The sequence below is a fragment of the Lynx rufus genome, unplaced genomic scaffold, assembly GCF_022079265.1.
Source record: "Lynx rufus isolate CCGP_SWC_20201006 ecotype Redwood Valley unplaced genomic scaffold, mLynRuf1.p SCAF_15, whole genome shotgun sequence".
Classification (NCBI taxonomy): Eukaryota; Metazoa; Chordata; class Mammalia; order Carnivora; family Felidae; genus Lynx; species Lynx rufus.
In genome coordinates this window covers 25,503,624-25,647,802 of record NW_025814829.1, presented here as the reverse complement: position 1 = coordinate 25,647,802, position 144,179 = coordinate 25,503,624, and positions in this window count along the sequence as shown.

The following is a 144,179-nucleotide window of genomic DNA, read 5'->3' as shown; positions in this document are numbered from 1 at the left end:
TTTGTTTGATTATGGGGGAGACAGGGCACAGGGTGGGGGACAATTACAACCTGTATTACTTTTCTTCTTAACTAGAACCAAAGTAGTAATCTTGTTTAGCTCCAGTTTAGACAGAAGCATTTTCATATTTATGCTGTGTGTTTGTTGCTTATTATAACTTTTTCATTCTGAAGGCTGATGATCTCAGGAAGTGTTTAATTTTTGTACACATATGAAGATTCCATATTTGATTTACACATTATTTTATGTAATACATCTCTAAATATTCTAGAAAAGAGAAAGAGATTAACAGCTGTTTAAATAAGTTAGAGCCTACATGAGGTCTACTAATAAATGGTCATCTGACTTGGTTGAAAAGAAGTATCTGGGAATTAATAATCATAAACTCTGCTTTTGTTTGGAAAAATCACATTCTTATTAATTCCTATGAAATCTCCTGTTAATTATTTGGGACAGGGTCATTCTATAATCACTACGTGCAAATTTGGAAAGGCAACTGATTAAAAAACACAGAAGGCTGAAGAATTGTGTAATATATTATTATCAACAGACACATCTAAGTCCTGTTGAGTACTGTCCAAATTACACTGGCATCTGAAATTCAAAAGATCCCAACTTGCTAGATTTTATATACTTCTCATTCCTAATCCCCAATCTATCTAGTCTAGTCTTTACCTCAGTGAATGCTGCATTTTTTCTCTAAAGTGGCAACTCTAGAAACTTTGAATCATCAATTCTTCTTTCAGTCTCACCCAATCATTCAGCAAGTTCTACATATTGTACTTCTGTGCATGTTTTATATGCATATCCATCTACACATTCCCACTGCCATAAATTATGTTTTCTTCAGACTATTTCCAATCTCTCTTCCCAATCAAAACTGGCATTTCTCTTCTTCCCAAATATAAGTCAGAGGGTTCTGCTTAAAAAATAGTAATTCAAATAAATTGTTTAATTTGAAACACAATGCTTTCACTCTTTGTTTTCATTGTACTATTTAACCAGAATGATTCATACCAGAAAATTCAATCCACTTTGAGCCTATATTGCACTTGTATGTTTTTGTGTATTTGTTCATGGTGTTCTCAGATCCTGGAAGTCTCTGCTTTAACACCCATATTAGATAAGATGCTTTCGTATGTTGAAGCCCTAACTGCCAATGCAATATTTGGAGACGGAGAATATTTATTTGCTATATGGAATTCTTATATTTGATATTAATAACTCATATACTGAAGCCTAAGCCCCCAGTGTGATGCTCTTTGGAGATGGGGGCCTTTGGGAAGTAACTGGGGTTAGATGAGGTCATGAGAGTGGGGGCCTTATGATGTAATTAGTGGCTTCAGAAGACAGAGGAGGACAGAGAGGAAAAGGCCAAGTAAGGACAGAGCAAGAAGTCCAATGTCTACAAGCCATGAAGAGAACTTTCCCCAGGAACCAAATCAGCTTGCACCTTAATCTTCTTGGGATTCCCAGCCTCCAGAACCATTTAAGTAAATTTCTGTTGTTTAAGTCACCTAACCAATGCTATTTTGTTATGGTAGCCTGAGCAGACTAAGACATACACATACACATATATTCATAAAATTATGTACAGTTGCATTGATTTATAAACATATTTAATATTTTTATTACAACTCAATCATTTGAAATAAGTAGAGCAAATAGAATAAGCTATATTATTTTTTACAGCTGAAAAAAATCAGAGCTCTGAGAAGCTAGATGACAGAGCTAATGACAGGAATAAGAGTCACAATCATAATTTAATTGAGTCCTAATTGAAAAGTGACATCTTCTCACCCAAACTTCCATGTTTTCTAAAATACTATTCCTTAATTTAAAATGATACTGCATCTGAAAGCAGTGAATATCTGAACTATGCATTATGGACGGTAAACTAAAAGGCTTAATTAGGAACAGAAGTGGTCTTTTTAATAGGATTTTTATATCCATCACAAGATCTAGCAAAATGTAAATACTCAGAAACGTTTAGTGACTGGATTTCAACTACCAGAAAATCCCCTTTTCTAACTTCTTTTAGTCCCAAGTTAATTCATACTTCCTCCAGTTGGTTGCACTGGATCAGGCAAGGCTCAGAGGTCAGAGAGTCCTGGGCTCTAACTAGATAGACTATCACCACTGATAGCTGTGTGACCACAGATGTTATGCAACTGTTATGTCAGCCATAAAGGACATTTGGAGTGCAATCATAAAAGCACCTCGTTTTTATCTCCTCCTCTCCCATCAAGCTTCTTCTGTGGGGCTAGAACATGTCTTGCCTCTTGGAAAAAATTTAGAGCAAATTCTGTGGCCTTTCACATCACTCTCCGTCCAGTAATATAATGCCCTACCCCATACAATAGTGAAAGTTTCCAAGCTCATATGAAGAAAAAAGCCTCTCCCTTTCCTCCACCTTGGTTGTTTTTTCAGTCGGGCTGCCTGCAATGGGACGGGTGGCATGGTCACCCTCCTCTCCGTCCTTCCTAGTGTTTCTGCTCCTCCCCACTCACTGGGCCACCACTAGCTGCTCCAGGGTTGAGTAGCTGAGTAGAGGTGAGGAGCAGGCTAATGCTGTCTGTGCAGCTGCCACAGTCACTGGCGAACTTGCACACAAAATCCCCTTCACAGGTAAAACCTGTCACTTAAGACTCCTTTCACCCCTAGGCTTTCATCAGTACACCTAAAACTCCTTTTGTTCATCTAAACAGGAATCAGGGAAAAGCATCATTCTCTGAATTTTTAAAATTTAAATTATGATATTTTTTAGAAAGACTGAAACTTTGTTCACAACGTTTAAAATCTAATACTGCAGGGTTGGTTACACCTGCTGACTCTTTGAAAACATTGCAATTGGTGGCATTGAAAATGTTGTAAGAAGGGGCGCCTGGGTGGCTCAGTCGGTTAAGCCTCCGACTTCAGCCAGGTCACGATCTCGCGGTCCGTGAGTTCGAGCCCCGCGTCAGGCTCTGGGCTGATGGCTCAGAGCCTGGAGCCTGCTTCCGATTCTGTGTCTCCCTCTCTCTCTGCCCCTCCCCCATTCATGCTCTATCTCTCTCTGTCTCAAAAATAAATAAATGTTAAAAAAAAAAAAAAGAAAATGATAGTGGATCTGTGGGCATCTGAATACACCAGTTCAAATTAAGACATAGCTTTCTTGGGGGAAGGCTTTTTAAAAATAATTTGTTTTAACATTTATTCATTTTTGAGAGACAGAGCATGAGTGGGGGAGAGGCAGAGAGAGAGGGAGACACAGAATCTGAAGCAGGCCCCAGGCTCTGATCTGTTAGCACAGAGCCCAATGTAGGGCTCAAACTCATGAACTGTGAGATCACAACCAGAGCCGAAGTCGGATGCTTAACCAACTGAACCATCCAGGCACCCTGGGTTAAGGCCTCTTTTAGGACACTAGCTTGTTAACAACAAATCCTGTTCACCCTACACCTTGAAGAACTAGCACCACAATTTTTTAGACGTTAAGATTTTACTATGCAAAATGTATTATAAAAGTGCTTACAAAAAGAACAAAAACCAGAAAGGTCAAAGGGCATTCTATATTGTTGATATGCTCCTCCTGTACCTTGGGTTTAATTACCTCCTCAGCAACGGATGATTATAACAAAATCACAGAATTATTTTAAAACGATTGCTCCTAGGTGAGAGTCTTCTCATCTAAAACAACGGTGAGAAAGCAAAAAGTATTTAGAAGCTTTTTATTGACAGTACTGAATGTATTTCTTAGATGTGAGGCCGGGTAAAAACACGTATTTCAAAGAATATAGCCTCAACGTATTCCTAAGAACTATTCTCGAGAATGGAAAGAACAAGATGAAGCAGAGTTCTCTGAGATGTGTGTCAGACACAAAGACTCTTGACCCCTGAAATCTTTACACCTTTGTTTATGAATCTGGCCTGTGAAACCAGTCCTGAAGTTCAGTCTCAGGTTTGCCATACTTCCTTATTACTTGAAACATGTAAAATTAGAATAAAACAAATTCACAGATGTTTGTACTAACAAAACTAAATAATAATAATAATAATAATAATAATAATAAATTAAAAAGAGATAGAAAGAGATGACACACAGTAAAAGTAAAGAACACAGAATCTTTCGTCCAGACTCTTGAGTGTTCATTTCACCTACGGCACATTTAAACCCTTGCTAGTCAGTGCTTCTGCTTAGTCCTTAACACACTGCATTGCTCTCCTTTTAGTTTATCTCCCTCACTAGGCTATGAACGAACCAGTGCGTGGCAGCACGCCAGTGTGTCAGTCAAATGTTAAGGTTACAAATATTTTATAATGACAAAATAGGTTACTTCTAAAAATATATAATAAATGCATGTGATCTCATGAAGTCGTTAAAGAGAACTATAGTCCTTTACATTGTCAGATTACAGACTCTTTAAATGTTTGACCATGCATGAATGAAAAAGTAGTTTACATTTAAATTATATATTTCAGAAAGATATTTATTTTCCAACAATAATAACAAATTTTTGATTAAAGGTGGAGAGTCATCAGATTCACAAGACAGACATGGTAATCTAAATGAAAAAAGTTAAACTCACTAAATCAACAACCTAATGGATTTGATAAAGTTTGGATTTATGTGCCTGGTAAATATTATCTTCCTTAGACAAAATATCTTATTTTCTTAGTTAATGGGACCAAAAGTTATATCCACATTACATAGAAAATGATGACAAGATTTTTTGAAAGCTGGAAAATGCAAAATATGAAACAAAGTTATTTTCTGAGCTTAGTTATTTATAACGTTTTTGGAATGAACTCAAGAAATTAGATACAGTTCACTCAGTTAGTATCTGAAGTCAAAATGCCTCACTCAATTGCAGAATGGTTATTTTACAAGCCTGCTAGGAAATAGTCAACACTGTGATATAAATTTTTTGAAGGGTTTCATTTAGATTTGCTATACAAATTCAATATTTAATATATAAATATTTGAATATTAGGTTCATTTAAAAAAATTGTTATTTAAATAAAATATAATACTTTCCCCAAGCTTCATGTAGATGTTCCAATCTACTACAATTTACTCCCGGTATGCCACAAAAAAACTACTATTTTCTATATGGCATGATATGGAAAAAAGTTCATAAGTCACTGGACAGGTACTTCTGAATGGTAAGAATGTAGTTTATTACTTAATCCATGCCTAAACCATCCATAACTCTTGAAACATAGTAAATAGTCAATAAATATTTGATAAGTAAATGCAATGAATAAATGAATGAAAAAAACACCTCATTTTATTTCTGTGCAAAACGTATTTCCAATGACCATCAGCTGTGGATAGGTAGGGTTCTTTACTTTTTTGAAACTTTTTATTATGAAAATTTTCAAACATATAGTAAAGTAGAAAGTAAAGTAAAATAAACACCCATATGTTCACCACCTAGATTCAACATTTGATAACAATTTGAAAGATAATTTTCTTATGTGTGTGTATAATTTAATTAACTACTTAAAGCAAATTACATGAAATTTTGACACTATCTCCCCTACCCCACCAAACACCAAATATTTCTGGGTAAGTCACAGATAGGTGAAATGAACATCAGAATCAGAACTAAAGAGTTTTATTTCCTTCACTTTTACCATATGTATGTCATCACATCTCTCTGTGTTTAATTATTTGACTTTTTCTCAGTACAAACATCTGCACATTTGTTTTATTCTAATTTTACATGTTTCAGATGACAGGGAAACATGACAAGCCTGAGTTTAGAATTTTATGCACATATCCCCCCAAAATAAGGACTTTTTCTTCCGTAATGACAATATCATTTTCAAATTTTACAAAATAGTAATTCTGAGAATGATTTTGTATGTATAATCCATATTGAAATATGCCAGTTATATCAAATATGAATTTTATGGATGGCCATTCAAGTAAAGATCCAATCAATGACCTAAAATATCTCCTTAAGTTCCCAAAGTCTTTTTTTTTTAATTTCAGCTTTAAAAGAGACAGAATTGACATATAAAATTGCAAGCTATTTAAAGTGTGTATCATGTTGATTTCATATATGTGTACATTGTAAAAGAATTCCTCCCACTGAGTTAATTAATAACTGTTACCTCACATATTTATCCTTTTTTTGGGTTTTTTTTGTGAAAACTTTTAAGTTCTACTCTCTTGGCAATTTCAATTATATGATACGGTGTTATCAGCTATAGTCACTGTGTTCACATTAGATCTTCAGAAGTTGTTCATCTTATACTTGAAAGTTTGTACCCTTTTACCAACCTCTCTATTTTCTCTACTCCCTAGCCCCTGGAAAACACTTTTCTACTCTTTCTTCTGGTAAGTATTTTTTTTTCCTTTTAGATTCCACATATAAGTGATACCATACAGTATTTGTCTTTTTCTGTCTAGCTTATTTTGCTAAGTATAATGCCTTCAAGATCCATTCATGTTGTTGCAGATGTCAGGACTTCCTTTTCTCTCATGACTGCCGTTGTATTTTTGGTACTTTGTATTTGGTATTTTTGTATTTTGTATTCAGATTTTGGTATTTTTACATATATATATTTAAACTATAGATACAGTTGTGTGTGTGTATATATATATTTATATATATACATATAAAAATATATATATATTTATTTAAACTATATATATATTTAAACTATAGATACAGTTGTACATATATATAACATATATATAACTATATATGTGTGTATATATACACACACACACACACACACACATATATATGTATAAACTATAGTGTTTTTATTTCCTTTGCATATATACCCAGAAGCAGGATTGCTGAATTATATGATAGTTCTATATTTAAATTTTTGAGGAATGTCCATATTATTTCTCATAGTAGTTTCATTAATTTCCATTCCCACTAAGGATGCACATGGATGACCTTTTCTCCACATCCTCACCAAAACTTATCTCTCTTTTTTTTTTTTTTTAAATAACGATCCCAAGAGATGTGAGGTGGTATATCATTGTGGCTTAAATTCTCATTTCCCTGAAGATCAGCGATGTTGAGCATCTTTCCATGTACCTATTGGCTTTTTGCATTGGAAAAGTGTCTATTCAGTTCCCCTGCTCATTTTTTTAAATCGGATTGATTGTTTTTGTTGTTGTTGTTGCTGTTGTTGCTGCCACTATTGTTGTTTTTTTGTTTGGTATTGAGTTGTAGAAGTTATTTGTGTATTACGAATATTAACCCCACATGAGATAAGTGATTTGCAAATATTTTCTCCTGTGCTGTAGGTTGCCCTTTTATTGTATTGATGGTTTCCTTTCCTGTACAGAAGCCTTTTAGTTTGATACAGTCCCACTTACTCACTTTTTCTTTTGTTATCTTTGCATTTGGTGCCAAAAAAACCCCAAAACACAAAATAAAAAGTAAAAATATAAATACATAATTGTCAAGACTAATGTCAAAGAGCTTAGCCCCCACACACACACATTTCTTCTAGGAGTTTTATGATTTCAACTCATATGTTCAAGTCTTTAATCAATTGTGAGTTGATATTTACATATCATATAAAAAAGAGATCCAGTTTCATTGTTTTACATGTGGCTGTCCACTATTTGCAATATCATTTATTAAAGAGATGATCTTTCCACACTGTATATTCATGGATTCCTTGTAATACATTAATTGGCTATATGTGCTAGAGTTATTTGTATGCTCTCTATTCTGTTCCATTGATCTCGGTGTCTGTTATGTCAATACCATATGGTTTTAATTAGTATAACTTTGTGTTATAGTTTGAAATCAGAAAGTGTGATGCCTCCACCCTTGTTCTTCTTTCTCAATATTGCTTTGGCTACTTGAGGTTTCTTATGGTTTTATACAAATTTTAGGATTTTTTTCTATGAAACCAGAGTGGGCATTCTTGTCTCTTCTTCATCTTAGAGAAAAGCTTTCTACTTCTTACAATTAAGTATGATGTAAGCTGTGGGCTGTCACATATGGTTTTTATTATGTTGAGTTATATTCCCTTTTTACCCATTTTGTTTACACTTTTTATCACAAATGAATGTTCAGTTTTGTCAAATGCTTATTCTGAATCTATAGAGATGATCACATTTTTATTCTTCATCTTGTTAACATGATGTATCACATTGATTGATTTTTTGATTTTGAATCACCCTTGCATCCCTGGAATAAATCCCACTTGATTATGGTGTATGATCCTTCTAATGTATTGTTGAATTAGTTTGCTAATCTTTTTATCCATGTTCATCAGAGATATCCGTCCATAATTTTCTTCTCTTGCAGTACCCTTGTCTGGTTTGGTAGCAGGTCACACTGACCTTGTAAAATGAGTCTGAAAGGGTTCCCTCCTCTTCTATTTCTTGGAATATTAATTCTTCATACAATGTTTGGTGTAATTCACAAGTGAAGTCATCTGGTCCTGTATTCTTTGTGTGTGTGTGTGTGTGTGTGTGTGTGTGTGTGAGGCTTTTGATTACTGATTTAATCTCCTTACTAGTAAAGGTTTGTTCAAATCGTCTATTTCTTCATTGTTCAGTCTTAGAAGATTGAATGTTTCTAGTAATTTATCCATTTCTTCATGGTTGTCCAATTTGTTGTTGTACAATTGTTCATAGTAGTCTCTTATGATCCTTTGTGTTTGTATGGTATCTATTATGTCTCCTCTTTAACATTTCCTATAAGGTCAATCTAGTGATGATGAACTCCTTTAGCTTTTGCTTGTGCAAAACCCTTCATTTCTCCTTCAGTTCTGAACAACAACTTTGCTAGGTGGAATATTCTTGCTTGGCAGATTTTTTTTTTCTTTCAGCACTTTGAATATAATATGCCACTAGCTTCTGGCTTGCAAAGTTTCTGCTGAAAAATTAGCTGATAGTTATGTGGGTTCCCTTTAAGTAATAAGTTGTTTTCCCCTTTCTGCCTTTAAGAATCTTTCCCTTAACTTTTGACAATTCAGTTATAATGTGCCTTAATGTGGGTCTTTTGGATTTATTTAATTGGAACTCTCTGGGCTTCATGGATCTAGGTATCTGTTTCTTTCTTCAGGTAATGAAATTTTTCAGCCATTATTTCTTTGCATAAGCATTCTGCTCCTTTCTCTCCCTCTTTGCCTTCTGCAAATCCTATCATGTGTATATTGGTCTGCTTGATGGTATAAGACCCTAAGTTATCATCACTCTTTTTCATTTATTCATCTTCCTTTTTATTGCTCTGATTGGTTGAATTCCACTACCTGTCTTCTGCTTGATCCAGTCATCTGCTGAGCTTCTTTCTGCATTTTCCAGCTCAGTTATTATATTTTTCTGATCTGTGCTTTTTGTTTGCTACTTTCTTATAAAGTACTTTGTTGAAATTCTTACTTTGTTCATGCATTGTTCTCCTGACTTCAGCAAGCATCTTTTTTCACTGTTATTTTGATTTCTTTATCAGCTGTATCACTTATCTCTATTTCATTGTGATCCACTTCTGAATTTTTATCTTATTCTTTTGTTTGGAACATATTCCTCTGTTTTTTTTTTTTGTTTGTTTGTTTGTTTGTTTAAATTTTCCTTGACTCTCTGTTGGTTTCTATGCATTAGGTAAAACAGTCACCTCTCCCATTTTTCACAGAATGGTCCCCTGTAGAATATAAATATTAGTCAGCCTAGCCTAAGTTCTTGGTTGTGTTTCAGAACTGTGTGATTATCCAAGCTGCCTTCTTTGTTCTCAGTGGTTTCCAGTAGTTGAGGGTGTGCCAAGACCTGTCAGTGTCCCAGAGAAGAGAATCTCAGTCAGCACCTAGATGCAGACTGATTAATAGCCAAACCCTCAGGCAGCAGCTTTTAAAATATGCAAATAGATCTCTTTTAGGAAAAGACTGGGAGCTGGGTGTTTCTGTCTGTTCCATTTTGAGCCCTGGGGGATAACCACAGCAAGTTTCTGTGAGCTCCTTAAGAACTATTTCTTTGTTATAGTTTTGTGGGTGTCATGGATGCAAACCCCATTGGCTTTCAAAGCTAAGTGTTTTGGAGGCCTGCCCATCAGGTGAAAGTCTTAAAAATTGGGGTTTAGATTTTGGGTCCAAACATTTTGCTCCTCAGAGAGAAGCCAGGAGTTGGACGTTCATTCCTTATTATATGTCACTGTGCCAGGGGTGGGGTTCATGGTGAGAGTATATCTCAGTCTTTCTCATCCATTTCAATGTGGACATTTTCTCATCCACCCAATGTGTAGGAGACACTTAGCTTCTGATTTATTTCAGAGGTAATTGTTCCATGTGTAGTTGTGGGTGTGGTGTGTCCAAGGGAGGAGGTATATTTGGGAGCCTCCTATGCCGCCATATTGGAGTGGAGCCTACGACCTCAACGAAGTGAAGTTTTAAAGGTGTTTGAACTTTATTAAAAATAATAACATTTATAGCATATTTAATTCTATAAATCCTGTTCATTTTCTAGAGCCAGTTATTAATATTTCTGGGTATGTGTGTCACTCTTAAAGATCATGGCTATTATATCAAATCACATTAAGCTTTCATTTCTTATTTTTCTACTAAATAAGGGATAAACCTAATAAATCTTAATAATATTTTCACAAACATAATTCAAAGAATATTAGAATATGTACTTTGAATGCAAGTAATTTTACTGCGTATATACTGTGCAATCAGATTTGAAATGTACTGTCCTACAACACATATGATGTCATATAAAAGTACTCTATTGGGCAAACTATCATATAACAAAGCATAATAAACTCAGGTCCTTCAAGTGAATGAATTGAATTCAACATAAAAAAGAAAAGCAATATTATGATTTACCAAATAAATAATACACTTGATGTTAAAGCTCCAAATACTCAAAATATTGTTTAAACCACTAAATCTAGGGTATGGATTTAACTGACACTTTTAGCACAACATAGTTTTTTATGGTTTGCTATGAAATGATATTCAACCTGGGGGACCTTATTCTCTACCTAAAATGTAAAGAAGAAGCTTTGAAGGTAAGTCAAAAAAGTAAATTTCAATGACTATAAGTGAAGTGCCTGCAATGAAAAGAGGAAACAGTAAGTTATAAGAGGTTAAGTCCAAAGAAAAAGTTACCAAGTGACTTTATGCTGTGAACTTTGCAAGTTAGGTTTACAATGATATGGATAAGAATAGGTAAACCAGAAAGCAAATTTCTTTGTCCTGTCTAAAATCCATCACTGGTTGAAGAACTATTTAGAAGTCAATATAAAGTATGAAGAATTTTTTTTTCTTTTTTAATGCTACGGATACTTAAGTCGGGAAAGCTTTTTGAAGGAATTAACTGAATTAACTCCTGATCAAGGACTCTTTTTGAGTAAAATTTTGCTTAGAGACCCAAAATGTCAGCCATTTAGCAGCTTTCAAGATAAAGCATTCTTAGTGATCTGGCATAACTCACCAACACAGGCGACCTGAACCTGCAAGGAAAACAAGAAAAGGGCATTGTTGACCTGTATAAGAAAGTGCACGTATTCATATTCAAATGACATGGTAGATTAAACAGATGTCACTGAATCACGGATTTTGTAGAATGTCAATCTATTTTGGTGGAAATGAGGTCAGAGTTTCAGAATAGATTCAGAGTTTCATGAGTATAATCATGCTTCAGGGTTCTGAGCCCGCATCTGGAATAAACCTTTAGGATATTTCTGCATTATCATTACCTACATTGTCAGTATGATCTAGTTTCAAATTAAGTACATAAATTAAAAGCAAAATATTGTCTTAAGCAAAAACAAAACAAAACATGAAGCCTCACTTGAATTTGGGAAATGACATTATGAATTGCAATGTGATCTGACTGAACATGCCCATTTGTATTTTAAAACGAATTAAATCTCTTCTGTATTATCTTGAGAATGATTCTGTTCATTCACTGCTACCATAGCACCTGCCATAGTTCCTGACACCAGTATGTTCTCATGAAATGCCTTTGGAGTGAGAGTGAATAAATAAATTAATTAATATTAAATATATGTTTTCCCTAACTAGATAAAAATTATTCAGTGACCAACTATCTTCCCTTAACTGTGCATTAAAGTATAAAGTTGATTTATGATTTTATTCATATTTTGAATAGCTTAAAAGCTATATTTCACTGTTATAAGCAAAATATGCATCTGACAAACATAATGTAAGTTTACAGTCATATGACCAAGTAAAAAACATGGAATTCCTTATGGAATTATTTACTTAAAAAAAACTTAACAGCACAAACTGGCTTTAAATTGGTCTATAATGAAAACGACACAGATATTTTTTAATTTCAAGTTTTGTTTTTGGTTTGGTGATTTAAATGAATGATTAGTATCTACTTTATTCTCTGTTTCTATGAGAGAGAATCCACAGAAAAGAATATATGTAGGAAGCCACAAATAGATTAAATGAAATAATTATCACCATAAATGTAATATTTTCATTTTTTTCTATTTTGATTCATTATGTATCTTTCTTCCTAATCCTGGATTTCTAAAATGAAGTATCTCTCTTTAGTGTGTATATATGTGTATATGTATGTGTGTGTGTATTTACATGTAGGTATAAGTATATATAAGTATGAGTGTATCTACATCCCTATGTGTGTGTGTACACATACATATATACACACATATATATAAAAAACCCTTTCTATCTAAGACCTCAGAGTAGGTCCTTTCGAACCAGGAAGACAATATGTAAGCTGATGGAAAGGGAATGTTCTTTTTAAATGCTCAAAAATTTAAATAAAATTTAGCAGTTCCACGCACATAATAAAATTCTGATCAGTATATTGGCTTAGGCTGGGAATGAGTCTGTATAACTTTCCACTAATAGATTATGTTAGAGTGTTAAACATTCCAAAAATGTTAAATGATTCTAATTTATCACCACTGCATCTGCTCCACCTGGACCTTATAATGGGATTAGAATCCGACTTGGAAATTTTTTTTTTTTTTTTTGTAAGAGTCAACTGTAAGTTAAATCACAGCAACCCCTGAGTGCTGAGATATATTTTTAATGGGGGTAAGCATGAGATATTTAATAAAGAAAGAGCATGGAACAGTTGTGGGGGGGTAGGCCAGAACCAAAGAATTTTTAGCAGGAATAAACTGCCTCAGCCACATGCAAATAACTCGACAGCAACAGGCTTCCACTGAAACCAAGAAATTATTTTTCTTTGTGTGACATTTTTTTTAAATAATACAACTTTTGCACAGAATAGTAACAACCCAGAAAAATATGAATTAATTCATCTTTGTCACATTATAGCTGTCTGTAGAGAATGAAAAAAAGAAAGGGTAAAGCCTCAAAACAATGAAAGCCTGGTAAAGTAAGATACAATAAGAATTAGTTTATGTTAAACTAATGTGCTTCGAAAACTCTCCTGTAAGTCATTTGTCAGCACCCTTTCCCCTTTCCAAAATATGCACTTAAAAATGAAAAACGAGAGGTGTTTACTGTATTGGGAGCATACTGGGACAGAAACAGTTACAAAAATTTACTGAAAGAGAATACACTTTCTAAAGAGAATAACACACATTTACCTCAGTGTTTAAGGGATTTCCCATTACTCAAAATAAAATCCCAGAGGAATTATAACGAAGAGGATATGAAGGCTGACTTTGTATCCTACCAATGTGAGTTCTAGATCAACCAATTTAATAACTTGGACAAGTTACTTAACTTCTCAGTGCGCAGTGTCCTTATCCGCTAAATGAAGATACTAGTAATCCTACTGTAGACTCTTGGAAGGATTGAATAAGATAATTACCATCATAAGCTGAGTATAGTGCCTGGCATATAACAAGTAATTAGTAAGTGTTGTTTTTATTATTATGGAAAACAGAAGAGAAGTGATGGGTTTTCTTTACTGAATACATTATAGTCACTTCTCTTACTAGCTGGGCACCATACACAAATCTATGATCTTCTCTTTTTCTTAGTTTTTGCCTTTGTAAAATAGAAGCATTTTATACAAACCAGAGTTGTTGAGATAATCAAATGAGATGATGTATCGAAAATTTCAAGTGACCTACTACACATGCCATTATCTCACACTCAATGTACACTCACTGCCCCGAAATTTAAGTCACCTCAAGGATTAAACCGAAGGAATAGCAATTGACAAAATAGAGAGTGACTCTTTAAAGAGAAATATGAGAAAAGACTCCAGGTAAATACTGGGTTATACTTGTTTTATTTCTCCAAAGATCTTTTCCTTTAATTCCACCTAAATGACTATTTTTGTTTGAAATGAAATTCATTTGGAATGCACAGACATTTTTCCCCATATATCCTGACTTATGCTTTTCTTGAGGTTATAGAAAATATGTTAGATTCCATATAACTAATAGGCTGATGTTTTCCTTCTCAGATCAATTTATGCAGTTTTCCTGTTTTCTAAGGTAATGAGGAGAAGAGCACGAATTATTTCACATCTGTAGGTAACATTAAGTTGCTGAATTATTTTCAATCTCTTTCCCACCAAGCCCCTTATCAGACTTGTACACAAGTAAAAACTGAGATTAAATTGAGGTTTGTTTCCTTTCATTCTCTTTTTATGCAAGGATGCTAAGAGGCAATGTAAGAATCAAGTGAAGGGGTAAAATACTAGTGCTCAAATATTTCTGAAACCGAACAATTAGCCCCTGAATAATTTAGAACGTATCATCTTTATTTATTGTTTTATTTTATTGCATTTTATTTTGCGTTTACATTACAAAGGTTTAAAAATTATAAAGACCTAATCTCAGTAAAAAGAATAGGATATACTTAGATAATTACTTATTGTTTTCTCAAGTGCTCAAGTAAAAGCGATTGATGCTTGAATCAGCCATATTTCTGTATTATGGATATTTATATAGCTTAGTGCTGTGTTCTTTATAAGAAAAGGAATTAAAACTTCAAAAGAAGCTTGATCTGGGAGCTTGTAACTCAAGCTTCTTGGGACAAAAAGTTTGCACTCTGTGCCCATTTTTTATTTTAAATGAAAATACATATTTTCCCAACATGCCATTTCAGTTCCACAAAAAGAAGCAGTCAGGACACTTTATGGTGAAATATTTAAAAAGAACCTTGAACATTAGCCAAAAAAATGCCTTTAAGCTCTCTTAAAACAACTCAGATCTAGGACTTTATTTGCTCATTAGGCTTGTAAGGGGCTCAGGCAGACTTTTATAAAGAAAGAAAAATTCCTTTCTAGGTTATGACTCTAATAGCTTTGTGAATTATTTTAAAACAAAAGCTAAGGCAAGAGGGATACATGGTTTTGAAAATACCCCTAGAAAGACAGGTAGCATACTTTGAAAGTGAGAATTCAGCAAGAGTATGGAAAGAGAATTTAAATTTGACATAAATAAACTATACTGAAATTTAAAAAATGCTTTTTCCAGTCAGTGAATTAAAAATAAATTCCCCGAGATACTAGGAAGATGGCGGCGTAGGAGGACGCTGGGCTCACCGCGCGTCCTGCTGATCACTTAGATTCCACCTACACCTGCCTAAATAACCCAGAAAACCGCCAGAGGATTAGCAGAACAGAGTCACCGGACCCAAGTGCAGACGAGAGGCCCACGGAAGAGGGTAGGAAGGGCGGCGAGGCGGTGCGCGCTCCACGGACTGGCGGGAGGGAGCCGGGGCGGAGGGGCGGCTCGCCGGCCAAGCAGAGCCCCCGAGTCCGGCTTGCAAAAGCGGAGGGGCCTGACGGACTGTGTTCCGACAGCAAGCGCGACTTAGCGTCTGGGAGGTCATAAGTTAACAGCTCTGCTCAGAAAGCGGGAAGGCTGGAGGACAAAGGGAGGGTGAGCTGCGGAGCCCCCGGACGACAGAGCTCAGTTTGGCGGGGAACAAAGGCGCTCTCCAGCGCCATCTCCCCCGCCCATCCCCCAGCCAAAATCCCAAAGGGAACCGGCTCCGGCCAGGGAAATTGCTCGCTCCGCGCGAACACCCAACTCTGTGCTTCTGCGGAGCCAAACCTCCGGCAGCGATCTGACTCCCTCCGGCTGCACAGGGCCCCTCCTGAAGTGGATCACCTAAGGAGAAGCGAGCTAAGCCTGCCCCCCCTGCCGCCGTGCACCTTGCCTTCCCACCCCAGCTAATACGCCAGATCCCCAGCATCACAAGCCTGGCAGTGTGCAAGTAGCCCAGACGGGCCACGCCACCCCACAGTGAATCCCGCCCCTAGGAGAGGGGAAGAGAAGGCACACACCAGTCTGACTGTGGCCCCAGCGGTGGGCTGGGGGCAGACATCAGGTCGGACTGCGGCCCCGCCCACCAACTCCAGTTATACACCACAGCACAGGGGAAGTGCCCTGCAGGCCCTCACCACACCAGGGACTATCCAAAATGACCAAGCGGAAGAATTCCCCCCAGAAGAATCTCCAGGAAATAACAACAGCTAATGAGCTGATCAAAAAGGATTTAAATAATATAACAGAAAGTGAATTTAGAATAATAGTCATAAAATTAATCGCTGGGCTGGAAAACAGCATACAGGACAGCAGAGAATCTCTTGCTACAGACATCAGGGGACTAATGAACAGTCACGAGGAGCTGAAAAACGCTTTAAAGGAAATGGAAAACAAAATGCAAACCACCACAGCTCGGATGGAAGAGGCAGAGGAGAGAATAGGTGAACTAGAAGATAAAGTTATGGAAAAAGAGGAAGCTGAGAAAAAGAGAGAGAAAAAAATCCAGGAGTATGAGGGGAAAATTAGAGAACTAAGTGATACACTAAAAAGAAATAATTTACGCATAATTGGTATCCCAGAGGAGGAAGAGAGAGGGAAAGGTGCTGAAGGGGTACTTGAAGAAATCATAGCTGAGAACTTCCCTGAACTGGGGAAGGAAAAAGGCATTGAAATCCAAGAGGCACAGAGAACTCCCTTCAGACGTAACTTGAATCGATCTTCTGCACGACATATCATAGTGAAACTGGCAAAATACAAGGATAAAGAGAAAATTCTGAAAGCAGCAAGGGGTAAACATGCCCTCACATATAAAGGGAGACCTATAAGACTCGTGACTGATCTCTCTTTTGAAACTTGGCAGGCCAGAAAGAATTGGCACGAGATTTTCAGGGTGCTAGACAGCAAAAATATGCAGCCGAGAATCCTTTATCCAGCAAGTCTGTCATTTAGAATAGAAGGAGAGATAAAGGTCTTCCCAAACAAACAAAAACTGAAGGAATTTGTCACCACTAAACCAGCCCTACAAGAGATCCTAAGGGGGACCCTGTGAGACAAAGTACCAGAGTCATCACTACAAGCATAAAACATACAGACATCACAATGACTCTAAACCCGTATCTTTCTATAATAACACTGAATGTAAATGGATTAAATGCGCCAACCAAAAGACATAGGGTATCAGAATGGATAAAAAAACAAGACCCATCTATTTGCTGTCTACAAGAGACTCATTTTAGACCTGAGGACACCTTTAGATTGAGAGTGAGGGGATGGAGAACTATTTATCATGCTACTGGAAGCCAGAAGAAAGCTGGAGTAGCCATACTTATATCAGACAAACTAGACTTTAAATTAAAGGCTGTAACAAGAGATGAAGAAGGACATTATATAATAGTTACAGGGTCTATCCATCAGGAAGAGCTAACAATTATAAATGTCTATGCGCCGAATACCGGAGCCCCCAAATATATAAAACAATTACTCATAAACATAAGCAACCTTATTGATAAGAATGTGGTAATTGCTGGGGACTTTAACACCCCACTTACAGAAATGGATAGATCATCTAGACACACGGTCAATAAAGAAACAAGGGCCCTGAATGAGACACTGGATCAGATGGACTTGACAGATATATTTAGAACTCTGCATCCCAAAGCAACAGAATATACTTTCTTCTCGAGTGCACATGGAACATTCTCCAAGATAGATCATATACTGGGTCACAAATCAGCCCTTCATAAGTTTACAAGAATTGAAATTATACCATGCATACTTTCAGACCACAATGCTATGAAGCTTGAAGTCAACCACAGGAAAAAGTCTGGAAAACCTCCAAAAGCATGGAGGTTAAAGAACACCCTACTCACGAATGAGTGGGTCAACCAGGCAATTAGAGAAGAAATCAAAAAATATATGGAAACAAACGAAAATGAAAATACAACAATCCAAACGCTTTGGGACGCAGCGAAGGCAGTCCTGAGAGGAAAATACATCGCAATCCAGGCCTATCTCAAGAAACAAGAAAAATCCCAAATACAAAATCTAACAGCACACCTAAAGGAAATAGAAGCAGAACAGCAAAGGCAGCCTAAACCCAGCAGAAGAAGAGAAATAATAAAGATCAGAGCAGAAATAAACAATATAGAATCTAAAAAAACTGTAGAGCAGATCAACGAAACCAAGAGTTGGTTTTTTGAAAAAATAAACAAAATTGACAAACCTCTAGCCAGGCTTCTCAAAAAGAAAAGGGAGATGACCCAAATAGATAAAATCATGAATGAAAATGGAATTATTACAACCAATCCCTCAGAGATACAAACAATTATCAGGGAATACTATGAAAAATTATATGCCAACAAATTGGACAACCTGGAAGAAATGGACAAATTCCTGAACACCCACACTCTTCCAAAACTCAATCAGGAGGAAATAGAAAGCTTGAACAGACCCATAACCAGCGAAGAAATTGAATCGGTTATCAAAAATCTCCCAACAAATAAGAGTCCAGGACCAGATGGCTTCCCAGGGGAGTTCTACCAGACGTTTAAAGCAGAGATAATACCTATCCTTCTCAAGCTATTCCAAGAAATAGAAAGGGAAGGAAAACTTCCAGACTCATTCTATGAAGCCAGTATTACTTTGATTCCTAAACCAGACAGAGACCCAGTAAAAAAAGAGAACTACAGGCCAATATCCCTGATGAATATGGATGCCAAAATTCTCAATAAGATACTAGCAAATCGAATTCAACAGCATATAAAAAGAATTATTCACCATGATCAAGTGGGATTCATTCCTGGGATGCAGGGCTGGTTCAACATTCGCAAATCAATCAACGTGATACACCACATTAACAAAAAAAAAGAGAAGAACCATATGATCCTGTCAATCGATGCAGAAAAGGCCTTTGATAAAATCCAGCACCCTTTCTTAATAAAAACCCTTGAGAAAGTCGGGATAGAAGGAACATACTTAAAGATCATAAAAGCCATTTATGAAAAGCCCACAGCTAACATCATCCTCAACGGGGAAAAACTGAGAGCTTTTTCCCTGAGATCAGGAACACGACAGGGATGCCCACTCTCACCGTTGTTATTTAACATAGTGCTGGAAGTTCTAGCATCAGCAATCAGACAACAAAAGGCAATCAAAGGCATCAAAATTGGCAAAGATGAAGTCAAGCTTTCGCTTTTTGCAGATGACATGATATTATACATGGAAAATCCGATAGACTCCACCAAAAGTCTGCTAGAACTGATACATGAATTCAGCAAAGTTGCAGGATACAAAATCAATGTACAGAAATCAGTTGCATTCTTATACACTAACAATGAAGCAACAGAAAGACAAATAAAGAAACTGATCCCATTCACAATTGCACCAAGAAGCATAAAATACCTAGGAATAAATCTAACCAAAGATGTAAAGGATCTGTATGCTGAAAACTATAGAAAGCTTATGAAGGTAATTGAAGAAGATTTAAAGAAATGGAAAGACATTCCCTGCTCATGGATTGGAAAAATAAATATTGTCAAAATGTCAATACTACCCAAAGCTATCTACACATTCAATGCAATCCCAATCAAAATTGCACCAGCATTCTTCTCGAAACTAGAACAAGCAATCCTAAAATTCATATGGAACCACAAAAGGCCCCGAATAGCCAAAGGAATTTTGAAGAAGAAGACCAAAGCAGGAGGCATCACAATCCCAGACTTCAGCCTCTACTACAAAGCTGTCATCATCAAGACAGCATGGTATTGGCACAAAAACAGACACACAGACCAATGGAATAGAATAGAAACCCCAGAACTAGACCCACAAACATATGGCCAACTCATCTTTGACAAAGCAGGAAAGAACATCCAATGGAAAAAAGACAGCCTCTTTAACAAATGGTGCTGGGAGAACTGGACAGCAACATGCAGAAGGTTGAAACTAGACCACTTTCTCACACCATTTACAAAAATAAACTCAAAATGGATAAAGGACCTAAATGTGAGACAGGAAACCATCAGAACCTTAGAGGAGAAAGCAGGAAAAGACCTCTCTGACCTCAGCCGTAGCAATCTCTTACTCGACACATCCCCAAAGGCAAGGGAATTAAAAGCAAAAGTGAATTACTGGGACCTTATGAAGATAAAAAGCTTCTGCACAGCAAAGGAAACAACCAACAAAACTAAAAGACAACCAACGGAATGGGAAAAGATATTTGCAAATGACATATCGGACAAAGGGCTAGTATCTAAAATCTATAAAGAGCTCACCAAACTCCACACCCGAAAAACAAATAACCCAGTGAAGAAATGGGCAGAAAACATGAATAGACACTTCTCTAAAGAAGACATCCAGATGGCCAACAGGCACATGAAAAGATGTTCAGCGTCGCTCCTTATCAGGGAAATACAAATCAAAACCACACTCAGGTATCACCTCACGCCAGTCAGAGTGGCCAAAATGAACAAATCAGGAGACTATAGATGCTGGAGAGGATGTGGAGAAACGGGAACCCTCTTGCACTGTTGGTGGGAATGCAAATTGGTGCAGCCGCTCTGGAAAACAGTGTGGAGGTTCCTCAGAAAATTAAAAATAGACCTACCCTATGACCCAGCAATAGCACTGCTAGGAATCTACCCAAGGGATACAGGAGTACTGATGCATAGGGGCACTTGTACCCCAATGTTCATAGCAGCACTCTCAACAATAGCCAAATTATGGAAAGAGCCTAAATGTCCATCAACTGATGAATGGATAAAGAAATTGTGGTTTATATACACAATGGAATACTACGTGGCAATGAGAAAAAATGAAATATGGCCTTTTGTAGCAACGTGGATGGAACTGGAGAGTGTGATGCTAAGTGAAATAAGCCATACAGAGAAAGACAGATACCATATGGTTTCACTCTTATGTGGATCCTGAGAAACTCAACAGGAACCCATGGGGGAGGGGAAGGGAGAAAAAAAAAAGACGTTAGAGTGGGAGAGAGCCAAAGCATAAGAGACTGTTAAAAACTGAGAACAAACTGAGGGTTGATGGGGGGTGGGAGGGAGGGGCGGGTGGGTGATGGGTATTGAGGAGGGCACCTTTTGGGATGAGCACTGGGTGTTGTATGGAAACCAATTTGTCAATAAACTTCATAAAAAAAAAAAAAATAAAAAATAAATTCCCCAAGACTCTGTATGACCAGAACTATACAAGAGTTGCATATAGATCTGGACAACCAGAATTGGGACAGACCCAGTTAGTTCTTGACAGGAGTCATTAGCACTGACCATTCCTTGAGGTCAACATCCTGTTCCAAGTAATGAAAACAAAGGGATTCCATGGTTGCTCTGAGATGAAGATGACCGCATGAGCTGGGTGCAGTACCAGAGCTTTGCTCATTCTTGATTCAGTGCCTCAACTATACACACTCAAATTCTTTCTATGTCAAGGCTAACTTAGATGTTACTTCACTCATGGAAACTTCACTATTTTCCTTACAAAGCATTCTTCCTTCAATATGCTTCTATCTCTATATAGCATACTTCATTAAACTGTCAATGCCTCTATGCCCTGGGCCTATGTCTTCATGTTTTAATCATTTTCTCCTCACAGAGAGTCTAATATATCAATGTGCATAGAATAGATGCGCAGTAAGTTTTGGTCTGATGACATTAAATAAATTTAGCCCAAATTTAGATATAATAGAATGTCACATAATCAAGTATTTAATACAAGCCCCTTGAGGATGGACTTCTGTGCCTTATCCAATTCTGTATCCCCAGTTCTTAAAGCTATGTCTGGCCTATAGGAGGAATTCTATAAGTGGCTTTGGTTTTCTGTTTATTTGTTTTGTTTTTTGTTTTTTTTTGTATGAATGTCATTAAATGTGTGAATAATATTTACATAACTTTTCCTGTGTGTGGTCAGAACATGGTCCTATAAGGAGATCCTGTAGCAATGGAATATGGTGCTTGTTCTCAAGAAGCTTAATAGTCCAAGAGTTGATACACATAACAAACAGCATAAATAATATGGTGAAGGAAGATAATAAATACTGTAAATCAAATGCTGAGGTATATGCCATGAAAAGAAAGAGTGTCTGGTAGATAATAATGCATGATTTTCTAAAGGGAGTCCTGCCATGTCCTAACCCCACACTCCAGAGCTTAAAGAAAATGAAAGATAATTGAAGGAAAGAAAAAGAACAAAAGCCAGGAAGAGAAAAGAATATGATCAAAACTACAGGATGAAAACCTAGAATACCATCACTATGTAGATGGTTTGAGTAAATTAAGATATATAAAGAACACATGTGCTTGAGTAATTTTTTTTTATACTGATAAAAAGATGGAAGGATTGAAGTCTGTTGTTTGGTTAACTGAAAGCCTGGAGAGAAGCTGAAAGCAGTATTTAAGAATTATTATTTCAGCAATTTTATCTGAACTCTAAAACACTCTGTAAAACAATCAAAATGGCCCCTCTGCATAAAAGAGTCTACTAAATTTGTTGAACAGTGGTAACAGTTAGTGAAAAAAGTATGGCAAACCCACACAAGTGGGAGCATTAAGGGCTCAGATATTTTAAAAAATGAAGGATTGAGGGCGCCTGTGTGGCTCAGTGGGTTGAATGTAAGACTCTTAATTTCAGCTCAGCTCATGATCTCACAGTCATGAGATTGAGTCCCATGTCAGGCATCCAGCATGGAGCCTACTTGGGATTCTCTGTCTCCCTCTACTCCTCCCCCATTCACGTGTGTGTGTGTGTGTGTGTGTGTGTGTGTGTGTGCGCGTGTGTGTGTGCCTGTTCTCTCTCTCAAAACAAAAGAAGAAAAAGAAGGAGGAGGAGGGGGAGGGGGAGGAGGGGGGGAGGAGAAGACGAAGGAAAAGAAGGAGAAGAAGGAGAAGAAGAATTGGATCATCTCTCCAGATAAAGAATACCTACAACTTGTGGGGTACCTGGGTGGCTCAGTCGGTTAAGTGTCTGACTTTGGCTCAGGTCATGATCTTGCAGTTTGTGAGTTCTAGCTCCAAGTCAGGCTCTGTGCTGTCAGCTTGGAGCTTGGAGCCTGGTTCAAATTCTGTGTTTCTCTCTCTGCCCCTTCTCTGCTTGTTCTCTGTCTGTCTCTCTCTCAAAAATAAACAAACATTAAAAAAAAAAAGAATACTTACAACTTGAGAGTTATTTTGAAGGCAAATGGATCATGAAGCCAGTGAAGAAAGGACGTATAAAGATCAGCTATAGCCTTTTGACAATTGTAGAAATGAAGACTGTAGTATCTACCCAAGAAATGAATTCATTTCTTGATAACAATAATAGGAAACTGAAGTCACTTGAAAATATTAGATCAACACAGAGATAAAGACACAAATTTTTCAATGGAAATAGCTCTCTGGGTGCTAAGTGGAATGTCATTATAAAATTTTATAATGGGAATAAAAAAGAGAAGGTCCTAAAGCCTCCAGAGGAAGCAAGAACAGAGAAAGGTCACCTTTAAAGGGACACGAATCAGACTGACATTAGCCTTTTCATCAGCACTATGAGAACCACCATGAGAATGCAAAAAACACGACTACCAACGACAACAAAATAGTCTTCAAGTTGCAAAAGGTAAATGATCATGGGCACAGAATTCTATTCCTTGGCAATGTATGAATCAATTTCTGAGGGCCATAAGAAGACATTTTAAAACAATCAAGGGCTCTGTAAAGTTACATCCCACACATTATGTTTTAAGAAATTACTTACAAATATATTCAGGAAAATTATAAAATGTGGAAAGAAAAATATTTGAGATATAAAAATAGGAGAAAGTACTTGGGCAATAAGTTAGTGAGTCATAAGATTTTAAGGAAGAAGAACGGAGTAAATTTTAGGAAAAAACGAAAATAATCAAGGTTCTAAATAATGTTAGAAGCACAGTGAAAAAAGTATAATGTCTTATATCAACCAACAGGAAAAAAGTTAAAAAAAAAACTTAGAAAAGAAAGAAAATTTAAAGTCCTATAAAAGAGCTAAAATATGGAATTAACTGCGAGAAGAAGAGAATTCCTTTGCACTGAACACTAGAAAGAATCTTTCAGTTGGCACAGGGGTGGTGGCATTAGACAGAGAAGGTGTTGTGTTCCTGGCACGCTACCTGACTTTGCAGTGAACAGTATTTATCTAGACATAATATTATGTCTAGGCAATATATATCTAGTCATAAAAATGTAAACACTATTTTTATTTTCAGCATTTAACTTCTAGAGTCAGCACACAGCCAAGAGATGGTAAACTCAAGTGTAGTATCAGACAGAATGAAAGTTTTAACTTCCTTAAAAATGTGGAAAAAAATATAGCTGCCTGAAAATGGGAAGTGAAATGTAGGGAGGTGTAGTGGGCTGAATGGTGGTTTCTAAAATGATATGTCCATGTCATATTTCCTGGAACCTCTGAACATTACCTTATATAGAAAAAGATGTGATTACATTAAGGATTCTGAGAGGGGAAGAATATCCTAGATTATGTGAATGGGCCCTACATGCCATCACAAGTAAGAGGGAGACAAAGAAAGTTAAGAGACAGAATAAAGGAGGCAATCTGACCATGGAGACAAAGATAGGACGGATGCACCACAGCTAAGGGACACTCAGAGCCACTAGAAAGCAAGACATGGATTCTCCAGTGGAACTTTCAGAGGGAGTTCGGCTTTGTTGATACTTTGATTTCAGAGTTCTAGCCTCCAAACTATGAGAGAACAATTTTCTGTTGTTTTAATGAACAAAGTTTGTGCTAGTTTGTTACAGCAACCAGAGAAAACAAATATAGGTAGAGAAACTCGTACTTTGATACAAATCAGACCTAAATGTCAATGAAATCAAGAAAATAAGATACACACATGTGTACACACATGTACACACCAAACAACATTGAAAGTGAGAAAGGTTCCATAATGATCGTTATGTAAAATATTTTAAGTAAGATAATACTATGTATAAACTTTATTATTAATAGCTTTGAAAATTAGGAGGGAATAAGTTAACTTCAATGAAACCTGTATATTCCCCAAGATTAACCAACAAGCCCTCAGCTAATGTCAACTCAGCATTGAAAAGCTAAAAGCTTTTCCTCTGAGATCAGGAAAAAGACAAGGATGCCCATTCTCATCACTTTTATTCGACATAATATTTGAAGTCCTAGCCGGAGCAATTAGACAAGGAAACTAAATAAAAGGCATCCAAATTGAAAAGGAAGATGTAACATTGTCACTATTTGCTGATGACATGATATGATATATGAAAACCCTAAATACTCCATCAAAAACTTTTAGAATAAACAAACAGCAAAGTTACCATACAAAAAATCAATACACAAAAATCTATTGCATTTCTATAGCCTAATAATGAATTATTAGGAAAAAATTCAAGAAAACAATCCCATTTACAATTGCATCAAAAAAATATTTAGGAATAAATTTAACCAAGGAGGTGAAAGACCTGTATATTGAAAACTATAAGACATTAATGAAAGAAATTGAAGAAGACACAGAGAGATGAAAAAATATCCCATGCTCATGGACTGGAAGATTTAACATTGTTAAAATGTCCATACTACCAACCAAAGCAATATTGAATTTCATGCAATCTCTATCAAACTCCTAATGCCAACCTCCATGGAAATAAAACAAACAATCTTAACATTTTTATGGAACCACAAAATATCCAAATAGCCAAAGCAATCTTGACAAAGAAAAACAGAGCTAGAGGCATTATGCTTCCTGCTTTCAAACTGTATTACAAAACTATAGCAATTAAAACAATATGATATTGGAATGAAAACAGAAATACATATCAATGAAACAGAATAGAAAGCCCAAAAATAAACCTACAAATATGTGGTCAATTAATTTATGACACAGGAGCCAATATACAAAGGCGAAAGACAATCTTTTTAATGAATGATGCTGGGAAAATTACATAGCCACATGCAAAAGAATGAAACTGGACCCCTATCCTACACCATACACAAAAATTAACTCAAAAAGGATTAATAATTTAAATGTAAGACTTAAAACCATAAACTCCTAGAAGAAAACATAGGTGGTAAGTTTCTTGACATAGGTCTTGACAATATTTTGAATCTGATAGCAAAAGCAAATGCAACAGAAGCAAAAATAAACATGTAGGATTATATCAATAAAAGCTTCTACACAATAAAGGAAACTATCAACAAAATGAAAAGGCAGTGTACTGAATGGGAGAAGATATTTGGAAATCATATATTTGATAAGAGGCTACCATCCAAAATACATAAAGAGCACATACAATGCAATAACAAAAAATCCATTAAGAAATAGAGGATCTGAATAGACATTTCTCTAAAGAAAAAATACAGATATCCAATGGGTACATGAAAAGATGCTCTACGCCATTAACCATAAGGAAAATGCAAATCTAAACCACAATGAGATTATCACCTCACATTTGTTAGAATGACTATTACGAAAAAGACTAGAAATTTCTAAATAAGTACTGGCAAGGGAATGGAGAAAAGAGAACTCTTCAGTACTACTGCTAGAAATGTAAATTGGTACAGCCATATACAAAGCACTATGAAGGTTTCTAAAAAAATTAAAAACAGAACTACCATATGCTCCAGCAATTCTACTGGGTATGTGTCCAAAGAAAATTCAAACACTAACTTAAAAAGATATATGCAACCCCACGTTCATTGCAGCGTTATTTACAATAGTCAAGCAATGGACACAACCGAAGTGTCCACCAATGGATCAGTGGATAAACTGTGGTTATAAAGACATACACAATGAAATATTATTTAGCCATTGAAAAGAATAAAATCTTGCCATTTGTGACAACATGAATATACTCAGGGGACATAATGTTAAGCAAAATAAGTCAGATGGAGAAAGACAAATACCATATGATCTATCTCATTTGTGGAATCTAAATAAATAAATAGATTTTAAAAACTAATCTCAGGGGAGCCTGGGTGGCTTAGTCAGTTGAACGCCCAACTCTTGATTTCGGCTCAAGTCATGATCCCAGGGTTGTGGGATCAAGTCCCATGTTGGGCTCCACACTCAGGGTGGAGCCTGCTTAAGATTCTCCCTCTTTACGGGGCGCCTGGGTGGCGCAGTCGGTTAAGTGTCCGACTTCAGCCAGGTCACGATCTCACGGTCCGTGAGTTCGAGCCCCGCGTTGGGCTCTGGGCTGATGGCTCGGAGCCTGGAGCCTGTTTCCGATTCTGTGTCTCCCTCTCTCTCTGCCCCTCCCCCGTTCATGCTCTGTCTCTCTCTGTCCCAAAAATAAATAAAACGTTGAAAAAAAAAAAAAAAAGATTCTCCCTCTTTACCACTTTCCCCTGCTCGTGTTCTCTCTCTCTTTAAAATATAAATAAATAAAAATTTTTAAAGCCAAGATCAAATATACAGTGAACTGAATGGTGGTTGCCAGAGGTGGGGGATGGGGAAATGGGAAAGCTGTTTTGTTTTGCTTTGTCTAAATAAACTGAATTTTTACGGGTGCCTGGGTGGCTCAGTCAGTTTGAGCATCCGCCTTTGGCTCAGGTCAGGCAGTTGACGAGTTCGAGACCTACATCAGGCTCTGTGCTGACAGCTCAGAGCCTGAAGCCTGTTCTGTATCTTTCTCTCTCTGCCCTTCCCCTGTTCGTGCTGTCTCTCTCTGTCTCAAAAATAAAATAAACATTAAAAAAAACTGAATTTTTAAAAAGGCAAAAAAATTAATGTACTTAAATATGTAGGATTATATGACCTAACATAAAGTCTGTAAAGAAAATCCATGTAATAAGATTTCATTTCATTTATAATTAAATGTCAAATTAGAAAATGTGTAAAACACATATTTAAATTAATAGAAAAATATTCTGTAAAAATGTACCCCAAACTATAAAGTTTGTTTGTGCAGTGACACAGGGTGGCACAGCTAGGGTGAAATAATGGATGATTTCCAAGATTTTAACCAAATTTAATACTCCTTAAATGCTTTATGTAAATGCATTACTTTGTTGTTTGTGGGGAAAAAAACACATAAAGATCATAGCTAAAACTAGATCAAGAAATATAAATTAAGGAGACAGATATCAACTTTCTAATTTTGACCTGAGCCTACCACTGGTGAGAGGACCCCTTTGACAAGATCACCTCTAATGACATCAGCTACCATTTGTTAAGCACTAACACCAACCCAAGCACAAATATGCCTTATATTGGTTAATTCTCATAAAACACTACATAAATGGATTAACCCTCACTTTACAGTTGAGAAAATTGAGTTTTAGAAAAGTTAGGTAAATTATCCAGGCTCATGCATACACCTTGTAAGTGGAAGAAAGGTATGAAAATCCAGACCTGCTGAAAACCTCTTTCCTTTTCATTGTGTTGTGTTGCAGAACATAACAATCACTTGGGGAGGGTATGTATGTGAAGCAGACTTCACTTCAGAAAATTTTGTTCTTTTCTTTAGCTTCAAAAACTTAGGGGACAATAGGTACTGGTACTGCTGCAACATAAGCACTAAGAAACGTACAGTTAAGGACAGAAGGGAAAATGGGTTAAGAATTTATATTTTGCTAAAGATCATGATGTACATCCCAACATTCAAGAAGTGAAACTCAAAAATTGTTTTATTTTTTTGTCTGACCATTTACTTATAATCCTGGGAGTACTTTTATAGTTTTATTAATACTAATACAAGAAAATGTCATGTCTGGGGGCGCCTGGGTGGCTCAGTCAGTTGAGCGTCTGACTTCGGCTCAGGTCATGATCTCACACCTCATGGTTTCCAGCCCCGCATCGGGCTCTGTGCTGACAGCTCAGAGCCTGGAGCCTGCTTCAGATTCTGTGTTTCCCTCTCTCTCTGCCCCTCCCCGCCCCCACTCATGCTCTGTGTCTCTCTCTGTGTCAAAAATAAATAAACATTAAAAAAAAAGTCATGTCTGACACATTACATATTCAAAAATGTCATTTACTGTTATTCTTATTGTCATTGATTAAAAAGTAGCAAATATAGTAAGAATGAATTTTTTTAAGAATCTGGAAAAATATGTTCTACCGTAAGTCCAGAAACAGTAAGAAATAGAACCAGATCAATAAATAGAATTTACTAAGAGTTTATTGTGCATATAAGAACAGGTCACAAACTGGGAACTTTCAAACCCAAAACTGATACGAAGCTCAGAGGCTACAGGATGGCTTATGAAGTGAAAACGAGGAGGTTATTTAGCCTTTACAATAAATGGTTATTACAATGGGGTTTTCAGACGGCAGGGGATTGCTTAAAAGTGATTATCTTATACCATTTTGGGAAATGACTTAAGTTTTTTTTTATGATTATCAGAGGCATTTGTGAGAACTAATCTAAGTTAAATTTTGCTTATGTTCATGAAATAAGCTAGATTTAGTTTTGCTTATGTGGCTTAAATGGTCTTGTCTGCTCAGGAATTCTCAAATCTGGTCTCCATTTTGTATGTAATTAACAAAACTATTAGTTACTGTAAATATCAATTCAATATTATTTTTTATTTTACTTGATAACTATCCATAGTCAATCAGTCTATCCACAAAATTCTTGGAAATTATCACAATTAATAGATAATCTTTTTTTAAAATTCTCTTAAAGATCGGCCAGTTACTGGATCATTAATTTGGTTTTCTTTCAAACCTATGTGAACCTCAGTAATAAACCATTTTCTGCTTATTTTCATTTCTTATATCTCAAGCCCTAAACCCACAGGAGGTAAATGAGTCTTAAGACTTTTGGTGCACAGTACGCATAAAGCTATGTGTGATTATTCCTGGATTTGCAAAAACCTCTGAATTCAGAGTCTCTAATCATCTTGAGTTTGAGATGATTTTCTTTAATACTAGAATTCTGCCTCTAATAAAAACATTTGTAACCATAGAATAGAAATTAGGGTAAAATTCTCCCTGATCACTTACCTAAGTATAGAAAACATATTATATGTACTTCTATTACTTAGGGAAGGTGTGCACTAGGACAGTTATCTCTATCTGATTCCTTTGGCCGGTGCTTACTGAGTGGTAAGTGCAGGACATTTAGGGATATTGAAATTTTAAAAAGTATTTTTTAAAATAGCAAATCAATAATCACAAATTTCAAAATGTCACTAAAGAATCGAGTGCAACATATTATTGTTTAAAAGGTCACATTTGCAATTCCCCAGACACATCTACATTTCATTTTATTACAAACATTAGAATAAAGTGAAAAAGGATATTTTAGATTTGATTTATATTAGCAATGGTAGCTAACACTCTGCCAAGAACATAAAACACACTGAAAATACGGTTAATTTAAATTTTCAGTATAATTAGATCCTTTTGGGTCTCTTCAGAATTGCCTACATGAGAAGTACTTAATGTTTTTGAAGGGGGTCAGGGAGGACTAACAATGTGCACTAGTAACTAAGAGTTACTGACAGAAGGAGTAGATGAAGTTTGTGTAGAAGCATTTGTGGCTTAGTATTTTCAACTAAGCCAGGAAATAAAACTCTTTGATTTAACCTCAAACAGAAGTTTTGATTTTTAATTATGATAATGATGTTATTTAAATTAGCTTCAAATATATTAACACATATGCACCCTGTAAAACTTCCAGGAAATATAGACACAAATGCTGATAACCTTTTCCATGATGTGAGATGCCTTTCTGCTTCTCATTCAAAGAGAATCTTCCACAGCAGAGTAATAGCCTGAGCAGATTGCTCAGTTGTGAGCACATTTCTAGAAACAGCCAAACATGGGTACATATTCCTGGAGCAGATATGTATTCATACACTGAATGAGCTTCAAAAATGCCAAGTTTTAGGCAGCAAAAGACATCACTTTGTATTCAGAAAAAGGGGAGGAAATTTAAAATAAAGGAGATTTAGGCACTAATGTAATGCAAAATTTGAACATGTGCAGACTTTGTTATAGACCAGGTCTGCACTTCATGGTATGTTTAATTAAAGAGGGGAAACTTTAAAGGCTGAGAAGTTAAAATTCCCTGAAAGTATAAATGCCTCTTTACTGCTTCTCTGACCCATGAATGGTTTTATATAAGAACATTAAACATTTTTAGGAGCACTTACACATTATTTACTTCTAGAAAGTTCCTAGATTCCAAGTTAATAACATCCCATCCATTTATATATATGTGTGTGTGTATATATATATATATATATATATATGTGTGTGTGTGTGTATATATATATATATATATATTTTATTTAAAGAATTGGACCAAGGGCTAGCCTGTGGCTAAATCTAAATAATGTGACATATCAAAGAATCCATTCAATCCTGGTAAAGTTGTGTGACACGTCAACTGCCCTAAGTAGGCTGCTGTTACCCCCAGTTGCTTCCCCCCACAAGGAGCTCCTCAGAGGAGTGAGGATATTGGCAAAAACAAAACAAAACAAAACAAAACAAAAACAAAAACAAAAACAAAAACCTGTTTGGCAAGGTAAAAGGAAGTTAGACATGAAGGAAACCATAAAGCAAATACGTTAACTCCTTGAGTCTTATCAACACCCAGGAAAGTTTATTCATTAATTCAAAGGATCTGTCAAGACCCTGCATTGCCTATGTTAGGAAGCTCCAGCTCCTTGGCATGGTATTCAAAGCACTTCAGAATTGTCATGTCAAGCTAACTGTACAGACTTATTCCTCATCACTCCTCTCTTTAGACCCCCCCACTTCTCAACTTTTGGATGTGGTGGGGCGCAGTATGTCAGTTCACACACCTGTGAGATTTTTTTCCCATTCGCTGGCCTCTTTCTGAAATGTTGTTCCCACCCGGACATCTCTGCCACCTACTCTACACTCTTACAAGCCAAGATCAAATTTTACCACTTGATGAAAGTTTCCTTGAAATTTAATTAACATTAATCATTTAGTTTTTTTGTGTAGTATTTAATAGAGCACTCGTTACCCTTTTCTATATTTATATTTTTTCTAGCCTTTTCTGTAGAGGGCAAGGATATTATATTAATCATCTTCAAATCCTTCAAATGTGGCCAAGTATTTATCAAAGTGCTCTGAAAGGTATCATTAAATTGCATATAAAAATAACACAAAATATGTTTGAAAAACATTCTATTAAACAATGTTAAGCAGGTTTATTTACTACAGGACTTTTTAGAATCCCTAACATGCTAACTTAAATTAGTCTATCCCTAGTGTACTTGGTAGCATAATACACTGAATATCACAGTTATGTAGTTATGGAATCCTATGTAGAAGATATTTTTCCCTATAGAACAAATTTTTGTAGTCTTCTTAGCACATGGCAGATACTCCAATCATGTTTGTTAAATAAATGAACAATTATTTTTACATATAAGCCATCTACTTTATCATAGAGTTCAGATTTCTCTATGGAAATAAAATGGCTCAGTGGTTAACCTATTCACTTAGAAAATTACTATTTCTGCCTTTTCTGGGAAATGGGATATATGGCAAATCATATAACCTGTCTACATCCTTATTTCCCTATGTTTGAAGCAGGTAATAATCACCTTAATGCTGTTTGGGAATAGTTTAGAAGCACTCTACTCTGTTGAAGTACAACTCGCAGTGAAGACATATGATTATTGAGTGAAGCCATTATAAAAAAAATAACAGCTTGCTTTGGTATGGATAAAAAGACCTGGTCTGTGTCATTTCGTCTGAGATATAGTCAGTATTTTTGGCCATAATGAATAAGCCTTTCATTTTGGTTTAGCGGTAGTTCTTATATAGAGCAAACCATTTCCTTGGGGGGAAAAAAAAAGTCTCCTTACCCTAAACTGTCTACCATAACTAATTCTTTCAAAGTCACTGGAAAAAATAGACATATTTTCTGACTTTTGGTTTCTGGCTCAAGATCTCTCTAAGTTCCCTGAATATATTTAATTAAAACCTTCATATAAAAATCACATGAAACAGATTTTTGAAGCCCTATAATCTGGGCTATTTGTAGGAGCCGTCACCTTGCTATAGACAGACTTCTTTTGGTGGAAAAATCCTCTTAACCAATTGCCAACCAAGGGTCACTTAGAGCTATGCTGTGCTTAGTGTTTCTCCAGGCCCAGTTTTACATTACTTCTTGTCTCACTGTTGGTTTTTCTTAGACTTTTAAGCTAGCCATTAACCCTGTAATTAAAATGCCTTTTAAATAAGGAAAACCAAACCATCTTATTGAATCTTTTTGTATTTCTCACTCTAATACAAATTAAATGCATATTTCTTTTTGTTGTTGTTTATAGAAATGTAATATTTTATTACTTCTTAAATGTATATTTCTAACTAGAAAGATTAAGCCAAGTATGGCTATTTCACACAAAGGCAGCTTGCTGACAAGAATACCTGACCTTGGGATATTTCAATTTCCCACCTGGAGGCTAAACTTCTAAGTTGTTGACCTGCTGTCATGGCCTTTGTTCTCTGCATTTCCTGGCAAATGGTATCCATGGGGAATAAATGTTGCAACAAAATAATATAACTTTATTATATTTGGTGAATGTGAGGGGAGGACATGTGAAACCAACATATTTCATCCATAGTTACTTAGCAAAAATTATTGGATTCGGGTTCATTGATTTATTCAATAACTATTTACCGAGGGCCTATCCTGTGCCTGGCACTACTGAAGGCACTCGGGATACAACAATGAACCAAACTGATCCAATCTCTTCTCTGAGGAAACTTACATCCTACTCTTTTAGCTCAGTAAAATATGCTTCCTCTTCTCTTCCTCCTCTAGACCTAAGTATCCCTATCCAACTTTTTGTTACTGTTCTCCCATAAAATTCTTCAATTTTCTGTTTGCTTTGAATAAATTCAACTCTGGAATGAGAAAAATATTAATGCTAAATTCCATGCAAATTAGCAAAGACTCAGGTGATGACTTAATGGGGGGAAATAAAATGAGTTCACTTCACTTACAATGGCTTAAAGTTAACCTGTATATATAGTAAACTCATATACCCGAGCATGATCACTAAAATAAATATAGCTTATACCCAGTCTCCCAGCCATCCAAATATTCCACAAAAGATGACCCTTTCTGACACTTTCATTCAAAACTATTTCCGATGCTTGCTTTAACTGATTACTCATGTATAAAAATACACAGGAGATTAGGAGTTCATACGGTATAATTTTGCCTCAGATAAATCCCTCTAGTATTGGCTCTGAACCTTGCTACCTCACAACAGAAACTGTGTTAAAGGAGATTTTAACAACTTGTAGATTTAGATTCGTAATTTTAGAGCTGGAAGAGACAGTAAGGATCCTTTATTTCCCATCTCAGTTATCTTTCCACACATGTCCAAGCTGTTTCATCTTTATTCTGAACTGTTCTCTATCAACATAGAAAATAATGTCAATAAAACTAACAATTCTGACTCCTCTGTGAATCTCTGCAGCAGCCTATTATGATCAACCACTGGATCACTTACATTAGATCAAACATATTTTTTATTTTTGAAAATACGTGAAAATCTAATTCCACAGAAAGATAATGAAGTTTATTTTCCCCACATCTGACAGTGATTTCTTCAATCTCCTAATTACATAAGCTGTTCAGTTATTTAGAATTATATCTTGAGATCAATCCAAAGCTTTCACTTTTTTTTCTTGTAAAGGAATCTCTCCCTATCTTCCCAAACTCTTTTCTTTAACCCCCCTAGAGGGTCTAATTTGCCTTCTTTACAAGTATCTTCCCCACTAGTCTTCTCCAACCTCAAGGATGTCTGCCTAACCAATTACCCCCACTTCTCAACTACTGGACAGCAATAAATAAATGCTTTGATCTATCTGCCTTTGTATTTGCTAGGAAACTATCACACTTCCTTTAGAAAGTATAATTAAAGACTTGTTCCAGTCAAAATAAAAGATTCCATAACAGTTAGTGAAAGGAATGTAGGGGAATCCATAATTGGCTGGCTAGTAATGGAAGGAGTGAGTCTGGGTTGCATGTGTGTGTGTGTGTGCACGTGCGCGTGCATATGTAAACGTTAGCACCTTGCAAGTTGCTTAAACATTCTATTACAGATGGATGGAAAGGTAAATGGCCTTTGGAGACCTACATATGTGCCACTTACCTCTGCACTGCAGAGGTAGACAACACTGCAGGCCTGCAATTTTTCTAAGGCCGGCCTCTAAGTAAACAAAAGCAGCTGTGACAGAAGTGCCTAGATTTTGGATTGAAGATGTGCCAGAGGAAGAATGGATGGGAAGAGTGTCACATGTTCATCACTCTTGTGTGATCAGTTCTTACTGTGGTACAGCTGTCTCAGGTTGGGTTCTCTGGAAGCAGATGCTGAGTTTGGGATGCACAGTGTTTATTACAAACATCTGTGACAAGAAGGTAGAAAACCAGGATCCGGCAGGGAGAGAAATCAAACTATTCTAACTATAATGTGGGCTCAACAAAGCCTCTTCCAAACCTACCCAGTGCACCCACCCTCTGTTGTAAGAATTGTGTGTTAGAATTTCCATGTTGGACTGGAATGGCTATGCCTTTATATTCATGGCCCTCTTACCCAGTCGCTAGATTCTGACAGCGCTGGGGAGGAAAAAAGCTAAAAAAAAATGGAGGCTGTGTGCTGGCAGCAGCTGGGCAGCACAGTCCTTCCTTGAAGGGAAATCTGAATGGTACATTTCTGTGTCTTCCACAACATCTAAGAGAAACTGGGTCTAAATCTAGACTTACATGCAAATAATTTCAAATAAAGAATGTGTCTCCAAGCTTGTCTCCACAAGTGGATCCAGTGATCCTTCCCTAATGAAGAACTCTTCTGCACAGCCAGCTAAACAGTATAAGTAACTGATTCAATGGCAGGATCCGAAGGACCGTGATCTCTCCTGCACATCCTTAAAGCTTGCAGCTTCTACATATATCCAATAATTTTGCTGCAGGAGCACAATGGGCTGTCAACCTTAACCTAGAGTTCTCTTGACTCTTAAGTATGTCTAAGGGAAGCAGTCTTCCTATTTGTTTCTTATTCATTTATGCAATAACTCCCTTATTTATTTATTTTTTAAATAATTCATTTATTCACTCTTCTTTTTGCCTATTTCAAGAGTGCATCGGAAAAACCTGGAGATCAACCTCTTTATTTATAGATGCCAGAAATAAAAATCATGCAAATTTACCCAAGGTCTCAAAACTAATAACTATCTAAATTATTACCAGAAGTTTTTGTGTTTTGACTCTTAATCCATTGTTACCGGAACTAATTCCTTCCAGAGTCTAAAACACTACTAAACTAAAATACCTTAAATTGAAAATGTAATCAAATTCACTCTATTCGACATTATCTTCAAAAAATTCCTTACGATACGCAGTTTAAATCAAAGCCATAATTTATCTTCATATCAAGTTATTTGCTGTAATAGAACAAATATACTTAAACATACACAGAGACTTATTCAATGTGTACAATACAGCAGTTAAATGCATTATTAAATCAACCCTCTTAATTTACTATGAATATATCCAAACAAATATACTGAAGAGCATTATGTCATATTTTCAACCATCTTGACTACTACCATAAATTGCCATGGCCAAAGTGCTTGACAGTGACTTGGACAAACATAACAGTAACTGAATTGATTGTCTTGGCCACTTACCAATCTGTTTCTTTGGAACATCCAGCTCCCTGTAAATGTGGTCTCTATACTTGATAGTTTAATTGCATCGGTTCGTTCTAGGAAGAAAGGTATGTTTGACCTTAGTTCTATTTATTCGTGTATCCTAAGTAAACTAAAAATATTAGTACTACTAATTTTTGTACTACTATTTTTGAACATTCACTATATGCTAAAAGTTGCACCAGATTATATATATGTGTGTGTGTGTGTGTGTGTGTGTGTGTGTATATATATATATATATATATATATACTTATATTTATATAAGTAATAGTACATTTAATGTATATTTATATGTGCATATATAGTACATTGGGATCCTCACTCACATCTTGGAGATGATTAACTGAATTTGATATGATATTTTGCCTTAGGGAGCACATCATCCAAAGTAGAGTTGTTAAAGAAACTTATGTTCTTGGATATCCTGAGTACTCAGTTCACAGCCATATATGGCTTTTCCTGCCATAGAAAAGATAAAATATTTTTGAAATAATAAGTCAACTTGGGAAAATAGGTCTTATAAAAATAGTACTCCTCCATGACTATTTCTTTAAATGAAAAGTATTGCATTAACTTGCAAGCTAATTGTTAGAGTCATCTATAGCTTGATCCCAGGAATGTGACATAGCTTCGTGTGTGGACAGTGTAGGAATTACCTCTTTTGATTTTATTTTTCAAACCTAAATATTAAAATCTCATTGTACAGATAAGACATAAACAAATGAACATTTTGCTAAATAAATAGCAATCAAAATAAGAATAAAGAAACTAGTGTTCAGATATGGGTGGGATGGACACGAGTGGCGAGCAGAGACAGTTCAAAGGAAAGGAATGAGTATAGAGTGAAAGAGAGAGAAATCATTGGAATAAACTGGTCTCAAATTTTAAGAAAAATTTGAAGGTGCGGATAAAATTTTGATAGGCAAAGAGGACAAGAAAGGTGGAATGAGGCCAGAATAAAGAGTCTTTTCAATATGAGGAGAACTTTTGACTTCACCCTCTATAAACTAGGAGATATTAAATGAATCTAAGTCGGACTAAAATTATCAAAGTAATAGAGTAGGAAGTTTATTTTGGTAACAGTGTGAAGGATTGTCAAAATGGAAGAAACAGGAAATTTAAGTTAGAGTGGAAATACTAGACTGGGTATAAGAAATGATGGGGCCTCTCCAAAGTGAGTTCTGGGGCAAGAGTACAGGTTTGTGAGACCTACAGATAAAATGACTTCTCTAAATGTTAACCTTTTGAAATGCAAAGTACTATTGCCTTAGTGGTTCTCAAGCAAGGACAACTGGCAATATCTGGAAAAATTTGGGTTTGTCACATCTCAGAGGCCACTACTGGCATCTAGTGGGTAGAGGCCAGAGATGCTGCTAAACATCCTATAATGCACAGTACAGCCCCCGCCGCCCCCACCTGCCCAACACCAAATTATTTTCTGGCCCAGAATGTCAAGAGTGTTGAGGTAGAGAAACCCTGACTTAGAGTGAGATGGTTTACATTGCTGTCCTTTGAACTGACTCTATTTGCTGTGTACTTTTTCTTCTCAAGAAGTTCATACTTCAATAGAAGCATAAAATTATCTTGCTTAATAGGTAAACATTTCATAATAAATTCTAACAGAAGGAGAGTGCTTTTTAAATAAGGAATTACTGAGTGACATAAAGAAAGAATGACTTTTCTCGTCATCTTATGATGGTCACTTCTCATACTAAAACATCTCAATGACATTATGTAGGGAAAAGGCATAAAGAAGAGGAAATCTCAGCTATGTTTGTTCTGTAGGAACTGATCCATCCTCTATTTTTAACACCAAATCAAATGCCTTTAGCAATTCCACCTTAAACATTACCCAAGAGCCTTGATAGCTAAGGAAAGAATAAGCATATTGATGGCATTACACAGGTTTTTGGTGCAACGTGAGACAAAATGATGCACTGGACCAAAGGTTTATTTATTTCTCCAAAGTCAGTCCCACTCATAGATCTCTCGTTTGCCCTTGTTATCTTCTCTTTCCACCCTCCCACAAAAATTTCCTAGATAAAGTACAAGAAAGAAATTAAGAAAGATCTCGGTTAGTAGAGGTTGTGTTTCTCATAGGTCAAGAAAGTCCCAGGTCACTTCCATTTTTCTGAAACCTCTGCTATATTAATGAAATGAAATGAAATGAAATGAAATGAAATGAAATGAAATGAAATAACAAATGCCAAGACACGACTACTAAAAAATATTTGTCTTTTAATTTAATAATTTAACAAATTGCTGCTTTTTGCTAAAATAATACAATATTGTTCACAGGAAAATTAGAAATATGAAAGTATTAATTAATAGTCTATCTCAAATAGTATGACTTAATAATAATGAGACCCACTAATTATGTCCCCTAATAATGAGACAATGAGACCCACTGTTAAAGTTGTACAATGAAAAAATTCTTCTTTCAAACCTGACAATATGTCTCTGGAATGTGTATATATCACTTGGAGATAATATCAAAATGTCATTAGTTAATATTCTTCCTACCCAAACCCTCATGGGCTCTGAAAGAAAGAGAAAAGATGAAATAAGAACTGGGAAACGGCAAATGGGAAAAGAGAGAATGTGTGGCTGTATACTAGACTTGAAATGTGTGGTGAAAGCATAAGAAAATCATGTTACAAAAAAAAAAAAAAAGGTAGATATCAATCATCACCAAAGTGGGTGTGGATGGTTTAATTATATAAGGAGAGGGAAATCCCAAATTGGAATAAAAATCAATTTGATAATTAGTATAAATAATATTGCTCTTTTATTCACTTAAACTGTTTTCCTTTTCTGAATTACTGTTTTATTTTCTGGATTACTATGAATGGTGACTTAAGTACTAATAAGACTTGTGAGTTTTCCCATTTTCATAATATTTTTCTAGTTCTAAGACCATCTTTCAGCCCTAGGCATTCAAAGTATAAAAATCTTCCTTCCCACTGTAAGCTATGGCTGACTGGAGGCTAATTTTCATAGCAGTATCGATTTGAAGCCTGGCTCCCTAAACCTACTGATTTGAACAGGCTATTTTGCTCCTTGTCCAAGAAGAGCTTCTGCCAAAAACTACAGAACCTCTACTGTTGCTGTTGTCCAAGTTTCCAATGATTGATTGGTTCATTCATAGATTTGCGCATTCATTCACTCATGACAAGTATTTACTGAGCACCTACTATATGTGTCAGGCAATATGCTATTTCAGGACACAAAGATAAATGTGTCACAAAACATTTTGCAACATAAGTCACACAAAAATAAGATATCAAAATACAGTCCTTGTTAAGTGTTGGCCTGAGTAGACATTAGTAACATCAGTGGATCTCAATTCACCATCTTTGGATGTGGGTCATTTGTAACAAACTTTCAATGGGTCATAGTGAAAAGTAATGAGATTTTCATAAGGCTAAATACATTAAATTTAAAAGATTGTCCTTTATTTCGAGATTATTAGGTCCATTGTTTCTCTTTTGGAACATTAAATTTATTTCATTTATTAAATAATGGTGACAAGAGATAGTAGCATTTTTTTCCATTGTTTTCTTTATTTATAAATACTTGTACTTGACAAAATAAAAGTTGATACTTTCTGTTGAATGGCATTTTCTGTTGTTTTTTTATAATTGTGTGGAGCATGAACTCTTAGTCTGGGAAGTACTGATTTATACATCAAGGTCAGGCCCCAAGGCTTACATAAACTCTGGGAACTTATCTGTTGTATCCAGCTGACACAGTAGATATTTACTATTCCTGAGCACTGACACACTAAGTCCTGTCCACAAGTGTGATTACACCTTTTGGTTCTCCTGGGTTTTCAGAATATAAGCACATCTTTTGTCCTTCTAATTTACTTCCTGTAGGTTTATTTCCAATTCTTGTAGGCAGGGACTGTGTTTATACTCTATATAGTAAACATCTAAATTAGAAAAATGACCAATAAGATTTATTATAAGGAGAATGTAATATATGCAGGATCAGCAAATTAAAAGTAAAATAGGAGGAGATGATATTAAATTACCCCATTTTACAGTCTCTGAGCTGTTGATGCCAGTAGCTGTACATTTTACCTGAGATTCAAAGAGATTTAAACAATGTGTCTGGGGTTTGAAGTCTAATTACTGGAAAATTAAAAGCCTGGTTATGGTGATTGTTTTCTTTCTTCCATCCAATCACGTATAAAGCCCTGGTAACCGATCTTCTCAAATGTTCCCCCTTGCTTACCTGTCTTACTCTACTCCACCGTCAATACTCACACTGGCACCTTCACCCTTGGGGCCTCACACTGTGTACTGTCTCTCTCCTATTTGCCACCAGCCATTTCTATGTAGTCTGTACATCCTTCCTCCAACTTTCTTTTAGATATCTGTAAACTTGTCTCCCTCCTCTTCAGAGACTTTAAGGACTCTCCATTGCTGCCCAGATGACATTTAATCTCCATTGCCTATCATTTAAAGCCCTCCCCAGTCTACACACGTTTCTGAACCTCCACCTCCAACTAAAATTTCTCTCTGTCTCTCTGTCTCTGTCTCTGTCTCTCTCTCTCTCTCTATGTGTGTGTGTGTGTGTGTGTGTGTTCATTGAAAGAAGAATGGAAAAGAAAATAATATTTGTTGAATGTCTATTAGGTGCTAGACCAGTTTATACACATTGAAACATTTATTCCTCACCAGAAATCCATGATATGGCTATTACTACCATTTTGCTAGCAGATGAGGAATCTGGGGCTCAGAGACTTTCCAGAATATGTGAAAGTTTTAAAAATAATGAGTAGTTGGAGCTGAGATTCAAGTCTGTCTGCCCCTCAAACTTCTGCTCTTTCCACTATTCAGTACACTGTTCTTTTAATTTAGGAAATAAAACTTTGTTCCAGCCTGAAGTAATTACTAGCACCAGTTGGTGAACAGGGACCACTTAGAAAAGGAACTGAAAGTTTCCCTGCAGCCTCTAAAATCACACCAAATAATTGGCTATTCATCTGCCACTGTTGGGGGCGGCAGCTCAGAAATTCTAATACTTGACTGGGGAATCTTCGCAAGACACAGAGATCTGTTACCATTTCTCATATTGTTTTAATGTGACATTTTGGTACCAGATGAAAGGAGCCTCACCAATCGCATTTTCAATTGCTGGAAGCTCACAGCCTAGAGTGTGAAAGCACCTAACAGCCACTTATTTAACCCTTCTCTAAACAAATGAAGCCAATGGGATCTGGTGAGGTGAAGTAAATTTCGTAAGGTCGCACAGCTAAGAGCTGACCTAAGACCATGTCAATATGAAACTTTCCTGAAACAGAGACTAATGAATGACCACCAGATTGCCTTGTATTATGTAGAACATAAGTGTATGTTAAAGTTTTCTAATCATTTTATTATTTGAAAGTTTAAAGTAGTAAATATGCTGAGTGTTGACAAAGATGAAAAGCTGTAATACTGAAGAAAATTAATTAAATGCATTTGGAAAACTAAGAGTGTTACTTGAACAGGATCTTAAAGAAGTATAGGACATGTGTAGAACAAGAAGAAAAAATATCTGCATGGTGCCAAATATCCCTCCTCCATCCATGGTGACAGCATTAATTTTGACCCTCTTTTTCTGTTGAGATCTCATATGGTTTTGTGCCCTCTTTAGCATAGACAGCACTCCAGGTATCCAGTAATAAGTGAAGTGACTTGGCATGTAAGATGAAATCTATTTTCATCACTGGGCTACCCATGAGAGAAAATGGGCCAAAAAGACATCAGCTTGGGAATACATGGGCCATTCAACGGGAGAATGTCAACCAGGGTTCTTGAGGATAGACCACAATTAGCATAGTATGGACTTAACAGGAGGGAGGCTTTGACAAAAGGCTTAATTGAACTTTTATTCTTTGATAATGTCTTTCCCTTATTCTAAGTCATCTCTCCTAAAATCTCCTAACATATTTTTGAGGAATGTTTGAATTCTTGGACCATTACCCTTTTTCCCTCAGTGAAGATTTGGTTTCATCTTTCCCACTTTTTGAATGAGGCAGTTCTAACCATTTGAACATGTGCTGAATGATCTAGGTGGCTCTTGGAATCACTTACAAATTGAAGCACTCAAACAATTTTACATCAATCTATTTCTCAGTGTCTGCACATGCCCAGATGTCTGAACACAAGTAAAAGGCTCTTTTTTTTTTTTTTTTTTTTTTAAAGAGCATTTTCAGCAGCTTCAAATTTCTATGCATTATACATTCTGGAACCCTAATAACTTCCAAATTGAAGTACTCTGGAAAATTTGAAGAGGTTGAATAATTTCAAATTGCCCTGTACATGACTCAGAGCTTATATACTTCACAAACTGGAGAACCCTCTCAATTTTGAAGCATTTCAATAATTTTAAATCAAAGCATGTGTATCTCAATTTAATTTTGTATTTGAATTTTGACTTAGAGCTACTTCACATAGACCAACTGAAAAATAAAGACAATCTTCATTCTGAGACATTTTTAGTAATTCATTTTGATTCTGAAGGATGTTTTTAGTTGTGTTTCTCTTTTCTGTTTGTGATTGAATCAACATAGCAAAAGTATCACAGTTTGAAGAGGTATGTTTGCTCCCCAAACAACTTAACCTTGACTATGTTTGCTACACTTGAATACGAAAATGTTAATACAACAATGTGACTTGTTCAAAAAAATTAAAGCCATGTTACCATTAAGGCTAACATTTGGCTGTTGCACTAAATATCACAACTGGCAAGATTTGACAGGAACAAAAAAGCTGAGCCTTGTTCTTAAATTGAACTAGCTATGATAACTAGAGATGGAGAATAGGAAAATTCAAAATGTGTGGCACTAGACAAGCTTTTATTTTTAAAAGTAAAAATTATTGAATTTAGGGTAAAAAGGAGCCCCTGAGGTTACTTATCAAGTCTGCAGGGTTATACCCCATGCCTAAATGAGTGAATAAAAGCTCTGTACATTGTAATTTGGAATGCACTAAATTAGCCAACCTCTCACTCCCTCCACCCCCTAAAAAGTAAAGATGTTTCAAGTAAAAGCAAAAGAGTCTGCCATCAAATCTCACAGAATAACTCCATGGGAATTCTCCACATGAAAGATTACAGGATATGACCTGTACGATACATCGCCCTACACAGTCATAAATTAAATTTACTGTAACAACCATACAAACAGAGAGAAAAGAATCACAGAGCCAAAGAATAAAAGCAAGACTAAAATTAAGAGTATTGATCATGTGCCTCAGAAGTGAGAGCACAAAACCATAAAGTGATTAATAGTATTATTATTAGAGGAGCTCACTCAGTCTCCTATATTCCCAGCAGAAAATTAACATTGGTTTAAATGTTCTACCAACAACAATTTTTAATATATCTTCCAAATGTTTTGGCTCATCTCATTGCTAAAGCATAACCAGAAATAAGACTTAATTCAATATAAGGATTTATTTAAAATAAATACGTGTTTAAATTTCATGCACAGTAGAGGAAAAGCCCACCACAATTCATCAAATTCTGTAATTTTTTTTTGGTTGTTTTCCTTTTATATGGAATTTGTAGACGACATAGTGGAGTTTTGTCTAAGTAAACAAGAGTAAATCAAACCCAGACCCCATTCCCCAAACTGAGAAGATTGGAAAATGTCCTTTCCCACCCTGAGCTCTCAAATGAATGGTCATGGGTGCTTCTTAGCAGCTGGGACAAGGGGAAAAAAAGATACATGGAAAGTATACTTCTGTTTTAAAATAAAAGTAAAGACTTGATTTTAAGTAGAGGTTAGGGTCAGGCCAGGTCAGACATTTGATTCCCTGGGTCAGGCCTCTTCAGTCTGTGACCTACCAAGAGAGGCATCATGTTCTAACTCCTCTCTGACAAAGGCAGCAAAAACAAAGCATTTTAATACAATCTGGACTAATTAGGCTTCCAAGTTAGAATAAAAGGACACGTTAAAAAAAAAAAGGACATAAAGCCTTTCTTATTTTATGGCAATTAAAAAGTACATTGTGATCAAATAATGGCAAATGTGAAAAGTGGCATGAAGCAAATTACCCTGTTTTCCAAATATCAGGAAAATCATTTTTCCAAGCTAATAGAATTACCCATCACAAAGAATGCTTGAAACTCTGCTATTTTATATGCCAACAAATCCAACCATGGAAAAAAGAAAACAGAATGAACAGCCTCAAGAAGAAACATAATGGAAGAGGCTCATGGGGGGTTGTATTTGGCCCATTATTTACAAGAGAAAAATTCCTTTGTTAGCTGTGTGTCTTGAACAGACTTTATGGCAAACCTGACAGACCAGTCTCTGACCAAACAAAATCCCCCTGTGTTTGCAGGAATTTGACTTGTGTACATTTAGAGAGTTTGGTTGCAAGCCACATTATTCGCAAAAAAGAAGCTCTTGTGTACATTATAAATAAAAATTGTGCATAATTGATATATAGTAAATATTCTAACATAAGATGTATGCACTCCCATTTTGAAATTTGAGAATTTCATGCCACAGAATCTTTCTCATGCCTTTGAGGCATATTTAATACATGTGAATTCAAGAAATGTTTTGTCCCTTTATTGTGAAATTCCTATTATGCTAATTATTTTTTAGTAAATGAAGACAGTATTATCTTCATGATCATATTATCACTGAGTAAAATAATAGAGGAAATAGACTTTTTTTAGAAAATACTCAAAATAAAACTGTTGAAGAAATAACATATCCTACTACCCATATGCATCTTTATACATAATGCCACTGCAAATATTTTCAAGAAATGGACAAAAAAAATTTAAAGGTTTATTTCTCTGGTTTCATTATTTCTTTTCATATTCAAGCTCTGAATACTTATTAAAAGAAATTGGTTCTTTTATTTCTTCATTTGTCTGAGCTGAACTACAATTTTAGTTAAACCTACCAAAAGTTAAACCTCACTCACTATGTGATAGTCTTCAACAAATGTGTTGGTGTGAAGGGCCAAGCTATCATTTCCTCATCATGTGGTTCAGTTAACAACACAGAAAGAGCTCACAATCAATGAGCTAACACAGACTCTCATTTTTTTTCCACACGTGACAGTTATTTGTAAATACAGTTGACACAACATAAAAATTAGCCAGTGTAGTAATGATCCCCTTTCTGTAAAATGCATACCTGTTCTTATATTTATATGCTGGGCATAGATAAAAACAGTAAGTGATTATAAAGAGGAAAAAGATAGGCTAAAGGAACATTTGGAAGGCAGAAATACAGGTCTTTAATATGAAGTGAACACCTGTGAGAAATAAATGAAGAAGTCAATATTTAATCAAAAGATTTCATAGATAGATGGTTGATATTAAAACAAAAGAATGAACTACAAGTGAGGCCTGCACTATAACAATATAAGCAAAGTGTTATGTATGTGTGTGTATTTATATTTCATTTCCTTTTAAGATGGAGAGTTAGAGATACGGCTGAAAACCAAGAAAATAAGGCAGTGGACACAAAGAAAGACTGAGTGAGGCCAACCAAAAATCCAGAGAACATTTTCTTGGATTCTTTACAGACAACAATAGTCAAATCACAGTCTCAGGTGATGTTTTGATTCCTAGTTCAGCATTTCCCTTTCAACTGTTGGGCAAAAGTTTCCAAGAACAGGCAGGAAAATGTCTGGCATCTGTTTGGAAATCCTCACTATGAAAAACTGCTTGGATGGTCCATGGGCCTACTGGAATATTATCTTGCCATACCCTATAAAATATTTGTGTGATACAAATTACTTGGCTTGTGTATCCTTGCTTTGGGAGGTCACATATATATTGCATTTTGCTTAGGTATAAAGAAGAAATTTTATTAACATTTTGTCAACACAGTTTGCAGTCAGGTTGGAATACCTAGCTCTGGTGCAGAGATGACTATAAGTAACATGAATAATTCATGAGTCTATTATATGCTGTGTCAAGAAAAAAGAAACAAAAACCACTTCCAATTTAGCTACCATTGGTTCAGTGGTTTAGTGGAAGTTCACAATTTAGAATTTCAGCTCAATTAGTTTTGACAATCAGATTAACATTAGCATTAGTTTATATACATTAGCTTTCCTAATATAACTAAGCCTAGAGAGTTGATTTAAACTTCATCACATGGAAGCCTATACAATGACAATAATATCTTGAAATAATTAGGTTGATTTTAATAAAAGAAATTTGTAATTCTTTGCAAACATTTACGCCATCAATTACATTTTCCAATGAAGAAACAACAACAAAATGAAATGCCATCATGCTACTTATTTTAGCCACTCAGGGATAAAAGAAAGAATGGGCCATGGGAAGAGACAACATAGTGTGATTTTTTCAAGCACTGAACATTTTGCAGCATTCTACATCTCTTTCTTCAGCTCTCAAAAATATTTTCTTCAAAGGATCGTCACTTTACCCACAATCCAAACAATTAGTCAACCTATTTTGAATATCAATTTAGAGCAGTTTAAAAGATATTAAAATGCCTCTCTGGAAAGAGAAACATATTAAGATATTGTGAAAATGTGTTAAGGAAATCTAATTCAAATTGGAGTTGGGAAGTCATGCAGGGAGGGCTCTTATGCACATACCATTCATCACAGCTTGTATAGTCCAGCAAGAAGGAAGATTTCCTCTGCCTGGCAACAGCAAACTTCAGGAACCCGGCAACAACAAGCTACCCTCGCCTGCAGCCAATGAGAGATCACTACACTCCAATCATCTACAGCCAATGAGGAGCCACCAACACTTCCAGCTCTCATTTTCCTCCAATGAACTTTTGTTTAAACAGCCTCTCCCAATTCCTATCTTCCTCTACAAAACCATACTCTCCGCTTTTGTTCTGGACTTGCCTATCATTCACCATCCTGTGCTTGTCCTTCATGCAATTCCTCTGCTGTTCCCAAATAAACTTGATTTTGTTGGCTGAACTGCTTACTTTTTCCTTTTAGAAGCTTTACATTTTTGGGGCGACTGGGTGGCTCAGTCGGTTAAACGTCAGACTTCGGCTCCGGTCATGATCTCGCAGCTCCTGAGCCCCCCCCCCCTCCCCCCGTGTTGGGTTCTGAGCTGACAGCTCAGAGCCTGGAGCCTGCTTCAGATTCTGTGTCTCCCTCTCTCTGCCCCTCCCACACTCACACTCGATCTCTCTCTCAAAAATAAAGATTAAAAACATTTTTTTAATAAAAATAAAATAATTTACATTTCCAATAACCATGAAGTCTTTAGGGTAAATTAGTTTACTAGATTAGTCAGTTATCTTGCAAGTTCCAGAGATTGATCCATTTTAGTGTATGTGAGGAAGTCTAAGAATGATGTAGGTAGAGGGAAATTAAGAAGTCAAGACTTCATGGAGGACAACATATTGTCCCTCTATTAAGAAGGAAAGCTATTTCAAAGGAGAAAATGGAAATTACCATAAAAAAGTATAGGACAAAGAAAGCATCTTAGTAAACTTTATTCTGGTTATCTACTGCTGCATAACAAATCACTCTATAACATAGTGGCTTAAAACAACCACATTCATTTTATTTTGTCTCACAGTTGCTGATCAGAAATTTGGGAAGAACTTGAAAGTGTGGTATTGTAAAATTATTGTGAGAATATTACCATCATATCTATTGTAAAAATGTTACTATTATATCTTATTTTGATGGTATGATGCATTAGATTCTTCTAATTTTCTTTATCCTAATTCCAAGCTCACGAAACAGGTTTCTGGTTTTTAGTTTCTCAGACCCAATAATAGAGAATGTCATTAGAGGATATATACCATGAAAGTCCATTCACTGTGATGACTTCTCATTTCAGATTTAAAAAACTAGAATTCTGATTCTAACCTGACTCCCAAGTTAACATGATTAATGGGAATGAAAACACTAACCATGTCATTTCAAATATTCTGTTTTCTTTAATCATATTAGTTCTTATTTTAAGGCAGAAAATTGTTCTGCTTCATACGTAAAATCTCCTGAGCTTGGATATTTCCATTCAATAATTATTTACTACTATGTGCCCACACAGTTCTATAACATAGGGATACATCAGCATATTAAGATGATGAGTTCCTATTTTCATGAATCCCACACTCTGAGCAAGGAGACAAAAGTAAACAATGCTTTTAAAAAAGTCAGATGACAATAAGAAATATGCAGAAAATTAAAACATGATGATGTAATAGATCATCGGGGCTACTTTAGATTAGGTGGGTAGAGAGGTACCTCTGGGAAGGTGACCTTAAAGTCGATCCCTGAATGACAAGAAAAAGTTAGTCATGCCAAAATTAGGAGGAGGAAAAAAAAACATTTCAAGCAGACAGAATGCATCAATACAAAAGGCTCAAGGTGAGAATGGGCTAGACGTGCCAAATATAAAGATTATATTGAGGTGTTCAAGAAACGAAAACAATGCTACTATGTCGTACAATACAAGAGATGAAGGACAAGTTCATCTAGGGCTGGGTAGTGGAAGTCAGGAGTGTTTCTGAATGGGATAGAAGCTATTGAAGGGTTTTACGACATGAATGTGTTTATATTTTGAAAATCTTATTCAACCTATTAGAGAATAGATCATAAAAATATGAGTGAAAGTAAGAAGACTAGGGAAGAAACTGTTAACAAAAATACAACAAATGATAAACAAGAAATGATGTATAGTAGGACAAGAGGTGATAGAAAATGAAACAATTCAGAAAATATTTTGATGGTACATCAACAGAACTAGTGGATTGAGATCTAAAGGATTGAATACAGAGAGAGAGTTGAGGGAAAAGAAGGAATCAAGATTTTTAACTGGAAAAAATCCTAGGTTTTTCACTGAAAAACTTGAGTAGATGGTGGTGTCATTTACCAGGATAGGGGAAGTTGGGCAGAAGCACATTTACAATGTGAAGTTGAGAGAAATAAATACTTTTCTTTGAATATGTTAGATTTTAGATGTGAAAGTAGAGAAGTTAAATCAGTAACTCTATTTGTGACTGAAATTTCCTAGAGAGGGAAAATTTCAGGAGGAAAGTCTTGGGAATACATGAAGGAACTGGATACAGAACACAATTAGGCGTGCTGGCTTGTAACTAAAGCAAGACCCTTGCTGCTCAGTAACAGGAGAAAAGAGAAGACAGTGTAGGTGTAATAAGCAGATTAGTTGGTAGGTGATTAGAAGGTGGGAAAACATGAGAGTTAGTGAGTTAGTGAGACTAACTGGCCTGTTTACATGTTTTCCATTTCAATGTTCAACTGCTCTGGTGCAGAAACAGGATAGGCAGAGAAGGTAGATTTAAGTAGGTTTGGGGTTTTATCAGGTGATTATGACAAAAAGATAAGAGCAAGGTCAACAAAGGGATAATTAAAAGAGGAAGGTAATGCACTCAAGAGAACACAAAGTGCTGGGAGGGCAGGGAAGGGTAAAAGTTTGGATCAATTTCAGAGAGACTCAGGGTAATATGGGGATGTGAATGAATTCATCGAATTATATGGTAGTGCTTGAGTTTCTAGAGAAAAGTAAGATAAAGAGGAATGAGAAGACTTATGTTAATTTGAAGTTTCATTATTATTAACATATGAAAATACCATGTCCCTAAGAGATATAATTTCTTTCCCTTGTTGGAATATTGACTACAATTAAAGTATCATTGGAGAGGCTCAGTTAGTTAAGCTTTCGACTTGATATTGGCTCAAGTCGTGATCTCCCAGTTGTGAGATGCAGCCTCATGTCAGGCTCTGCACTGGGATTCTACACAGGATCTGCATTGGAATTCTCTCTCTCCCTCTCTCTCTGCTCACCCCCCTCAAAATAAATAAATGGACTTTTTTTTTTTTTAAGTATCATGGAATTCTTGGAATGTAGGATGAACCTTTAGATGTCATGTAGCCTAATTCAATGGCTTCTAAAAGGACTATATCTAAAATAAGTATAAAAATAAATTATAAATCTCTCCAGTCTGGTAAATCCTATAATTAACTCTGGCACTCAACAGACTTTAATGTCAGCAAGTACTTTTTAGGGGCTAATCTTAATTCTCTGCTGTCATGAGGAGCTCACTTCTCTTGTATTTTACTGGAGATTAAATCAATCTTGCTGCTGCCATCCACCAGTCCTCATGCCTAAGTTGCTCTAACCATTTAGTTGTTTAAAATTTATATCCCAGAAAGGGTTTTTATGGAAGCAATATTCTCTGAGTTCTTGCATGCTCAAAATAGTTTTCCAGGAGCCTTTATACTTTAAGTTCAGTTAAGATGGAAATAAAATCTTTTATATATATATAAAAATATATTTATATATTTACATATATAAATCTTATGTATATGTTTTTATATATAAATCATATATATATTTATATCCAATATATCCATATATATCCACACACATATATATGTCATATATATTGTTTATTTTAATGTAGTAAAAATACATAACATACAGTTTTCCATTCTAATCATTTCTAACTATATAATTAAGTAGCACCAAGTACATTCACATTTTTGTACAACTATCATCACTCTTCATCTCCAGGACTTTTTCATCATTGCAAACAGAAACTCTTAACCCAATAACTCCCCATTCCTCCTCTACTCCCCAGCCTCTGTTCTGCTTTAATCTACCTTCTGCTTCTATGAATTTGCCAAGTTCAGTTGCCTCATCTAAGTGAAATTATACAATACTTGTTCAGCTTTTTTCACTTAAAAAAGTGTCTTCAAAGTTTATCCATATCATATCATGTATCAGATATCCATTCTTTCTTAAGGCTGAATAATATTCTAATATATGCCTATACCACAATTTGAATCAATTTTTAACCATTCATCTGTTAAACAGTTGGGTTGCTTCCACTTTTTGTCTATCGTGAATAATGTTGCTGTGAATATTACTGTATAAACATCTGTTTAAATCCCTGGTTTTAATTCTCAGGAGTATGTATTCAAAAGCAGAATTGCTGGATCATATAGTAATTCTATGCTTAACCTTTTTGCGGAATTCGCCAAACCATTTTCCATAGCAACTGCACCATTTTACATTCCCATCAAAAATGTACAAGGGTTCTAATTTCTCCACATTCTCATCAATACATATTATTTTCCATTTTCTAAAAAATAGCCATCCTAATCATTGTGAAGTGGTATCTCATCACGGTTTTAAATTGAATTTTTCTAATGACTACTCATTTTTCATGCATATGAAAATAAGCATATTTTCATGTGCTTCTTAGCCATTCATATATCTTCTCTCAATCTATCTATCTATATATCAATATATATATATTGATATAAATAAATATATATATATATATATATATATATCTTCTACTCAATCCCTGAGCACATTTTTTTTTATTCTGGATATACACTGATGTATTTTATTTTTTTTCAATATATGAAGTTTATTGTCAAATTGGTTTCCATACAACACCCAGTGCTCATCCCAAAAGTTGCCCTCCTCAATACCCATCACCCACCCTCCCCTCCCTCCCACCCCCCCATCAACCCTCAGTTTGTTCTCAGTTTTTAAGAGTCTCTTATGCTTTGGCTCTCTTCCACTCTAACCTCTTTTTTTTTTTTTCCTTCCCCTCCCCCATGGGTTTCTGTTAAGTTTCTCAGGATCCACATAAGAGTGAAACAATATGGTTATCTGTCTTTCTCTGTATGGCTTATTTCACTTAGCATCACACTCTCCAGTTCCATCCATGTTGCTACAAAGGGCCATATTTCATTCTTTCTCATTGCCACGTAGTACTCCATTGTGTATATAAACCACAATTTTTTTATCCATTCATCAGTTGATGGACATTTAGGCTCTTTCCATAATTTGGCTATTGTTGAGAGCCTGAGCACATTTTTAAATTGTGTTGTTTATTTTTTCTTGTTACTGAGTTATAGACATTCTTTATATATTCTGGATAATCCTCATCTGATATGTGACTTGAAAATATTTTCTGCCCATTCTGTCAGTTGTCTGTTCAGTTGATCATGTCCCTTGATGTACAAAAGTATTTTATTTTGATGAATTCCAACTTATCTATTTTTTATATCATTATCTGTGTTTTGGTATCATCAAGAATTCAACACTGAATCCAATATCATGAAGATTTTTCACTATGTTTTGTTCTAAGAGTTTTGTGATGTTAGGTCTTACGTGTAGATCTTTTGTCCATTCTGAGTTAAATTTTGCATATGGTGCAAAATAAGGATCTAACTTAATTCTTTGCATGTAGATATCCAGTTTCTCAGCACCATTTGTTGAAAAGACTGTCCTTTCCCCATGGAATAGACCTAGGATCCTTGCTGAAAATCAACTGACCATATATGAAAGGGTTTAATTCTGGGTTCTGAATTCTATTGCATTGATTAATATGTCTGTCTTTATGTCAGTACCACACTGTTTCGATTCCTGCAGCTTTGTAATGAGTTTTGATATAAGGAAGATAAGTTCCCCAAATTTATTCTTCAAAATTGTTTTGGTGATTTGGGTCCATTAAGATTCCATATGAATTTTAGGCTAGGTTTTTCTATTTCTAAAAAACAAAAACAAAAACAAAAACAAAAACAAAAAACAAAAAACAACAAAAAAACCCAACCTGTCATTGGGACTTTGATACAGATTGCACAGAATCTACTGATCACTTTGGGTAGCACTGTTATCTTAACAACATTAAGTCTCAGTCCATGAACATGAGATGCCTTTCCATTTATTTATGTCTTCTTTAATTTCATTCTGCAATGTTTTTTATTTTTCTGTGTGCAAGTCTTTTGCCATATATATTACATTTGGTTACATTTATTGGTAGTTTTGATTCTTCTTTATTTTCGACAAAATACTGAGTTATAATTTTAGTACTGATGCTATTCCATTGTGTGGGAATTGTGGGTATTGTTCCTTGTGACTCTTTTCTTTTTAAATATTTATTTATTTATTTTGAGAGAGAGTGCAAGAGGGGCAAGGGTCAGAGAGAGACAGAGAGAGAAATCCCAAGCAGGTCCCACACTGTCAGCACACAGCCTGACATGGGGTTCAAATTCACAAACAGTGAAATCATGACCTGCACCAAAATCAAGAGTCGGACGCTTAACTGAATGAGCCATGCAGGTGCCTTGTGTTCCTTGTGACTCTTACCATACATTTGGTGAATCTTTTTTGCCCATTTTTAAATCTACCACTTCCTTCCAGTTTTTAGTAATTAAAACAAGTTATGCTCTAACACATCTCTTATTTATTTTCAGGCATACTCAATGGTGTTTACTTTCTCTGATACTCCTTTTTATTTAGTATCCATTACCAAAATGATCTTTTTCTTTATTTCCAATTATTTCCAACATCCTGTTAGCTTTCTTTTTAAATCTCCTTTTTCTCCAATCATCTATGAGTTTTCTAATTTCCATTGATGCTATTATTTTATATTTCTATCAGTTTCTTAATTTTTAGTACATTTTATAATATTAGTTAAACTTTTTAAACATTATGGCCATCTTTTTCTCTATATACATTTATCTATATATTTCTCTCTATTATATATAATTATTTTATATATATTATATTTATATATATTATATATAATATATATAATTATATAGAAGATTTGACCACAGAAATTTTCCACTATTCATAGATAACTGGGATGAGCTTTCCTGTATTTGTAGGAAGGGAGAGTTGACAATTTCAGCTCAAACAACTGCATGGTGCTACTGAACCTTCCTTCTAATGCTTATATTTCTCAGAGATGTTAAAAATATAATTGCATACTTTCTGCAGTCTGCTGGCTCTCTTCCCCTCTTCCCTTATATCGGGGCCAACTCTCCTTTGCCTATATTGTCCTTATCCTAATAGATGTGTCTCCTGGTTCTAGTAGTTTCACCTCCACACAGGGCTTTCACCTTGAAGCGACAGATCTTACCAAATTAATTTCAAGAGCTCATATAACCCAGCCCCTTCCAGCACCATCCAAACTTAACCACAATCCCTTGCAGTCACCTGCTAATTTGAGCCTGCAAAACTCCGTCCCAATTTTAACTGCTCTTCTCTTAGTGGCTCCTTTAGAATTCCAATAAGTACTCATTGACTCATTTGGTGCTCTCTAACAATCAAGGCCATCTGAAGTCCCTCTTTGCCTTATCGCTGCTTCACTCTGCACCCAGTTGTTAATATGTGGGTCTTTTTGCTGTCAATGGTTTATCCCCTGCATTTGTATTTTAAGGTTTGTAGGATACCATATTTTTGTTTCAGATTTGTGGTACGTTTTCCAAGTGCTTTTGTTTTGCTATCCTATTTTAGTAGCTCTGTTTATTTTAATGGGGATATTTCAAAGGATACATAAACACTGCTCTTGCCATCTTGCTCTAATCTGCAAATTAGTTTTTAAAGAAACATTTTAACCTTTTGTCATTTATATAGGTCAATGAAAGATATACAAAAACAGCATTTAGAAAGCTTTGAAAGAGCTGTTATGTTGTGGAGGTATTGTATTCCATGGTCCTTTCTTCTTTTCTTAGTTGTATTATAAAATACAGGATGGGGCACCTGGGTGGCTCAGTTGGTTAAGCATCCAACTTCTGGTTCAGGTCATGACCCTGGGGTTCAGTTCATGAGTTCAAGCCCCTCATCAGGTTCTGTGCTGACAGTTCAGAGCCTGGAGCCTGCTTTAGATTCTGTGTCTCCTTCTCTCTCTGCACCTTCCTCACTCACTCTCTCTCTCTTTTCTCTTTTTTCCCTCTTTGCACTGCTTTTATACTTTGAATGTCTTTTTGTATACATAAACTACTTGAGGGAAATCACCCTGTCTCATGTTTGTACACCCCATAAGCATAATGCCTACAAATAATAAAGGTATATAAATGTTTCCTGTTATTGATAATAATGGTGTGGCTGTCTGTTATGCATACTCAATTTTAATTATTCCAACGTGAAGATTTTTAAAGTTCCTTTTCAATACAGAGGAAAACTATGATAAAATTATTATTTTGAGTTGAACAGAATAGGAAAAAATGGTAGAATTTACCTAAATCTCAACTTTCTTGAATTATTGGGTGTACCATATTTTTCAAATTGAGAAATTTAGCCTTTTTGTTCACAAGTGAAACAGAAAATAAGTTGTCTACTCTAATACCTAAAACAGCTAATTTAGTCCAACTTCTCCTTGGGATCCTGTTTTATTCACTGACACATAAGCTTATGCTGATAATGAATGCAAGGTGACTGTTTCACATATGCCATTTAAAAGTATTTATGTTGAATGTATAATAAAAAATAATCTTCAATGCAGCTGTATTAGAAAACTCTCAGTTCTTTGGGCCCCTGGTTGGTTCAGTCAGTTAAGTGTCCAACTTCTGATCTTGGCTCAGGTTATGATCTCACAGTTCGTGAGTTCAAGCCCCAAGTTGGGCTCTGTGCTGACAGTGCAGAGCCCACTTGGGATTCTCTATCTCCCTTTCTCTCTTCACCTCCCCAGCTCATGCTTGCTCTCATTCTCTCTCTCTCTCAAAATAAATAAACTGAGAAAACTCCCAGTTCTTAAGTCAGCACTCAGAACAAAAAAGGAAGAAAAATTGAGCAGCATTTAAAGTACACGTACAACTCCAGACACTGTAATAGGTATTAATTACATTTACTATATTTCATGTAGATGTGGATAAACTTGGTAACATGAGAAAAAGGAAGAGAGGTCCAGAGACCTAGTTGTTGGGCTTTGCTGTGCTACTAAGTTGTGTTGCTCCACGCTATTCATTGAAATTGCTAAATGACTCAGTTATTCGTAGAAAGATATTTGCTTCAACATACAACTACATCCCCAAGTTGTTATGAAATGGTTAACCAACATTCAAGCACTTCCTACTTTGATAGGAACTTCCAAATTGTGTTCAGGCAGGTTTCCACACTGGACACAAAATGGAATCAGATGATTCTCTCTATTCTCTGTCAATTAAAGGACAGGTATGTGGCTTAGGATCTTGATCAGACATACCTCTGAATCTTAAGGGAAGGCTGTAGATGAAGAGACACCCAAATTGTATTTGTGGGACAATGATGAATTGGAAGAAATAAGGCAGTAATAGTCCAGTGGTGACATCTGCTGATTTCTTGGCTGCCTTGCCTCAATTATTTCTAATACAAATTTCTATAATGTGTTTCCTTGCCTTTCCATTGGTTCTGTGAGCTAATATAAATCATATCAATGTATTTTCTTTTACGACTTCCCATAAGCAGCATTGGTTTTTGCCATTTGCAACCAAGAACCTTGGTATGGAAAACAAAACACTGTGGCATTCAACTCAGAATTGAATTTGATAGAACTAACCATTTAAATGAAAAGTTACAATATATCAAGAGTTAAGAGTCTAATATCTAAAAAAAAATGAATGTAGATTACTTTCAGATGTTTGCATTCTTATTTAACGATAATGATATATTACCAAGTACCAACTTATTTTTTCAAATATTTTCACAAAATCAATGTCAACCAGCAAGCTACTAAGACACGTAGATCTTAGCACATACAATATATGTAGCTTCTTAATTTTTAAAGAAAATCTAAAAACAAAATGTCATTCAGATACAAAATCTCATTTCCCAAAACCAAGTTCTACCACTTAGTAGATTGTAACTTTAGAAAAATAGCTTATCAGCCCTAAAACTTAATTTTCCTGATCATTAAAGGGGACGTACTAATAATTTAATATTGACAATGATAATACCTATTATGAATATTAAATATGAATTTGAAAATCAAAGTCTAAAAAGTAGAAAGTCACTAAAAACAACGATAGTGATGATGATTTTCCAAAGTAGTTGTGACTTTTTTTATACTAAGAATGGACTCACAAAACCTGGCTTTGAAATTAATAGCTGAACATAACCTCTTAGCCTCTGGAGTTCATCACTCCAAAGTCCCCAATATACATCCCTTCTGCTCTAATTTGCACTTCTTTTCTCCAGAAGAAACTTCATTTTATTTCTGTTTATAAACCCTCAAAAGATCAGTCCTCACATACTCTTATTAAGATACGGTCCCTTCCCCCAATACAAGCACAAAACATCGATTTCCTCCTAGAACTGAAATGAACACCTTGTTCCCAACTATGTACATCCTCAGCCTTGACCCTTCCTCTCCATCTGCCTGTATATCCATCTCTTCTGTGAACTTCACCACCTTTGGCAAAAGGCAGTTCCCCAAGGTCATTTGGCTTACTTTTTTTTAGTTATTTATTTTCTGCGGGTCCCATCTGTAGGACCCTTCCTGACTTACATATGCAGCCAGAATACCTGTCCTGATTTCACAGCAATTCTGCCTAGCTTCCTGTGCCTACTTCCTGGTTCTATCCCACGGCCACTCTAGAACCTACCAATAACAACTTGCAAGAAACCACTGCTTTGCAATTCAAGAGACCAGCTTTCCAAGCCCAGCCCTGCTCCCTGAATTCTCTGTGGCTCATTCCTCAGCTATTACTTGAGGGGTGTAGATGTTGACTAAGGCCAAACAATTTTAGATTCTGAAAAGGGAAGCAGGACCAAATTCAGAAATGGGCAGGAGAAGGGGCAAGGATAAACCAGAGAGAGAGGACAGAGAAAGAGAATTTGAAACAAAGCTAGTGGCAGGGGCCTGACGGAGGGATCCCTCCCACCTCATCTCCAAAACAAGTGAGCCAGATCTGAAGTCAGCTCCTCCTACAACCCAAAGCCCTGCCCCTCTAAGCTGTTACATGTCCTCTGGTGTCAAGCCTTGCACACTCGATCCTTGACTTACTGTACGTTCCACTTCACCAACTCAGCCCTGTCCCTCAGCTCCTGACTCCAGTCCACGGCACTCGCACTCTCTGCCTGCTTCCTCTGTCCTGGTCTCTCTTCTTTTGCTTGTGGAACCCTCCGGGCTGTGGCAGGATTAGGGTAGGGGGCGAGATGGGAGGGCAGAGGTGGAGACAAGGGTGGGAACAGGGGCATCAACCTTGTATCCCTCTGCCCCTGCCTGGTATCGCTGCCTCAGCTAGTCGAGGGTCTCCAAGGCCTGCAGGGGGCCGGGCTCGGTTAAAGGTGAAGAGGCAGAAGGGGATTGCAGGTGGCGGTGATAGTGGGGGAAGGGGTAGCGGAAGGAATGGGACACCCTGGAAGCAGTCTTCCACCCGCTCCAGCTCCTTCTCGAGGAAGGTCGTGGCTGCCACATCTGGCTAGGGCCAGGAAAGGGGCGGGGGGGGGGGGGTCATACCCGAGGGCACGGGGCGGAACTCCATGGGGAGGCGGGCAGTAAAGTAGGCCACCCATGGGGGCGCCTGGGTGGCGCAGTCGGTTAAGCGTCCGACTTCAGCCAGGTCACGATCTCGCAGTCCGTGAGTTCGAGCCCCGCGTCAGGCTCTGGGCTGATGGCTCAGAGCCTAGAGCCTGTTTCCGATTCTGTGTCTCCCTCTGTCTCTGCCCCTCCTCCGTTCATGCTCTGTCTCTCTGTCCCAAAAATAAATAAACGTTGAAAAAAAATTAAAAAAAAAAAAGTAGGCCACCCAGTAGGAGCAGCTGAGCAGCCACCATCTGCGGGGTCGGGGAGGCTTTCCTCATGCTTGCCCCGGAAGCCCGTTCTCCCTGGGGTTGCCCAAGGGCTGTGTGGGGCCCGGAGGGGCAGTACTGGAGACAGCACAGCCCACTGGCTGGGAGCAGGGTCTTCTGCTCCCAGCCCCAAGGTCCCCAGAAATGACACCGCTGCAAACAGGAGCCGGGTACCGGAACTGGGAGAAGGCTCTGGAGATTGCTTCAGAAAGTGAAGGACAATGCAGCAGCAGAAAGGAGAGGAAGTGACAGCCTGGCCTTCCCTTACATATAGTTATACATATATATGTATATACATGTACATTTTTAAAGTTAATTAGAAAATAGTTACAGTGATATAATCTAGAGTTTCTAACTGGTCCAATTCTGGACAAATAGTGAATTGATGAGATTTGCTTTAAGTGCCTGGAACTTCTCTATTTATTACTTCCTCAACTCAACCATGCTAAATCTTCGTATTTTTTATAACCCCCTGTAAAATCCTATTCGTATGTGCTTTGGCATCCAGGATCAGTTACTGGCATCAGCTCAAATTAATGGACATCTTTCCATTAGAATTTGTAGGTGAATATGTTTGTATTCCCAGCAAAGTTCCTGGTTTTCATTGAATGAGCAAATGGAGGAATAAAAGTATAAGTGAAAAATAAATGACTGGAAGACAGGCATAGAGGAAAAATAAACAAAGAAAATGAATAGAAAGAAAGACAAAGTAAGGGGGGAAATAAAGGGAGAGTCTAACATTGAACTTGCTGGCATTAACCATTGAGTGAAGCAAATCATGGGGGTAGATATTGATGTCCTCAAATATCTAGTGAAATTATACCATATGCATGACCACTGATAGTGTTGATGGTTAAGTCATGCATAAGAATAATATACTACTTTATAATAAGGTATGCAATGAATAGTCCCATGGTTTTAGCTGTTTCTTTTTTTTGGTGTGTAAGGTAACTTTCTGCATGATACTGTACAATCATCACCTAAAATTAGATGGCAGTATCATTGATGCTGTTGTATTTATGTACATATACCACTTATGTATCGTACATAAATACAATAGGAAGCAAATGGTTGAATCTAATAAGGGAACTAGACATTTTGCAACAGTTGAAAGTCATTATTAGAAGTCATTAGAATTCAAGGGGGAAAATCTCCTTTACTTAATTCCATCAGTAAGAAAAAAATTCTGAATGTAGAAACATTTTCTGAAACTACATGTATGTGATCATTAATAATAACAGTGGGATATAGAAGTATCCTTTTATCCACTTCAGAGTGCAGATGACTAAATAACAAAGCCAACTATACAGTATGGAAAATTTTCTTCTGCTGTCTGACTTAAATTCATCTAAAGACTTGTGTAGACTGGAAAAGCTATTCTTTGTTGTTGTTGTTGTTTGTTTGTTTTAAAGCTTTCCTCCTCATGTCTTATTCAACATACATTTTAAGGACAGCTGGAGAAGCCTATAATGAGCTACATTAATAACTGAAGAGGAAGAATGATGGGCATTCTGAAAGGGAGGGGGAGAGAAAAATATGAGAATATGCAGATGTTTGTGTATAGCCACGAGTGAATTAGTAATGAGTGTAGTATAACTAAGATCAGAGATGAAGATATGTTGAAAAGGATGTGAATGTGACTCTTAGCACCATAGCAACATCTGACATCCTGGGACTCCACTGCCTTGAAGCTACCCAGCACATCAATTCAATTACTCCACCTGGAGAAGAATGCGGGGGAAAATGCACTCAAATTTACTCTTTTTTTTTTTTTTCTAGGAGAATTTTGGTCAATTCTGTTTTTATTTGAAGCCTGTTTTTATTTGAAACGTCAGCCAATCTAGAAGTCAGTGTTTCATTATCTAAGAGGGCAGACATAGATGGTAAAATAATTTGAAAGGAAAATGAATTTAATTTTCCATGGAAATTGGGATAGGAGGGCATTAGTGTAAGAATTTCATTTAGGTTTTCCACTCTAATCAATATTTAATAAGAAAATGATTCCTTGTTAAGTGATATGAAAATTTACACAAAAATTAGACTTTTATAAAATTATCTTAAAAGATTTTCAACAAGTAAGCTTTGATAAAGCATGTTATTTTCTATGACTTTTAATATTTTACTTTTAACATTGCTATTTTCTGTAATGTATTTGTACCCTCAAATCCAATAATATCCATCCTGATTTTATCTATTCTACCTTAAATTATATTCCTTTCCAGTGCTCTATTTTTTTTTTTTTTAATCCCAGGTATTTCTTGGTTCAGTAAGATTTTGCCTATGTCAGGACATTGATCTCCTGGTGCTCATTTAAGTCTCATATAACTTACAGACCAGAGGTGAGCAGAGTTGGAAATAGATTAAAATATTTATTTAAATGTATCTTTTTGTGGGGCGCCTGGGTGGCGCAGTCGGTTAAGCGTCCGACTTCAGCCAGGTCACGATCTCGCGGTCCGGGAGTTCGAGCCCCGCGTCGGGCTCTGGGCTGATGGCTCAGAGCCTGGAGCCTGTTTCCGATTCTGTGTCTCCCTCTCTCTCTGCCCCTCCCCCGTTCATGCTCTGTCTCTCTCTGTCCCAAAAATAAATAAACGTTGAAAAAAAAAAAATTTAAAAAAAAAATGTATCTTTTTGTGAGTAGAGCATCAAATTACCATATTAAAAAAATCTATTTCAATTGTACCTTTAGGCATTTTGCAGAGGTAAAGCGTAGGAGGAAGTGTTGTGCAAAGTGTATCAGCTTATGTATCCAAGAAATGCCAATTTTAAGTTCATAGCACGCTGTAAGAGATGTGCTTTGTTTATGTCTCTAACTGAATTAATCACTAATTATATCCACTACAAATGCAAGAGTGTATTTAGAACGGAAAATCTCTGATTGATATCCCTTTGTTCTGGTTCATCAAGGAGGATAAAGTAATAATACACTGAGACCAAATGAAAAAAAAAATCTAAGAGGAAGCTCAGAAAGCAAACATTATCAATGACTGAAGAACACATGAAAGAACATGACGTGGCAGAGAATAATAGGCAGATACTGGGATAATAAAATAGATCTGGAAATTTACCTATGAACTATTATTTGGGGCTTTCTGAAGGACCTTCATCTTGCCCTCTAAGGCAGTCAGTCAGCTTCTAACCTGTTCCTGCACATTATATAAAATCACTCTCAAATCTTGAGCAAAGACAACATGTGATACACAGTTATCACCTGGCTATCTACCTCCAAGACTCCTTTTTTCATAGCTTTACTAAACACACTGGAGCATTATGACATTCTGGTTGAATTCCAATCGTTTATAATAATATACCAGATTCACAAAACCTACTTATAAGAGGGAAGAATCTTGCTATTTCCTGAAAATGAAGAAAAGTCAGGATAATTTAGTGTCAAATACGAAAGCAATCACAATTAAGTAGGCATTATTCTTGAGGAGGATGTCTAACATGTGGTGGCTGGCCTGCCTACATGCATCTAACAAATTACTATCCACTTCTGCCATTCCACATAGGGAATGAATAGTAGATCTACTACTAAAGTACAAATCTAAATATGTATCTTAAAAATTTTACATTTTTGTTAGAGAATTGAAGTGAAAGGCTGCCTACATACATAGTGGGGCAGAGCTGGATGTAATGTTTTACACAAACCATAAAAATACTGTTAGCATAGACCACTGGCAAAAGGTACATTAGTGCATCTCAGGAAGCCTGCAAAAAATGGATTTGACAAATTCTCTCATGTGCTGGCTTGATGGAGAGCTAAAGTGAATTTAGGTGTGGAGCTTTGCAATACCCAGATAAAAATTCAAATAGGGACAATAAGAATAGTTATAGAAAAAGTCATTTGGCGAAGGAGAGATTCAGGAATTCTGATGAGAATTAAAAGGATGAAATTTGGGAAAAAGAAAAATGTTATTGCAGGTCTATAGACAAATATAGCCAGGTCAGATAACTGAGTAAACAGAAGAGGAAAGGAAATGAATCTCATTAGATGCCACCGGAGAGGTGCAATTTAGATTTGATTAAAATAGATTCAGAACTGGAATTCATCAATAAGGAAATAGGCAGTGTTTAAAAGTAAAAACAGGTTTCATTATAGAGAAAAGAATTTTATTTATATAAGTAAATATTCATAAAATTGAACATGAGAATATGGTGAAAATCATTTGTTCACAGACAAAAATACAGAGTAACTGTAGTTACTCTGTAGTTTAAGGAAGTGAACTATACCTCCCCACCCCCCACTTCCCTATCCTGCCAGGTAGAATCAAAGGTACGGATAATGTTTTTTTAGTATAGACCACAGAATGGACACAGAAATTGTGGTAGGAAGCTTTAAGAATTTATCAGAAAACATCTGGTTTAAAGACAGTGGATCACATATTGACTTTTCCTCTTCTTCTTGTAGAAAACGCCTAAAATCAATTTGGGGGAAAAAAATTTAATTTTTAAATTTTGTTAAAAATTTTTAAAAAATTTAAAAGCCCTCCATCTTTGATCAAATTAGCAGATACCTTAATCTCAAATCACAGTATATGAAATATATAAAAACATGTTCCTAGATGGGAAAAAATAGGCTGCCAAACTTAGTAATAGGCAAACGGAAGTGTAGGAAGATTCTTAGAGGATGCAGATGTTACATATCTCTGACACAGCTGGTAAGACACAGATCTCTCAAGTGGCACATACTGAGGGCCAATACTTTCTTTTTTAAAGGAAGAGAATGCATGCAGTGTCTGGATCTAGTTGGAATGACAAGGAAGCTGATAGGGAGGGGTAAGTAGGAATAATACACAGAAGTCCTATGTGTAGAAGCAAGCAGGAAGCAAGCAGGATGAAAATGAGGGAATCCGCAGTGTGAGTAGCTCCAGTCTCTGTTGGCCGAGACCAGAAAGCCTAAGAGAACTTGCTGTTGCAAGGTAAACCGCTTTCAGAATAACTATTAATCTATGAAGATCTATGCACAGTGACTAAAAAATAAAGGAAGGAAGATGCCATGATACAGTATAGAAATGATAGCAAATAAATAAATAGAAAAACACTTTGTTGAAGGAATTGCCACTTTTGGAAAACAAGAAAGAGATACAAGATTCAAAGTAGATACAGCAGAAGGATCTGGTGGGGCTCAAGAAAGAAATGTGAAATAGAAAAAATCAATATATTGCAGAATTGAACACCATTGTTGAAAGCAACACAACAAGGTATAAATCTAACTGAAAACATAGTAAGGCTTATACAGTGATGAAACCAAACAAGATACAAAGCAAAAGACCTATGACTGAAAAATGATTCAAGAGAAAATATAAATATTCAATACAGATAAATGAGATTTGGCACTGTCTCCCCTGGATACTTCATGATTGGGACTTCCAAGCTTAGCTTTTGTGGTTCTCTTTCTTCTACATATCCAATGTCTGGCCAAAATAATTCCAGATCAATGCATTTCTTAGATATAATAGCTTATTCATTTGGTTTATAATCTAGTGTTGCACATCTGGGAGTCATTATGCCTTTCTAAAATTATTGCACTTTTTTTCCTGCTCTAAGCCATATACTTGACTCTAAATTTTATCTCAGGATTCAGTCCTACTTTCTTCATTTCAAAATTATTGAGGAGCTCCACATGATATTTTCCAATTCTTCTTTCTCTCTCTTGAAGTTTTTCTCCCTCTTCTGTTATGCCCTTTGGCATCAAACATGCCATTATTTCTCACATCTTAAAAAACTAAAATCCAAACCAAAAACCTCTCCTGGTTCCATGTCTCCTTCCTTCTACTGCCCCATTTTTTCAACTCCTCATTACAGCAAAAATCCTATATTTCCTGTCTCCAAGTTCTCTCGTCCTAATATTCCTTGATACAAATCTAAGCTGGTTTCCATCTGCACACAATAATGCCTGCCCTACACTGTAAATCTGGTGAGCAACCCTCAATCCTCATCTAATTTGATTGGCGAGCAGCATTTGACAGTTAATCTCTCTTTACTTTGTAAAATACTTTCTATCCCTGGCTTTCAGGACACTACTTGCTTACCTCTTTTCTTAGTTCACTGGCACTCCTTCTCAGCCTTCTTTGCTATTTTTTTCTCATCCCCCTGACTTTTTAAAAGATGTTTATTCATTTATTTTGAGAGAGAGAGGGAGAGCCTGCAAGCAGGGGAAGGGGGAGAGAGAGAGAAGAAAGAGAATCCCAAGCAGGCTCCACACCGACAACACAGGACTTGAACCCATGAACCATGAGATCATGACCTGTGTGGAAATCAAGAGTCAGATGCTTAACTGACTGAGCTACCCAGTGCCCCTCATCCCCTTGACTTTTAAACCTTGGAGAGTCCTAAGTTTCAGTCCCCTGATATCTTCTCTAGCTATACTCACTCCCCAGTGATCTCATCGAGTCCTGTGGACTTCAATATCATCTATTTATATCTCACACTTAAATTTCTCCCCTAAACTCTGGACTTATAGTTCTTACTACCTACCTGACATCTTCTATTGACTATCTAAATAAGAATCTCAAATTTAACATGTTCGGAACCAAACTTCTGATTGCCACCAAACCTAGTTCTCCTAAAGACTCCCTATCCTATGAATTTCTCATGACAGAAACTATGGAGTCATCAATGACTCCTCATTTTCTCTCAAAACCTACATGTGGTACATCATAAAATTCTGATAGCTCTATTTTCCAAATTTATGTGGAATTAAACCTATCACCCCTATCAAAGCTATTACCTTGGTTCAACCTGTTATGCCAGGATTATTGTTGTTGCCTTATAATTACTTTCTTTTCCTCTCCCTTTAACCCACTCTCATCTATTCTCAATATTGTAGTGACAGAGATCCTATTTATATTCTAATTCAGAGCACTGTTATTCTCCTACTTAAGACCTTCTCATCTTACTGTAAAATCTTCTCATCTTACTGTAAAATCTAAAACCCATACAATGGTTCTTAATCTAGCCTCCCCCTAAAGTTCTACAGAATGCCTTTCATCACTTATCTCTCCATTCCAGTGTTTGCCATTCTGCCATTCAATCACACCAAGTTGTTTCCACCTCAGGGACTTGTTTCTCCTGGTTCTCTTTGCCAAGAGTGCTCTTTCTCAGCTTCATGGCACAGTCCTTCATGCCCTCCAAGTCTCTGCTTAGATTGTCAGTAAGGGAGTCTTCCTAAAAACCTTAAATAAAATAGTAACCTTCCCTGTCACTATTTCCATGCCTTAACTTCTCTCATCCGGATCATTTGCCTATACATGGCATATTGTATTTTTAATTGTTTACTCATTAGCTTTTTACTAGATTACAAAGTCCATGAAAACAAACGTACATGTGAACAGCTCATAAAACAGTACCTGGTGCTTAACAACTATTTATTGAATGACTAGATGAAATACTAATGACAGAATCTAATCAGAGCTGAGCCATGTCAGTGCTCAATAATTTTCAGTAGCTGCCCTTGATCTCTATCTCCTCCTACTTCTCTTGGGCTCAGAGTCTTTCTTGCAACTTACTCTCATCACAGATACGACTGTTCTGTTATACAGGGTGAGCTGTGGTTCCCAAGACAACAGAGACCACAATTCTCAAGAGGAGGGTTCTGACAGGATGCAGCTCCAGAGCATTCCTGATCCTGCACCATCACCTCACTCTTTCTTGTGAGTGCCCCTCAAATCTGCATCGTGCTGGATGTTTACTGTTTTGCTGATGATACCAGTGGTAAATGAGTCTCCTCTAGTCACCAAATTCATAAAACAATCCTTCTCTTTCGTATGGATTAGGGCTGGCACAAACCATATACTGAGGTTCAATCTCCTTCTCAGCCTTAACACAGGAGAGTCAAGATACAATACTCAAAATTCAGCTGCATGCTTAATCATGTGCCCTAGGACAATGTACAGGAGACTGCAGAGACTGCTTCACACGGACACAAATAATTTATTTGTACTGTTATGTAAGTATTAACCTAATTCTTATGGGCTGGGGATATATCACAGCTGTTGCTTAGGAGTCTATCACCTCAGGAGGGGAATGTCATTATCATAGAATATTTTCCTCTTCTCCTTAAAGAAATGGTGCCATATCATTTCTCAGAAGGCTGTCTTATCTCACCTCTGTGTGTCCTTGTACAGCCTCAGGCTGTAGCCCTTATCTCCCTGAACCTGAGGGAGAGCGACCCTGCCCACCTCAATCCAATTCATGTCTTAACATTTTTGGAGTCCTGTTCTCTGTGCACTTGTTATGGGTTGGATTGTGTCTCCCAAAAAGACGGTTGGTGTCTTAGGCCCCAGCCTATAAACATGACCTTACTTGGAAACAAAGTGTTTGCCAATGATCAAGGGCAATATGACTGGTGTCCTTGTAAAAAGTAGAATTTGGGGATGAGAGATAGACGTGCACGCAGAGAGAACACCATGTGAACATGAAAGCAGAGATTGGGATAATGCATTTATAAGACAAGGGATGCCAAAGACCGCCAGAAAACTACCAGAAGCTAGAAGACAGACATGGAACAGAGTCTCCCTCACAGCCTTCAGAAGGCACCAACCTTGCTACCACCTTGATTGGGTACTTCCAGCCTTTAGAATTGTGAGACCATAAATTTCTGTTATTTAATTCATTATTGCGGTCTTCTGTTACAACAGCCCTAGGAAACTAAGATAGCATTACAAATGGCTTTCTCTCTTAAAACACTAGGCCTGGTACATTCAGATTTAATTTGCCTGGAGTTGGTTTTTTGAAGACTGTCCAGCCCCACCCAACTTTATTTACTTTTGCTTTGAATTCTTACATTTTTTCCTTCAGAGACCAGATGTTCCTCAATCTCTTATACTGAGATTTGAAAATACTGTAATTTCAACAAACACAGAAAACTTGTCCTAAGACTCTTTGATAGCATTATTTGTAGAAGTCACTGTGGCAAAAATAATATATATATTATATATATATTATATATATATATATATAGTAATACAAAAATTGAAATTGTATTGGTAAAAGTCTACCATGCACAACATATTTGATGTTACAGGAGCCAATGCATTTAGCTATGATTTTTCAAAATGCCTGGTCCTATTAAAACTGTTAGAAAAGCAATGGATTATATTAAATATATATTTATATAAACATATTTATATTATCCAGATTATCTAGATACTACTGAAGAAATTCTCTTTTAAATAAAAGTATTCTGGAAAGCCTTGCAGAAAAAAAATCTATTGGTTATAGTTTTGGTGTTTAAAGCTTCATTGTTTTTTGTTCTCTACTTAAAAAAAATGTTTTCTAATGTTTATTTCTTTCTGAGACAGAGACAGACAGAGCATGAGTGGGGGAAGGGAGGGAGAGAGGAAGACACAGAATCAGAAGCAGACTCCAGGCTCTGAGCTGTCAGCACAGAGCCCGACGCGGGGCTCGAACTCACAAACCACGAGATCATGACCTGAGCTGAAGTCAGTCGATCAACTAACTGAGCCACCCAGGCGCCCCTGTTCTCTACTTTTAATTCCATTGATTCTGTTTTTGTTTGTTTGTTTGTTTGTTTTTCTTTTTACTCCACAGAATATAGATTGCTTTGCAGGTTTCATTCAAAACCATATAAAGCAATATAAATAAATGATTACATAATTAAAGATGGTTTCAGAGAGAAGAAATCCTGTGATCTTTAATTACATTTAGTACAGAAGGGATTTCTACCCAAATCTGAGTTTCTCCTTTAAAATCACTGAGGAAGGGGTGCCTGGGTGGCTCAGTCGGTTAAGCACCAGACTTCAGCTCAGGTCATGATCTCAGTTCATGGGTTCAAGCCCCAAGCCCCACATCGGGCTCTGTACTTACAGCTCAGAGTCTGGAGCCTATTTCGAATTCTGTCTCTCTCTCTCTCTCTCTCTGTTCCTCCCCCATTCATGCTCTGTCTCTGAAAAATAAATGTTAAAAAAAAAAAAAATTAAATCACTGGAGGCCACAGTCTAACTACCAGACTATAGTAACAGATTAAAAGCAAAATGGGTGTGTTTATTCAGTTCAGTGCATATCCTGGCTCTCTCTCTCTCTGATCTTCTCACACACTGAGGGTCTGGGGCATAAGCATAAAGCCCGATAGTGACAATCCCACTGTCTTATCCCCAGCTGACCCTCTGCATTAAAGAGGCCACTCACTCATTAGGGGCGCCTGGGTAGTTCAGTTGGTTAAGTGTCTGACCCTTGATTTCGCTTAGGTCATGATCTCATGGTTCTTGGGATCAAGCCTCATGCTGGGGCTCGGGATTCCCTCTCTACCTCTTTCTCTTTGCTCTTCCTCCACTTGTTCTCCCTGTCTCCCTTAAAATAAATAAGTAAACTTAAAAGAATAAAATAAAATCTTAAAAAAAGAAAAGGAGGCCACTCAGCTGGCTGTGTGCGTTGGTTGAGGAGGCAGGACTTCAAGGCCTGGGATTAGAGTCATGTATCTGCCAATATACTACTTGTATGAGCTAACTCAAGTCGCTTAACATCTGCAATGTGAGGACAGTATGGTATATAATGATTAGCACACTGCCTGGAACATAGGAAACACTGAAATATATCAGTCAACTTATTTATTCAATATTTGCTAAACTCTCAGCGTGTCAGCACTGTGCTGGACTTTAGGGATCCAAAATCAATTAGTAACTGTCATCAATTAATCACCAGCCCAGCCTTTACACTTTGCACTTTGCACTTAACACATTTGTTTGTAACTATTTTTTGCACATATAGTTACAAACCAAAAGTCAAGTACTATCACAGATGTAGACTAATAGAAGTATGTTTGTAGGAAAATGAGTGGCAGGACAGTACAGTGGTTGAAAGCTTGAACTCTGGGACCACACTCACTGGGCTTGAATCTCAGCCCTTTTGCTACTGACTGTGTGATCTTAGGGAGCTTATTTAACTTCTCTATACTTTGGTTCCCTCACTTATAAAATAGGAGATGATAAGAGTACCAAATCAAAGAGCTATTTAAGTGAATAGAGATACAAACAAGTGAATTTATGTAAAACACTAAGTATAATCCTGGCACATGTAAAATGTGTTGTAGAAGTGTTTGTTGGCATTATTATGGATGAAAGCTAAGGACAAATACAATTTAGTAATTACAGGCAGTAAAGTAAGAACTTCTGAAAGAGGTTTCGGAAAGGCCTTGAAGAATAATTAGGAAATGGACAAGGGCAGATTTAGAAGAGGATAGAATGCATTGTAGGTGGAAGACAGTGTATAAGCAAAGGCAGAATTTAAATAATACAGTGTAAAGCAGTAGCAAATAATCCAAAGTCTTTGCAACACAGAAAGTTCAGTGAAAGGGGAAGGAGAGCAGGAAATTATGTTGAGAAGCAGATAGCAGGTACAGCGTATGATGTACGACAGCCTAGGGAGTGCAGGTTTTATTTATCGGTAATAGGGGCCATTGAATGTGTTTGAAAAGAGAAATAAAGGCATGTTTGATTCAGTATTCAATAAATATTTCCTGAGTGTCTTTTATTTCAAGTAGTGAGGATACAATGATTAATAAATGAGATCTGGTCCTTTCTGTTCAGAAATTTGTACTGTAGTAATGGGAGGCAGGCAGTAAACAATGTGCTCATACTTTAAGATTGTTTTAGATTATGTAATTAAAGAGGATGATATGATGGAGTCACAGGGGATTGGGACTTTTTGTATTGAGTGGTCAAGAAAAGATTCTCTGAGAATATAACATTTGAGCTAACACCAGAAGAAAGAACAAGAACCAGCCACACAGGGAGAAAAAAAGGATAAAGCCAGGCAGAGAACAGCAAGTATGTAGGCCCTAAAATAGTAAAGTGTTCAGCGTATTCAAGGAGCAAAGTGTTCTTCCACTATGGCTGGAAGTAAGTGAGGGAGAGGGTGTGGTAGTGACAAATAACGATTTGCACTTTCCCTTCTATGGTGCAGGGTCATTAGGAAGTCACTGTCCAGCCAGTCACCTCACTTCCTTCTTGCAGCTTGATGGGGTCATGTGACTAGTTCCATTTGTCAGCTGGGTATTTGTCCCCAGGGCAACCTTGGAAGCTTCTTGTTAAAGATGGAAAAGGTCTGTCTGGCTGGGTGCCTAAATGGGTAGAACATAGTCCTCTCCCACCCACCCACCCTATTATCCTACCTTAGACTAAGTAAGTAGGAAATTAGCTTATGTTTTAGCAAGTCACTGAAGTGTTAAGATTTGCTTGTTATAGAAGCCAGCCGTACCTTAAGCAGTACATGGAGTGCATAGAATAAAATGAGATCAGAGAAGGACCAGATTACGTGAGACTTTACAAAAAACAATGGCAAGAAATTTAGAGTTGTATTTTCAAATTTCTCTGCAGATAGCATCCTATAAAAAAACCCCTCAAACTCGGGGTGCCTGGTGGCTCAGTTGGTTAAGTGTCTGACTCTTGATCTCGGCTCAGGTCATGAACTCACGATTCATGAGATCAAGTCCCACGTCAGGCTCTGTGCTGACAGTGCGGCGCTTGCTTGGGATTCTCTCTCTCCCTCTCTGTCTCTGCCCCTACCTGCTCGCTCTCACTCACTTTCTCTCTCTCTCTCTCTAAATAAATAAATAAATTTTTTAAAAAAAACCTCAAACTCACATAATAACTGAACTCATCATTTTTCCTAACTCCCACTAGCTTCCCTTCTGTACTCCCTCTTCACCATAAATACAAAGTTATTGAAACCTACCAATTCCCAACAGAAGAGAAAAATTAAAGGAAGAAAATGACAGTGGATAAAATGCATAGTTAGGAAGCATTCCCACTACAGAAGAATTGCAGTGTGGTATACTGAAAATTACTTTGACCTTATCTTTATTAGTAGGTGTTCCTGTCTTGCAGTCCTGGTTCTGCTACTTACTGGCTGAAGACTGGTGAGCCACTTCCTTAGCCTCTGCACATCATTTATATTATATGTACATCAGTGGCCTCTGTGTCTAGCCATGATGAAAACACAAGTCATAAATTGTGAATTGACTGCTCTGACTTAATGGGTCAATCTCAAAATATCTAATCATTTCTTAAAAATCCAGAATTTTCAAAATACTTTAAATATGCCAGGGATTCTTCTTTCACTTTACTTTTTTTGATTTATATATATATATATATATATATATATATATATATATACACACACACATATATATGTATATATATACACATATATATGTATATATATAGAATTATATTATATTAATATATTTATTATATATTATACTTATTATATGTTTAAGTATATTTATAATTAAAATATTATATTATATGAAATATAAATATAAAATAATTATATAATTATTTATATTATATTATAAAATATAAATATATACATTTTTAGATTATATATATTAATTATATATAATCTAAAAAAGTAAATATATATGTATATATATGTACATACATACATATACATATACATATATATATACATATACATATATATATACATATGCATATATATATATATATATAATTCTGGAGAATTACTAACTGCATTTCGTCCTGACCTCACATGGTGAGTCACTCAGTTGACCTCAGATCTACGTGAATTTAGGTCTTAATAGAAAGATTTCAATGTAAAACTTGTAAAGGAAGCATTCTGTCCTTTTCTGCTATGTAGTAATCTGTGTAAATGCTTCATCCATGCGATGATCATTCAGTTCCTTGCATTGTTCAGAGGCCTGTCAGGTGCACAAGGAGGCTTTCTAACGATTCTGAGCTGCAGGTAAAGGATTTTGCTTTTTTGTGGATTATTTTGCGGAGCATAGAATTTAAATGTTTACCCTCTTTCACCTTCTTCTTTTATCCTAGTCCAGTGTTGTTACTAGGGAGACAACTGTTTAGCCAAAGATGCATGATAAATAACTTGTCTTTAATATCAAGTAAAAAGCAAAATACTTCAGGAGGTAATTCCATCAATAGTTGTTCTACATAATAAGCAGAAAGTTGTGTATACTTCACACTTCTTACTTTTGTTTACGTGCATTTTATTATCTTGTGAACGGTTACGGCAGTGAAGTGCACAAAATTACTTAAGTAGTCTTGATTCTGGTTTCCTAATACTCATTAGGTTTCCCTTTCTTTCTTTTTACCTCCTTCCCCTTTTACCATCCCTGCTCAAGTTAGTGTAAAGAAATCTTGGTTTCCTTTTTGGCTTTTCTACTAAATAGTTATGCAAATGTGACCAGTTATTTTAAATTTCTGGACCTTGGTTTCCTCATCTACTGAATATAAGGTCTTTCCAAACCATAATTTTTTTTATTAATTTTGAGTATGTCCATAATGGGCAAATGATCACAGAGTCAGTAGAGCAGAGTATTTAAGAGCATGTGTTTTTGGAATCAAATGCAGGAAATTCAAATCCTACCTTTGCCAAGAACAAGTGTGTGACCTTGGTACAATTACTTAAACTGCCTAAGCCTCGTTTCTATCAACTGTAGAATGTGGATACAGACCTAACCTAACTCATGTTTGTTAAGTAGTACACATAATCTAGTGCCTGACATAAAGTAAGACACTTAAATATTGGTTTTTACCAATATTAACAGAGATATCCCTCTGGGTAGATGACTTGGAAAAAAAGAAAAAGTTTCCACTGTTAAGCAGGTTTAGTCTCCAGAGTATAGGTTAGCCAGAGGATGGCACCTTTGTGCCAAGAAATGGGCATCCCTCTCCATACAGTCTAGTGGGGGATCCCGATCATGAGGGGTAGTGATGAAGCAGACAGGCTCCAGAGAGCTGAAGCTTCTGTGTAAGGAGGAATATTTGGAGAGGAGACCCTGAACGTGCATTTCTCTGGAGACCAGACTGAAAAAAGACTCTTTGCTATTTGGAACACTTTGTCTTAAAATTTAGAAAGAGAAAGCAGTTATTGTATACAATTCTCTCATCTAATTGAATCCCCTTAGAAGGTGTTATCTTTTAATTTGAACAGAAGGTTAGAGTAAAGAAAATAAGGGTAAGAGCAATTCTTCTATTGTTGATGGACCTAATGAACCAGAAATATTGCTAGTGTTGCAAACTGTAACTATTTTGAACTCAGAAAAGAAAGTCTTTCTGAATTATACTGTTTTCTTAATAGAAATACTAAAATTAAAATGATGCATAAGATATGCATTGCTTATGTTAATTCCCCTGTGAAACAGCATTGCCAAAGGCACCCCAACTCTTTTTTTCTGTAAAGAAAACATTTTTTCCTGTTTCCCAAAGATGCAGAGGTAGGCAGAATTTCTAAAATGAACTCCTAAAGATGCACCATCTTAACTCCAGGAATCTGTGAATATGATGAGACAGCTCTCCCATGATGATGCTATGCAATAATGGTACAGTGACCTTAAACATGGAGAAAACTGGGTGGGCTTGATATAATCACATGAACCCTTGAAAGCAGAGAGCTTTCTCCCACTGATGGCAAAAGAAGTCAGAGCATATAAGAGGTTCGAAGATGAAAGAGGCCACATGACAAGAAATATGAGCAGTCTTTAGGAGCTCAAATTGGACCCAGGCTAACAACAAGTAAGGGCACATGGAGCTCAGTAGTAGACGGCAAGGAACTCCATTTGGCCAATGATTGAACAAGGTTGAAAGTAGAATCTTCCCTATACCCTACAGGTAAGAGACCAGTCCCACCCAGACCTGGATTACTGTCTTGAGAGACCTTGAGTAGAGAATCCAGCCATGGGGTGTCCAACCTCTGATTTGCAGAAACCATAGGATAATAAACCAGTGTTGTTTAAGCTGCTACATTTATGGCAGTTTGCTATGCTGCATTATCATCCAGAAGGTTGATGAGAGAAAAGTCCGCTTCCAAGATCATCCTGGTTGTTGCCAGAATTCATTTCCTAGAGATTGTATGACTGAAGATCCTAGCTTTGAGTTGGCTGTCAGCTGGAGACTGCCCTCCGTTCCTTTGGACAGCCTTTTATTCCTCAGTATGGCTGCTACTTTCATCATGCCAGCAAGGAGAGTCTTTTATCCCAGTCTGCTAAAACAGAGTCTTATATAACAGAATATAATCACAGGAATAGCATCTCATCACCTTTGCCATATTCTGTTAGTTAGAAGAAAGTCACAAGTCCTGCCTACACTCAACGGTAAGGGGTTATACAGGGTATGAACATGGGGGCCGCCCTAGGGGTAATCTGCCATAGGCTCTATGGCAGCAACTATTTATATCCTTCCCACAGGCAAAATACATACACTACTCCTAAGATCCAAGAGTCTCTTTTGCATCAGCATAAAGCCCTAAATCTTATCTTCTAAATCACGTGCAGGCGGAATAAGATCCCTGGTTGTAGGAATTTTCAAATCATCAAATCTTGGTTCCTTTTTGTTTAACGGTTCTTCCCTCAATTTCTTTTTCTCCTCTTGTGTTTTACTATAAGCAGCGAAGAGAGACCATCCCTCATCCCTTTGCTTGTAAATCTAATTTTAGTATTTTCAAGGTCTGCCATCCCTGCAACAGCAGGAGACAATTTCACTAAGTTTTCTACTATATAACAAGGATCTCCATTCTTGCAATAACATGTTCCCCTCTGCCTTCTGAGCCCCACACTGTCAGCATTCTAAAGTCTAAGTTTCTGTAAACAATCTCTTCAAGGTGAATTAGGGTTCTCTATCATGCTCCTCAGGATTCTACCTATATATAGGTATTTGTCATAATAACACTCCACTTCCAGAAGTCCAAATCTGTATTTGTTTTCTATCGCTGTGTGACAAATTACAACAAATAGAACAGCTTAAAACACCCACACATTTATTATTTCACAGTGTCCATGAACCAACCACTTAACTGGGTCCCCTGCTCAGTCTCACAGGTTGCAATCAATGTGTCAGCTGGGCTTTATTTTATCTGAAGCCTCCACTGGAAAAGAATCCACTTCCAAACTCATTCAGGTTGTTAGTAGAATCTACCTCCTTGCTGCCATATGACAGAGAGACAGACTGTCAGCTGCAGGCCACCATCAGGTTTGAAGACATTTGCTACTGCGGGGGCTATTTGCAGTCCCATGCCACATGAGCTTCCTCAACATAGCTGCTTACTTCATCAACCTAAGAGGAATCTCTTGCTCCGGTCAGCTAAGACAGAATCTTCTATAACCTAATGTGATCACAGGAATCATAACGCATCACCACTTTCTGATTCTCTTGATTAGAAGCAAGTCACAGGTCCTCTCAACACTCAAGGGTAGGGACCCTTCTGGGTCTGTCATGGCATACTTCTCCTTCATTCTTTTACCATCATTGTTGGTACTCTGTTACTAGGGAACAAGTACTTTGCATAAGTAAAAAAGTTATCTCAGTCCATTCAAGGTACTGTAACAGTTTACCATAGACTGAGTAACTCATAAACAAAAGAAATGTATTTCTCACAATTCTGGATGCTGTAAGTCCAAGATCAGGATGCCAGCATGGTTGGGTTGTAATGAGAAACTGCTTCCTGGTTCACAGCTGTCTTCTTGCTATGTCCTGACATGGCAGGAAGGAGGAGTTCTCTGGGGTCTCTTTTAGAAGGGCTCTTGTCCCTTTCATAAGGTCTCTACCCTAATCATCTAATCACCTCCCAAAAGCTCTACCTCCTAATACCATCATATTGGGGTTAGGATTGCAACATATGAAATTTGGAGAAACACATTCAGTCTCTAGCAGAAGGCATAAAGAAGGGAATTGAAATTGGAATCTCCTTTTTCTTCCTTGAAATCTCTAGAGATAAAGTTAAAACTACAAGAAAAATATGTTTGTTGTCTGAAGTATCATAGCTCTCTGTGTTGTCCGTATGTCCCATCACCATAGGCAGCAGAGTCAACTACATTCAGTTTCAAGAAGTTGACTAAAAGACATCATAATCAGTACAGGTTGTGAGTCACACCGTTCAAGGTATCATTAGGACATTGCATATATATCCTCCATAAAGAAGAGAAAGCGGCTTTATCGGCTAAGGATTCAGTTTCCTATGTTTATCATAAAAATTATCTGGGTAGAAATAGATATACTGTGAAAGCACAACAATGACTATAAAGAATCAAATATGTTTGGGGTCCAATTATGTTTCTCAAAGGTACTACCCAAAATAAAATGCCCATTAGGAACCAAGAAATTGAATTTCAGTTCTTGAACATCAATGATAACTTAGGAGTTAGCTTAACTTTTGGAGTGCCTGGGTGGCTCAGTAGGTTGAGCGGCCGACTTTGGCTCAGGTCATGAACTCACCGATAGTGGGTTCAAGCCCTGCATCAGGCTCTGTGCTGACAGCTGAGAGCCTGGAGCCTGCTTTGGATTCTGTGTCCCTCTCTCTCTGTTGCTTCCCCACTTGATCTCCTTCTCTCTCTCTCTCTCTCTCTTTCTCTCTCTCAAAAATAAATAAAGATTACAAAAAAGAGAAGAAGGAGTTAGCTTAATTTTAACATTTGTTTAAAAGCCCAAGGTAAGGCCTATTTTAGAAGTGTTCTTTGCTTTTTGAAGATAAAGCATAAAGCATCAAGATGATAGCAGAATAGCCTTTCAGGGCGGACTTCCTTTCTGCTGTTTACATGGTTAACTTCCTGTCTAGAACCTGATAAAGGGCAGGTCTGGGTGGTTGGTAATTGTTAGCACACTCTTTCCCCAATTCCTTCTCCCTTTCTTCATTCATCTAACATTTATTGGGCAAATTTTATTCCTGGTGACATCTAGTAAAACATTTTCCACAAAGAATATCTGAAATTGGTGCCCTCAGCTGTCCCTCCAGGTGTCATTGTATGGTAGTTTCTGTGTCATATCCTAAGTTTTCCTAGCAGAAAAGTTTCATATCACCAATAGTTTCTGTTTTAGCATTTTATTGTTTTGTGAAGAAACACCTGCCATCCTAGCTCTCGAGTGGAACACTGATATCAGGGTTAGATGTTCTCAAATATCATTGCTGATTACTTGATCGTATTGAAATATCTGGTCTAAGTTCAAAAGACTTTGGTAAGTAATTTTTAAAGTACAAAATTGTCAACACAAAATCGTGCACGTGATATTTCTTTCACTGTTTTGTGCCACATAATTTTTTTCTAACAAGACTGCAAATGCCAAATGTCTTTGTAGGCACAGGCCATGTCTTATTCTTATTTGAGCAATGATAGGCACTTAGTAGGCCCTCAAAAATGCATCTATTTGTAGAATGAATCTCTAACGTTCACTCACTTGTTTCTACTCTTAATTGTAGAACTAAATCCACAGTCACATTGGAAATTCTTTGAAATATATAACATTCTTTTTTTGACAGAGTGATCACTTCAGTGGTTGATTGACTTCAAAGTAGAATAATGAAGTACAGTACAAATCTCCTAATCCAGCCTTGCAATTATAGTGTTTCATATAGTATTAACACTCTATCACTAGAAAATCCCCAGGCAATAATGACTAATAAGGAAGGCATTTCCTGGCAGCTAATGATCAGCATGGAGGAGCTTGCTCTTGACACAAAGCCAGCAGCCCTCAACCCAGCTGGCTACTACCTAAACCGGACATGCCAGGCCTCCCTCTGAGGTTACTGTGTATTTATTTATAAACTGTTAGTATGGTAACAAGAAATGGAAAATGAAGTAATGTTTAGGTGCTGTAAGTTGAAAGTATCTGTGGGTATATGGCACATTCTTAGGACACATTTTTCTCCCTCTGCATGAATAATATGATATATAGTCAATATTTAGGACTTTGAACATTAAATTAAGTACACTTTGGGAAATATACAGGAGGTTTAAAGGAGATACCAACAACAACAATACAGCTAGCACGCACTGAGCATTTCAAGGTGCCAAAGTCTATGATAAGCACTTTTTATGCATTAATTGATTGAATCCTTAGAGTGGCTCTACAAAGTAGGTACTATTATTGCAAAAGAAGAAACTGAGGCACAGAGAGAAGAAGGCAATTTATTCCAAATCCATAAGTAGTAAACAGTAAAGTTTGGATTTAAAGCAATGAGGTCCAATCCAGATCTCTTGATGCTAACTGCTATTTTATATTATTACAACTCCAACAATAGCAAAACAAAACAAAAACACTTAAGCCATTATTAACAAATTGTGAAGAACCAAAAATCTTTTTAAAAAAAAATTTTTTTTTTCAACGTTTATTTATTTTTGGGACAGAGAGAGACAGAGCATGAACGGGGGAGGGGCAGAGAGAGAGGGAGACACAGAATCGGAAACAGGCTCCAGGCTCTGAGCCATCAGCCCAGAGCCCGACGCGGGGCTCGAACTCACGGACCGCGAGATCGTGACCTGGCTGAAGTCGGACGCTTAACCGACTGCGCCACCCAGGCGCCCCTTTTTTTTTTTTTTTAATTTTTTTTTTTCAACGTTTATTTATTTTTGGGACAGAGAGAGACAGAGCATGAACGGGGGAGGGGCAGAGAGAGAGGGAGACACAGAATCGGAAACAGGCTCCAGGCTCTGAGCCATCAGCCCAGAGCCCGACGCGGGGCGAAAAACCAAAAATCTTGAATGCACTATATTATATCATTTACATATAAGATGGCCTCAAATTTTTCAATAGGAAAATATCTGTAAGTGAAGAAAATGTAATTCATTTAACTTATATATCACCCAACAAATGAGACAAAATAAACACTTTTTTATTTAAGAAGAAAACTGTCATTTTGCTATATTAATTTTTCCAGAAACATACAATTAAAATTTCTAAGAAAGAATAAAGAGAAATTATATTAGGAGGTGTAAAGGAAGTTTTTATTTCCAGAAACATATCCCTTACTGTCTGGAAACCTTCTTTAACCTTCTTACTGCAATACTGTCCACTAATTGGAAATTCACTTTAGTTACCAAATTTCCATTATTGAAATGCAAGTGTCCCTAGAGAGTCAAGATAGTCTCCTCATTAGTTACTCACACCAAGGTAAAAATTATTTCAATGAGCTTTCTCTTAATATCTAGCTTAATGTCTAGCCCGGGGTAATTTGAGTTGTAAATGGTAATTGGAATGGGGAGTGGGGAGCTCAGTCATATTGGAACCTGAGAATTTGAGTTGTAGAGGCTTTGAACTCGAGTTGTAGGTACCCCATCCCAGCAGAGCGTCAAGCAGGAATTAGAAAATAGATACAAATCAAAACCTGGAGATTAGAGGGAAGGCTTTTTTTTTTTTCATATCTGCAGCATTGTGACTTCCAAATACATTTAAAAGCAAGGGTTTATACATACTCCAGACTCTAAGCATTGGGAAACAGGTGACAGCAGTGTCACTGGACTGAAAAGGTCTCCTACGACTTGGCCTGGCACTGCTGGAGTAGAGCCAAAGCCCAGGTCCGCATTCTCTCCAGGCCCCTCCACAGTGCCCTCTGCCACCTGCCACCTGCTACCACCTGTCAGGTGTTCTCAGCTGAGCTGCTTTCAGGCCCATAATAGTTGGCATTTGAGTTCAGTATCTAAGGAACTATGTTGACCTTTCTCTGTGTCTGGGGTGCATTTTATTGCATAAAAAAATTTCAAAACAGTCTTACCTTGACTCAGAGAATTCTACACGTATGGCACAGGGATTTTTTTTTTTTTTTACCTAAATAGGGCATGGGGCATAGGGTATAATGCAAATACATTCGGGTCTCTGTGTTTACTGGTGTGGTGTAGCACAAAGAAGGACCAGTCTCCTGACATTAATAATGTTTTAGCTACAGGGCTACTACTTGTTGGTTCTTAACCTTTCCTCTGCAACCACATACCTAATGGATGAGGCTCACATGCACATCACTGGCCTGTGGGCATACTGGACTTAAAAATAAATAAGCTGAGCAAACACCTTTATATTAGAGGTAAAATGTAGTGACTATACAACAGTTATCGGTACACTGGTATTGATAAGTCTGTGCTGTGGCAGAGCAGAGAGAAGCTGACTGCAGGCTGTGGGGAGCTCCTTAACAACACTACAGTGACATCAGTCTTTTAAGAAGGAAATACTCACCGCATGTGGGTAGGTTATAGGATCAACTTCAAACTCACTCTGTTATATTTTTTACAAGTCGATACGACATATTTTTATATTATGCTAGTCATCTGAATACTGTATTAAGAAGTAACAAATTAGGAAAATATAGAAATACACCCTTCGCAAGTGATTGCGACTCAACAGCATATTATGCCCCATCATTTTAAATCACTGCGCCAACAAGTTTAAAGACCAGCACCAAATCCAATGTGGATTACTTCTCTATCTCAGAAAGTGTAAAGTAATCCAGAATTAATCAGTTGGGGGTTGGTAATTATTTTAGGCTACCTTGCACCTCTCCCAAAAATGAATGTTAAAATCCTAATGCCCCAGTACCTCAGAATGTGGCTGTATCTAGGGCCTTTATTAAAGATGTAATTAAGGTAAATAGGTCATATGCGGAGGGGGCCCCTAGTTCAGGATGACTGAATGAAGTGTTCTTATGAGAAGAGAAGGTTAGAACACAGACACAGAGGGAAAGCTATGTGAAGACACAGGGAGAAGATGACCGTCGACAAGTCAAGAAGAGAGGCCTCAGAGGAGAGCAACTGGGCTGGCACTTTGATCTTGAACTTCCAGCCTACAGAACTGTGAGGGAAAAAAAATTCTGTTGTTTAAGCTACGCAGTCTGTGGTGCTTTGTTATGGCAGCCCTAGCCCACTAATATAGTTATTGAATCTAATTGACTTAATTTTCCTATTTTCAGATTCCTGCTCTAGATCTAACACAGTTTACTAATGAAATGTCTAGATTGGGAATCAAATAGCGTGTGCTTTTACTTATCATTTTATTAATTACCTTTGGTAAACTAAAAACTTCTCTGGGTGTAAATCACGTCTTCTGCAAAATCACAGTTTGACTAGATTTTGTCTCCCTTTCCAGCTTCAATCAGAACAACCCTACTTTTATTAATATTTTATATCATGATCTTATGTAAGACTTCACTTGAAAAAGATGACTTAAATTACTTAAGACATTTCTGAAAGCCACTGAACGAAAAGATCCTTAAGACCACAGCCAAATTCTACAGTTCCATGTGCCAACCATCTACTCTCATTTCATTGTCATATGGTAATTGCCAGTAATATATTCTGAAACATACAATATATACTTTGTGAATCTATGATAGGGCTGTATAAAGTCATTACTTTAGTTACTTGAGCCCTTTATATCCACTCAGGACTTTATTTCTGAGTTGGGCAATAGGTATTTTATAATTTGCCAATAAGTGGAAATTAGATTTTATAGCAGGCCTTCTCACCCTCATGACTAATTCAAGATATATCTGCATGACTGCCTACTTTTTGTCAGATGCAAAAAATAATGTAGGCAAGGCAGGCCTTATAGGAGCACTTTACATTTAGGAAAATTGTTTACTCCGTTGTTTTCTGGATTTCATGGCTTTCAAGCAAAATGCAAAAGTTTGCCCCCTTCTCCAAGATTCTCATCAATTTCCTAAAGCTGTTAATAGTCATAAAATCTAATAAATGTTGCTAGTGGCCTTTTGAATCTCACTCAGTAAAGTTTAGATGTGTCTAGGGATGCTTTGTCTTTTTTTTAACCCATTTATCAAGAAGCTCAGCTATGGGGTGAGGACTGGTTTTGAGGAACCACTTTGTGTCACAAAGCTGGTAATGGGGTGAGGATGGGGAGGTTAGGTAGGCCAGATAAGTGAAGGAACAGAAAAACACTTTATCCTGGGGTGAGGCTGGAAGCAGTGAGACATGGAAAGGAAAGTGAGGAGGGATAAAAATAGTACTGTGTAGAAATAATCCATAAGGTTATTCAACATCTCAATCTGAATTGTTTTGATGTATGAGTCTATTTGTGTAAAGAACAATTCTCCAAAGAATAATGACTACATAGATTCAAGTGATGATTCAACATAAAGATCTCTCCTTGAAAAAATCTTCCTTAAAACAAATCACTATCGAAAAAAGCTGATTTTTAGAGGTTTTAAAGTTGCTGTTTTGGCTGTGATTCTCACCATCAAAGATTGCCAAGATGCAAATACAGAGTATCCTATTAAGCACACAAGAGATGTTTTTAATAATTAACGTGCATATGTATTTTCTTTTAATTTCTTTTCTAATCTTTCAAAATGTCAAACATCTGACAATCCTAGAATAAATCAAAATTCATTTTTTTGTGTGTGGAGATACACTACTTGCTGATGAGTGTGAGTTGGAAAAGTATCCCCTGTTGCACATGGAAAGGTGGGTGACAGGGCACTTCCTCTGTAGCACTGTTGACATCCCCCACTGCAGCCCAGATCAGCAAAATTACTATTTAACACTTTATTTTACTTTACGTTTATTTATTTTTGAGAGATAGAGTGAGACAGAGCACGAGCAGCGGAGGGGCATAGAGAGAGGGAAGGAGACACAGAATCCGAAGCAGCCTCCAGGCTCTGAGCTGTCAGCACGGAGCCCACGCGGGGCTCAAACCCACGAACCAAACCATGAGATCACGACCTGAGACAAAGTCGGACACTCAAACGACTGAGCCACTCAGGCGCCCCATCTATTTAACATTTATACCCACCATCCATCACATGGGATACAAGCATATAAGTTTAAAGGAAGGGATAAATTCTTGCCTCCTTTCTGCCAGGCATTCACATCCAGATCAATTACAAATATTTCCATTTCTCTTCTTAGCTCGGTTCCTCTTCTTTTATACATTTTGTCCATATTTTTCTCACCCATAATTGTAGTCTTCTATTACCTGGCCTAGAAACCCAACCAATAAACAGAGCTGCCTCTGGAGAATTCTGCATTTTGGGGGAAACTCCATGCTTTTCCCCAAGAGTTACACCAGTTTACCCGTGGAGCGTTCACAACAAACTTCAGTGACTCTAAAGGGAAGGCTAAGGACCTCTACTTCCTCCATCCCCAACCCCCAAACCTGCCTGGCTATGTCCTGCCCATAATTTTTGGATTGTTATAAAACAGTAAGTCTCTAGAAAGAGGGATCCAGGGTTTGGTGGCCCCTAGCACAATAGGAACCAAAAAGAGTAACTGGCAACAAATATCACAGTATTGACAATTAGCAAAAGCTCTTGTTTTCCCATAATGCAAAAGCTACTATTATGAGAGATTTTTATTTTTTTAACCAAATATTTTTAATCCACAGGCCAGCACTCTGATGGTTGGACATACTAGATTCTACTTCGTGTAAGTCACACTTGTGTCTTTACATATTTAAATATGTGTTCAAGTCTCCACTTTGTCATAATTTAGTAGTACTTCTGCCAGACTCTGAAGAACTGTGATCACATTACACTGGAATCAGAAGTATGAATGGGTTGCAATTCATTATTTTCTAGTTACCAGGTTTCATATTTCTTCTTAGGCAGACTCTAAATAATTGTGTATTCTTTTAAATTCAATATTTAGTCTGGTACTCCCTAATCCTGCCTTGTTGGAAGGCACATTGGCGGGGGGGTGTGGGTGAGGGGGGAAGTTGATCATATTATGTCTCAGACCATTTGAAAAAGTAGAAGACATCACTTCCATTTAGGATACATCCACCATATGCTGCCTGATAACATTTTTTAATTACTTAATCCCCTTTCAGAAACAGTGAGCTTAACTTCTCAATTTGCAAAATTAGAGGCTTTGCATTCCAATTAGGAATTAAACCAGTTATTCCTTTATTTATTTACTGGCATGTTTTGATTTCAAACTAATTTAGACTACACTATTTTTGATTGATTACTAGTATCACATATAAATTAAAATGCTTACAGAAGAATAAGGGGAAATGGGAAATGTGTTATCTCCCAAGTTGAGTTATAAAACTATATATAGCTCTATTCCATCTCTCTATATCTATCTACTCATGGTCTAATTAATTATCAGAAGTAAGATGCAATTACTGTATCTTGGTTTTTTTCATATATTACAAAAGGCATCATTAACTCAGAATTTTGTTCATTAAAACTAAGTACATATATCTTACCAAATAAAATTTTGAAATATTTTTTCAAAACTCAATTGTAAAAACCACAGCATATAGTTGAATGCGATGTTTGCAATCAAAGATTCAATATAGTAATTATTTCCTAAATGTTGTTCCTGTGATGTGTTGCTTCTTGAAAATTTGAAGAAAATAATATCTTATATAATGTATATCTATGAAACAGATGTTCAATAACTGATTTAAATTTGTTAGTACATATTTTGTAGTTTAAGCTAAATAATATTCTTGGAAATTATAAAATACATTTCATTAAATATATTCCCTTATCCATCCTTATCTGCATAGTCCACTGTCAATCTTCTAAATCAGTGTGATTTTATTAGAGTTCTACACCAAAGACATTCGCTTTCATAATATAGTGAACTCTGAGCTGTAGAATTTTGTCTTAAAGTTAACCTTCCGAAAATATCATGTAGTTCCTACGCTCCAGTCTTTCTATCCACTTTTTCATTTATTCATCCAACTACTATTTGCCCAGTTTCCATTATATACACAACTCTACTAATTTTTGGAAGTATCCACAGAAAAAAAGTGGACCAAGATCTTGATCAATGTTCTTGTAACTTGGCAGGAAAGATGTGTTCATACCTAACCATAACACAAATTAGAAAGTAACTGGTACCAGTAAGGTTCTGTATGAGTTTAGATGAGCTCCAAAGGTCGAGGCTCAGAAGGAAATGAAGAAAGGCTTGGCAGAGGAGGTAGTATCTGAAGTGAGACTTCCGATCTGTACAGGCAGAAGTAGCGATAAGAAAACAGTTCAGGAAAGAGATGAGCAACATCAAAAAGAGAGGAAACTTGTGTCACATGGAGAAAATGTGGAGAAAATGTTCATGAAGAAGAGGCATGGAAAGTACACCTGGAAAGTTTGGAATGGATGGTTCAGGGTCCTTCATGCCTGTCTAAGGTATCTGGACTTTTATGACTAGCCACACCAGACACAAGCTCCTACCTTTGGCTTTGAGTGTCCTACAAGACTTAGTCTTGACCAACTTTTCCAAAGTGCTTATAGTTGCTCAATTGATGCCTACTGATTTACATTGAAAGTAAATCCCCAACTGTGCATTCCCACATTCTCTCCAGATGCTGTGTGTTACTTAGCTTTCTCCACACGTAGCTTGAGATCGCTAGTTCTGTGTGTTTGCTCACACAGTTTACTCCATTTGTTGCTTCCTGTCCATCCTGTGTATTAACATGCTCTTTTCCTCATCGTTCATAGTTCATTCTAGATCCCCCAACCAGAAATAAACTTTATCTTCTTTGTATTCTCAATCATTTTTCCAACAGCATTTGTGAAATCCTGCAATATGAATATATTTCTAACTTCTCTATGATTATAAATCCTTTAAAATGCAAAGAGGAAGAGATTTGTCATGCTGTCACTGAGTTTCAATGAAATTGCACCAATGGCTATCGATTAAACACCAGAGAATAAAAAAAAAAAAAAAGATTGGTCTGTAGCTAATATGAAATGAACAGCACAGAGACTATGAGCACCAGGGAGGAGAACAAATGTCTCAACCACTCACATGGTTGGCAGACTCAATAAGTGTACAAGGAAAGCTCTGTGCCATGTTTTAAACCTTCTAGGGAAATTAAAAGCTGCACTATGGAAACATAAGAACTTTATAAAAGAATCCTGAAACTATCAGCTAGCTCCTCCTGGAAGGAGGAGCAAAAAGTAATCAAAGAAGTCAAAGAAATTCTACAATTCTGCAACTTAAATTCATCTGAAGCTAGTGGGTGAGTAGTTTCTTGCAAGTCTGCTCTATGAACTCTATCTTTCTTGAGATATTTTTTCATTGCCTGTGCCAGGAAACTGGGAAAACGTTTAACTTACTACAACTGATTGATCCAAAAGTGTGGCAAGGGTCCTGCTATCCAAAAATACCAGGTGAAATAGCAGACTGCCAGATACGCACAGCTGGATATGTTTCGCCTCTTCTGGGTCGTCCAAGTTTACCACATGTCAGTTCAGCAATTTAGGGTGGATTGGAGATAATCCAGTAGAAAGAAAGGGAAAGTTGTGTTGGTTGCTGTCTGCAGAAGTTCTCCTTGTGTTCTTAATTCATCTCTTTCTCAGATGTTTGTGGTTTGTTTGTCTTTTCAGCTGTGGCAGTGGTTAATACTGTTGATGGGAAAATAATTTGTCCAACCTGGGCAGATCTTTTAAAGTTGTAAGTTTACTGAATGTTAATCTGCAGGTGCCCAAATATTAGTTATTTGAAAATCTGTGTCACCATTGCATAAACTCTTAAGATTTGCATCTATCAATGAGATTTGCCAGGTTTTTTTTTTTTTTAATCCTTTACTACCCACTCAGAGTGGCTAAATTTAGATTTGTTCCACTGTCTGCTCTACTCATTTAAATAACTGCAATTGCAAGTTAACCTGCAAACTAAAGATCCATAATAGGGTGCTTATTTAGATCAAGCTGTTTTAAATGTGTATAAGAAATATGGGTATTCTAAGAGTCCCTTAGAAGATAAGGGCAAGGCCAAATTTGGAGAACAAGGGAAAACTACCTTGTTTACTCCTGCCCCAGGCCTGGATGGTTCCATTTGCTTACAGTTCCTGGATGGAAATATTAACCTATTTCACAGGGTATTTAATCTCTTTATCCAATCAAAACTAACCGAAAATGTTTTGCCGCATTCCTATCTAACACTTACCCTTCCTGTCTCGAGAAAATCTAACATTGCCTCTTTCTAGTCTTTCAGAGTTGTAAGCATCAAATAATAATGCTAGTGTTTAGTTGTATATCTAAAGCTTACAGTAGCTTATTTGCTGTTCTGACATAAGGGATATAGAAACGGGTTGGGGCTTGAGACGAGCACTGGACTAGGAGTCGACTTATGTTGCTGTCTTGCCATGAGCCAACTGTACACACTTGGGCAAGATATTTCATCTGTATAGGGTTAAAAATCTCTCAGATCTAACCACTTTCCTTCATTGTCCCTGACAACGGGCACAGAGAAGTATAGTCCTCTTCTGTTTTTGAAGCTTCCCATATAAAAAAGTGAAGACACATCCAAAGAGTTATAAACATTTTAAAACAGTTTAATGTTTATACTTAAATAAATAAACCTAACACACCTAAAACAATGTACTGACTCTTTGTATGACTTCATTTAAAAATAACATCAAGGGGCTCTAGATGGCTCAGTTGGTTAAGCGTCTGACTTTGGCTCAGGTCATGATCTCATAGCTCGTGGGTTCCAGCCCGGCATCAGGCTCTGTGCTGATAGCTCAGAGCCTGGAGCCTGTTTCAGATTCTGTCTCTCTGCCTGTTCCTGCTCACATTCTGTCTCTTTCTCTCACTCAGAAATAAATAAACATTTAAAAAATTAAAAATAACACTTAAAGTCTAAAAATGTAGGCTCTTTGTGAATGTGACTTGGGCAAGTGGCTACTCCACTTGGACCTCAGTTTTGGCCTTACCTCCGCTGACTCCTTTGTCTTCACCTGGGTTGCTAATTTGTAACTGTACTGCCTGAATCTAGTCTTTTCTCCATGTTAGATCCATCGCTGATTGTGACACAATCAGCCTAATATAAATGTGTTTGACATTCTCCATTTTATACCCTAGTAATCAATATAAACACTGTTAGGATGTCCCTGGAAGGGGATGACCCTCTCGCCAGCGCACGGAAGAAACATTGCCAGCACCCCGGAAGAAACTGAAGGGCAACCAATCACTGAACCCCAGCACAACCCAACGGAGAGCCCCGAGCAGCGTGCGGGAACAAACTGAAGGTCAACCAATCACTGAGCGCCAGCACAATCCAACGGAAAGCCCCAAGCGGCTCTCCAGAATGAACTGAAGGTCAACCAATTACCGAGCAACAGCACAACGTGGCACGAGAGAAAGTCCCACCGGAGCCTAAACCCGGAACTGCTACAGCTTAAAAACCCTACCCCACCATACCCGGGCGCGACTTCCCTGACTCTCTCCTTGAGTCACGGAACCTCGCCTGGAACCTTAGTTCCCAATAAAGCCTTAAACTGCAAAAATTCTTTTTGACTCAAACTCCTATCTTTACCCCGCACAACGCCTGACACTAACAAACACCTTCTGTAGTTTTTTTGAACGTCTCATTCTCTCATACATATGTTTTTGAAAAAGTTGTTTTCTTTTCCTAGAATTTTCTTCATCAGATATCGCCTTCTATTGGAGGTTCAAGACATCGGGACTAGAGGACGCCTTCCTTGACACACTATCCTTAGCATGGACGTGTGTATCTGTCCTCCAAAGTGATCTAAAAACACCGTGGATACAAATATCATTATACTTATCATTCTGAATGGTGATGACCAGCCACTTGTCTTCACACTATACTGTAAACTCCTTAAGGAGACACGTTGTCTTCAATTTCTCTAGCCCTATGAGAATATTGTTTCCCATGAATGGAGATAATGAGTAAATGTCTGTTAATGATTTACTGTAATCTTGAGATACCCCATGAATGTACTTGACTCCTACTAGCCCCAACATACCTTTGGGATAAAAGGGATTTGGAAGGTGTGTAGTATAGGGCATAGTTATGGCATAAATTCATGAAATAAACTTCCATTCCAATTTTCTCAGCCTTCCCCCAGGCCAACTACCTTTTTATTAGAAAAAAAAAAAAATGGAGGGGTTCATAGTTTAAGTGCTATGTTTAAAATTAAATCTCATTTCTGGGGGACCTGGGTGGCTCAGTTAAGATTAAGTGTCTGACTTTGGCTTAGGTCACCATCTTGCTGACAGCAAGGACAGCAAGGAACCTGCTTTGGATTCTCTGCCTCCCTCTCTCTCTGCCCCTCCCCCACTCTCTATATCTTTCTTTTTCTCTCAAAAATAAATAAAATGAAAATTAAAAAGTAAATCTCATTTCCTTTTATTATGCACATTCTGAAAAGAACTGAAGGCATCTGAAGCCTGACTTTACACATCACATACTTCATATAATTTTAGGTGTTTGTGATTAGTACAGGAGTCTTATGTTCCAGAAAAAAATAACGATCTAATCAAATAATATGAAAAAATATTTGGGATTTCAACGATCAAATTGTTCACCTTTTACCATATTTAAGCCATAACCAATATACTTTTTGCTACAGGTATTCACTAAAATGATTTGGTGGCTAAGGAGAAAAATCAAATTAGATAAACAGTAATAGGATAGAATGATGATTATTCACAAGTGAAATTATAAGAACCTTGCTGACCCATCTCATTTTCCCAAACCTGATTCATAGACAGGTTTGGGGGACTTGTTCAACTGTAGTAAAGTCCATCTACACCAGAAGCTATTTCTGGAGATCAGAAATTCATTCCAGGGGCAAGTAAGGGAATGATGCCAGTGTAAACTGTTTACTCCTCTCCTAAAGGAGTTCACATTTCAATAGGGCTCAAAGTCCTAAGCTAAACTGAGGAATCCAGGACTAAAGGGTAGCATTTTAAGCATTAAAGAATCAAGAAGGAAATGTGTGTGTGTGTGTGTGTGTGTGTGTGTGTGTGTGTGTGTGAGTGTGCAAGCCCACACACACCATTCTCAGTCTACAATGATTTAAGTAAATTTAAAATTTTACCTATGTGTAATTATGGATATGTGAGGCTTCTCTTTTGATAAATTATAATTGAATCTCTTTGAGGACCTAGACGAAGTCTCCGGATTCCCTTGAATTCTCCATTATTGCTTGGCACATAAACATCTAATAAAATTATTGAATGAGCTAATTTATTAATTATTCCTGCCTACTGCAACAGCACTGGTAAACAAAAAGGTTATATGCTAATGCTGCAAAGTTGTTTCCCCAAATTATGAGCTCCATTTTTTTTCTCTTACTGAGGAAAGACTTAAAATCTAAAGATTGAATCACATGAAATTTCAAGGTTTCTTCTCAGTTTTTCAGCACTATAGATTGGAGTACCCCACTGCTGTGATTTGACCATGACCCTCAGTATTGGCTCATCTCAGGATCCTCAAAAGCAGTGCCTGCCGATTTGCAGTGCACAGGATCAAGTACATTTAAAGTCCCCTCAATCAAACACAAATAGGATTGACTACCTTAAAAATTCAGGTTTTGATGTCAATAACCAAAAAATTATTTCTGGCTCCATTTTCAAGGAAAACCAAGAAGTTAAAAAGAAAGAGAGTGTTAGAATATAAACATTTTAAAATATATTTATAAGCTATAACATTGCATTTTGGCAGAACTTTTCTTTTACAACAGCATGAGATGTTTTGTAGTATTCCAAGTTGACTCTGTAACAATATATTCTCAATATTAATATGTCATTTGGGAATGTCTGAGTTGATGTTTCTCACATTGGTTCTCATGTCATTTACCCATGCTTCCATGCCTACGAAATAATCTAATGTGCACAGGGAAAGAGAAAACAGCAACAGAAGTTTCAGATACCATGACCAAAATGAAAAAAACACACTAAACTTGGGTAAAAACAGCAGCAGCCTGACACTTCTCTAGAATAACTCTGACCATGACCAGAAGAGAGAGGGTGTTATATGCAACAGGAGCCAATGGCGTGCAAAGAACTTGAGAGATGGAGGTAAATGCCAGGAAAAATACAAGTGCAGGATACTACTTTGTACTTTATGGAGCCATAAAAGCTTTATTCTGGAAAGTTCAAAGCCCTTGACAGACATTTCATTAGCCCTCCCTCTCTCCTTTGAGGTACACAGGTGGCAAGTGTAATTATTGTCATTTTTATGAATGGGAAAAAATGAGGCATGGAATGTTAAGAACACATTCAAAGTTACATAAAATCACATACACAGAAGGCTACACCACCCCCCTCCCTGATGCTTCCTTAAATGCCTTATGACCTTTTTCACTGTGTTGGTCTTGTATCATGCTTTCCATGAAGGAAACTTCCTTAAAAGATCTCTTCTACTCATTAATGTATGCTGTTTCTAAAATTTAAAAAAGGAAGGGTAGGTAAAAACAAAAACAAAAACATCAACAACGACAACAAAACCAAGGTATTGGCGTATGTCTCAAATAGTCAAATCATTCTTTCAATGCTACTGATATACATCATATATCAAGCTTATTATGCTTTGAAGAAAATTTAAGTTTGGTTTCTTAGTGCCACTACTTCCTCTAAAAGTCTCCTTACATCCATATTGCTCAGCCACATACTCTGATTTTAAAACCTATAAGTTAAAATGAACTCTTCACAACACTGCTAAGCATCTTAGAAAAGATGAGTCATACAACTGGTGGTAAGTGCCAAGAAAAGAGAATGAACTCCCCTTTTTGACAACTGGCAGGGAAACACCAAGTGGCGATGTTGGAACCATGCACTGGCACTCCACCTCCATGTCCTGAAAAGACATCTTTGCTTGGCGGCTCTTCCAGTTGAAACATAAGAAAAATAAATGGTAATAGCAACCAAATGGAAAAAGCTGGAAATTACTAGAGAAGAGGAAAATTTTAACTTCTAAGAAGATATTAGAAAGTGGAAACTTTACAAAAACCCTTTTTGCCAATGAGGTTGTCCAAAAAATCAACCAAATTTATTATAGAATAATAACCAAATTTGTGCATGAATCAGTGATGATGTAAAACTGTACAGTATAAGCATTATTAAATATTTCTCTGTTTAAAGTAAAGCTTCGAGATGAGGCTCTCCACTGCATTTCATTATGGAATGCCATGCTGATTTGGTATATTACCTCAGATATGAATCTAATATAGTCTGATTTGTTAAGAGACTAAAATGAAACATACCACTTTTTTAATGCCTCTTTCCTATAAGCACAAGGTACAATAAATAACCAATTTAAATACGGTAAGAGTGCTGAGTTAGAGTTTCAAAGATTACCTGTGGGAAGATTATTTTTATCTACTATATGCAATTTAGTTCGGAGAAACATTATGTAGCTAAACCTCCATCTCTATCAGTGCTAACATACGAATTGAAGACTAAACACTTGGTTACCTCATGAGGATAATTTAATGGACTTACATTGTATACTAATATGGACTGCTTTTTTTCACCTGCCTTTATAAATGTACAAAATGGAAACCATTAGACAAAAACAATTGGTTTAGCTTTATCCCATAGGTTACTAGTTGCTCTCATATCAATATATGTACACATTTCTATGTACAAATACCACATTTCCCCTTTGTATTTTGATATACTAAAATAAATACAGATTTCTAAAAATTCTGACTTTGAAGCTGCTCTTGGACTATGTGAATGGCTGTTAAATGTGATATTGATTTATTAATAACTCCCATATGTTAAAAAACAATCCTTCACAGACCTTTAACATCTTCCAACTGCTGCAGCTAATTGTTGTGTTGAAATAATTTTCTTGATCATTCTTACCTAATTCCTCTAAGATTGTATTTACTTACTTATTTCACTTCCTAACAATTCACATTGCTTTGGAGTTCATTTTTTTCTGCAAGAAAATACTATATTCCTGTGGGAGGGAAACACAGTACTTATGTATAATGCAGCTGTGAAACAAATGTAATGCTTTATGCTCTGTTGTAAAAAGACCATCTAAAATCTAATTTCCTAGGGCAGTAGTGAATAATATCTATTTGTATGCTTAACAGTCTTTCAAAAACTTTCTTTTTCCTAACAAAAATGTCCACCGATATTGGTACATGTTATGAAACACCTAGCATGTTATCAGTTTCCAGTACATGATCTATAGCAGTAGTAATATTTGCTGTATATTTGTTATCACTACAAGTATTACTATTATTTATAATTTAAAAACCCTTTTATTTCATAAATGGCACAACTTAGAAATTTAACTTAAGATGACTGACAGGTGGAAATATTTAATCATTTAAAAAAAATTTTTTTTAATTTTTTTTTTCAATGTTTATTTATTTTTGGGACAGAGAGAGACAGAGCATGAACGGGGGAGGGGCAGAGAGAGAGGGAGACACAGAATCGGAAACAGGCTCCAGGCTCCGAGCCATCAGCCCAGAGCCTGACGCGGGGCTCGAACTCACGGACCGCGAGATCGTGACCTGGCTGAAGTCGGACGCTTAACCGACTGCGCCACCCAGGCGCCCCTAAAAAAATTTTTTTTTTTAAATTTTTTTTCAACGTTTTTATTTATTTTTGGGACAGAGAGAGACAGAGCATGAATGGGCGAGGGGCAGAGAGAGAGGGAGACACAGAATCGGAAACAGGCTCCAGGCTCTGAGCCATCAGCCCAGAGCCCGACGCGGGGCTCGAACTCACGGACCGCGAGATCGTGACCTGGCTGAAGTCGGACGCTTAACCGACTGCGCCACCCAGGCGCCCCTAAAAAATTTTTTTTAATGTTTATTTATTCTTGAGACAGAGACAGAGTGTGAACAGGGGTGGGGCAGAGAGAGAGGGAGACACAGAATCCGAAACAGGCTCCAGGCTCTGCACTGTCAGCACAGAGCCCGATGCGGAGCTCGAAACCATGAGCTGTGAGATCATGACCTGAGCTGAAGTCAGACACTTAACCAACTGAGCCACCCAGGCGCTCCGGAAATATTTAATCATTTTAACTCAACCTCAACATTCTGAAAAATAGTATTTTGATTTTTCTTCCGTGCTTTCTTTTCTTTCTAGTATTCTTAAATATAAAGCCTTAAAGTAGTTTTTTCCCTGGCTCTCCATTTCTCTGTCTCTCTCTCTCTCATAATATATTAAAATACCTGCCCAGTTTAAGGCTCTTCTATAACACATCACTTCCTACATCAGGGGCATGTCCTCCTCCTTCCAAGATACTATTGCTCAGAAAGACACAATTTTGTGTCCTCATCTCCCATCTCCTTGACCTGTCTAAATTCCTGAAATTAATTTTCTACTGCTCATGCCAGGTTTATTCTTCATTCACTTCTTATGTAATGTTCCTAATAATGTGAAAACTTATTAGAGGAACCCAAATTTATTTCAAAATTTACTAGATTTTGAGCTCTAGAATGGAAGAAGATATATTTTATTTATCTTGATAATTTAATACCTCATGCACTACCTGTCACATTTTAAGTTTGCAAGAAAATAGCAATAATGATAATAATGATAGTATCTAACTCTTAAAATACCTAATATGTGTTTTACACTTTGCAAAGTGTTTTTCATGGAACCTTTACAAGGTCCTTACAGTAGTACTTGATTTTGGAATAGGTAATATTGTTCTCACATCTTAGATATAGAAACTGAATTTTAGAGTAGATAAGCAATTTACCAAGGTGGCAGAACTTGGTCATAAACCTAAGTAGCCTGATCCTGATCCTGTGTTCTAATCATTATACATTTTTCTCAGAGATCATCTTTAATTATTTAGCACACGTCTCTTGAGTCCTGCACAAACCCTACCCTATTTGCTTTGTCTACTGGTTCTCATGATTAACATTAATCCAGAAGTAAATGATTTAAAGAAAGTATGGCAAGTACATTTTTTTTTTGCCAAATGTACTAGATAGCAAAAGATGCTTATAAAATTTTATTTACAAGAACTTTGAGGTTACGTAGAATGTCTGAGGAAAAGGCACCTATCAACATAGAAAAAGGAAGGGCCAACTATTTGCCTCCATAACCAAGACATATCTTTATTTCTTGATAGAAAAACACGTATCCCTGTCCTCAATGGAAGTTGGATACCAATATATGCTGAATTGCAACCAGATTGAACCTGCCAAGATAAAACTAGTGTCACATTAATATCTCTACTAGATTGTCAGATTAAATGTATTTTCCTAAGGTAAAATTGATAGCTGAGATGAGCAATAGGAACATATATTGATCACCTAATCTATATGTGAAGAAGTATTGAGATACATTTTTAATTCAGTTTCTATTCTTTAAGTGTCCAAGGGCACATGTACTTTTGTACTTGATAATGAACATGTGAAGCATCAGAACAGATGCTGAATGTGGACATTTTCTATTATAACTCTAATAAAACGTGACTAACAATCTGGTTCACTGGTAGATAACTTAAAACCTAAAGCACATCAACTATGATGTTGAAAGCATATTAAACATAACTTATCCTCTGATTCAGGATGTCCTTTGTGACTTCACAGTGCCACCTGGTCACGTTTAGGAACACTGATTATAAACTACAGTCCTGAAACTCAACAGAGGTATATGCATTGTAGTGAAGGGCTGGACCCATAATCCCTGAGTTGGTCTCTTTGTTCTACAATCTTTACCAGCTCTGTGCCTCAGCTTTCTCATCTGAAAAATGGAGATGATAATATTACCTATGATTCTTAAAGCACCACTAGCAAACAGAAGCGCTCTATAAACATTAGTTATTACTGTCATGCTTATGTTATAAAGTAAAAAAATAACTCGAGTTCCTTTTGTAACTGGAAGACAAACATTGAAGTTTGGTTTGTATGTGTGCATATGTTCACGTGACAGTTTATGTGTGCATATGTGTTTATTTTATTTTGACACATCCGTAATTTTGCCTATTATAACTAAAAAAATTGCTTTTTTTGTTCTCTTTAAGTTCTTATTTAAATTCCAATTAGTTAACATACAGTGTAATATTATTTTCAGGTGTACAATATAGTGATACAACACCCAGTACTCATCACAAGAGGTGTATTCCTTAATCTCCATTACCTATTTTACCCATTCCCTCACCTATCTCCCCTCTGGAAATCATCAGCTTGTTCTCTATAGTTAAGAGTCAGTTTCTTCGTTTGCCTCTATCCCTAATTTTTTTTCTCCTTCACTTGTTTTCTTTCTAAAATTCTACATATGGTATTTGTCTTTTTCTGACTGACTTATTTCGCTTAGCATAACACTCTCTAGCTCCATCCATGTCATTGCAAATGGCAAGATTTCATTCTTTTTTATGGCTAATATTCCAGTGTGTGTGTGTGTGTGTGTGTGTGTGTGTGTGTGTGTGTGCCCGTGTGTCTCTTCTTTATCCATTCATCAGTCAATGGACACTTGGGCTGTTTCCATAATTTGGCTATTACAGAAAATGCTGCTATAAACACTGGGTGCACGTATCCCTTTGAATTAGTATTTTTGTATTCTTTGGGTAAATACCTAGTGGCACAATTGCTGGATCATAGTGTACTTCTATTTTTAACTTTTTGAGAAACCTCCATACTGTTTTCCACAGTGGCTGTACCACTTTGCATTCCCACCAACTGTGCAAAAGGGTTTCTTTTCTCCACATCCTCACCAACACCTGTTATTTCTTGTGTTTTTTATTTTACCCACTCTGACAGATGTAAGGTGATATATCATTGTAGTTTTTTTTATAATTTTTTTTACATTTATTTATTTTTGATAGAGACAGAGCACAAGTGGGGGAGGGGCAGAGAGAGAAGGAGACACGGAATCCGAAACAGGCTCCAGGCTCTGAGCTGTCAGCACAAAGCCCGACGCAGGGCTCCAACTCACAAACTGTGAGATCATGACCTGAGCCGAAGTCAGACACTTAACCGACTGAGCCACCCGGTCCCTCTCATTGTAGTTTTAATTTATATTTCCCTGATGAGGAGTCATGTTGAACATTTTTTCATGTGTCTATTGGTCATATCTATGTCTTCTTTGGAAAAAAAATGTCTATTAATGTCTTCTGCCCATCTTTTAATTGGATTGTTTTTGAGTGTTAAGTTTTATAAGCACTTTGTATATTTTGCATATTAACCCTTAACTGGATATGTCATTTGTAAATGTCTTCTCCCATCCTGAAGGTTGCCTTTTAGATTTGTTGAGTATTTCCTTTGCTATGCAGAGGCTTTTAATTTTGATGAAGTCTCAATAGTTTATTTTTGCTTTTGTTTCCCTTGCCTCAGGAGACATATCTAGTAAGAAGTTGCTATGGCTGATGTCAAAGAGGTTACTGCCTGGGTTCTTCTCTCAGATTTTTATGGTTTCAGGCCTCACATTTAGGTCTTTAACCCATTTCGAATTTACTTTTGTGTATGGTTTAAGAAAGTGGTCTATTTAATTCTTTGGTATGTTGCTGTCCAGTTTTCCTAACACCATTTATTGAAGAGACATTCTTTTTCCCACTGCATATTCTTTCCTGCTTTGTGGAAGGTTAATTGACCATATAGTTATGGATTTATTTCTGGGCTTTCTATTCTGTTCCATGGATTTATGTGTCTATTTTTATGTCAGTACCATACTGTTTTCATCACTACAGCTTTGTAATGTAACTTGAAGTCCAGAATTATGATGTCTCCAGGTTTGCTTTCCTTTTTCAAAGGTTTCTTTGGCCATTTGGGGTCTTTTGCGGTTCCATACAAATTTTAGGATTGTTTGCTCTAGCTCTGTGAAAAATGTTGTTGGTATTTTGATAGAGATTGCATTGAATGTGTAGATTGCTTTGGGTAATATAGACTTTTTTTCCAACAAAGTTTTTTTTCATATTAATTAATTTATTTTTTAATTTATATCCACATTAGTTAGCATATAGTGCAACAATGATTTCAGGAGTAGATTCCTTAATGCCCCATACACATTTAGACTATCCCCCCTCCCACAACCCCTCCAGCAACCCTGTTTGTTCTCTATCTTTAAGAGTCTTATGTTTTGTCCCCCTCCCTGTTTTTGTATTATTTTTGCTTCCCTTCCCTATGTTCATCTATTTTGCATCTTCAATTCCTCATCTAAGTGAAATCATATGATATTTGTCTTTCTCTTACCAACTCATTTCACTTAGCACAATACCCTCTAGTTCCATCCGCATAGTTGCAAATGGCAAGATTTCATTCGTTTTGATTGCCGACTAATAATCCATTGTATATATACGACATCTTCTTTATCCATTCTATTCATTCGTCGATGGACGTTTGGGCTCTTTCGATACTTTGGCTATTTTTGATAGTGCTGCTATGAACATTGGGGTGTATGTGCCCCTTCGAAACAGCACACCCGTATCCCTTGGAGAAAAACCTAGTAGTGCAATTGCTGGGTCATAGGGTAGTTCTATTTTTAACTTTCTGAGGAACCTCCATACTGTTTTCCAGAGTGGCTACACCAGTTTGCATTCCCACCAGCAGTGCAAAAGAGATCCTCTTTCTCCACATCTTTGCCAATATCTGTTGTCACCTGAGTTGCTAATGTTAGCCATTCTGACAGGTGTGAGGTGGTCATCTCATTGTGGTTTTGATTTGTATCTCCCTGATGATGAGTGATGTTGAGCATTTTTTTCATGTGTCGGTTGGCCATCTGGATGTCTTCTTTGGAGAAGTGTCCATTTCATGTCTTTTGCCCATTTCACTGGATTATTTGTTTCTTGGGTGTTGAGTTTGATAAGTTCTTTATACATTTTGGATACTAACCCTTTATCTGATATGTCACTTGCAAATATGTTCTCCCATTCCGTCAGCTGCCTTTTAGCTTTGCTGATAGTTTCCTTCACTGTGCAGAAGATTTTTATTTTGATGAGGTCCCAATAGTTCATTTTTGCTTTAGCTTCCCTTACCTCCAGACATGTGTTGAGTAAGAAAGAAGTTGCTGCGGCCAAGGTCAAAAAGATTTTTGTCTGCTTTCTCCTCCAGGATTTTGACAGTTTCCTATCTTACATTTAGGTCTTTCATCCATTTTGAGTTTATTTTTGTGTATGGTGTAAGAAAGTGGTCCAGGTTCATTTTTCTGCATGTTGCTGTCCAATTTTCCAGTACCATTTGCTGAAGAGACTGTCTTTATTCCATTGGCTATTCTTTCCTGCTTTGTCAAAAATTAGTTGACCATACTCTTGTGGGTTCATTTCTGAGTTCTCTATTCTGTTCCATTGATCTGAGTGTCTGTTTTTGTGCCAGTACCATGCTGTCTTGATGATTACAGCTTTATAATACATCTTGAAGTCCAAGACTGTGATGCCTCCAGCTTTGGTTTTCTTTTTCAAGATTGCTTTGGCTATTGGGGTCTTTTTTGGTTCTATACAAATTTTAGGATTGTTTGTTCTAGCTCTGTGAAGAATTCTGGTGTTATTTTGAAAGGGATTGTGGGTAGTATAGACATTGTAACAATATTTGTTCTTATCGAGGAGCATGAAATGTCTTTCCAGTTCTTTGTGTGGTCTTCAATTTCTTTCATCAGTGTTTTATAGTTTTCAGAGTAGAAATCTTTAAACCAGTTGTTTAGGTTTATTCCTAGTTATCTTTTTGCTTTGGGTGCAGTTGTAAATGAGACTGATCCCTTAATTTCTCTTTCTGCTGCTTCTTTATTGGTGTGTAGAAATGCAACAGATACCTGTATGTTGATTTTGCACCTGAGACTTTACTGAATTTATTTAACACTTCTAGCAGTTTTTGGGTGGAGTATTCTGGGTTTTCTATATAGGATATTATATCATGGTGAAAGTTTTACTTCTTCCTTACTGATTTGGATGCTTTTAATTTCTTTTTGTTGTCTGATTGCTGCGGCTAGGACTTCTAGTACTATGTTAAGTAACAGTGGTGAGAGTGGACATCTCTGTCTTGTTCTGGACCATAGAGTAAAAGTTCTCAGTTTTTCCCCATTGAGGATGATATTAGCTGTGGGTTTTTTAAGATGGACTTTATTATATTGAGGAATGTTCCCTCTAAACCTACTTTGTTGAGGAACAAGATAGTCTTTCATGTACCAAATGTAGATATTTGTACTTCCTGATATTTGAGCTGTTCTAGATATCTTACTGTTTAATTCAATTTGCCATGGAATGGACTGAATTTTTGTGGTCCTCAGAACTTACATGTTGAAACCTACCCCCCCCCATTGTAATAGTGCTGGGAAGTGGGACTTTGGGGCAATTAATACAATTAGATGAAGTTAGGAGAGCAGGGCCCTCATGAATAGGTTTAATGCCATTATGTAAGTTACAAGAAAGCTTGGTTCCCATTGCTGCTCTCCACCATGGGAAGATGGAATAAGAAATGGGAATCTGTAAGGTGGAAGTGTGCTCTCATCAGAACCTGACAGGCTGGCACTCTGATCTCAGACTTCTAGAACTATTAGAAACAAAATTTCTCTTGTTTATAAGCCACCCAGTCTATAGTACTTTGTTATAGCAGCACAAACTAAGATATCACACCTTTATACTATCAGGAGACAAATACTTATTAAATAATATCATTCCTTTAGCATAAACTATCCACCATTAACAAAATAAGCAGGAAGTTTTCTAATGATATTCACTGATTTTTACAAAAAAATTCTTTCAAAAAGTCAAATGATGGCCAACAAGTACATGAAAAGATGCTCAATTTCATTACTTATCAGGGAAATGCAAATCAAAATTTGGAGATAACACTCCTACTTGTTGGAATTACTATTATCAAAAGACTAGAAATAACAAGTGTTGGTGAGGATGTGGAGGAAAGGGAACTCCTGTGCATTGTTGGTGGGGATATAAATTGGTGCAACCACTATGGAAAACAGTATGGAGACTCCTCAGAACATTAAAAATAGAACTACCATATGGTCTTGCTATTATTCCACTTTTGTGTTTTTTATCCAAAGAAAACAAAAACACTTGCTCTTATAGATGTCTGCAAACCCATGTTCATTGAGAATTATTTATAATGGCCAAGACATGGAAACAACCTAAGTGTCCCTCAATGGGTGAATGGATAAGACATTGCAGTATATATGTACAATGGAATATTCTTCAACCATAAAAAAGAATGAAATCTTGCAATTTGCAACAACATGGATGGATAGACTGCCAAGGCCTTGTGCTAAGTGAAATAAGTCAGAGAGGGAAAGACAAATACCATATGATATTTCTTACATGTGGAATCAAAAAAAAACCACAAAAAACAAAGCAAGGCTATAGATACAGAGAGCAGATTGGTGGTCAGGGAGGGTATGCAAGAAAAGGATGAAGGGTAAAAAGATAACAAGAAAAAATATTGGGGGAGGTTAAGAGATGGTAATACATAAAATGAGACTAGTTGTGAATTAATTATTAAGGCTGAATAATAATTAAGTTGGAATCATTATGCTATTCTTAAAAAAAAAAGAATGAGTTGTTCTCCTTTCTAAAACTCTAAAGGACATACTATTTTCATACTTTTTTCTCTAATCCAGTGAGATATTGTTTTATATGTTCTGCTTCAAGAGGAGAGGACTTTTATTTTAAATTTCGTGGCTGAGCAATGCATATGTAAGCTAAATGGAAATTTTTTTCCCTGCTTGGGCTCTTTGCTGATGGGTGCTGAAAATGAGATTAGAACTGAATCCTGAATGCCTAATGAGGAGCAGATTTTGATATAAAAACAGAATTCTGTATTTGGTTATCTTTGATCTAAGACCACTAAAAGGAATAATAATTGTGGTTATAGACAAATGTCTGTTAAAGATGGGCAAATTAGACATAAAAAGTAATCATGGACTCCAAATATCTAAACCAATTTCTTAAAGAAATACATTAAGTGTGAAAATATTTGACTTTTTTTTTTTTTTGCTTGCCAGTGGTTTTTCTCCTATCTGTCAGCACTAAAAGCCCTGACATGCTATAAAAGCCTGTTTTGTCAGTCTCCAATCCCACAGGAAAGAATGCAAGGGACCCTATGGATACTAAATTTATAACTTCAGATATGTAGGCTTAGATAAGGTTTTGATAAGCATTCAAGCATTTTGTTGACTAACCACATCAAATCAAAGCTGTGAATTTCGCCAATCACTAATGATTTCAAGGAACTTGGATGAGATCATTGCCTTCAAATCTCCAGGGGTTTAAGGCTTAACCTAGGTCCCTTGAAGGTAAAAGGCAAACCCCCTCTTGGCTGAGTCCGCTGGTTGGTTTTGTGTAATTATCAAATAGGCCTTGGGAATCTGTCCAGCAGTGGTCCAAAGGGGAAACATATGCACTTCACTTACAGTTAGCACTGCAGCTACCTTGGAGCAGGAGAAAATCAGTAGGTTCGTGCTTATGTAAAATGCTTTCAGACCTTAACTCTGAACCAGTCCAACAACCTTTGGCATTGGGGTTGGTGAGATGTCTAAGGGCACTTCATCTCCAAGTGCTGGTTCTAGGAATGGCACAGGAAATTAGTTAAATGAGGCAGTGGAACTCTCAGAAACACTCCTCTGGATACTGCGTTCATGGGAGTGGGAGCTAAATTATATCTAAGGGATGGGAAATGTGGCTCTGCTGCTGTAACTCAGCAGAGAGCCATCAGGAGTCTCTGGAATTAAAGGCTCTCAGAATTCCACAATTTCAGGTGGCAGGTAGCTTGCAAATGTGCACTGGTCTTATGTATAACAAGCTCCCACTTCTGTAATCAAATAATTGGAAAGCTTTGTATGAAAAATAATGAATCATAGATGCAGAAGTTTTCATTTGTACTTCAAATGTTTTATTGATGCAATATAAAGGTACCTTCTCTTGACTTTAATCCTATTAGAAGCCTGTAAAGAATGGACAGCTGTGAAGGCAAAGTAACCTTGCCCTCCTCATGTGTTGTAATACCTGTGCCTGGGTCTCATGATCATTATCCTTGCTGTGTTTGAAACCAGTTATTAATATTATTCAAATATCACTTCAGATGAACTTACTGAATTTGATTTTAAAAAGTACTTCTTAAAATATATTTTGAAAGTTTTTTTTGCCACAAATTGAGGAAGAAATTGGTATTAAGAACTCGAGTTATGTGATATATATTAGTAAAGTGATGTGTCAATTTAGAACATTTATAAAGAATTAGTTCTTGGTGTATTAGAGATCCAGAATATAAGTAAAGCATATCCCCAGGTTTGTGGTTTATTCTGAACTCCAGGGAAAAAAAAGGGCTAAAGACTGCAGAGGTGTCGGGATATTACAGATTTTCCTTAATCCAACAGTTTTCAAAAGTCTTGGTTTGTTTTAAAGAAAGCAGCACCACCACAAGTGCCTTTTATTCCTCAAGTTGGAAAGAAATTCTGTGCTTTCCCACTAAACAACCCCCAATCCTGAGTGTGCACTCTTCCTGCTAGGACATGAGATTTCTCCCTGAAATACCTGAAAGACATAAGTGCTTTGGAACTTTTTAGCAGAAATAAATCTCTGTCTGTCATAAAAATATCATGAGCTCAGCCAAGCCAGGATCAATAGCAGTGCCTAGGGACAGGTGGATTAATCAGAACCACGAACACTTCCTTCTACACCTCCAAGAGTACCTTGCATTTCTGTCAAATTTAAACAATTTGCCTATAATGTGAAAGCATCTACACAGAATATCCTTAACATTCAAAAAGGTGTTCCTTTTACCAAGATAACCCTTTTTTTTTGGTTGTGTGCATAAATATTCTTATTTTAATCACCTATTAAATTTTCCCTTCCATTCTTCAACTGAATTATTTAGTAGATACATTAATCTGAGCTTTTGTTTGTGCTCTAATGCTTTTCTGATGGGCTTGGCCTCCACAGATACCCTTTTAAAAGTTGCATTTTGTGCACCTCTTTTAGATAGCTCTTGATATAACCAGAGACAGGTATGGCTGGAATCAGCTGGAGATGTTTACCATCTAAGTGGAATAGAACTAGGTTCAGTATTAACTCCTGTGCTTTCCTTGCCACTAATGTTAATACTTTAGGAATATGTGAAGGTGACAGTGACATTAGGTAGCCCAAACTCCTCATCATTCAAAAGGCTACCAATAACAACTTATATACCCTCTGTTGAACTCATTTTATTCTTATATTCTTGCTTCTTCCCATTATTGTTCTCTGGCTAGGAATCTCACTGCTCCTTCTTTCCCTTTTCAATCTTAGTTCCTTCTATTTGGTTAACTTGACCCAAAGAAGCTTAGGGTGAAACAAATTCTATGTTAGGCTGGAAATTATGGGAAACAACTTTGGATAATTTTCCAACCTCCCAGACAATGGTAAGGGACATCATACTTGCAGCTATTTCTAGGTTGTGGATGTAGACAATAATGTTTAAAAGTATAACAGACATTTAGCAAACAAAACCAGCTATTGAGGTCCAGTTCCTATTCCTGGGATTTGGGTAGATAGTACGTACATACTCTTCTATATCCAGCCAGCTGGCAATCATGAAACTATTTTTACAATTTCACTTATTAGATTCATTCTAAGGATATATCCTATGATCCTTTCTAATCAGAGATCTTACTGGTTTATGTCACTAATGGAAAACCCCAAACTGTATATTTGCTCTAGATTGCATACCTGCCCTTTTCCTCCCATTGGCACAAAGCTGAATCCATTTTTTTCTGTTTATCACAACCTTTTCTTGTCCTTTCTTTCTAGTTATTCATTTTGTTTTCCTCCTCAGGTCAAATCTAAAACCTATCCTATCTACAAATTTCTTAATTTCTGAGTACTTTGTTACCTTAGTATCTCACATGGTCTTCTTAATTTTCCTCACTTGTGCCCTGGAATCTTATTTTTCAAGCTTACCACCATATGGATTGTTCCCCTATTAATCTTTCCAGTAACTTCAGTACAGTATTTTGTTTGCCTACTACCAGTGTTATCTGGTGATTCACATTTTTAAGTCTCTGCCTAGCCGGATTCCGTGCCTCAGTAGATGCAGATTTTTTTTTGTAGACATATAATCATGACATTGTCCGGGAGGTTCCTCTCTAGAAAATCCAAGAAACCATTTTTACTGGACATCCTGGGGCAGGTGCACAATTGCCACTAGAATTATCCAAGCTTGTCAGGACATGTGCAGTACACAAATCCTTGGTACACAGATAGACCACCCAAGTTATTACTAGCATAGAGGGTTGTCTTTCTTCTATGGAAATTCTTCCCCTCTGGGGATCGGGTGGTTTTGTCTTTTTGCTTGCAGGTGACCAACCCCCACCTGAAAAAAATCCTGCATATCTCTGGTTTACAAATAGATGTTTCTTTGCTTAGACAGTAATTACTGTTTCCTTGCTATTCAAAATAATACTGCTCAGAGGTCTTTGGTGTGTCTTTTTAGCCTTGATTTGGTCTTTGTTTTTCCCATTTTGAGACACACCTGTTTGCTTTTTAAGCCATATTTACATGTGCGTTCCAGCAACATTGAATTGTTGACAGTATTACAGCAAGGTTGGTGGACTGGTTGCATTCCACAGCTTTGTTGTGGGTGGTCCTGTCTTGTCATTGGCTGTTGAACATGACATTAAGATTATATTCAGAAAACTACTTAAGAAGCATTGAGTGTTTTCCATGGCAGGTCCAAACAGTATTTTGTAGAACATCAGTTAGATGGCCACTTAATGTTCACTGGTATCTACTCTCCTGCAAGCTGGCTCTTATGATGTGGTTTCCAAATCCTTTGTGCATATTTATAAGTATTCTTCTAACTGTAGAATCAATGTAGCTATGATTGATACTCATCTTTAAGTCAAGTGTGTGTCAGGTGCTGGGGCAGCAGCAGAACAGGGATGTAATGAGATCCTTGCATGGATCTCACCTTGGTGAATCCAGGAGGGTTTCATAGAGAAGATAACTGAACTGAATCATGAAAAATGGGAGGTTTGAGGGAGATGGAAGTGGAGAAGGTGAAGGGAAATCTAGTCACCAGGAACAAGTGTAAAAACTCAGATATCTGATTCAGCATAACATGTGTGAGGAAATACAAACAGCAATGGTGATTCTATTTGTTTACTATGTGTCAGGCTCTGTTATAATTATATTATCAACATTATTCAGTGGCCTAAAATTCTTTGTGGTATAAGTTAGAATGTTGACAGATGGAGTGGATATTGATCGATAGTGAATGTATACTTAACTCTTACAATATCCTTACAATAAAATCATCTCCATTTTATAGACAATAAAACTAAGAATCAGAGACAGAGACACACATCTAGTACATATTAAAACTATCTCCAATGTCCATTTTCTTATTCCTATCGGACACTATGCTTCTGCCAAATCCTATTAATATGACAAATTACATTCACAAGTCATTAAAGCAAATTGTAGCTTCTTCAAAGTCAGTAACTATATCTTGTAATCCCTTTCAATTCTCTTAGTGATTAAAACCGAACACATTTAATAATGATATTATTATAAAAACTGCTTTTTAGCTCTGGGTCAAATACAGTGGCTTAAAAGTTTTAAGTAAGTCTTTTTTAAAAATTATTTTTAATGTTTATTTTTGAGAGAGAGAGCGGGGTAGGGGCAAAGAGAGAGGGAGGCACAAAATCTGAAACAGGCTCTAAACTGTCAGTACAGAGCCCAACACAGAGCGCAAACTCACTAACTGGGAGATCATGACCTGAGCTGAAGTGAAACAACCGAATGAGCCACCCAGGCGCCCCTTAAGTAAGTCTTTTGATTTCAAGTAGTTTTGCTGATCTATTGATCTCACCCCACCCCACCCTAATACACAGAAACTACAATCAACAACTTTTATAGACATACCAAATCTGGAAAATGAGGTAACAGGTAAGAAAATTATGATGGTACTAAAAAACATACCACAAACATGTAATAAGTGGATTCCCTGGGCTAGACTTTTTTTTTTTTTTTTTAATGTTTATTTTTGAGAGAGCACAAGCAGGGGAGGGGCAGAGAGAGGAGGACAGAGGATCCAAAGCAGGCTCTGACAGCAATGATCCCAATGTCCGGCTGGAACTCACTAAACCATAAGATCATGACCTGAGCTGAAGCTGGATGCTCAACTGACTGAGCCATCCAGGTGCCCCCCACCCCTGGGCTAGATTTAAAAAAATACTAATTGGAATAATATATTGCTATTATAGAAAAAAACACTTTATAATTTTCTGTCCCTTTTCCTGATTCATATTTTTTCTCTACAAAACACTCATCACTATCTATCCTTTTATTACATATGTATTTATTTATTGTCTTGGTCCAGTATAAAAATGTAAGCTGTATGAGAACAGAATTTTGGAACTTGCATTCCCTGCTGTATGTCCAGTTTCTAGAGTAGTGCCTGGAATGTAGTGAGTATTAAATAAATATTGTTGAATAAATGAATGATTGGTTTAACCAGATGACAGAATATTTTGCAACCATTAGGAAGTTTGAAGATGAAGTGAAAACATGTATAATACTTGTATCACTTTATTTGAAAATATTTAAAATTACTGGGATCATATTGCAAGTAATTTGAACATCTTATGCTTGCACAAATCAATATACATAAAAATGCAAAAAGAAAATTTTTAGAAGAATAGAAGTGATTCCCATTGTCTATTTCCTAAACTTCCTTTTTCATATTGTTATAGGATTTTGTTTCAATACCTTTAGAAAATCATTATGTAATGCTATTATGTAATGACAAAGAATAAAATGCCCATACTAAAGCTTCACATTCAAGTTTTTCTTCTTATTTCTTTCCTTCTGTGTTCTTTGGTTTGGATGCCTCAGGCTATCTGTGCCTAACATCCAGGATGGCCCTTGGCAAAACTGTGAATCAGGGTTAGCTTCTTTACCCTCTTTTCCTTCTTTTTCCCATTCATAACCCCCCTTTCCTTGATGCTATGCAAGAGATATTTTTCCCTGCTCTTACTAAAGGTCTGCATTCTGGTAATACTAAGCCCATAATTTATCATGTTTCCTAGTGGTATATTTACTTAAAAGAAAAAACTCTAAATTTTAAGACAAAGTTTTGACTTTAAAAATGTAGAATTTGAGAACTTTGGGGCTTATTAATTAAAGAGAAAGCTTGATCTTCAGGCTATACTTCAAGGACAGTACCCTGGCACCTGTACCAAGGTCAGACTCTTCTCTTTTGCTGAGAGCCAATCACACGGGCTTTCTCTGGACTATAAGCACATAACCTGAATTGTCACTTTAGTCTCAAAATCAGTTGAGAAGGGAGCAAGCTGAGCATTTTTTAGCAGCCATGGATAGTCTCTCAATTTGTGATCCACATGGAAGTTACACTTGAGGCATGCAAGCATGTCAAAATATTTCATCTTTGACAAGCAATGCTTTCCAGAATGATGCCTAGTTCTAGCCAGTCAGTGTGGTCTGAACTGTAGTGTCATTTCTGGCAAGAACTTTCAAGCCTGCTTAATGTTAACATCAGTTGCCATAATACACTTTGACACTATTTGGGATTTTCCACTAGGTAATCTGACCTCTCTCAAGTCAAAACTGAAGCATCCAAGAATACCTTAGAAATTGAAAAGTTCAATTATAATCTTGAGTCTACTTGACCCATACTTCGGTCCTATATATGCTACAATCAGTACTATGAAGAAAATCTACAGCTGAAATATTTTCAAACCCAAATTTTGCAAGGAGGAGCTGATTTTTAAAAAAAGATTTTGGGTTGTTTATTCCATTGTATCCACTTAGTAAATTCTCCCATTCTTGTTTATAATAAAGTGGGATATAAACAAATACATATTCTCCTTTTTATTTCTTTTCTATATATTTTTATTATATTCATTTACCCCATTTTTTTTATAAATCTGAGGGTGAAGAGATTCATGGAAACCTTATTCTGCTCTGCTCTTATTTTAAAAATATGAGTTATTAGTCTCGGTGAGGATATGTGTTTTCTCAATGAAACGGTTACTGATTCTAAGAACACCCCTTATACAGGTGATGAGAAACTTGATAAAATAATTGACTTGATAAAACAATCGAAAAATAAAGCTTTTCTTTCCATAAGACAATTTTAGGTGAGGGGTGGGGGTATGTGGGATAGAGTATGAGTAAAACAGTCAGATCTGTTATTTGACTGATTTATATATCCCCTATATTTTTAAATATTTTTTTAATATTTGTATATTTTTGAGAGAGAGAGAGTAGGGGAGGGGCAGAGAGAGAGGGAGACACAGAATCTGAAGCAGGCTCCCGGCTCTCAGTTGTCAGCCCGATAAGGAGCTCGAACTCATGAACTGTGAGATCATGACCTGAGCTGAAGTCAGTTGCTTAAACGACTGAGCCACCCAATTGCCCCTATACCCCCTATTTTTTATGGAAAAAGTCCACTTGACTCACACAACCTAAAAGCAGCCTAAATAAGCCAACTATTTATTGTACTAAAGCCCAACTCCACCCCAAATGCAAGAAGATAAATCTTATGGCCTAACATCCTTTCCACCTTTATGAATAAGTAATTCTAAGATTTAACGAATATTTCTTGAATCCACTAAATTCAACAAGAAGGAACTGGACTCTATTTGGGGGAAACTGCTTCTAATTTCCATAATTCAACACTTGAGTGAGTAAAAACGGCCTCTGAACAACTTCCATCCCCTGCCCCCCACCTCCACTGCCTCTGGTACATTCCAGTCACATTCACTTTCCAGTCCTCAATCCAGGATGGTCAATTTCCAGGCAGGTACGTGTGGTTGACAGGATGGGGAGAAAGAATGGTGAGAAACTGCAGAACAATTTCAATGCCTACCTGTTTCCTGATCGGTATTCCATTGTATTCTCCTGGAACATATGGACTTATATGTTGAGATTTAGGGGCTAGTTTTATAGCTCCATCTGGCTTTCATTCTGCATAAACAATTGTACATCATGAATCGGTCTACAATTTCGGTTTATGTCCCTCTGTTTCTGTTTGATCTGAAAATGAAATTTTACTCTGCACTAAATAAAGAAGTGGGCTACGAGGAGTCTTCATATTATTTTGAAATGAAACAGATAAAATTTTAAATCTTTAAGATTATATCTGAAATAAAAGAAGATTATCTTTGGAAACAATGAATCATATCTTCCAACATGTATCCAACCACAAGATTTTCTCGAAATCAGTTTTTCCTTTTTCATTTATTATTAAACTTAGCAGTATTAATATTTATTAAACACCTATGGGGTGCCAGTAACAATTCAGAGTACATAAAAGAGGTGGTCCCTAATGTCAAAAATCTTAAAAAGCTGTTATATGCTATTGTGCTTAATCACATGCTGGCCAGAGAGGAAACATTTTTATCATCACCCGTCAGGACTGTTGCTTTTGTTTTCTTTTGTCAAGATGCATCCAACCTACAAGGGTAATTCTAGTTAAATGCTACAAAATCGGTAGTAAATGATTTTGAGGGTGCATATCTACATCCCAAGAGTCATTTTTTCTCAAAATGAAATGAAATTTAAAAGAAAAGAAAAGAAAGGAAAGAAGCTGAAAGCTGGATAAAACAATGGCTAGAAAGGAATGAATTGCAAGGATTGGTGGAACAGACGCTTCCTGCTATGGAAATGACACATAGGATATAATTAAAGTGCACAGAATCCTAAGTGTAGATAATGTAGGTTATTTCTTTCTTTCAACTTATATAGCACAAAGAGACTTTAATGAAAGTTAAAGGAAAATAAATTCAGCACAGGCATAAGGAAGCAGTTTTTCATTCTGCAAGTAATAAATGTTTGGAATGGCCTTCCGCAAAAGGTCTTTGAGGTAAAGGACACTGGGGTTATTCAACAATTGTTGCCTTGCTATAGTAAATTCTAATCTGCTAAATAGTTTTTCTTATTTCTTATGTTAGATTAGTGTGTCCAATTGAACAACAATTTTCAGTCCCTAATTAGAACCACATCTACACAAACGATGTTCACAAAAAAGTATGTGGCGTGAAATGGCAGGAAATAAAAGGAACAGTCAATGCACACCTCAAGTCAAATCTATGCTCGTCAAATCTCAGTTATTAGGAAGAAAATATACTAATTCATTAATTTTAAGTACCATTAGAGGAATTACAAGTGTATTGACTTTTCATCCTTCGATTTTGAATACAATACAATTTTTAGGTCTTGGTAATTTGCTAAGTGTCTTGAAACTAAGATCTATCTATCTCCGTATTTATTGAATTATATATATATATATATATATATATATATATATACACACACATATACACATATATGTATATATACATCCGAATTAACAACAGCCACAACAAACAACTCAAATGCCAGCAGAAAAGGAATTAATGAGACAATAGAGTTGTAACAAGTCCCCAGAGGTCATATTTGCTATGCAATGTCCCCATCCCTCACCCCAACACACATACACACACATACACACAGCAAGACTTCATTATACAGCCTAAATAATGTTTACTTTTGTTTAAAAATGAAAATAGAAAAGTTTTAATCCCCACACTTCTGCATAGGCAAGTCTACACTACATGTAATAGCATGTAATGTTTACCCACAGCGCCCTGATGGTGCAGCTTAGTTTCATTTGTTTCTGGAAATTTCTTCTAGGCCCAAGTAGAAAAGTTTTTTCTTTCTTTCTTTCTTTCTTTCTTTCTTTCTTTCTTTCTTTCATTTATTCATTCTTTCTTCTTTCCACTCATACTTCATGAACATTGCCAAGCCAGACAGTAAGGATATAAAGATGATCAAACACCATCATTGACCTTTAGAATTTAATTGGCAATATACACAAATAAAACAGTATACAGAGATAACTAATAAGAATGATAGTGCAGCAAGATAGTACAGCATGATGAAACTAGGAAAGAGATCTGCACACAGCATCATAGGAGCACTAAGGAGAGGCACCTAAATCACACAGGAAGTTCATAAAAGGATTCCTAGCAGAAAAAAAAATTCTTATGCTGAGTCTCACAGGACAAGCGGACATTAACTGAACAGAGACTGCAGCCAGGACATTCAAAGCAGAGGGAACAATATGTGAAAGAAACACCATGGTGTATTTGGCAAACAGTATTCAGAACAGCAGATGCAAAGAATGCACATAGGACGGTGGAAGGAGACTGGGTGGGAGGTATACATACACAGTGTCTGACAGTGAAGGACGTGATATGATACTATTTAACTGACCTTTCTCCTGGAGACTCTGGGATTCAAGGAAGGACATGAGGCATGCCCAGATAGGAATTTTCCTAGGATATAAAGGATGGCTTAGAGGAATTTTAGCCGAAGTCAGGGTGGTTATATCTATGAGCAACAGAGTAGTAATGAAGAACAGAGGTGTTACAGGGAACAGAGAAGACTAGACCAGATAGATCTCCTGAGCTATAATCTATAAAACCTGGTGACTAATTGCTTCTGTGGATTACATGAGAAGAGGAGATATGGTATTACTCTTCATCTTCTTAGATGAGAAATATAGAAACAAGAATAGCTTTGGGAAAAGAATTACACATCTTCTGTTCCATTTAATATTTCTGTGCCATATCCAGATAGAGATTACCAATGAGCTAGGTAAATGTGAAGCATACTAAAGATTTGGGAGTCAGTGATAGTTAACACCATGGCTTTGGATAGGAGAGAATATAAAATGAGATAAATTGAGGGCTAAACATGGATCATTGTGGGTAAGATTACAATATATCAATATGGTGGACTATTTCACAGTAAGAAAAGAAACATTTCTACACAGTGCATCCCAAAATTGAAGATCATAGACAAAGGAGAGGTTTCTGCAATATCTAAAATGAAAAAAAAGTCCCTGATTAAAGTAAGTCACACTAATCATAACGGAGTTTCTAACTAGGTGGAAACTATTCATGATCCCTTGGAAGGAACAAGCTTTAAGAGGTTTATAATTCTTAAGGATTAAGGATGCTTACCAAGGACAACCATTTTCTTGTTTTCATATTTCTATGAAATGAAGTCTCTCTGTGGTTCAAGACTTCAAAAATACTGTATCTAGAACATTACTGAGACACCTAAGCTCTCTCTGTAGAATTATGTATAGACCATAAATAGACCATTATTTAGACCAGATATTTATTGAGAGCCCTTTAGAGCCAGGCACTGTTTTCAGTGCTAGAGATTGGCAGTGATAAAACCCAACACTAACCCCTGACCTCATGTAGTTTGTGTTCTAGGAAAGAGTATAAAGAAAGGGTGCAGATTTTTGAGGAGGAGATAGCTTTTGTAGAGAAGGCTGTCAAGGATGGTCTTTGTAATGAGATGACTTTCAAATGAAAGACTTTTATTTTTTTAAGTTTATTTATTTATTTTTGGGAGGAAGAGAGAGACAGAAACAGAGAATGAGCAAGGGAGGGGCAGAGAGAGAGAGGAAAGAGATCATCCCAAGCAGGATCCACTGTTAGCATGAGCCCAACATGGGGCTAATCCCACAAACCATGGAATCATGACCTGAGCTGAAATTAAGAGTTGGGCACTTAAATGACTGAGCCACCCAGGTGCCCCAAAGGAAAGACCTTTCAAATGAGACCTAAATAAAGTGAGAGAGACCTAAATGAAGCACTCAAATACATGGAGCAAGACCATTCCAGGCTGAAGGAACAGCAAGGGCAACATCTCTGAGTGGAGGACATTCATGCTGTGTTTGGGAAATATCAAGAAGTCAGTGGAATGAGAATTCAGCAATCAGTGGGGAGGATGCCATGACGATGCTGGCCCAAATCCATACCATGTAAGTCTTTAGGAGATGTGGGGAAGACTTTAAACTTACCAAGAAGATAAGATATCTTTGGAGACAAGGGTTCAAGAGAACTGATATTAATTACATCACTCTTGCTGTTATGTGCAGACTAGACTGCAGATAGCCATGAGAAGAAACAAGAGAAGTAGTTAGGAATCTATTATAGCAATCTATACAAGAGATAAAATGTTCTGAACTTGGATGGTAGCAGGTGTAATTAGCAAGAAGAAGCTGGGATCAAGATATATTGTGAGAAAGAAAAGACTGGTTATAAGATGAGTTGGTTGTCCAGTACGAGAGAGAGTTAAGAAAGATATGAATAGAGTTTATTAATTTAGATTTTTAAAATTATATGACTCAGTCGGAGCCTAGAGGAAAGGATATGGGCTATGATATAAATGAAGTAATTCTCTATCATAGCAGACATAGATAATGACTAATAGTTGATAAATCAAATAAGGGGAGTACAAGTATTTTTTAATAATGGAAATAATTCCCAGAAGAAACAGCTGGAAAAAATTAAAATATTTGTGGGGCACCTAGGTGGCTCAGTCATTTAAACATGCGACTTCGGCTCAGGTCATGATCTCATGCTTTGTGAGTTCGAGCTCCGTGTCAGGCTCTGTGCTGACAGCTCAGAGCCTGGAGCCTGCTTCGGATTCTGTGTCTCCCTCTCTCTCTCTGCCCCTCCCACACTTGTGCTCTGTCTCTCTTTCTCTCAAAAATAAATAAAACGTAAAAAAAAATTGTCTCTGTCAAGTGGGAATATATAGAGATGGCAGGGGGAATAGAGGTAAAGTTTTTATAAATAAAGGTATAAAACTTTATAGATTTATGAATCTTTTAATGTTAGATGGTTTTAAAAATTCATGAGTATGTATTCATTTAGGAAAATAAATGATTATATATGCACATATAATGACACAGTCTATACTTGTATTGATATTAAATTAATAAATGATCAGTGGAAGCAGCAAGTATAGACTACATGTTTTAAGAAATTTTATAGAGATGAGGGGAAAGATTGGATGACAACAATATAAAGAAGTTTGGTGGACCCAGAATATTCAACACACTATTGAAGAAGAACAAAGTTGGAGGACTCACATTACCCAACTTCAAGACTTACTATAGAGCTACAGTCATCAAGACAGTGTGATGTTGGTGAAAGAACAGATCAATAGAACAAAATAGAGAGCCCAGAAATAGACTTCTATAAAAATAGTCAACTGGTCTTTGAAAAAGGAGCAAATATATTCTCTTCAACATATAATGCTGGAGCAACTGGCCATCCAGATGCAAAGAAAGAAAGAAAGAAAGAAAGAAAGAAAGAAAGAAAGAAAGAAAGAAAGGAAGGAAGAAAGAAGAAAAAAAATGAATCTGGACAGAACCTATACCCTTCACAAAAATTAACTCAAAATGGATCATAGACATAAACATAAAACACAAAACTATAAAACTCTTAGAAGATAACATAGGAGAAAATTTGGATGATGATGCCTTTTCATTTATATTTTTAAAGTTTTTTATTTATTTTGAGAGAGAGATTGGGAAAGAGAGAGAGAGCACAAGCAGGGGAGAGGCAGAGAGAGAGAGAATCCCAAGGAGGCTCTGCACTGTCAGCACAGAGCCTGATGCAAGGCTTGAACTCATGAAGCTGAGATCATGACACGAGCTTAAATCAAGAGCTGGACACTTAACCCACTGAGCCACCCAGGCACCCAGGCATGATGCCTTTTTAGATACAGTAACAAAGACACAGTCTATACATAAATAATAGATTATCTGAACTTCATTAAAAGTAAAATTTTCTGCTCTTTGAAGTACAATATCAAGAAAATTAGAAGACAAGTCACCAACTAAGAGAAAATACTTGCACAAGATACATCTGATAAAGGATCGTTATTTAAAAGACATGAAGAACTCTTAAAACTCAATAACAGAAAATAAACAATCTTGTTAAAAAAAATGGACAAAGGATCTTAACAGAAACCTCATCAAAGAAAGTACATAGATGGCAAAAAAGCATATGAAAAGACGTTCCACATCATCTGTCATCAGGGAATGCAAATGAAAGCAAAAATGAGTTGCTACTACACACCTATGGCCAAAATTCAGAACATAGGAAACACCAAATGCTGGCAAGGATGTGGAACATACACTGCTGCTGAGAATGCAAAACGGTACAGCCACTTTGCAAGACAGTGTGGTGGTTTTATTGTACAATCCAGCAGTTGTGTTTCTCAGTATTTACTCAAACGAGTTGAAAGCTTATATCCACACAAACACCTGAACACAGATGTTTACAGCATGTTTATGCATAATTGCCAAAACATAGATACAGCCAAGATGCTCTTCAGTTAGTAAATGGGTAAACTGTGGTGCATCCAGACCAGGGAATATTATTCAGCACTAAAAAGAAATGAGCTAGTAAGCCATGAAAAGACAAGGAGGAATCTTAAATGTGTACTACTAAGTGAAAGAAGCCAGTCTGAAAAGGCTACATCCTATATGATTCCAACTATATGACTTTCTGGAAAATGCAAAACTATGGAGACAGTAAAAAGATTAGCTGCTAGGATGGAAGAGGCAGGGATGAACAGACAGATCACAGAGGATTTTTTAGAGCACTGAAAATACTGTTTGATATTATTATATTTTTTCGACAAAGAGAACATGTGCATACACACACAAATGTGCCTATGCACACACACACGTGTATGTGCATGTGAGCAGGGGACTGGCAGAAGGAGAGAGAGAATCTTAAGCAACCTCCACAGGACCTTAAGCAGGATCGAGCCCAATGTGGACCTCAATCCCATGACCATGAGATCACGACCTGAGCCAAAATCAAGTCAGATGTTTAACAGACTAAGCCACCCAGGTGCCCCACTTTGATTTTATTTGATTTGATTTTACAATGATTGATAGATAGATTTTTTCCAAACCCATAAAATGTACAGCACCAAGAGCGAACCTTAAAGTAAACTATGAGCTTTGGGTGATTATGATGTGTGAACATAGATTCATGATTGGTAAAAAACAAAACAACAACAACAACAAAAACTGTAGCATTCTAGTGAGTGATGTAGATAATGGGGAAGGCTACGCATGTGTGGGGCAGGGGTATATGGGAAATCTCTGTACCTTTCTCTCTCTCAATTTTGCTGTAAAACTAAAACTGCTCTAAAACTTTTTTCTTAAAGAAAAAAAGCTAGGATGAACATACCATACTTGTTTGCATTAAATATAAAGTCTTAGAGTTTTAAGATAGGGTTTTCTATCGGCCATGCTCTTCTGAATTTAAAATGGACACAAAGTAAGTTTAGAATAGACAAGCAATCAGAGTGATAAAGTTTAAACTGTCCACTTTATCATTGGTTAAAGCTGGATTATAAAATGTGTTTTGACCATACTTAATCCTCTATTAACACTGTACTCATGTCTAAATGCTGACAGAAACCATCCATTGCCCTATATCTGTTAAGCTCTAATGGAGGATACTGAAAGAGATTGGCCTCTCAACCTGACTTTATAAGGTATGCTTTGCCCTGACTCTTGCTTGCTTCCCATTTGGAACCTATTAGATAAGAACTCAAGCATTCTGTAGGCAGGCAGATAATAGAAAACTCAGAAAAAAGAAAGGCACACATCACCATTTCCTTTTCCCAAGCTTAACCAAAGCATCAGAGAGAAGAGTAGAACATTCTTGAAAGAAAGGAAAGAACAAGTGGATCTCCCTATATAAGGAAATCCTAAGAAAATCTGAAGGAAATTTGACCTCAAAGAGGTTAAGGTGAAGAGAAGGAATCAGAATCTGATCCTAGAGGATCCTAGAAGATCTCAAGGTAATGTCATACAGTATACTATTACAAGTATTGCTCGGAGAGAAGAGATGCTTATCTTCCTACAGTTTGGAGAAAGGATAGACAAATGGATAATAAAGTGCAGAGAGGAAGCCCTATCAGAAGCTTCTACAAGACGTTCTTAGGTTTCTCTCCAGCAAAGGGAAAGCAATCTCTGCTGTTTTGGTGGAGAAGTTTTGGTGGGGCTGGAAGAGAAAGGTCTTAGGGAAGATATGTATGTATGAAACAATGGAAACAAGATGTATTTCAACTAATTTTTGCATGAAATAAAAATGGCGGTGACATATTTTTACCAAAAAAAAAATGATCGTAAGACACAATGAAAATAACACACACATTGAAGAAACCATTTAATATTTCCTTTGTGAGTGAGTATGCCTCTGGGCACATCTTCTGTATCTAATTCTTCCACATGAACCAGTCAAGAAAGCTCTTCATACAGAAAAATCAGTCTTAACAATAGTCACATGTTAAGGAATAATTTAGTTCCTAAAACGTGTCACACGATTGTCTCCCCTCTCAGGTGCTCAAAGCCTCCATTAAACTCGGGGAGTCACACTGTCTCCTACTCTCAGCTGTTTAGAGCCTCATGGAGGCTAGACAAAACTGAAAGATGTCCTGCTTTGCTCAGCACTTGGGTCCTTCAGTTCTCTAGAAATGACTGCACTCATTATCTTATGAGCTGTGTCATGTGAATGTCATCTTCAATAAAAGAAGGAAACTCTGCATTTAACTGACTTCACATTATTCAAGAACTCATTAGAGCTACCTTAGCTAAACATTTATAGGTGTCTATTGACCTCAAAGGAAAGCTCTAAAATGTATTCTTCAAGTCTAGGATTTGTGTAATTTCTTTGATATTTGGCTTTGGCTTATTATGTGACGAACTAATGTACATTATCTTGGTATATTAACTAAGTTAAGGATTTAGTTGATTAAATAAGTTAGTTAACCTGTACACCAAAAAAAAAAAAAAAAAATCTGATCTAGTAAAGGAGCAACTGGAATAGACTAGAATTAGGGAAGTTTTCCCAGGAAAGAAAAATGTTGAGCAGGATTGAAAGACACCTGCATGGTCAGGGAGAAAGCAGGAAGGCTGGGAAGTCAGGTAGCCAACTGTAGCAGGTAGCAGCTATTAACGTTTGTATGAATTGTGGACACCTTGGAGTCTGATAAAAAAATGAAATCCCTTTCAGAAAAAAAATGTATAATCATCTCTACATAAAATTTTGCATATTGACTCATAACTGCAAGTTGGGAATGCCATATCTAGGACACAGCCATAAGGTATACCTTTTAAAGACAAAGCTTGGGCCAAAACATATAGGAAACACAGTAGTGTTTTAAAGGGCATATTCAAGGATGCAGAGATAAAACTGAGGTTTTTTTCAATCCAAGGGTAAAAGGTGGTGAAAAATACACAGTCTTACTCCCCTAAAGAAAAATAAACCTGAATGTGATGCTTCTGGACAAGTGCCTAAAGGCTAGACAGGTTTCCCATTCCTAGAAACTGAACAAGTTATTTGAAAAGCTCTGCCAAACCCAATCCCATTTACTTCTTCTCCTTCTTTACAAAAGTTCCCTGAGGTAGTAAGAGTCCTCTGGAAACACAAGCTTAGTAGAAAGACTTCGCATGGCTGCTCATGGTCCACTTGCACAATTTGGCATTGCTCCTGGTGACTGACTCAAGAATTGTTATAACTTGTTGTTATTTTCCTAATCTTTCTATCTTTCCTGTGACTGACTCAAGAATTGTTATAACTTGTTGTTATTTTCCTAATCTTTCTATCTTTAGATAAATGTTATTATAAACCCAGAGTGACCTGTTTCTGGGTTAATGAACAAGCAGGCATACATAGATAGTCACAAATAGATGATGATTTTTATTTAAGTAACAACTATAAATTTAAGAGCCATTTATGGTCCTGAACACTAAGGATTTACAACCTCCTTTTTCTTAGTGAACATCTTCTCTGTACTGTCTAGTAGAAATTATATACAAATTGTAAAGTCACTCCTTAGTAAATTTATGTGCATCTTGTAAGGATATCACACTTTGACTTTTACAGCGAGCTGTAGAATGTTGAGGTATAGGCAGTCTGTTCAGAAAACCTGTTGTCAAGGAAACTGCACCTCCAACCAATGAAAAACCAAAGGGACCTTCCAACATCTTGGGGAGGAAATATTTAATCATTTACTACCCCCATGCACGTTTTTCTTTGATCCATAGATGGTGATATTAGTATCTTTATTAATGTTACCTAAGAAATCAGTAAAACATGCTTTCCCCATTTAATTGTAAATAGGAGACACAACTAATGTGGTTACAGGTAAAAATACTCATTTTATATTTAATGATTTTTTTCAGAGCATTCTTAGCATGTATTAGAAAAAGGTGACAAGAATTAAACAGAAAAAAAAAGATCTAAATCTTTTATCTTAAATGGAAAGCATTATGACTATTTGATTTTCTAACTATCAATGTATAAAATTATAGCACACTGTTCCCCTACTATCTTTTCTTCTTGACTAACTGAGGTATGTATACAAAGACTAGATATATACAGACTCAATAAGGGAAGCAACACAGAGTGAAACAACTCTATAGACATCCTGAACTCAAGTTCTTGAGACAACATTAAGTATCCCTTTATGTGTTTAAGCCTCCTTTTATATCCGAAAAAAAAAATGAGTATTTCATCCAGGTAATGGAGGAAATCAAGTGAGATAGCATAATGTGATAGTGTTTCATAAATCATAGGAGACAAAAGGCAGTTATGATAGGGGGTACATGAAAAAGAGAGTGGTATAGTGATTGAGCGTGCGTGCAGGGGTCGGACAGACCTGTGTCATAACCCTGATTCATCTACTCCTTGACTAGATAGCCTAAGGCAAGTTTTTCTCTGTGCCTCAATGATCTCACCCATAAAATGGGTATAATAATGTATACAGCTACTTCACATGAGTGTTGAGAGGGTTTAATGAGATAACATATGTAAAGACATTAGCAATGACTTATGTATCTATTACTATTAGAAACACAAAAATGCATTAGTCTTTCCACCCACATAGGTTTGAAATAGCTCTGTGCTACTGGAAAGAGCAACGGTGCATCTTGTAAAGGCAATGAGAAATAAGTTGGTTCATTTGAGAGATAAATTTGAGTCTGAGTAGGAGTCATAAAAGGTGAAAGTTCTTCAAGTGGTAGCTAAAGTCTTGAAGCGGTGGTTTTCTCCTTTTATTTGGTAGGTTGGAAAAGACTAGCGGCATGGTCTTCAAGAGCAACAGTTGCAACATGATGGCATTGCTGATAGTTATATATGAATTTTAAAAGATAATTTGTGTATTACACTTCTTAGCAATTTTCCCTGCCACCGCCCAATTTCAAATAAAGGATTATTGTATTATTTCCCTGGTTCTCTCCCCTTTCATTGATCTTATGAATGATTATATTAATATTTTAAATCATGAGACATCCTAGGAAACCGAGGGGGGTTCTATCATGCGTCCCATAGTCAAAGCCGCTGCAGCCACATCTGGACCCATCTTCATAACCCTGCCTCCTGCTTTTATGCTACGTGAACCCCTGCTTCAGCTGGGTTATCCCAGCCTGCCATTAGCATTCCTTGGCAGCCTTACCCATTTGTCTCATTTATTCAAACACCACTTAATCTTTTAAAACTTCGCTCAGGTTCCATCTTTTTATCAAATGTTTCCCTGACCACACCAGTCCCTTCATGATTTTGCCATCCTCTGACTCCTTTAGCATTTATTATTTCCCTTTCATCTGGCACTATGTCATATATTTCCTTTCTTCTTTTAAAAGGAAATATTTTTGCTTAATCTCTCCAGCTAGAGACAGTAATCATTTATTAAATGTAAAAAATCCTCTCTGCTGGCACATAATATGTATTCAAAATACATTAGTGGAAATATACAAGCTTTAGAAAACAGCCTTTGCATTGTTTACATTCCAACTACATTACATTTTCAAATAAATAGAATTCTCTCTCCACCCACACTAAAATTAACTGAAGTATTCTAAATAAGTGTCTGAACAACAGACACTATGCTTTAAGATTCAGCTGTCAACTCTTATTTTGGGGTAGCTAAATAAGCAAATGATCTGACATTTCTAAAATTTCAGTACATATCCTACTTTCTCTAGTACAAGAAAAGGTCTGTTAACCTAAAATTCCTAGCTGTGAAATTCCCCTCTTTGCCTTTCAGCTCAAGTTTTCCTTGAATGAAATGTTGTCTCCCACACATTTAACCTAAGAATAAAATAGCAACACATTAGAAGCAAGGCAAACAGGCTATCTTTTTATTAATGAGAGCAAAAGGCAAATTTAAGATCTTTTGCAGAAAGCATGATTTATGGTAAAATTGCCAAAATAGAAATTCTTAGTTCCTAACATAGGCCTTGGTTGATCAGTATCTTCTCCCACCTCCTCACATATGAAATGGCAGCAATCATAATCTTAAATCTGTTTTTTCCTACTTCTATTAGGTGAATTCTGGAGGAGATCATCGTGGGGCTTTTTTTTTTTTTAACTTTGCAGAAAATTAGATTTATAGTCAATGTTTACTAAGTTTCTATACAGTTCTTTCATATTTTTGACACAATGTAAAATGTGGGCTTTCAAAGAGCTATTGGTCCAACATGGGCACAAATTAAATGAGATTAAGCAATATGTTGGGTAAAAAAGAAAGAAAAAGCAAGCTGGTGTGGACCAAAACTCTCTTAATATGAATCTCATGTAATATTTGCATAAACTATGTGATCTACAGAGTACTTTTATTTATATCATTTTGATCCTCATAAAGACCTTGTCAAGTAAGCTTTGGCTATATCCATATTTTCCCACCTACCCCCTACTCCCAGTTTTTTTAAAGCATCCAAGGAAAATTGTGGTAACAGAGAAGTTAGATGGTTTTTCTAGAATCGTAGCATTATTTGTAGCTGAGGCAGGATGCCAGCTCATGAATGGTGATCCATGTGCTTTCCATGACTCAAGTCTTTCTCAAGACATTGCTATCAATTCAGACTGACTAAAAAGCAAATACTGCCCCCTCTAAAGAAAGCCCTTGCTTCCATCACTGTGCCTCCTCCAAGAGTTTACTATTGACAAGAGGCTTGGTGTATACATGAAGGGCAGATGTGATTCTCTAGCCTTTCTACCTTGAAATTCCCAGAAGTGGGGAGAAAAACAAACTTCATAAGAATTCTATAAAATGCTATGTTTGCATCTAGACACTTCTACAAGTTTTATGCAACAAAGTTATGATTCTAGAACAGAAAATATAAAAAAAGAAAGGGCAGAATTTATATGTTCAAGAGATTAGAAAAGTCCTGTTACAGATCTAGCCTCCAGACAGAGAAGAACATCCTCCCCCTCCTCCCCTTTCTCATGCCAACATACAGGAGCAGCACAGAAGGTTGCTGGGAGCCAACAGTGCCCAAATAAAGAAACTTTTTATTCATAAGAGGGGGAGGACATTTGAAGGGAAGTTAGCCTTCAGGGACTTTATAAACCTAAGTCAACCAATGGAAGGTTTATGTGGATGCTTTTTAGTAGCATCCAAGAATTAGGTTGCTGGCTTCTGTTTCTAGTTGGAATTGATTTTCACTGCTGGTGAAATTTAGAAGCTCACCATTAAAAAAAAAAAACACTCTTAAGACATCCTTCTGTAACAGGAAACAGGACTTGCCAAATCAGCATAACAACTGGAAGGTAATATTTTAAAGAAAGTATTTGTGAATTCTGTCTTCAGCCTGTTAAACCCTTGAACCACTGGGTTCTCTGCAATGGAGATTCAGTTGTGGCCACGGTAAGCAAGTGATCAATAGCTAACATTGCATCATAAGCACATGTAGGTACCAGGCACAGCTCTAGGCAAATCCTTCTCAGGTGTTAGTGCGTTTATCCCCACCAGGCAACAAGAAAAGAACTAGAAAGTGGCCCCGGTCACTTTCCAATTCCAATTCAGGCAGTGTTTTCTCCAGAGACAATGCTCTCTAACCCTGACCATTTTTTTTTCATCAGTTAGACTTTTATAGTACCACTTTCTCTCTCTGAAGATTTTGTTGAGATAGTAGGAGACAGAAGGAGATGAGGAAAAAATAGAAGACCTACCAATAGCAATCTCCCATGGACGATTTCAGTCTATCTCTGCTATTTTCACTAAAGGCCAAGAAAGCACTGAGGAATCGGACTGATGACCTAAAAAACCAGCTCAGATTAGGAAATGTCAAATCAGTGGGACTTGTTGAAGGTGTGGAGATGAAAGCAAATGGGATTCTCTCCCACCCCTTTCATTTAATTTTTTTTTAATTTTATAAAAGGAAATAAAAGGAAAGGGGATGATATCTACTTTTCTGTAACAAACAGAAATTATGGATGTTGTACATCCAGCAAGGCCGATCACTCACACCCTCTGTGTTGTACGAATTGCAATCCTCATAGAAAAAAAAATAGTAAAGAACTCTCAGACTATAGCCAGTATTTTGCAAAGATATTTGTAATACAAGTACATCGGAGTCACTAATTCATATTTCACTATGCTATGAACCTGAAAATTCTCATTACAAATAGCATTTCCTAAAGTGTCACCAGGATATATTGACTGTCAAAGTGGCACTTCCTGATTGTCTACTGAGGCCCAAGAAAAGTATTTATTATGCTTTTACATTATTTTTTCACAGTATAATGAAAATACATTAGTCTGCAGTAGCAGCCTTGATTCTTTCCCATTATATTTGTTCATATAATCACTAATCTGCCAAGTTTAATAGTTTGCTAGTCACTACAAAAATGTATTCTGACTTTAAGTTGGAATAGGGATAAGTCGGCTATTCACGTTTCAGAAGGATGGATAGATGTGTGTGTAAATTTCAAGAAAGACTTTGTGGTGTTTATATGTTTTTGTAATTTAATGCAAGACCCTCTCCAGGATAATCTACTTTAAAATAATAACCACAGCTAACTTTTACTGAGCATTCACCATGTGCCAGGTACTGTTCTAAGTGTTTTATACGTATTAATTCATTTAATCTTCATATTTATCCTATTTAATCAGTACTATTGTCATCCCCATTTCATAGACACAACCTGTAGACTACCCAGTAAGTGGCACGCCTAACATTCAAATTCAAGCTGTCTCTTCAGATGGTAGCTACAATTGTGGTGAGCAATGCATAATGCATAGCGTTGATGAATCACAATATTGTACACCTGAAACTAATGGAACATTGTGTTTCAACTATACTCAAAAAATAAAATAAAATAAAATAAAGTCTGCCTCATGAGTGGGTTTCTCACCCTCAGCACTGTTAACACTTTGAACCAGATATTTCTTTATGTCAGGGATCTATCCCGTACAAGGTAAGGTGTTGAGCAGCATTCCTGGTCTCTACACACTCACTGCCCATAGTGTTCCTCTTTGCACCCCTCCCTGTAGTTATGACAATTAAAAAATGTTTTCAGACTTTGCAAAATTTCCCCTGGGGGATAAAAATGCCCCAGTTGAGAATCACTGCTCTGGAGTATACATTCTCAAAAGGGGGCAATATCGCCCTCAAGAGGGCAAAATTTGGCTCTGGCTCTGGGGGTGCAAAAAAAAACCCTACTCTAATTATGAAATATATATATATATATATATATATATATATATATATATATATATGTATATACACATATATATATATATACACACTTTTGTGTAATACATAAGCAGATGAGGAGAAAAAAAGTCTAAAAAGTCTCCTTAGGAGAGAAATAATGAGAAGTAGGTTGAGAAACAATGGACTACTAGTGCTTGACTGTTAATCTCTGTACAGTAACAGATCACATGGCAAGTCTGAAATTTTGAGATGAATGCTTATTTGAATGACTCCTCCCAAATGATTAAACAGATACTCTCTTGGACTCCATCCTAGAATGAGACCATTACCTTCACCTTCCTAAAAGTTCAACATTATCACCTTAGCCCTATAGATTGGAAAATTTGTAACTTTGAGATTTGGGTTCAACAAAACACTTCAGACTATTTTTCAAACATTCCCATTCCAGCAAAAACTACAAAACTATATTTGCCAAGAGCTATTTTTCTTAAACTTTTTAATCCTGGGTGTATTTCAAAGGAAATTTATCCATATGGTTCTCATTCATTTACTCTTAATTCATCAAGATGGTGTTTTGTAAAAGCCAGTTGACAACCAAGGAGCCGTATGCATGTTTTTTTAACTTGAACCAGGAAGTAGGGCTTTGGTTGTGCTAAATAGAATTTAAAACCCCTTAAGTTTTTCTATAGTTGGTTAAATGTAATGTTCCTTCTTTACTAATCATTAATTTGGAGTCTACTTTTTTGATGTAAAATGTTTTATGGTAGAAGAAGCAAGAGAGCAAAAAAAAAAAAAAAAGCACTTTACTACTTTACTAAGAGAGAGACTTTAAAAACTGGAACATAAGAACAAGGATGTGGCCAGAAAATTGTATGTTTGCAGAATACTTTGCTTCTGTAATCTGACTTGCACTAGGTTATACTTAGTAATACAGGAATTACATACCTCTTTTAGAAGGTGGGGTTGTAATTGCCAAGTATTTCTCTGTTTGGGATAATACTGTATATTTAGGAGCCTTGCTAGAAGCCCCTTGTCCTTCTCCCCCAATTCCTACCCTCTGACAACCTTCTAGCTTTGCAGCACCCTTTCTTTTCTTTGAACATAGCCCCATCATCATCACCAAGAATAAACAACAGGCTTCATCAAGAAGTACTAAATATAATTGTATGAAAGAAACAATAAAAATCATACATGCATCTTTAAAAGATGCTTGATTTTTTGAATGGAATGAATTGTACCACATTAAATGTAAATTTTAAACTTTTAGACATACCATAAAAACAGAAATAGTTTGGAGAAAGTAAAAAACTTCAATAACTTAACTTTCAATTAACACTTTTATGAAGAGAGAGGCACTATTTCTACATGATAGACAATGGGATCATTTCTCTCTTTCTACTCCCATCACTAAACAACCTTCTGCGTGTTAGGCAAAAGCACTAAAATAAGCAAAAACAACAAACTCAAGGAATAAATCATAAAACATGGAAGATTTTTTTTTTAATTTTTTTTTCAACATTTATTTATTTTTGGGACAGAGAGAGACAGAGCATGAACGGGGGAGGGGCAGAGAGAGAGGGAGACACAGAATCGGAAGCAGGCTCCAGGCTCTGAGCCATCAGCCCAGAGCCCGACGCGGGGCTCGAACTCACGGACCGCGAGATCGTGACCTGGCTGAAGTCGGACGCTTAACCGACTGCGCCACCCAGGCGCCCCAACATGGAAGATATTTTTAATGCAATAGAAAGACGTATTAAGCCAACATAAGACTTATTTAGAGATATTTCCAAATCATTTTGTTACTTACACATTTAAGACCATTATCTTATGTATGGATCCCGTCTCCAAATCAACTGAATCAAAATCTCTACAAGAGGTGTCCAGAAATCTGTATTTTATAAGCTTCCCAGTTAATGCTTATGCATGGTGTTAAGAACTACTGATTTAGATAATAGTAGTAACTGATACGGGGCTTAACACAAAGATTGGATTATCAAATCAAACTTATATGAGGCAAAGATTTTGCCTAGTTTCAGTTTTACTGAATTATTACAAAGACACAGGCATTCAAAAACTTAGAGCAGAGAAAGGCCTGGGCATGAAGCATACCTCCGAAGATCCTTTCCCACACCAGACATGTCTCTATGGCCCGGAACAAATGAAGGCTTCAAGTAAGGTCCAGAGGGTTGCTTACACAATGGGAGCACATCAACTATAAAGCATCTCCACTCTATCTTCATAGAGCTGTAGAGACGACGTGACTTTCTCCAGAAGAAGCCATGTCTGGATTTTACTTATTCTCTGTAATTCTTAGCCAAGGTCATTTTCAGAGACAGAGTCTTTCTCCTAGCAAATATTATTAGTCCACTCACCCAGACTCCAGGGGAAAAGGAGAAATGGTTCTTTCATTTTCCCTGAGGGTATACTCTGGGAAAAGGAGTATGTGGATCACAGGCTGACTGCTTTAGCTTTCTCCTCCCAAATAGAAATGTAATGAGTATTCTACCACGCTGGGTAATCAAGCCTTAGTTATACAGTGACATGGGAGCAGGTCCACAGGAGCCATATGACAGGGTGGGTGTTTTTGCAGGCTCCTGGGTTTGGACTTCTTCTATCTTTTCTACCCTGGTTTCCATATCCAACATTCATTCAAAGTTTTTTAGAACTAAAATTTATGATGTAATGAAGTTCTCTCTCTGATATTATTTCTAATATTTAGTTATGGGTTAATTTTTTTTTACCTAGAGGCTAATTGTTTCTGATCAATGACTGCTTTCATTTATTGATATAACATCCAAGTGGATAGAAAGAGAAATACATAAGAATTAAATTAATCACCATTTTAAGATTTTGGTTATAAAAGGTAAATACTGTTGCTCTTTCCAGAGTTTAAATTAATTCAAGACATGATAGAGGTTCTTGGTATGTTTGTAAGATAATTAAAGGCAAATAAAACTTTTAAATAATTTTAATACTTTCATCCTGAAACTAAAACGCCATACTTCCCTTTCACTGAATATGTGAGATTAGATTAATATGGTATAATTCCAAATTGTTCATTATTAAAAGAGTTTAGGTTTTAAGCTTGGAAAAGCTGCACTTCAAACATTACATTTTAAAGATTCAAAATGGCAAAACTCATTGATTTTAAGGCTGATAAAGTATATCTGTGGTCACAGTACCTATAGAAAGTTGTTGGAAACCATCATGAAGATTATAAATTTTTCAGTGGCAAGCACTAACCCTGTACTTTACTACACAGGAAGATATCCAAAGGATCCTCTGTCAGTGCAAATGACAAGAGGACTATCCAGATGTTTGTTGCAGCAGCAACAGCTTAGTGACAGCTTAGAAAATTTAATGGCTCAGTTATTAGCATCATATAGAAAGCTCACAACATAGAGTACCTTCAGTCAAACATAAGATAACAGTTCAGTCAAATATTTAAAGTAACATTTACAAAAAATCAGAAGGTAATATGTTAAAGCACAAAAGTTTATGGTAGAGACTTGTTATAGAAGATAGAAGAAGGGTGAATTGAGGGCTGCTCGGGGAGAAGAATTAGGGAAGGTTGCATGAAGGTTAGGTTATGCTAGGCCACTCAGACATTGTGCTGGATATTTTTTCTCACATATCAATACATGTTTCTTACAGCCTAATGATATGAGATAAAATTATTTTGCATATCTACCCAAATATCTTTTGAGTTTTCTGCTTCAACATTCACCATAAGGAGTTTTTCCTAGAGAAATATATAGACATCTTCAGGTCAGGTTTCTAAATGCAATGATTCATATAACTTAAGCTTTCTATTAGAGATGTTGCTGGTACACAAGGGAACCATTGACTACAAACTTCTAGCTCCCACAGGACCTAGCAAGGGAAATTTAAAAAGTAATGACAAATGTTTAAAAGGTAATGACAAAAAGCTGTTTTCCGGTTTTTATCTCAAAAACATTCACTGTCAGGGAGACTTATGATCAAGAAGCAGAAATTACAGATATTTACTAGTCCTGATAGAGTCACATGACCAGAATATCTTAGTGTTGCTTCTATAAGAATTGGAACTGTCATTTATAGAGCAGAGCTGAGATATGATTTCTCTGCTCTGTTTCTGGATCTTGTCTTTCTACTTGAGAAAAAAAGAGAACTGAGATACAATTCATCATTATTTCTATAAAGGAAACCACACAGGGGCTTTCATTCCAAATGAATCCAAAGATGAATCTTGAATAAAAGGAAATTTTTTGATACTGCATTGAATAGAAAAAGTATTAATGATTTTTCTCTTTATAACTGTTGAGTCATGGAAAGTTATGAATATTTGAAGCATAGGAAGACAATGTGTTTTTTTTCAATGTGTTTTTCTTTCAATCTTGCTTGTATGTATATCAAAATATAGTAAAGAAGACTTGTTTGAAAGCTATTGAAGCCATCTAGGTAAGAAATGGTAGTGGCTTAGATCAGGTTGATAGTAATGGTGAGAAGGATTGATCAGTCTGGATAGATTTTGCTTTTATTTCTGCCCCATACAGTCTCTTCTCAACACAGTAGTCTAAGTGATTTTGTTAAAATTAAATCAGTTCATTACCACAATGTTGAAAGCCCTCTGATGGCTTTCCATTTATCCAAGCAAAAGCTCAAGTCTTTACAAAAAGTAGAGTGAGTATATATTTTATTACCCAAACCAGAGACCTACTGAATGTTAAAGACTCACTACTATTAATTATACCAGGACAATGAGTTTAAATTTGGACTAGTCCAGACAAAAATGATATGGCTCTATAGAATCTGGACTTTCACTACCTCTCTGACTTTGTCCACTGCTTTATCCCTTGACAGTAATAACTACACTTGGCCTCTTGGAGTTGCCAAGTATGTTCTTCCTTCACAGATCCAAATGGCTAACTACTCATTTCCTCAGATTTTGTTTCAAAGTCACCTTCTCAATGAATATTTCCCTGGCCAACTCATCTAATATAGTGATTCTAACTAAGTTTTTGGATCTTCCTTATTGCTTATTTCTCCCAATAGTATTTATCCCCCTGTTAACACTTCTCTTCTAAATCCCATTAGATTTCTATATTTCAGCAGAAAAATAATGTTTATTAACACATTGCACAATTTGACCAGTATACATAATTATACAGAAAATAAATACCCTTATAGAAAACAAGCTGTATAGGAAACACAAGAAACCGCTTAATTTCCAAACCACACATGCCCCTCAATACATTCTGATGGATTCTCCTGGGTAGGGAGGGACATTTCCCTCTGTCAAGTCTTGAATAGACTACAGGATGATGATAACATTAACAACTAAAATCGCTGGGACATGAGGTAAAATGACCATAAAAACTTTAAATTGCAGTAGGTTACCTCAAACACACTTTTCTTGTATCTGATACACACATTTAAGTTAATAAGTTTCCGTTTCAATATCACTTTAGCTACATTCTACAAATTTGAATATGTATTTCTTTAGCTTTTAAATTTAACATATATTCATAATACTTACATTATTTAGTTTTCCATTCTTTATTTTTCAAATATTCATTTTGGGCTATATTTTCATCACCGGCTTCCAATTTTATTGCTTTTGTCACATAAAATAGTTTATCTATATTGATTAGTTTTATAATTGTTGGAACTTTTTTGTGGTCTATGTCCAATTTTCTAAAATATTCCACAAGCTGGAAAGAATTCATGTTGATGTTTCTTTTTTTTTAATTTTTTAAAGTTTTATTTTAAGAGAGACAGAGAGTGCAAGTGGGGTTGGGGCAGAGAGAGAGGGAAAGAGAGAATCCTAAGCAGGCTTCATACTACCAGCACAGAGCCCAACGTGGGGCTCAAACTCACGAAACTGCAAGATCATGACCTGAGCCAAAACCAAGAGTCGGACACTTAACTGACTGTACTGAGGGACACCCAGATGCCCCTCATGTTCATGTTTCTAAACACTTGTTACTTTAAACTTGTTAACTTTATCGGTCAATATTCTATATTGTAATTGATTTTTGTCTGCTCTATCAATTTCTGACAAAGCTGCATAAAATAATTCTTCATGATTTATTAATGTACAAATATCTTCTTGTCTGTCAATATTTCTTTTAAATTTTTGAAGCTTTCTGGTTAGGTGCTGTGCTGGTTATCAATTTATTGACGCTCAACTCCAAACCTACCCTTCACTGTTTACCTGTGATTCTAGAATTTTCTCCCTTGCCAGATGACATGATGTGGAGCTTTATTAGTAGAGGGCACTGGAGGAATATCAGAGAAGATTTTTTTTTCTTGGTCCCCTGTGCTTTGCTTCTTTTTGCTCCTGTGGCATGGGGCTGGTGTGCAGGATACTTAGAAGCTTACTCCCCAACTCTGGTGAGTCCTGTCTCACCACCACATGGGGGTTCCCAGCAGCAACTGGCATAGAGAACAGTTTCTAGAGAGTTCTGTGGGTACCTAGACAAGTTTTATAGTGATAGCTTCCCACTGAGCTTAATAGCACCCACTACCCCCACTGTTGGCAGCTTCTTGGCACCTTTCCTTAGAAGATAGCTATTACCCCAGTTGACTTCCTTCCCGGCAAATTTAACAGTACCCCTCCACAGACAGCTTCCCATATTTGCACACCCATGTTTATTGCACTACTCTCAATAGCCAAGAAGTGGAGCAGTCTAAATGTTCATCAACAGATGAATGAATAAAGAAAATGTTCTATTTACAATATAATACAATATTATTCAAACTTAAAATGGTGGTTGGGGAAAAGGGGGAGGTGTTCAATGAATATAAAGTTTCAATTTTGTAAGATGAAAAAGTTCTAGAAGTCTGTTGCATAACAGTGTGCATATAGCTAACATTTCAGTACAGTATATTTAAAAATGGTTAGGATGGTAAATTTTATGTTGCATGTTTTTGATAACAATACAAAATCCATAATAATTCTTTTATCTCAAGGAGTGTTCACTATAATGAATCTAGGTAAAGATTTTTTTTTAATTTTTTTTAATGTTTATTTATTTTTGAGACAGAGAGAGACAGAGCATGAATGGGAGAGGGTCAGAGAGAGAGGGAGACACAGAATCTGAAGCAGGCTCCAGGCTCTGAGCTGTCAGCACAGAGCCCGACGCGGGGCTTGAACTCACGGACCGTGAGATCATGACCTGAGCCGACGTCGGATGCTTAACCGACTGAGCCACCCAGGCGCCCCAAAGATTTTTTTTCTAACCTCTCAGAATGCATTGTACTTCAATCTGAAGACCCATTATCTTTCTTCAAGTCTGAACAACTCTCAGCCATTTTTCCTTCAAATATTACCTCCTCGAAAATATTTTCATTATCTTCTTCTGAAATACCTTTTAAAAATACATTATTTACTCTGTTATCTCTGTTAGTGTTTCATTCAGCTTTTTCTGACCTTCATCTCACTGTACTTAAATCTGGGCGATTCTTTTGCAGACTTACTCTCTAATTCAGTAGTATTTAAGGTATGGTTAATCTTTATGTTCTTAAATAGAACCAGCATGTTTTCATGTTAGTAACTATATTTTTCTTTTCTATAAACTCTATTTTTCTTATTTTCATTCTATTCAATTTTGTAGTTATATTTTCAGAGCTTTGTTTGATCTCTTTAATTACTTTAAGCATTATAATTGCATTTTATAATCTAAGTTTGTTCCATTATTTAAAATTCTTGGGACCCTAATAAATATGCTGACTTTTCCTTATGGGTTGCTTATTTCTACATAGAAGGCTTGTAAATTGTTTCATGTGCACTCATATTCAACACATCTTTAGTTTGTTTTTTGTTTCATCTTCTTTTGCTTTTTCTGCTGGAGTGTCTTGTGTCATAGATTTCTCCTATGTCTTTGCTCTTACCAAGGGGTTTTGAAAGCCCTTAATGAGTTTTTATTTTCAGGTTCCACTTAAAATTCCTATACTTTAGTAACAGGATGCCACAAAGGGAGTGTGCATTTAGAACCCACATTCATGCAGTTCTAAGGCTATTTTTTTCACAGGTGATGTTTTTTGTTGTTCCAATGCCCCAATTTCTATGAACTAAACAGATTCTCCTATACTCCTTCCCCAGGCAGAAGATAAAACTTCCCTCACCCCTTTTTGAGAATTTGGGCAGCACTTGATTCCAACTTTAAAGAGGGTCATAAGTTACAGATTCCCACAAGCCTAAACTCAAAGTCAGGTTTCCCAAACCCAGCTCTCAGCCCAGAAGGTCTAAATCTCCCACTAAATATTCATGGGCTACTGTGATATCAGCTTCTGTTTACCAAAATTCCGGCTTTCAGTTACTTTTTTTTTTTAGTTACTTTTAATTCAACTAGGATTTTTTCTGTTTGTAATAGATACAGAGGTATACATATACATATAGCTAACTACCTAGATATTCCACCATATCTGTATATTTGGAAGTAGAGAATTCCTTATGCATAAACTTCAACTTGCAGGTTGCTGAAAGTAAACCCAACATATCCATCTGTAGTTGCAAAAGCTTAGGCACAGAATTATTAAGAGAATTGTCCATAGTTACTGGCAAAATTTGATTTTGGACCCCACATTCCTCACTGTTGACAGAGTTCCCCTTTGTTATTACCACATAATGGTGGCTGAGACAAACTTTTCACAATGTGCCAAAACAAAAGTAGATGGATCTTATCCTTGAAGTTTTAAAATGTGGGCTATATAGACTCCAAAATGTACATAAAAATAAGACAGGAAATGTTTCCTGAGAATCCAAATTTTTGTTTTTAACGATCAAAAATCTTTACCAATGCATATCTTTGTATACATATAAAATTATCTATGTATATGCAAATACATTTATGACATAAATAGCTAACATCTGAATATTAACCACATGTCAGACATTTTTCAAGTTGCTTAACCTACATAATTCTCTTATTATTCTCACACTGACTTTTGGTAACCAATGATAAGCATGATTTGAAAGGAAAATAATTGATTCTACACTGATGCAGTTTTGAAATGACATGAACCCTAGTCTTATCTCCAACTCTGGGGTTAATATGGCCCACAAAAGAGATCTCTCCTAATGTTGTCAAACATAAAGAAGAAAAAAAAAAGAAAAATCATGGAAAGAAAAATCATCCTACTATAAAGGAGAAAATCCAGTTTTTTTAACACCCATTCAGCTTTGGCTCCTAGAGTAGAAAAGGGACAAGATTTGGCCTAACTCCAGTGTGCTTGTTGCATCATCCAAGCCAAAAAAAAAAAAAAAACACCATATATATATATATATATATATATATATATATATATATATATATATAGTTTTTCACCCTTCATGTGTTTCTCCAAAGCTGCTGGGATTTCTAGAAAGTTTAATTATCTTAAAAATAATTCCATATATCTAAGCAGTAATGCTTAACATCTTTCAATGTCTGCTAAGGTTTATATCTCATCTTTTTCATTTGAAAATGTTTAACTCACAGGACTACATCGTTACCCAGTTAACCTTATTAAGCCCAATCTTAATTATGGAAGGTGTTACTTGAAAGTGAGTGAAGAATTTTGGCAAACAACCTGAGTTTCATGGCTATACTTCCAAATAGTCTTACTGACTACCAAAGGAAATTTGTGCAATGGAAGAATATTTCTCATTATATAGTACATGGAATAATATTAACTGTAAAATCTAACACTTCCATTACTGTTCTTAGGCATCAAAATCATATTCAGGTATAAAAGCTTAAGGTCTGGAACACTATATAAAAATAACACAAGAATGACTATGTATTGTACTTACTAGAGTATACGCGTCTGATTTTTTTTTTTGAGTAAAATAGTAGTCTTTCCTATTACTATTTATTGAGTTATTACCATTTTCCAAAAGCTTCCTTCCTACTGTATGTATTTTACCTTCTTACTCTATGTCAGTCACTTTATTTAATTTTATAATTTTATAAGGCTGAGTAATGACTTTTTCCTGCATTACAGATGAGAAAACTGTTAACAAAAATTAGAAGTTCATATAAGTCCACATGGCTTATAAGTGATAGAATCAAGATTTGAATCTAATCAGTCTGGCTTTAAAGCCTCAATGATGCAGCATGCCTAGGTGACTCAGTCGATTAAGCATCGGACTCTCGATTTCAGCTCAGGTCATGATCGCAGGGTTGTGGGACCCTGCATCAGGCTCCACACTGCGTGGAGACTGCTTGGGATTCTCTGTCTCTCTCCCTGTCTCTGTCCCTCTCTCTCTCCCCCTCTCCCACTCTCTTTCTCAGAATAAATAAATATTAAAAACATAAATTCAATTTGGCAGACTTTCTTTTTTTTTTTTTTCTTTGCAGCCATCTGCCCATCTGCCTGGCTCCAGGATTTCGTTTTATTATTTTTTTAATATGAAATTTATTGTCAAATTAGTTTCCATACAACACCCAGTGCTCATCCCAACAGGTGCCCTCCTTAGTACCCATGACCCACCCCCACCTCCCTCCCACCCCCCATCAACCCTCAGTTTTTAAGAGTCTCTTATGTTCTGGCTCCCTCCCTCTCTTTTTTTTTTCCTTCCCCTCCCCCATGGGTTCCTGTTAAGTTTCTCAGGATCCACATAAGAGTGAAACCATATGGTATCTGTCTTTCTCTGTATGACTTATTTCACTTAGTGTAACACTCTCCAGTTCCACCCACGTTGCTACAAAAGGCCATATTTCATTCTTTCTCATTGCCACGTAGTATTCCATTGTGATATAAACCACAATTTCTTTATCCATTCATCAGTTGATGGACACTTAGGCTCTTTCCATAATTTGGCTATTGTTGAAACTATCATGCCAAATTCTTCTGAATATGAAGAAATTTAATTTTTTTAAATTGTTGAATGCATTTATTTTCTGATTGACTTAATAAACTTTGTCCATTGAAAGAGATCTCTTTAAAAATCTGGGCGCTTGGGTGGTTCAGTGAGTTAAGCGCCAACTCTTGATTTCAGCTCAGGTCATGATCTCATGGTCATGAGATTGAGCCCCACGATGGTCAGAGTGGAGCATGGAGCCTGCTTGGGATTCTCCTTCTCTCCATCTATCTCTGCCCCTCCTCCATTCACTCTCTCCCTCACAAGCTCTCTCTCAAAATAAATAAGTGAAAACTTTTTTAAAAAGGCTAAATGATGCATAATGTTAACCAATCAGATAAATTAAGTATACATATTTCATTTCATCAGGATATATGATATAACATTTTGTGAAAACCTTATATACTCCATAGAGTCCATAGCACAACATTGCTACCACAATACCACTTGTTACTTACTGTTAGCCAGAAAATAATAGCCAAGACAAAAATAATACAAGAAAATAAGATGATAGATTAAATTAAATGAATAGTCAAAATACTATAAATCCTGCTTCCTCCTCTTACTAGCTGTGTAAATTTGGGAAAATTGTCTCTTTATCTCAGTTTCCTCATCTGTATCATGAAAATAATAATAATAATACCCACTTCAAAAGGCTATTGTAAGGATTGACATAATCTACATGAAGCCCTTAGACTAGTGTTTTGCAGATGGAAAACAATCAGTAAATGTTCACATGCACTGCCACTATTTGGTAGTTTCAGTATGTTTTAAAAAATATCGGGGCGCCTGGGTGGCGCAGTCGGTTGAGCGTCCGACTTCAGCCAGGTCACGATCTCGCGGTCCATGAGTTCGAGCCCCGCGTCAGGCTCTGGGCTGATGGCTCGGAGCCTGGAGCCTGTTTCCGATTCTGTGTCTCCCTCTGTCTCTGCCCCTCCCCCGTTCATGCTCTGTCTCTCTCTGTCCCAAAAATAAATAAAAACGTTGAAAAAAAATAATAAATAAAAAAAAATACCACAAGACGTGAAGAAAAACTGAAATATAATAAAAAGGCAGATAAACAAATAAGCAAATAAAGCTAGAGAAAGAAAATAGGTTTTAAAAATATATAAAAAATAAATAATAACATGAAAGCAAAAATGAAAGAAGCTAAGAAAAAATTAAGAGACAAACTAAAAGATATGAAGACGAGGTAATTTTATGGAAAAACCCTTTTAAACTGCAAAAATGTAAGATTAAAACTGCATTAAGCTAAAAGCAGATTAAAATAAGCAAAAGTACTCTTTCAACATTTCAAACCTTTCTCCAGAACTCTTTAAGCTGGGATGTCTCAAGCAGCTTGCAGTCCCTCTTTTAAATAAGTGATTTGACTTTATATGCTTGAAAATCCTTCCATCATCATCATCACCATCATCATCACGGCAGCTAATGTTTATTAAGTTCTTACTATATGACAGGCAGTATTCTAAATTCACATTCATTTACCTCACCTAATTCTCACCATAACACTATGAAGTTTGTATTCTTAATATCTCTGTCTTACAGATATGGAAACTGAGGAAATTAATGAACTTGCCAAGGTTAGACCTCTTGTACAGGATAGAACCAGGATTTCAACAGTCAAGTTCAAGATAAAGTAAAAAAAGGCATGTTGATAAGGGAGTGCTGAAAACTATAACTTTAAAGGAAAGAGACAGGTATTTACAGAGAAATTTTGAAATCTTTATGATTTGTCAGGTAAACACCCTTATCATCACTCCAAGAAACCTATTGTAAAGATCAATGTCACTTTTCAAGGGCTTAACATCAGATTTGTGGTTTCAGTTTGATATGATGTGGTTTGGGATGAATGGGAATGTTCAGATTGGTCTTTAAATAACAGCATGACAACTCCACAAGACCTATTACATGAGGTCACATAAAGATTAATGAAGGTTGTCAGAGCATAACCACATATTAAAACCAACATGTTTGCACACATTTTCCACCTCTCCTTCTTTATAAATTAATCTCTATTTTAGAGTGAATAAAATTATGCAAGTAAACATGATATGTTCTGTGATTTCACGCATAATATAAAGGAAATCCTTTTGCTATATATTAAGCTCTAACAAAGAAGAAAAAAGGTCAAGCAGAGAAGTTGCAGAATTGATTTCTTTCCTTTCTGGAATGAATCATGGACAGGAGTTAGCAAAGATAGGTGAGAAAGGGTTGTGTCAAAGCTTTTCTGCACATCTTCAGCCTCCCTGCCACATTTGTGTAACAGTGAAGAACAATGATGACAATGGTTCTCACATTTAGTAAACAAATGTAAAACAAAAACAAAAACAAAAAAAAAGTCTCCAAATTAAAATGTAGGATATTTCCTTCTAGGAACAGGTTATTCATCCATTAACTGAGTGAGTTTTGTATTGTCATGTAATCAGAATGTTTTTGGTAAGGTAAATTATATTCTTAGATAAGATTATATTCTCTACTTTGTCAAGAGTTGAGTTTTGGAAAGTAATTTGCTTTGCCTTAATCAATACAGAGTCATGCAATTAATAATATTACTTAGTAAAGGGATATAATGTTTCCCCTCCTTAAATTTTTCTTCATAATTACTTCTTATTTCTTTTTTGAAGTCAGTATTTGAAAGACAAAATGAAAAGAAAGATAATAAGATCATCTGATTTCTTGGATCTGTCATGTAAATGAATCTTTTCCAAATTTCAAAATAATGTCTATTACTGTAATTAGGGCTTGGAAAGCTAATTTAGAGAATAACATTAAACTTAACCTTTTCCTGAACTGAACTGAACCTTTTGGGGTTCATAGAAATTCAGTACACCTCTTCTTGGAACCTTGAAAAAAGATGCTGTTTTTAATCATAATGACTATCAGAAATAGTTCACTGTCATCATTCTATATTAAGCAGTCATGTGTCAGACTAGCACAGTTCAACGCAATACTTCATGTTTCTTGCCTTTTGACCTCCATCATTTTCCTCATTTTTAGTGTCTATAAGCAATTAATTGATACAAAATAGGATTGATCACTATAAATAACAACAATAAGATACTAAAGGTTAAGAACTTAAAACAATGTTAAAATTTTAGGGAAAACATGAGTTTATATAACCTAACTAAAAGAGGCCAGGAATTCTCAAAATAGCTGATATGCTTCTCCACCCCCTGGGGTAGTTGGGTGTATTGAGGCATACTCACTGTGCGACTGTTCATTTTGGACTGGATGATTTTAATGGCTTTCATTCCAATTTAGAATTTTACCCCTAGGGCCACATTCTGAGAATTTTATTCAAAATAACCCGACTCCTGAAATCCCCCTTATGATTTCAACTCCTTCCTGTCCACTTTTCCCATGTCTCTCTCACATAAAAATTGTTGTTTAATCTTATCATTATCTCTTACTGTTTGACCTTGCTTGTAGAATGATGATTTTTAGGATGAATTTTATATATACTTTCTCATTTAATATTCGAGCATAGGTATTTTAATTTCCCCCATTTGACAAATGAAAGACTACTGCTTAGAGAGGCAACATTGATCAGTGATGTTCTCCCTATGCAATAGTCCACCTAACTACAAAGCTCATGTTCTTAATCACCACAAAATATGCTCTCTGTCTTCTTTACTTTCATCCTTATCCATACCCATGTAAAATCAGGTTATCAATACAGTCTATAATATTTTCTGATTTCTTTCTCCTTTTTGGAAGCCCCAATATTCCTTTCAAATCCTACTTTCAAGTCCTAGAGCAACTCATTTGTTTTCTCTGCTTTTGCTCTCAGCTTGAGAAATGTTAAAGAAAATTAAGTTCTTGTGCTCAAAGGCTATATTATAAAAACATTATTTCAAACTGCAATTAGAGCCTTAAATGTACACAACATTTTCACTATTTTAAAAAAATGTTTATTTACTTTTGAGAGACAACAAGCAAGCAGGGGAGGGGAAGAGAGAGAGGGAGACAGAGGATCTGAAGTGGGCTCTGCACTGACAGCAGAGAGCCTAGTGTGGGGCTTGAACACACAAACCATGAGATCATGACCTGAGTCAAAGTCAGACACTTAACCAACTGAGCCACCCAGGTGCCCACATTTTCAGCATTTTTTAACTTACGTCCTTTTCTCACACTTCACTCAAGCTGCCCAGATTCCATACAAGTATTTGAGACCTCCAATTCTGCCCCAAATTTTGTACCCTTTGAAGAACTTGGGTTGCGAAAGAAAGAAAGAAAGAAAGAAAGAAAGAAAGAAAGAAAGAGAGAAAGAGAGAAAGAAAGAAAGAAAGAAAGAAAGAAAGAAAGAAAGAAAGAGAAAGAAAGAAAAGGAAAAGAACATAATTAAATTAAAAAGTCTATAAACCTTTCTTTCTCTAAATTTCAAAAGAGAGGACATCAAGAATTCTTAACCCCTGCCTAAGGGACTTCTTCAACTTAATTTTAAGCAGAAATTTGGGTTCATGAGCAGCTTTTTTCTTTGAGAAAAGGACAATAATATTTATTAGATTCTCCAAAGGAGTCTGTGATCCAAAAAAGGTTATACAGAATTGACCTGTATCTTCACACTGTTCAACCTGCTTCTCTTCAGTGTGAGGAACACATGAACTTCTTCCAAATTTAGAATTATGGTATCTTCCTGGTAAATTGATGCACACACACACACACACACACACACACACACACACACTCACACTAATGTATGTGCTTTGTCAGTACTATAGTTGAGTTTTAAATTTTTGACAGTCTCAAGCTCTGCCTTCAACTGAAGTATTCACAGAATTTTTAGAACATTTAGGCTTAAATCTGCCACTTACTTTTTGTTTGTCCCATCTGTTTTTATGTCTTTCCTCTTTCTTGCCTTCTTTAGGAGTATATATTTATTATTCTAATTTTCTTCTCTTATTACACATTTTTAAAATATTTTTTATTATCATGGAGATTTAATTATGCATTCTTTACTCACTAAAGTCCACTATAAGTTAGTACATTTCCACTTCTCAGACAATGCAAAGATCTGAGAATAATCATTTAACTCTCTTCCAACTTTCATACTGTTGTTTTCTTAAAACTCTTCAGACATTTTTATATTGATTTAGATGTACTCACTTGTTGAGTAGATGTACTCACACTTCTTTCAGTGTCTTTAAGCCTTCCTATACCTCTGTATCTTCATGTGAGATTGTTTTCTTCTGCCTTTATATACTTTTCAGTATTTCTACATTGCATGTCTGGTGGCAACAATTTTTTATCTTTTTATTTATTGTCTGAAAATGCTTTTCTTTTATGTTCTTTTAAAAAAATTTATATTTATTTTTGAGGGGGGGGGAGGGAGAGAGTATGAGCAGTGGAGGCACAGAGAGAACAACAGAGAATCCCAAGCAGGCTTGGTGCTATGAGCACAGAGTCTAACACAGGGTTCAAACTCACAAACCATGAGATCATGACCTGAGCCGAACTCAAGAGTTGGACATGAACAAATTGAGCCACCCAGGCACTCCTCTTTTATGTTCATTTTTGAGATATATCTTTACACAGAATTAAGAATTCTATGTTGATAGTTACGTCCTTTTCAGCCCTTTAAAAATAATTCCATTATTCACTGGTTTCCATTGATCCTGTTGAGAAGTCAACTATTTCGAAGATCATATGCCATTGCTTCTCTGTCAGCTTTTACCTCTTTTTCTTTTTCTTTAGATTTCAACAACTGTATGATGAAGTTGTGGTTTTCCAAAACTGATGACAGATATCAAGCCACAGATGTAGAAAGTGCTATGACCCCTAATAATATGAATACAAAGAGCATCATGTTATCACTCACGCAGCTTGCCCAGTTGTTTTTGGCAGGAAGTTTGTTCTAAACTCCTAGATCACCATTACAGGAAGTACTGTGAATTTCTTCCAAAATTAACCCTGCCATCTATTCTTCTCATTCATTCATGATTCTGACATTTTTTTCCTATACTTCATTATCTACTCAGGCATCTTCTACTATGGCATTTATCTGATAGGTAAAATATTCTAAAAGTCCTACCTCATCAAAATCTACAGTCATTTTGTCATAATTGCTGAGCCAATGGCTTTGCTTCAGTCTACAATCAAGTGGACTTACTTGCATGATTTGATGCTATTGATTTATTTCTTATTGGTTAAACCCATTTACCTCTTGGTTCTGAGACTCTGCTTGTTCTTATTTCTCTTCTTACATCTCTAAATACCCTTTGTAAATTCCTCTTCCTATGCTTATCTCTAAAATTTGGTTTTATTATGGTTCCTCCTTCAGTCACCTTTACTTCTTTCTATATCCTTCTTCACTAAATGGCTACATTATCACATATAACTTTTAAATGAATAATTTTTTATCTGCTCTTCAATTCTTTCTTCTGTCTTACAACTCTCAGTTTCGAACTAATTCATGAAAATTTCAGTTTTATCATTAACTACTTCATCTTAAAATGTCCCCAAAAGAACAATATTTCCTCTGTTCCTTCCATCAAACAATTCATATTTACCATACATGAAATGTCCTGTATCTCATTTCATGATATAAAACAGGAAGTCCCCCAGTGTGGGTTCATTTTTAACCTCTCCCTTTTCTTTACTTTTTCCTGTCAGTACCTGTTTTTGCACACTAGTCAAATCTCAATTTTAACTTTCAAAGTCATATCCTAATTTCCTTTCCTACTTTCTTCAGAGATAAGAAAAAAAAGTGGTTTACCTTTACTGAATGCTTGTAGAGTTGCAAACACTACAATTAAAACCTCATTTAATTCTCATAACAAACCAATGAAATAAATGGTTTCATCCTTACTTTAGAGATGGGAAAATTAAGATTAACAAAGGTGAAGTAGTCTACTGAGGCTGAATAATTGAAAAACAGAACAGTTGGGTTTGAACACAGGGAGTTTGGGCTGTTAGCAACTATGAATATTACCCACACTTTGTGACTTGATTCTTGAAATAGCTTCATAAGTAGTTCTCCAGCTCCACACAGTCCTTTTTAAAAAACATTTTATTTTGTTTTTTTGAGAGAGAGCAAGAGTGTATATGTGAGCAGGGGAGGGGCAGAGAGAGAGAAAGAAAGAGAGAGAGAGAGAGAGAGAGAGAGAATCCCAAGCAGGCTCCACGTAGGGCTTGATCACACAACTGTGGAATCATGACCTGAACTGAAATCAAGAGTTAGACACAAGTGACAGAACCACCCAGATACCCTCACACGGACCTTTTTAATAATACCTCCTGATTCTCACAAGTTATTTTTCTGAAGATAAACCTTATCATATTCCACCCTTGTTTAAAACTTGTTTTAATGTCTCTTCCTTGCTCTCAGGATATAATGACATTCTAATACCA